General features: G+C 39.8%; 3 protein-coding genes across 8 annotated transcripts; 2 read left to right on the forward strand and 1 right to left on the reverse strand.

The window, feature by feature from the left end:
• Positions 1-245: 245 nt before the first annotated feature.
• On the reverse strand, positions 246-6,265 carry LOC110973096 (uncharacterized). Of its 2 annotated transcripts, none has more exons than XM_022223587.2 (5): positions 6,075-6,265; positions 4,258-4,488; positions 3,747-3,944; positions 3,336-3,462; positions 246-2,316 (listed from the first exon to the last, which is right to left on the reverse strand). In XM_022223587.2, exons 1-5 carry the CDS (start codon positions 6,077-6,079, stop codon positions 2,206-2,208), a joined length of 672 nt encoding a protein of 223 aa, XP_022079279.1. In that variant the 5' UTR covers positions 6,080-6,265; the 3' UTR covers positions 246-2,205. The 2 variants fall into 2 exon arrangements, with proteins under 2 accessions (XP_022079279.1, XP_022079278.1); XM_022223586.2 differs by having other exon boundaries at positions 3,336-3,474; positions 6,075-6,264.
• A 305-nt stretch (positions 6,266-6,570) lies between these two features.
• Positions 6,571-60,766, forward strand: LOC110990322 (cyclin-dependent kinase 5 homolog). Of its 5 annotated transcripts, none has more exons than XM_022255261.2 (13): positions 6,571-6,849; positions 21,723-21,818; positions 26,974-27,020; positions 37,689-37,934; positions 48,316-48,407; positions 49,923-50,097; positions 51,818-52,004; positions 52,208-52,328; positions 52,762-52,855; positions 53,012-53,075; positions 54,051-54,099; positions 56,511-56,650; positions 57,106-60,766. In XM_022255261.2, exons 1-13 carry the CDS (start codon positions 6,837-6,839, stop codon positions 57,162-57,164), a joined length of 1,383 nt encoding a protein of 460 aa, XP_022110953.1. In that variant the 5' UTR covers positions 6,571-6,836; the 3' UTR covers positions 57,165-60,766. The 5 variants fall into 5 exon arrangements, with proteins under 5 accessions (XP_022110953.1, XP_022110946.1, XP_086990198.1 ...); XM_022255254.2 differs by having other exon boundaries at positions 6,572-6,845; XM_087134072.1 differs by lacking the exon at positions 6,571-6,849 and adding an exon at positions 11,055-11,109.
• A 28,695-nt stretch (positions 60,767-89,461) lies between these two features.
• LOC147799702 (frizzled-2-like) lies at positions 89,462-100,329 on the forward strand. The gene has a single exon (XM_087134523.1). The coding sequence runs from the start codon at positions 89,668-89,670 to the stop codon at positions 91,336-91,338; it is 1,671 nt and encodes a 556-aa protein (XP_086990649.1). The 5' UTR covers positions 89,462-89,667; the 3' UTR covers positions 91,339-100,329.
• Positions 100,330-137,830: the final 37,501 nt, after the last annotated feature.

Below are 137,830 nucleotides of genomic sequence, written 5' to 3' on the forward strand. Positions count from 1 at the left end.
GACACCAGCACTCATTTCAACACTGTGAAATCATTGGCGCGTACTTGGCATAGGCGCAGACTGACAGACAGGAATGCGCCGGGCTCAGTTTGTGTGTTCTGTAGCAGAGGGGCCACGGGGTCGGGCCGACAGGGCGTCTTCGACTGCTCCTCACCTCTCCCCAAGTTTTACCGACAAGCGGCTTGCTTATTTCTGCGATCATTCAAAAAGCATTCCCAGAATAAATCACAATTGGCTACTAGAACTCTAAAGCATGCACATCTTTAATTTCAGAGATCTTTGGTTCAAGCATCATATTGACGACTCTAATTACTGACGACACCAACTGTGAAAACACCAAATACTTAAGTTCCAAGTATCACCATGCATATGAAACAAACGGCACACTCTTAAAGCATGGAAATTAAGATTTAATTATCAATCCCAAGCGGATTCGTCAACAGATGCAAATTCTGTTCTTGAAATCAGCACAAACTTTATTTAATGCTCAGGGGGCAAAAATCGTAATTTTGAAAATGTTGATTAATCCTCCTTTTTTTAGGACGCATGGAGGAAATAAAAATCCCATAACATGTATTTCTCACCGAGCCATTTTGTCCCTGGAAGAGTGCAGCCTTATCAATGCTTGGCAAATCTATCTCTAACCCGTTCAACACAAGAAGTTTTTCTTAGAGGCCCTCTATCCAAAATTTATTTGCCTAAATGGCTCATTTTCTCTGGAAGATAAATCTTAAAGCATTTCAGTGCAAGCCCTTTTTTGATTTATGCTTCACTGATAGGATCCTGTCCACTGGCTTTGTTTGTTGTTGCATTTCAGGAAGTTAGATTAAGTGCATCGGGGAGTTGTAGCATATGCTCCATTCAATCCTGTATTACCACTCAAGACAAGACCTTTCCCTGTGTAAATTACTGTTAAAACCGCAACGATATTCCCGATTTACAACAAAAGCACACACAAAACACACCTGAACGTGGTACCAGTCACTGTAGTTTTAAAGCGACATTTTAAAAATTCCCATTCCCATAGATAAAAAAAAAGTCGCAGTGGATTTAAAGTCAAACACCGAAATGCTGCGATTTCAACACACTCCAAGAATCTGCAAAACTGCACACAAGCTGACACAGCACCCTTAGCACGCTGCACTCACGTGCTTGTATTGTACATCTGAATGCTGTGATGAAAACAAAGAAAGGAAAACAAGGCTTCTGTAAGTGAATTATTTTCTTCGATCTAGCAAGAGGGTACAATATTAAGGTGAGGTATGAAAGTGTTAGATGTGTTGACATTTCCTAATCGGACCTGACACAAACATTTAGGCACAGTGGAAGAATTACCTTTTGCTTTTGTACTTTTTTCTTTCAACTAAATAAATAAAATACAGACCAGGAACACCTCAGGACTTATTAGTTCATATATAAACCTCAATGTTTTCGATATTTTACATATCTCATTTAAGTAACATCACAAGATTGTCTCCATGCATAATTCTCTCTGCATCAAATAACTCAAATATAAATTTTCTCTCCCATTCAAATAATTTATATATACCATGCAATTTACATAAGTGTATATAATGCACTGGTTTTACTCTCATACCATTCAGCAACACACAAATCACAAAGCAGAATCACCTTGATTTTAACATAAGGAATGTCAACACAAGGTTGTCAGAAATAAAATTGACTACATCAAACGTTCTTTCCAGAATTGATCCTGACTGACTGACAAGCAATGAAGCACCATGCAGTAGATTACATGTAGTTCACTACACTAAAAACATTTTGAATTGTCTGTAAATCACATTCAACCAAAACTTGCTTGGAAACCAAAGCACTCCCTCTCACAACCACATCTCCCCTAACTTTGTAGACTTGGAACACTTTTAAGCTGACACCAAAATACACTTTGGGGGTTTTCTTTAGATATTTAAAAACTTTGCTTCAAAGTGGCTGGTACATGCTTTTTCAACAATGATTGATCCATTTTTTCTAGAGGGAAGGGGGAAGGGTGTAACACTTTTCTTACAAGAGTTCAAAGTTCAAAGCCCCACCCCCTACGACAGGGCTTCTGTGACCTAGCCCACCCAGCTTGAATCTTCTTTCAACCCTTTTTCAATCTCTCTTGGCTTCAATGCGTATGACATTTTTCCAGGTCTTCAAGTGCCCCGGATATGATTTCAGATACTAATTCCAATGGTCATCCTGTCATCTCCAACTCGTCCTCTGCTTTTTAAGTTTCATTTTCAGCCAGGTGTTTGGGGTGTTGCAGTGAACCACAAAGTCTCTGGAGAAGGGCCCAGTCTGTCCCTGGATCGCCTGGAGCATGATGATGAAAGGGTCAAATGTCAAGGGTCAAAGATCCATGAAATGCATCTTTGTGTCCTATTTCCTCTCATCTCTAATCTTCGAAGTGCCACTTGTAATGGTCTTTTGGGACCTCTGTAGTCAAGCAAATTTCTGTATTTATGAAAACAGTGATATTTTTTGTGTGCAAAGTTTCAATTTTATGACTGCTTGAGCACAGACTGTGACCGGAATTTGCATTTTTTCTGAGGCAAATTCAATTCACTATGCCTTCATATTTTTGATGTATCACACAATTAGCAAACTCGGTACCAAAGTGTTGCAGTGAGCTTTTGTAGGTTTATAAGTTGTACAAAGAATCCTCAATTACTCAGTGAACAACTGAAGTGACACACTGCAACAGCGCCCTCAAGTGTAAAAAAAAACACAATCACAATAAATTGTGAAAAAATAAAAATACCAAAAATAGCTACCAACAGAGGGCAGCATGAGAGGAATCCTGATCAGAAAATAGCAACACAAACCAGCTAAGGGGGCAATCCAGTAGCTTTCCATGATTTTCATGAGTACACAAACTGTATGCTGGGATGAGGGAGAGGCACTGTACATGTATGCTTTCCCCAAATATTAATAATGACAAAACCCAGCACAGGATTTTGTTTCGAGAGCATTGATACTATCTTGGAAGGAGTTGAATAAGTACTTTGTACTACACTCATGAAAATGATATTTCAAAATGGATGGCCTGTTATCACTGCCAGATGAGTGTTCAATCTGTTTGCACCAATGCCTGCATTTCTTGGAAACATGTAACCTCATGAGGACCAAATTTCACAGCGTTGTTGTTCAAGCCTTTTTGTCTTCGAAATTTAAGTTTTGATTGCCAACAACCAGCAAGTTTTGATTACCAGCAACCGGCACTGAAGGCAACTGGTAAGGTGGCAAGTGAGGTTGAAATATCAATTCCTAGGGAGTGACAAGTCAGAACCGTCTCCCTCGTATTCGTTCAGTCCCCAATTTTCTTCACTCACCTGATTATCGTAATTTTTGTGATTGTGTGGGGACAGCCTCCAGGCAAAGGGCTTGTCAACACTTGATGGGCTTTCCCGTGGTTTACCAGAAACCTGCCTACCAAGTCCCAGTAACGTCACTGTGTCCCTGTTGGATAAGCTGAGAAGTCATCAAAGAAAGAACACTGACACAAGTTCTTCATGGTTTCAGGGTCCTAAACATATTACCCACAGCAAATAAACTTTGTGACTGTATGCAATGTGGCTGCTGCATTCCTAGTATCTCAAATGAGTCAGACTTATCACACGAGGCAACTTAATTGCCGTAACTCCTTTGTTGGCCACATCTAAGTTTTCTAATTAACCGCACGCTTTGGTTTGGACTTGAACACAACACCCCCTCCCCTTAACTCCATGTCATGCCTGACTCACCTTGCTCTCCCAGTGGTCTGTTCCGGTACTGCATCCCCACTGCTGTCTACCACTTTGTCACAGGGGAGGACAGGTTCAATGTGCACTTTCTGGAAGGTGGGCATGTGAATCCCCTCTTGCCGTTGCAGCTGAGCTATTGTGTAGGGTGGGCTCGGCAATGTTTTCCTTTTACCAAGATACTTTTCTAACCTGTCTGACCTGCACAAAAAAGCCCCGAAACTCTTTCATTGATGATAAAAGCTGATTAAAGCAATTTTAATCATAGTTTTAAGGAAAGCAGTGTTGATACGGTGCAAAGCATTATGGGCAAATACATGTCAGGGAAAGACAAGAGAGAACGCACATTGATAAGTGTTATGATGGGTTTAACAAAATTATAACTATCTGTTCACGATGCTCTGTTCACTGAACCAATTAACAGAGATGCCAATATCTAAGGAAGCATAAGCTGTGCTTCAAATTGGGTGAAAAATGGCCAATAAAAGTAGTTTCCACTGCATTTCCACTTTACCCGAAGTAGTCCACTTTGTACAGCTGCTCCAGGCCTGCTGGCTCACTGCGTGTGACTCTCTCTGAACATGCGCTCGGCGAACTGTGGGTTCGCTGCTGGCTGCAGGGAATTTTAGGCAGGCGATAAGGTATGGAATCTCCTGCTGTGCTCCCTTCATCAGACGCGGACAGCTGATGCTGCTGTTGTCTTGTGTTTGACATGGTAGGCAGACTCCTACTGGATACTGCGGGTCTGCGAGATACACACATCCATACAAATAAGAACACAGAACTGCAGGTACATGTACATCTACATTTAAACCAGTTAATACACAGTTTTCTCCTTTTGGGGGGGGGAATTCCTCAAATAAGAAAAATGCCAGGTTGAAAAAAAATGTATTTAAACAGACAAATGGAAAGTAAAAAGAATTGTAAATCCTTAACGGGTGGTCAGTTGCCATGCATTTTGCACATGTGCGAAATCGTCTGCTGGCATATTTAGCAATTTCAACATGGCATTAATAGAATTCAGGATAGCCTACAAGGCATTATGAATGACATTTGAGCTAACTCTGCCGGGTAAAAATTGGAGAAAATAACTTTGAAAAAAACTTTGTTTTGGCAGGAGGACTTTATACTTTAGACATAGTCTGAGTAACTGGGACGCTACAAATCACCTTTTTTAAACATCTGGACATGGTTGGGCAACAGTATAAGGTCCAAGTACCTTCCATAGGCTTTTCATTCTGCTAATTCATTTCACTCAAACAAGCTCGCATCCCAAGTCAAAATCCTCCAAATTCACCTCCAAACTGGTCCTTAAAGTGTCTAATGCGCTGGCTTAGGATCAAGTGAGAATCAGATTTCAATAAGGACGATAAGGTTTACTCACATCTGGGAAGAAAAGAGAAATTTCCCCTTCAAATCGGAAACTGTATTGTCATCGAGCTTGATGTCAATCTTCTTCAAATAGCGATTTCAACTGTACACGTATGTTAATGTCCTGGAGACAATGTCATGGTGCACCGACTTCTAGCAAGCCATTCACAAAAAGCATGCCATGTCGGCACACACGTACTGACGACTAATTCCTGAGGTGTATTTGAAGATTTTGATTCAGGGTACGAGCTATTTTGAGTGAAATGAATAAATGGAAGCAAAAGCCTATGGAAGGTACTTGGACCCTACTATTGCCCGACCATGTCCAAATGTTAAAAAAGACAATTTGTAGAGTCCAAGTTACTCGGACTACCTTGATGTTAGTCGCATTGCAGTGCAGATAACGTCTACTGTCCTAACGTGCATGACGGTTTAGTCGCCATGTCCCTGAAGTCGCCAGACATATCGAATAGGCCTACACGGACTGAGTGATAAGATACTAGGCCTACATGTACCAATGGGCTCTTCCAAAACTTTGGCAGCAGTTCAGATGTCTCGACATGGAACAGCCGCCGAGACGATGAGGGATCAAGAGACGTAATGTTCAATGACCTTATTTTAAAGATGGCGACTGTCAGAGCGAGCCCGTGAGATTAAATGAGAGAAGGCAAAAAGACTGGAAAATACCAGAACGTGAGTGAAATCATTCAATAAATGGCGCTAAGAAAGAAGAGAGGCTAAGGATTATCTCTATGTGCAAAAGAAATTGATGATAAGAAACGATGATAAGTGGGTGCGCCGAAAATTTTCAGTACGCCGACACAAAATTGCGTATACGGATGTGTGGCTTAAGGTGGGGCGGAAGTGAGAGTCCGTGCCACACTAGTGCCAGTGCCAGTGCTGGCAGTGGGGCTAAGGCCTAACGAACATGACGAAGCCCGTCAGCTAGACTTGACTAACCTCATTTCGCTATCAAACGAATGTTTACAGATTGATGCCGTCAGATGATACCTCCATCTTATTATTTTGCGAACAAAGCTTTTAACACCTGCAATACTCGGGTTTGCTGTCCTCAGTTAAAAATTACAGGACAATCCCGCAACTCCCCACTTGTCAGCGAGCGCCATCTTGCAAGCATAATGTTGTCATAGTAATCACGTGATCAATCATTTACGAGGCATCGATGGAGGGCGGAGTGCCAGTGTATCAGGGGTTTTTTTGGTCCAGTGGTTCAAAGTATTTTTGTCATTGTCAAACTAAACCTTGCGGGGAATCAATGGGCCACAAAAAGATGCCAAATATCAATTATTTGTAAGGTGTTCTCAAACGTATTTTTTAAGCAAAATACCATTTTCAGTCACCACACTTGCTAAGGCTGTAGGGCCTACCGGTATTTGATTTTGAGGGGGCGAACTAAAAATTATTGGGGGCGCTATTTCAGACACCTGTTCTTATTTTGTCTAACTCGGTTGTGTCGCGTTAACCACCCTCGGCACGGATCGGCGATGTGACGGTATAAATCTCGATCGAGGCACATGATATGTTTCTGACAATCAAAGATTCCCCTGCAGTCCGGTCAGCCATCTGCTGCACTCACTGCCTTCATTGCAGGAAGCCGTTCAATTGTTCCACGGTAGATCCTTCTGCGGCATAGGGGTTGAAAACAATGTGGCCAAATGGAAGCAGAAGAAGGCAGAACTGAAGACAGAGGTGTGAACCAGGATGGCCGGGGTAGGTAGGCTACGATCGAATTAGCCCCACTAATGTGGCACGGATCACTCCCGATTTATCCTTAGCCACACATCCGTAAACCGTATGCGCAATTTCGTGTCGGCGTTCTGAACATTTTGGCGCACCCACTTATAATCGTGGGCGCAATTTGTTTTGCATACGAACATGATTCTTGACCTTTCCGTTTTCTAAATACCATTTATTGAATGATTTCACTCACGTTATGCAGGTATTTTCCAGTCTTTTTCCTTTATCAATTCAATCTAACGGGCTCACTCTCACAGTCGCCATCTTTAAAATAAGGTCGTTGAGCATTACGTCACTTGACCCCTCGTCGTCTCAGCGGCTTGAGCGATAAGATACTACATGTACCAATGGACTCTTCCAAAACTTTGGCAGCAGTTTACATGTCTTGACATGGAACAGCCACTGAGACGACGAGGGGTCAAGTGACGTAATGCTCAACGACCTTATTTTAAAGATGGCGACTGTGAGAGTGAGCCCGTTAGATCGAATAGATAAAGGAAAAAAGACTGGAAAATACCTGAATAATGTGAGTGAAATCATTCAAATAAACGGTATTTAGAAAACGGAAAGGTCAAGAATCATGTTAGTATGCAAAAAAAATTGCGCCCACGATTATAAGTGGGTGCGCCAAAAATGTTCAGTACGCCGACACGAAATTGCGCATACGGATGTGTGGCTAAGGCTGGATCGGGAGTGAGAGTCCGTGCCACACTAGTGGGGCTACGATCGAATGGTGGTTGTGCTGAGTACATGCTGATGTCGTACATGTACCTGTGTCTGTGTAATAGTCTGAAGTCGGAATTATGCTAATAATTTACGTGTAGCTCCCTCCGAAAATGGGGGGGGGGAATTCCATACTCAATAAAAACATTGTTCACTTTTTTGACATTTTTTGAGCCCTGACAATTTGAAAAAGGTAACGATACAATTTGGGGGGGGCTAGAGATGTGAAAGGGGATTAAGTAACTTACAGGGACAGCTTTAAATGAAGGGGCCCCTTCTGATTTCACTTGGAAAAACCAAAAAGCTTTTCTTTGATACCGTTTTTCTCAACATGATGGCTATGGCAGCTTCCAACCTTTAGTTTATATGTAAATTAATGCTCAAAATAATCCTAAATTTATTACCAAAGCCTACGTGTTCAACTTCCGCACAGTTTTAAAGAGCACCTCTGAGAAAAACATGTTTTCTCTGATTGCATCTGTTCAAATAAATATGAAAGCATCCAAATCGAACGCAGTGTAATTTGTCTTCAGAGCTCAACTACCCAGTATAACAAGCTAAGAAGGGCTTTTTTTTTCTGTTTGTACCAAGATGCGAATGCTGAATGTAGATTGTGTCATTCGGAGAAAACGAGGGAAACCCTCATGCCAAGCGATGTATGTAGCCATTGTTTGGTAGGCACAAGGGTTTATCCACTACGAACACAGGGCGAGGATTCCTCTCATTTTCTCTGTTTTCTTTGAATGACGTAATCTACCGGTACATTCAGAATTCGCATCTTGGCATGAACAGAAAAAAACTTTTTTTTAGCTTGTTACAGTTGAGCTCTGAAGACACGTGACACTGCGTTCGATTTGGATGCTTCCATATTTATTTGAACAGATGAAATCAAAGAACAGGTTTTCGTAAGAGGTGCTCTTTAAATGATTTGCAAGTCTTAAGTGTTTTGTTCGTGAATTTGTAAACAATACAATATACATGTAGTCCTGGGAAAGTGGCCAGTGAGTATGGATTTTTTGCCCGGTTTCGTGGGATGAGTTCCATACAGGCATGACTAATGTTTCTCTATGATTCATCAGCCACTAGAAAGTGATAACGTCCTAAAAAGTCAAATTTAGCAGGGGAAATTATATCGAAGCAATTACTCAGAAAAAAATTAAAATTTTCCAGACCGGATCTTATATGTAGGATTCTTCCATAGGGTGTAAAGCGATATTCATGTATGGAACTCTTTCCTGTTTCGTTGCCAATTTTGGAGATAAATGTTAGTTAGTTAATGAATTAATGGAAAGAGTTATATGCAGACGCCACTCAACACCCCGTGCACAAACCCTATGAGACTGGTCTGAAAAAGTCTAAGTGTTTTCTAAGTAAACAGCGTGGTTTTTCCCTTTCTAAATTGAACTTTTCTGGACATGTTTTTGCTTTCTGAAGGCTAATGGGTCACTGTAGGGAATAATTACTGCCGTCCATATGGAACTCTTAGCAGTTAATGTAAAGATGATTAAGAAATTGACTTAGGCTCCCTACTGGTTTGCACAGTTGGTCTGTTACTAGGCTATTAATCAAATGTAGAGCACAATTTGTCAATCCTTCTGCTGTCAGTACACTTTTTGTGTGGGTTGGCCAGTTTAAATCACCTTTGTATGAATCATTGATTAAAGTTGTGTTTTAATCAAATGATTACAAAAAAGCATTGATTTAAATCAGCATTTCAAACTTTCTTGAAAATGGCAATGTTGTTTCAACTGGTATAGTTTTTCCAGGTTTCACATACATGTAATAAAAACTACATACAAATATGCTGAATATTTATGGACACGCCTGTAACAAACAATCTGGGTTGGCAGAGACTTTTGTTCATTTCAAGCTAGTTGTTTTGATTAAAATGTTTTTATTCAAAATGTTTGTGTTGGTAACCCTAACCCTCCTCAATCCTCCAATATCCTTCAGGCGGTTTGAGGATTTTGGAGGATGGCTTATTGCAAAGGATGTCATGCATGAAGGTCGTGGGTTAGACCCTGTGTTGTTTTTGCTCTGTCATGCATAAATTCAACCAGATATTTCTTTTGAATCAACTGCACTGCTCAAGATTCTGCCATTCGCACTGCCTCAACATAATGACAGGAATTGCTGGAGGATTGTGAAGGATTGATGCAGTAGGCACACTTCCAAGTAATATTTTCAAGAAATTTTTGAGGATTGAGGGAAAAATCCAATTTTTTTACCTCCTAAATTGGAGGATTCTGGAGGATTGAGGAGGGTCCCAGCAAAAAAGGGGCTCAGGAGTTAGGGTTAAATTGTCAATCAACTGCTTTTTTATCTCTGTCTCATTGGGATCAGAAATGTTGGTCATTACGCAGTGAAACCGAAGCCAGTAACAAAATGATCTAAATACTGCGAGTTTTAAATGTAACGTTTCACGTTTGCAGCCATCCATAAAGTAACCAACAAAAGTATTGTGGAAAAACATACTTGGTTTGATTAAAGACAGTTATGAGTCCAAGCTCCCCGTGGAATAGGCCTAATTCTTTCAGGCAAACTGTCATTTTGAAAAAAAGCAATGAAAAAAAAGCCATTTCCCAAGATGTGCCAATATCTAAGTGTACATGGTTTCCATCCAGTAAGGGTTTCTTAACTGATTCAGGATAGATAAAATAATCAAATAAAATCTGAATTACAGTAATTGCTAAAATCACTGTGGAACATTGTCCATTGTTACATACGGGTACCTTACTAAAATAAGAGGAAAACCAGAGATAACATTGCAGGAAACATCAACTGAAAACCTAAATAATCAAAAAGTGCTGACACACATCGTCGAAGGTTTAGAGACTGCTAGCTTCCTTTCCCAGCAAAGCATGACTCAGCACTTTTTAAGAGAAATTTTAATCCATTTTCAGGTTGGGCAATAAATGATGATTCTTTTTCAAGATGGTACATGTAGACCAGTCTATTCAAAACTTAAATTCCAAACTTTTAAAGAAATTCATTACATACATGTACCGGTAGGTCTGAATTCTGTAGGCACATGTAATACAGTATGCATGTTGGTGATTGGATGGAGCGTAATTATTAGCATTTACCCCACAGGACTTGTGCCTACAATGTTAAATTGGCTGAAAAATAAATGAAAGCAACGGTACCACTAGTTCTTTTTCTGCTGTAGCTTTTCAAAATACACTGTGCAAGATTTCTTGTTCAAAAGACTTTTTCAGTGGTAATCAGTCTTGCATTGTAAAATATGTTAATTTGCTATACTGTTGGTACATGTACCTGGTAGTTGACATTGGTCATCAGAGAATGGGCTTTTGAATGTTATTGGTTTACACAGTCGAAGTCAAAGTGCCTTGTGCTTTTATTCAGGAGAAATGACAGCCCGATTGTGGTTCCATGCATTGGCAGTAATCAGCAGGGCTCATAGTGCATGTACAGGGTACCAGTACTGTAGGTTGTACTTTTAGACAGGATTTCATGGCTATCACTGTCAACTTGATGGAGTATCGAAAGAGAGGTAACATTTTGACAAATTACTCTGTGGAACAAAACTGGAGGAATAAAGAGGCTAGATTATTCAATATTGTGTCATGCTGACATACATGTACATGTACGTTCATACATACAATGTTCATGGACCTACAGTGTACGCCATAAAGTTATAGTTGAGTTGTGTGGTTTTATGGTCTGTCACTCTTTTTGTGTGCACCAACCAAAGCCATGCTGGATTTCGAGGTATTGATCTGTTTCAGAGAAAAGGAGTGATTTGGTTGATTTGGTTCATTTGTGGTGTTTCTACCATGTTTCCGTATCTGTTACCATATTACTGGTATTTGACAAAGCTGAGAGGCAAGCGCTTTTGTCCATCCTGCATATTGTCAACCTGTTTCCGTCCAAAATGGATTTGTGTATTTCAAATCGTAAGTTCATTTTGCCAATGATTAGTTTTTAATTTCATAACCATTGTTGCGATCATGCTTACTCACTGAAAATTAGTACTGAATACTGATATTCTCAGTGAGCCACTGTAAAGATCATTCCCAATTTCTGGCTTTTTTGTGTGTGTATCTAAACTTAGAAACACCCTCAGTAACAAAATGGTTTGATTCCCATGGCAGTGCTCACAAATGAGTAAGATAATGTTTGCGTTTTCTACATGACATGTAATCTGCCAATCTCAACCAGGCGTTTATATGGCGATTGTGGGACATGCAGACAGCTATTCCGGTAATGGTATAATAACTCCAGCAGGCCATGGTTATCATTCAGTATCTTTCTGATGTTGTTTGTCATTTGGTCCATCTGTTTGTCTTGTTGAACAGTCTATTGTTGGGTGTGTGTTTTGGACAGTGATATGAGGAAGAGTGAATTTAAATAAGGTAGAACAATACCCAGCATCATCGACTGAACATCTACAGGTGAAACATGTTTGGCTAGCTCGTGCTAGCCTTGCCCGAATCCCATGGTGCAGCAGGTGACGACCGACCAGCAGATTTCAGTCCTGGTGCAATCAGGCCGAGATTTGGCTAAACTGGAGCCAATTGGCCCTCAACAATCGGTCTCCATAAATGTTGCAATACTCAGCCTGGACATACGGTACATGTACCTCTGACACCAAAGACGCGTTACTTAAACACACCAGTAAGTGCAACTTCAAATACGCACATTGTTTATTCATGATTTTTAAAGTCCAAAAGGTGACTGATAATGACTGGCTTATTCCAAATTGTATCAAGAATCCTGACAATGTTTTCCTGGTGAATAAAATCATTGAAACCTGTGTTAAAACTGATAAAGTAGCCGTACAGCAAGAAGTGTAAGTTTCTGATTTACATGTAAACAGCTGCTCATATTTTATCGATTTGGCCTGAAACTTGCAAGGATTTTGGTTAACTTATTTTGTTTAAGTTGGTGGTACCCTTGGGTTACCAGGAGCAAAGACCCCCCCCCATTTCTTTTACTTTGGGTCACCGATACTCACAGATTTGCAGTTGATATGTTGATCACATATTGGTAAGTGTCAACAACCAGGTCAGAAAATATGGATAGTGATAAGAGACTGTCCGACTGTCATATTCTTGGCAAAAAAGGGTTTTGATAAGACTGTACCAACACTAATTTAAAAAACATACATCATAAAGCTACAAAACAGAAACGTGAGTCCATATTTTTCTTTGGCTTTTTGTCTCCAGCATTTCCCCTAAGGAGAGGTTTGCCTGCGCTATACTTGTACTGTACATCCTGGACTACAGTGGAAATATTTACCTTTCTCCTTCCATCTGGTGTAATGGCTATGTGCTCAGTGGGGCCATGTACAAATCAGGTTGTGGCTTGGAGTACATTGTACATGTGATGGTGTCTATGGGAAGTGGTTGGCGCCGATTTGCTTCCATACATGTAGCACACACTTACACATTTTCAGCCAAACTCAAACATTCAGACAAACCCTTTTCATACACGTAGGGGCCTACTGGCTGGATGAGAATTGTGAGAAACTCCTGATCTCACATTCTCAATGTATGATGCATTTGTAAGATGTTAAGTACGTGAAATTACAAACCTGATACTGGTCATGTCAACCTAACACATACGTGTACATGTATCAATGTTTAAGCCTTCATCACAAGTTTGTATTCTTGAAAATGTACGTGTGTGTATGTGCAAGTTGAAGTTGAGAACAAACATTTCCTGCTTTATGTTACTTCCTGTCACCTCTGCTATTTGAAATAGAATTTCTAGAAATCGGTTACTGTGCACTTTGCAATAAATCCTCTTTTTACTTCACTTAATTGTGTTATAAAGTACACTTTTTTTGTACGAGTAACACAGCCAGGGAGATACTGCTGCTATCTATAACAGGAGTGTTCTTTATTTTTCTCATTATTGTAGGTTTATTTAATCACATGTTTGCAGCCCGAGGGCTGAATTACACAGGGATTTACATTTATGTTATTAAAAATCAAATAGTACATGTACAATAGAATTTTACAAGCATAAAAATGGTAAAAGTGAGTTTTAAATACATTCATAAGAAAAAAAATTATACACCAAAAATAAAAATGAGAAATGGGTTTGCGGGTACACCATGGAATCAATCTCTTTTGGACGAGGTGTAGTTCTTAAAAGAACCGGTGAGTAAGAACCACACCTTGTCCAAAAGAGATTGATTCCATGGTGTACCGGCACACCCATTTCTCATGTTTCATCCACCATGCAAAGGTTCAAAAATAAAAATACAAATTACAAACAAAACACAGTCACTCCATGTGACACCGGAATTGATTTCAAACTATTGCTATTTGTTTGGCAGGTAATTTGCATAAGTTCATCACTCTTGGAAATTAGAAAATGTGTTTTGAACTTACAAAGTCAAATGTCAGATGTGACAGGCCCACGAAAACAAGGACCCCTAATTTCTGGAATTACATGTACCTTCAAGTTTAAATCGTATTATTCTCTGAGCTCTGTCTTGCATCAAAGACTGGTGGTGTTTTGTTGGTGATAATTTTTTGCATGTTAAAATTGCCAAGTAAAAGCTTTGGCTTTTTGTACTGCACGGCACGGTACTTACAGAGTGTTTGAATTCAGGTGTTGTTCATTAAGACTTTAAAGGAAGTAATAACTAGAATGACTTCTGCAAACGTTAACTCAAACAAGAGATTCAGATGAAGAAAAATAGACATTGCATTTAATTCCTGAAATATTGTCATATTGTTTTTTGCGTTCCAAGCATGTGACTGAACTGTGAATGTTTACGCACTTGCACTGGTAATCGTGCACTTTCCATTTATACACTTCAACAGTTCAGATTCTACCCTCTTCTATGGATGATGGGGATAACGACTTCTGCAAACCTAAACTCAAACAAGAGATTCAGATGAAGAAAAATAGACATTACATTTGATTCCTGAAATATTGTCATCAACACTTCACTTCCACTCTTGTACACATTCCTCTTGAGCTCCTGAACGGCGGCTGCCTTCTATTTCTTTCTTATCCCCATCATCCATCCGGATTTTCTTATTCTTCGAATTCTGGATACAAATAATCTTTCAAATTAATTGCACCTACATGTACATGTACATTGTACACTCACAACTACCCACCTACTCCCAAACACCAACTAATTTGTCCTGTCATAGTACACGAGTAGAGGGTAGAATCTGAACTCTTGATGTGTATAAATGGAAAGTGCACGATTGCCGGCGCAAGTGCATAAACACTCACAGTTCAGTCACATGCTTGGAACACAAAAAACAAGCAGTCAAAGAGAAGTGCTTTGACAAGGCAAGGAGAAGACGCGAATGTTTACAATTTCAAATTGTGATTTGTAAGTTCTGATGATTACGGTTTTTATCTAAGTTTATACTTGACTTCAAAAATGATAAATTTTATCATTTGTTGGTGTTACAGTCCAGTAATTAGGTGATTTGGCACAGCACAGTTGCCTCTTTAGAATTGTTCAAATTATTTTTCTTTCCATCTTTCTTTCTATTTTTATTTTTCTGGACAGTAATTCTGTTTAAGATGTGAACTTGAGCCGGGACCCCAGGTACTGCATATTTAACATCATTACAATGTCATCAGGTGCCAAATTACATTGGATTAAATTTTATATTTTTTAATCGTTAAAAATCAGTGTAAAATCAGCCTTGAGATTCCTGACATCTTACATTTTACGGCAAGTGATAGAGTGAATTTAGTGAATTTCTTATGTTTACGTAAAATCTCCTGGCCTTAGCTTCTGGTCAAAACCGGAAAAACATTCAAGAGTCATTTATGATTGGAAGTATGTACACACATATACAAATTTCTCTTCAACGGTGTTAGTCTTCCACAAGATGGTGTTACCCAAAATTGTTCTGGTGACATCATGAAATATTCAATTGCCTTCCAGCAACAGGTTACAAAATGTCAAAAATGCGTTGCCTGTTGATGTCTGTAGCAAAGATTGGCTGTAATCACTAGAATATTGGTAGATACATATAACAATACATATGACAATGATAGCAATTAGAACAAGTGTACCGCGGTTAAATTTTCCACAGATTTAAAGACTGGAAGACAAAAATATTTCTGAGACAGCTCAGCATTTGTTTGGTGACAAAATCAGCATTTGTCTGATTTTGTTTTTCTTTTCTTTGATTTTTCATTTGATATGTACATGTACGTGTATACTTGTACATGTACTTCAGGGTTGTATGTCATATGCGACTCACACAAACGATGAGACCAAAATGAGACTTTCCGATGACATGCAACCAAATTCTGTGACATGATAAATCCGCCCGATCGCCTCCTGTTTGTTACTTACACAAGCTTTCCCATCTAGTTTATTTTACTTCCTGCCAGCTTCAACCGTACATTTTTGTTCCCCTGTTCTGTTGTCCATTTGTACTGTACCGGTACATGTTCCCAATAAACCACTGAAGCATTTGATGGGGTATTAATTTGATACCAGAGGCGAGTGGAGTCAGATGCTTGTTTTCTTTCCACATAAAACAACATTTGAAATAGTTGGGTACAAGTATATTCTACGTGTACTTTATATAAATTCTCCAGATGTAAGATGGTATAAAACATACAGTGAAGGATTTCTAGTAGTATGTCATCATGGATAAAAGACAGCATCAGTCAAAAAAGAAAGTAAAGAAAAAAAGAAGAGGGAGAAAAGACCCAAATTTTTAGAGTGACCAATGTCATTTATTCAACCATCTGTGATTCTTGTGTATTGCCATACTGTACTTCTTGTGGCAGCTTTTTTTTTTTGCATGTGGCCTACAGCTGCCTGTAATCAAATCCAATTTGCTTCCAATCCATTTTGAGTGTTGAAAGACTTCTTGGCTCATCCAGTAAACCACCCAGGTTAGGTTGTGCCTGCTAGGAGGTCCTGACTTTTGCCCAGGGCCAAAAGCTGTTGAGTGTGAAATGTTTGTGCTCATACATATTGACAATATGTGCAACAAGCATTAGACACCAATGAGACTGAGCTTGCCAACATAATGCATTATGTATGTGTAAACTGAATTAACAGCATCATTGATTGCTGTGTAGACCCCATTAACCCTATGTCCTTTGAAGGTTGAAAAATATGTATAAATGGACGCTTCAGAGCCCTTAGGTTAAAAGGGATAAAACCTGAATTTTTTCAGTGCTACACCTTTCATCTGGAAGGTTTGACGCCGTGTTTTAATTAATGCTAGAATCTGTTGGGAAGTATTCATGAAAGACATTAGTGAGACAGTTGTATTGTCAGTTGTACTGTGTTGAATTTAGTTTTTAAAAGATTTTGAAATTCAGCCGGCATTTACCTTTAATGTGACAGTGCATTACAGAACACAGTGCAACAACATTCACCTTGTACAAAGTTGTACTGGTAAGAGCATCAATAACAAAGAAGGCAGTCTATTCCAAGCCAACTTATCAAGATGGACTTGCATAGGATGCAAGTCCATCACAAGATGCACAGCCCTCTTCCCCTGCTATGCTGCTACCCATTTATTCACCTGGGGTGGAGAGAGGCCTGTTGAGATGATTTCCCAAGGACACAACATTATGAATAAGCTTGTGGGTGGATTTGAACCCTCGATCCTCTGATCATTAGTCAAAAACTGCAACACTACTAAAACTGCAACACTGCTAAAACTGCTACACTACTCCAACTGCAACACCCCTTAAACTGCAACACTACTCAAACTGCAGCACTACTAAAACTGCAACACTACTCAAACTGCAGCACTACTAAAACTGCAACACTACTCAAACTGCAACACCACTCAAACTGCAACACAACTAAAACTGCAACACTACTAAAACTGCAACACCACTCAAACTGCAACACAACTAAAACTGCAACACCACTCAAACTGCAACACAACTAAAACTGCAACACAACTAAAACTGCAACACTACTCAAACTGCAACACCACTCAAACTGCAACACAACTAAAACTGCAACACCTCTCAAACTGCAACACAACTAAAACTGCAACACCACTCAAACTGCAACACAACTAAAACTGCAACACTACTCAAACTGCAACACAACTAAAACTGCAACTAAAAGTGCAACACTACTAAAACACTATTAAGACTGCAACACTACCAAAACTGCAACACTACTCTACCAAAAGTACTTTGGCCTGGGGTTTAATTTGTTGTTTCTTTTGTTGCATACGTGTTTGCAAAGAACATTCATTTGACCATTCATTAAACTAAGCCAGACAAATAACATCTTTATTGTCTGGAAGATATGTTTTAAAGTTAACCTTGTGCACCTCAGCTGTATACATGTATTTGTTTATCCACTTTGCATTTGGTGTAATATTGATTAAATGAAATTAACTTCACGGCCGGCATCCAGATTGGGCCATTTGAAATAAATTTTACATATCGGTATACTTCACGCGCACTGAAAGAAATTGCTGGGATGGGGAATTTTTGAGAGTTTATGAATTACACGCAACTTAATATCCAAAGTGAAATAAGGGGCCCAAGATCAAGCTATAATAGTGTGCATGTACTGTAGATGAAAGCTAGCAAAGGACAAAACATACTTGAAACTAAAAATACTGGCTACTAGTCCGCTGCTTTGCAGTTTTTACCCAGTGTAGAATGTGTTACAAAATACATGTGTCTACAGTGAGACATAAGTCAGGAGACATGAGAAGATTAATGTAATATTGTACCGGGTACACAGAATCAAAATCCCAGTGTTTCCATTTTCCTGTCAGTCAGCGGCACTGTGGATTTGTTGAGGAATTTTACTGGCAAATACACTTTTCATGTATTAGAGAATAAACACTTTTAGAAGATAACCACAGGTATACATGTACGTGTAGGTCTACATGTAATATGAAGAGATCTAGGTAGGTATGAAATCCATTAAGGCGGCAACAAAAACTTAATAGGTGATTGGAATTGTCCTTAGCTTGAGCCTAATACACTGTATGTGCATGCACCCAGTGTAGGGCAGTACAGGTTTCATTCTGGGCATTGTCTGTACCTTGTATATGGATGCGCAAATGAAAGCACTGTATCTTTTCAACGAAAACAAAGATTGACTGAATCATCAACAGTTTTGACAGCTTGTGCAAGTCCGTGAGTACAGTCAGAAATGCAAATAAAACCAAGTGAAAGTTGTGCATGTGTTTCAGTGGATTTGTAAATTACATTTGTTCCAACTGTTTGTGTGCACATGCCCAGAGCGACAGGAATAGAAACCATTCCAAAGGTGTACAGTGTGTATGCAGTCCTGATATAATACCATGAGTTAAGGGGGGTGTTTTACAGCCGCTCAGTGACCACACCCCCCCCACCATGAGACATGATCGAAATGATACAAATAATATCACTGTACTGTACATGTACTGGTAATAGTGCCGAAAGTGTTACATACACATCTGTACTTGTACATGTATGCATCATACTGCAGTTGTTAAAGGTAACAGGATCAGTCTGGGATTCATTGAATGAAATGGCTTTATAGACATACATATGTATATGTGTTGGTGTGCACATGTACATGTTGGTACATTTACAGGTGCAAATGTACATGTACGTAGGCCCTGTTGTAGACGTACTGTTCAGTGTCCTAATAGTTTCCGATAAACTATGTTGTTGACCAAAAGTTCAAGGGTTGTAACACCAACAGAAAGGGTGCAAATTTTTGATATTGACTTGGTTTTTAGTTTGTAAAGGGTTATCTACTCCCTGCACCAGTGCACCCTCGTTGGTGACCAGTGAAGAGTCTAGGGTGACAACTGATTGGTGCAGCTACCCAGTGCAGATGCCAGTGTGCTTCAGAGCTTTGAAATAGCTGGTGCCCACTCAGTGCCAGATGCATGCAAACAAGCATACATGTAGGCTTATACTATCCACACAGGTTGTTTGCTCAGGTTGCCCTATTGAAGGTGTTTCTTGGTAAAATACATGTAGGTCTGTCTCTTTTACGTACACATACTGGTAGGTACTTGTACAGTGTACGTGCAGAGGTGGTCATTGGAAAAAAAAAACAAGAAAAAAAACCTGACATTTTAATGACCATCCTGTAGAAGGTCATGGAAGTAAAAAATGTAATATGGTCGCTGTGAAATTGTAGACCTCACATATTTATTTTCTCCACAAGGGTATGGTACAAATTCTGTGGGGGCCTATTGATCATATATTTTCAATCAATACACTGGTTTGCATTGCCTAGCTCATGGGGAGATGTTTAAGATGCTGCTCAATTTTCCATTTTCTGTGGGGACCAGGAGCAGTTTTGTTAACTGTTTAGGCTGAGTCTAATGAGGGTCAATAGTAAAACCTTTTAGGCAGTATATGGCAGTTAAAAATTATATTTTATTACTATCATTATGTAAGTACAGTGTATTTGTGGTAATGAAACCAAGTATTTCTTGAAAGTATCTCCAGACACTGTAGCTCGCAAGCCTGAAGAAATCTGTAGAGAGGAGAAGTGAGGAGCAGTTACAGTTTTAGAGGTGGGATGACAACCCCAGAGGAATAGTCTGGGTAAAACCCACGGAATCAGGTAGGGACTGAAAACCCAATCCACATGTGGACCGAGCCCGGGAATCCAACCTGGCCGGCAGAGGTGAAACGCGAGGAAAGAAGCACTGTGTCAACCTGATGGGTTGTGCTCAAATGGGAAAAGAACTTGAAAAGATGAGACAAACATGATTTCGAAGTTCATTTAAAAAGATATCATGCATGTATTGCACATGTGCACGTACAGAATTGCAGCTGCCAGTGGTATTGCTGCCAAATGACGAATACTCACAAACCTTGGCTGGGATCCTGTACAAATGGTGGGAACAAAATTTTATTCACCACTGTGCATTATCTAAACTTCTGGCTAATAATCCATATTTGCCAGCTTGTGTTTGTGCCCTTTGGGCTAAACTAAATGTGCAGGCAGGATTCAATTTTTTTCCTGATAAACCAAAGTGTTTCATTGCAGAGTTCATCTGTAGGCAGTATTTGTTGATGGAAATGTTTAATTTGTTTAATACCCAATATGGCTTCTTTCATAACTCTGCTCTTTGGAGACCTATCATATATTCTTCTGAAATATGTTGTGCTTTCAAATCACGTAATTTTTTCCTCGTCTCTGGTTTTGAAAGGAGAATGTACATGTACTAGTACAGCCTGATTGGCATTCAAGCATTGTCCGTAGGTCTGAGCCCTTGCTAGCAGTAGTCCGAATGCCCGTTTGAGACTTCAGGATAGTTACGGTTAATTTGACTTGCTGTACATGTACGGTACTCACATGTAGCAAACGAGTCAGATTTTGTATTCCAGGAAGCTTGTGTCAGTTAACAAACACACACACTGCCAAATGATCCCTGAAATTGAAATGCTAGAGAGAGAGAGAGGAAGTGCATAGACAGTGATGGTAACAGCACAGTCGTGATATCTTCTGGACAAGTTGGTCATGTTCGCTTAGGTTCATACAGGATTCAAGTTAATGCAATATCTAGAACTCTTGAAATCAAAATCCAACTGTGTAAACATGACATTACGAGTATAAGGAAGTTATGCTCAAGCAGCATCAGCCATCCTGTTCATGTCGCAGACCCCTGATTTTGAAGGGGCTTCTCACATCCCCCTTGTGCTGTTTTTTCAACACAAACTTTCTCACCGGGGTGCTTATACTTGTAGGCCTACATCAGCAATGTACCCTGGGAAGGAGCAAATCCCCATTTGTATTCATGTTACTAATTTGGACAAGTAGAAGCTTATAGGACTGTGCAAAAAATACAGAAGAGCTCAAGGGAATGTCTTCCCTATTGGAATGGTTACATACATGCATGCACTTTCCATTTGGTCTGGGGAATTCCAATAGTTTTCAGAGAGACAGGAAATACATGTATAAATGTGAACTGTTTTGAAGGAAGGAAACGGAAAGAAATAACAGGGATGTGGACATAAGAGAACATATATGGTATGTCTGGTATCGTGTTGAAGCTTGCCACTAGATGGTACCATACTGTAAACACTCCTTATTGTATACTTCCGATGCAATTTTTCTTTCTGTGTTTTAAAGAAATACAAGCATGTACCCAAGGATACAAGTTAACTGTAGGTATGAATCTCTCAACTTTTTATTTCAATTTCTGATTTCTCCAGATGATGTCCACATGGAAATGAATGGACCAAAGAATGGCCCAGCAAGCAGAATGAAGCAACTCAAGAAGAGAATCTCACTCAAGAATTTCAGACGATGTAAGTGAAAGTGTGTGGCACTGAAACACATAGGCCCACTGGTTGCTGATGGTACCTGTCGAACCATCTGTTCTGTTTTTTAAATCTGAAGGCAAATTTATATACAATATTTGCAGAGTCCATCGCAAGGTGCCTCGTACTGTGTAATGTGATATTAAATAAACCAGAAGTTAGCTTGGAATCATTCCCAGACATGTCAAGATGCAAACATTATTTTTTCCTCTTCATTTTTATTGGAAACTAATCCATGACAAGTTCTGTTTTCTTGTTGAAAGGGAGGTTATGAATTGAGGGAGAAGCTTTTGAATAATACATGTAACCTCTTCCCAATGGACTAACTGAGTACCCACCATTTTTGTTACGGTGTCGGATGTCTGTGTTTTTGTCTTATCACAAGTTAAAGAAATACAGTCCGTTAAATTCAGAATTTGACCATATATTTTTCTCGCAGCCAAAATCAGTGTAGTACATCTTGTTGAGTTCAACACAAGTCCCATCAAGTCCACCACAAATCCAGCATAAGTTATCCAGTTGAAAGTCAAGTCACAGGCTGTTTAAATGAACTGTGACAAAAGCATTCCTTTGCCATGGTTCACCTCACGTGTATGTGACTGCTCTTGTTAATTGACTCCGTGAAAGGATTTCAAAAAAGACCAGTGATGGACTCGACCACAACTTAAGCCCAAAGGCTAGAAGGATTTATGTGCTGTTCAGTGGCCGCACTACTTCCTTCAGAGGTTACAAGCTTATATATTCCCAACATTGGATGACATTTTTTAAACTTTGTTTTTCCCACACGCTGCTTCTTTTCAGAATTCACTATCATTATCCTGTTTCCCTGCTACATTGCCTACCTGTATGGTACTGCCTGTAGTGGTGAACAAGGGAGAGTAATGTACGTGTAATGTTAGAAGGTTGATGCTTCTTGCATTCATTTTCTTCCAACACACCGGCTTACTGCAGCATTTACTCCGAAACTTCCCATGGCCAAAATTCAAAAGTGGGTCGACTTCGTGTATAAAACATCTGCACCAAAGATTTTAGTCGCAAGATTTGTGGAGCTTTTCCAACATAAATAAGGATGAAGGTCCATTAAGAGCACTCTAAATGACAACCGGACTTATTTATGTCATCCTGGGAATGTTGTTAAGCCTGCAGCACTATTCTGCCTGGGGTCCCGAGGGTAAATCAAGGAAATGAGGGCGGAAATTTATGTTTCAAGAAGTGGGAGGGGAAAACCCCAGAGAACAGTAGGAGTAGTTGCAACCTGCACACTCAGATTGGGAGTAAATGCATTTTGTGAGCTCTGTCTGGAGTGGGTTGGTTTGGAAGTTAACCTGGGTCAGTGTGGGTAGAGGTGAGATATGATGCCCAAGACCTCAAAGACAAGCAGTCTCTTGTCTTCTTTCCGAGGTCAAATGGAACATCAGGCCTCTAGACATCTGAAGTTAATATGCACTGTACATGTAGGCCTATGTTGTCTGGATTTTTGAGGACTCTCAGTACTCATAAGGAAGTCCCCAAAATACAAGGAGATTTGCGCACAAAACACCCAACTGGATTTTTCGCCAGTACCTAATTAATAATGTGCACTAAACACACCACCGGATACATGGCCTTAATTTTTATTCACTCTCAATGGTAAGTCATATTTGCAGACCAATTTGGCCTTGAGGTGGTAACCGAAGTCACTTGGCTTCTCCCCTTTCTGGCTTTCTGTTGTAAAATGTTTAGGAGAGTTCTCAGACTTTGAGCCTGAACCTCAGATTTTTTTGATGACATATTTCGACCCTCATATACTTACATCAAATGTGCGTGCGGAATTATGGATGGATCTAAAAGATCTGGTTCCCATAGTTGGCCGCTTACACTTAAGTGCTAATTCTAATGTCCAAGACATTTTGCTGGGAACTTAGCTAAAATCCTTCAGTACAGTGCCATCCAGTTGCCCTCATGGTTAAGTTGAATAGCGCCCTCTATTTACATGGCACCCATGAGTTACACCTTACTTGTAGATCTGTGGATAATGTGTTCTTCCTGAACAGGGTTTTTTTCAATTGCTTTGGTCAAAATGGGCATGATGTCCTGTAAATATGTAGTGACAGCTGTCAATGATACAATTTTCCATGTAAAGTCAAGTCACAAGTCATTATTTTTCCCAGATCAAGTGTCAAGTCATTTTCTGCTAATTCATGTCAAGATAAAAGTTGGATTTTGTCAAGCCACTATAGTAAGGATTGACACAATACTTTCACACTTTCTCTGACATGTTTCTGTTTTTAAATGTGATGAGTGTAAGCTTTGCAGGACAGGTTAGACTTGTCTGTCACTTTTGCACAGTTAACCAAAATACACAATGAAAGTGCATGGACAGGTAATAGCCTAAGCACAGAGAAAGTTCGGATTTTCAGAGGATTTTTTTTTACAGAGATGTACATTCTTTGCACTTATTTTAAACAAAACCTGGAAAATTCAAGTTGCCATTTTGTTCAAGACATTGAGTAGCAGACATGCTGTAGACACACTGTTAATCACAAAAAAATCAAATTACATTGATAACTTGTGACACTCAGAAAATGGTTTAAAAAGAGCATGTACATACATTGTACATTATATTTTTGCCATTACTAAGCCCCATAACTGTATGGTTGTCCACTCCTGTGCTTGGAATTGAATTGGGCTCTAAAATTCCCTGAAAGTGTTTGAGTTACCATGGATACTTTTCACTCACATACATGTACATGTATCCATTGGGTTTCATATCTGTACCCGCAGAAAGACTTACGGTATAAACTGTCTGATACCTTTTACATCTCTTGCTCTCAGAGGCATAGTGCTAGATCTGTTGCACCTCTGAGCGCTTCTCTCTACAGTATCCGAGTCTTACTCTCGGTTAAATACAGTGGCCGACCTAAGGGAAGGGGGTCTCACCATCAGACGGGGAGAGGGCACACAGTGGATGCACTCTTTTTGGAGGGAACCCGCTTTTGGGCAATCTCTTTCAGTGTCAAATGTGTACAGACATGAACATGTTCATGTACAAGTATTCATAAAAATTGAAATTTCAAATACAGATACCTGGAAGGCACAGATGTTGGAACAGGGTATGTGATCCCAGACCCTGTAGTTGATGCAGAGCATTGCATATGTGCAATGTTTTGCCCCTTACAGTTTCTCTTTTAACTCTTGAAAATAATTGGGATGCATGACTATTTCGTTTCACAATTGTCCACTTGAACTATTGAGCAGTTTCATAAATATTGGTTTTTATGGTATCATGACTCATCGAAGTTGAAAAAATCATGAAATTAATAAAACGAACACACATTCATGTGTTGTGCTTAAAATTAAATGACATTTTTCAATTTGCATCTTTCTGACAATGAAAGAACGCCCTCTTGTGATTGTATATGTGGCAAGTGATGCCTGCCGAATTTGTACAATACTGTACCAGTACATTAGTATTCTGTGTGACTTTTAAATATGAGAGTCCATGTACATGCACATTATATGGAAACTATTCTTTGTACATTGTCGTCACTCCTAAAAATAATTAGTGCCCAGAAATTCTATGATCATATGAAAATTCAGCACAGTGTTTTTGCAAATTAATGCATTGAACTCTGAAATATGTTCAGTTGAAATGTTTTCATTTTATTTTGCCTTTTTCAAAAAATCACTTTTGAAATGTTTCAAATCTAATGCAATATTGTTGCATATGTTTACAATATATATGCCATTACAGAAACCATCCAAACATGCATGCAACAAGCTTATTCCCAAGTGCACGCAATGTAATTTCCTAGTATCATTAATCCATTTTGCATGTGAGATGGCATACCTGCAGCTATGTATACAAATTGGCTGGCCAGCTCCTACCCTCCTCCATGAAACATAAGCGCCATATATCACTTTCGTACTCACAACCACAGCATTAGCCACCCAGCCTGATGTCTTGCCCAGAGCCCGAATCATTGGCCAATTGAGTATAGTGGAGCTTTCCTACTCCGCATATGGATCAGACAGGATTAAGTGGGTTTATCATGACGTTGCATCTCACCATCAGTTTGAGGAGAAGATGGAACAGATTGCAACTGTTTATCCAAATTTTAAGTTGCAATTTTTGTATCGTACTATAATCAGCACACCTCACTCAGTTAAGCTGCCGAGTGCATATTGTCACTGTAAATGCTGCTTTTTGAGGACTGTAGCCAGTGTATTGTGATAAAAGCTCATGTGCTTGACTTCTGGAGATCTTCTCTTTTTATGGAAGTTACCTATCAAAGGGCCCCTGTCTAAGGACCTCTTGAGCTGAGAGCATAACAATACAGAAAAGGAAGAGGTCAGTAAAAAGTTCAGGTAAAATTACACTTAAATTTGGGCTGACTTTGCACCCCCGAAAAAAATACATTGTACAGTTGGTAACGTCTGCCATGAGTACACAAAATGTTCCAACATGGGTTCCATAACAGGCAGTTACTTGTATTATGATTTTCATTTGTAAATGAAATATTGGAGAATGATCATTTTTGTGGACCATCCACTCTTGAATGACTTGTAAAAATGCTTGGATTGTTTGGATTACACAATCATGTCATTTTCTGAAAGAGCATTGCCGAAATTTGAAGTTACATATTTGTAACATGCTTAGCATTTCTTGTGGGCCCCTGATAATCTCCAGAATGCATGCCGCATTTCAAAGCTTGAGCATCTGTAACCAATGTTTCTTCCAAATTCACTATGCACCAGTGAAATGGAAATTTTGTATTGTGGTGTAACAGTCAAAGTTGAAGACTGTTTCCCCATTGTGACCCCCCTGGCAGTTTTCCATTCATGAAACAAGAAACTTGTTAACCATACATGCGCAGCTACCAGATTAATCCAATTTCTCACATGCCAAACTTGTTAAGCAGTCATGGATTCACCATCTGCTTGAAGGGGAAGTGGAGATGGGAAGTTGTCATCTGCTTCTTGCCGCTACTCTGGGCGCATTGCTTCATGGAATGGCAGTGGTCCGTGACGTTCGTGTCATCCCCGAGCATAAATTTCTGCCTGATCACCCTTTGCTGGGGATGTGGCGGTAATTTATCTGTCCTTGGCTCAGCAGTTGAATGCTGAATAATTTTTTTTCACCTGGTTTTGTCTGTCGTTTCAGCGTTCAGTAAGGACAGCACCATAGCAGAGGAAGGATGTCAACATGAGGTAGGTACCATTAGAAATGTATTAAGGAAACAAAACATGAACTGGTAGGTAGTGGTTTTCTCAGTGGTAATCTTCCTTCACTGTTTTTATCAATCATGCTTAATGTGCGTCCTCATTAAATACAATGAGATGAATAACCGATTTCTAATCAATCAAAGTGCATTACCAGTAATTGAATGTCATCTCGTCTCACAATGGTCAGTTAAACAAAAACGTTACGATAGTTGTGATTTCAACTTATGCCGCAGCATCAACCAGCTGTGGCTGGCTGTAGGCTAAGCTAATGCAGTATGTTCCCAGCTCTCTCATACAGTTTCAGATTGATTACGGTAATTTAACAGTAATGCACATTAAGTCACCCAATGTTGTAAGCCATATTTCTTAAAGCAAGTAACATGGTCATCGGTAGTGCATGTGTAGAGTGCATACGTGCATAAATTTTTGAGTTATGAAGTGACAGAAAAGGGCATGATGTAGTGAATTATTGAAATCTGATATGGGGGTGATCTCCTTCAAGTGGTGCGGTAATGGTGTTGAAGGTATCCTAAGGAGGTAATTAATCAAGTTATCAATGTGTGCGATGTAGAAACAGGTGAATGGATTTATCAGACAAGCCTGCAAGCTGATTGGTAGGCAGCATTGACGACATGTATTCAGTGCTCAGAACTTGCAAGTTCAGAGAGTTGTGGTGATTTGTGTGGGTGTGATTTCTTTTACATGTAGGTGTGTGCAACCAGATTTTTCATTGCCCCTCAAAAAAGTTCCGTGGGGGGAGGGCAAAAATGTTTCAAAAATTTTCTGTTTAACCTTTTGTAGCCTTTCTTTGGCTTGAGGCTAAATTTGGTGCTTTTTACATGTTTTCGCAATGAAGAAAATGGAAATAAATCGAGAAATCACTTTCCTTGCCCCTCCTTTGTTGGCTCTTGTTGGGAGGGGCATGGCACCTTTCCCCCAGATCTGCCTTTGCACAGAGGATAGAACTGAACAATAGATTGATGACCACCAAGGACATGAACAAATATTTTGTTCCCTTCGTGGTTCTGTTCCCTGTTGTGCAATAATACAAGTCCATGTACATTGGAGGTACATGTACATGTAGGGTCAGTCCAGTGTGAAGTTGTGTACTGCAGAGTAAAATTCCTCCCAATAACATTAACAGAGAATTTCCTTGCTCTTCTTCAAATTTGCCCCTTGATCAAGTTGGCCTCTTCAACTGCTCTCTGTGGTCATGCACACGAGCCTACTATCAAATTGAACAGTGTGAAGATTTTTGTTCATGAATGCATTTTAATACAGGCCATCCATTTCAGAACATCTAAAAAAACTGTAGGTCATTGCAAATATAAAACATGGAGAATGAAGCTTGTACATTGTGCATCATCTTAACTGGTACATGTTCTAGGCTTACAATACTTGTACACTGTACGTGTAGCTACAGTGTACGTAAAGTACAATCCTTGGCAGGTTTGAGCAATGGCTATTTGTTAACCATTGGTTGATTTTCCCTGATAACCTGTACACAACATACATGTATATCCTAGGTACCAGGGGAAGTTATCCAGTGGTGAACAAGTGATTGTTGCTCAAACTTACCCATGGTACTGCTGTGTGTACATACACATTACATGTACCAGTGTCTCCAGAGCCACGTCCATTTGTTAATGATGATGATTGTCAGAAATAGTTGGGTGCATTCAATCCACTATTTCTGGAGTCAGGATTTCCTTTAGATTGGTGAGACTTTTCACTTTTTTCTTCACAATGACTTTGGTTTTTTGTCATCAGTACTCCAAGGTGACTAGTCTGACAGTCATTGGCCAGGCCCAGTTTCAGGCATGCCTCAGGAGTTGCTCACTAGTGAGAGGTTTGATTTTGCAAACATCATTGAAAATGAGAAAAAAAAAGGGATTCTTTACTTCATTTACCAAAATTCTAAGTGGACTATATTCTTTTGAGCACTTTTACTGCAGTCACGGGGGCATTAAGTGCCACCAAGCGCAAAATAAAGCTGTAAGTCTGTTGCCTTTTCTGGCTTTGGATCATATATTGTAATATCTCTGGGACCTTAGCAACTCGAAGAAGTGGGCTGGTCAGTTTCATAATTTTCCGTCAAGTTTCCTTGTAATTGCATACTTTCATTTTAAATGTAAAAAAAAAAATGCACTGTCAAGTACCGTAGACACTTCACCAAAGTCAGTATGAGGAGTGATGTTCAAAATGAGTAGAAAGAATCTGGTACCGGTAATAAGCAATATGTGCTTTAGGAATGAGGCCTCTTACTGCCCCGCAAAGGCCTCAGGAGATTGGCCAATTTCTTAGAGGCACTTGTTGGGATGCCTGGAGATGGGGCCGAGATGGATATGTAGCATTCTTGAACTGTGCTGTTGCTTTCAGCATCCCAGGGGTCTCATCAGTGAGAATGCTTGACTGTGTGAAAGAACTGGGGCTGACCTACCATGTACATACTTACATTTACATGAATCAGCAGCAGAAATTTATACACATATATGTACATGTACGACCGATATGTACTGCTTTCCTGCTGTACGGTGGGATACACGCACTTGTATATACAGTCAGTTTCCGTCCCTGGTGTATATTGATGCTTGAGATCTGTCACTATAACTCAGGTCTTCTTAACGGTCCATGTAACCACCTAATGTTGAGCATCATACATAGGTGTACATGTAGATTCTTCTATCGCATCAAGGGCTTGTTCTGGCAAGAGCACTATCTGAATTTTGTTTGAGAAATCAGCTTGGTTTGAACTTAAAAGGAACACTTTGCCTAGATGAGGTACATATATTGTACCATGAAGCCAAACCTCAAGTGCTGCCATCTGTTGTGAGGTGTTATTATCAACACTTTATGTTGGTAATCATCACAAATGAGGAGTCACCCAGTCTTACACATGTATGTCGACTTGCAAGCTGCACGTGCATGGTATGTATGCACATTCAGAGGAAATGTCAGTCCGTATTATTTTTCATTCCATATGTTGTTCATTTCTCCTAAATTGATACTCACTTATGTAAGTGCAGTTGGCTACATTAAAACTCTTTGTATCTGTGCTTCAGTTTACACCTTGCAGTTTGGTATAATTACTGGAGGAAAGAGTGGACTTGCAAAAAACAATGCCAGCCACTGTTGTAAAGTCACATGAACTTCGTAAAAGGAAGAGCTATCCTGGTAAACTAAATGAAGATCAAATGTTTTAAAAAGTGAAAAACAGGAAATGACAAGTGGTAGTATATCGACCTTGACTCATTGGTACATGTAAGTACTTGATACCAGGGTGCAGAGGATTCATAGACCTTGACTAAGTACTTCACATACGTATGTTGAAGGTGTACCGGTAGGTGTTTTGCTGATTTTTCCTTTATTGTGTCTTCCCTTTTGTCTGTTACATTTATTTGTATGTATATTGTGTCGGGTGATGCATTCATGAGTTAATACAAAAACTTTCAAGTAAGAGACACAAAAAATTGAAGCCTGTCAACTCTGTTTTGCAAGAATATTCATGATGGTCAAATGGCATATTTTCAAATGTTATTACGTACTATATTTAGTATTTCATTACCAAATACTGTATGTACCAGTAATGTCATTGTGTTGTACGGGCATTTTCAGGTGCCAATGGCTTGACAAATGGGGTGACTATCTTTGCTTTCATGGTATGCACCTGGATGGAGAGAGGCACATAGAGGTATTATTAAAGTGTCCTGCCTAGGTTCGCAACATGTGACAAGCCACTAGATTTGATCTCTCAACTCTACAGGTATCATCGAGAATTACAAACCCTAACCATAAGGCCACAAGGTTCCACACACATTATACTTTATATTTATTACTTGCCATTACAAATGAAAACCTTTTTGTACCATGCTAAAGAGATGACTCCAAATGCATGTATTTTACTGTTCTTTGTTATGATGCTTAATCTTGTCCTGCACAAGTTTCCAGTTGGCACCCTTGCATCACATGACAACCCCAACTTAAAATCCTCACCCCATGTGTTCATATACACTTACAATATCCATTCTTTAGACGAGAATGTGCAAACTATTTTAGACTAAAATGGCTTAAAGGAAAGGGTTGTACAATCCTGGACAAAAATCCAGTCATGTGTTAGAGAGGCGATGATGATGAATAAAGTGTAACCACTAACCAGTGTCGGCATCACTCGAGCCTGCCTCAGGTTGATCTGCATGGACCAACAGGTATTATTGATCGGCCCAAACTCATCCCGTCTTGGAACTAAGAAGCCATTTTGTCAGTCTTCCAACTCTGTCTACATGTTGTACTTGTTTGCATAAACCGGTATGTGTCTAAAACGCTGATAAGCTGATACCTAAAATACCCGTGTTTGATATAAATGTATATGTGAATTATGTGGCGAGGATTGATTTACACAAAAAAGCACCATATAACCTGTCAAGATCATTCAAAATTGAGTGGGGCAGCCTCATCCTCCTACATTGCTTCGTGGTCGGGTGCTTATGCAGCGGTTCTACTCTTTGTTCATGCCACTTACCACCATTGGAGAGCTGGATTTCTTAACACGATCAGGAGCACTAGAAACGTGGCCACAGTACATGTAGCTGCACCTGTGTAAATGTCAGAGTTTGCTAATGCATGTGGCTCTCATGTGTAAGGATATGCAGGGTGTTTTTAATCTGTGTGAATTTCTTTTTCAGTGGAGTGTGTTGAAGCACAGTTAGGAATGAGGTAACCAAGACATTTCAAATGATTATCTGATTAATGTTTGCTTTGCCTGATGGAATCAATAAGACAGTCATTGCTAAAATGTGAACATTTTTTACACATACCAACATCATCTTTTCATCTGTACCAAATACTAGTATTAACCTGAGTCAGCTGATATCCCATGAACATGTACTGGTATCAGATTGCTGTGAGGAAAGAGTTAAGTTCTCTTTACACTCAAAAGAAAATTGCTCCCCGGAGTGTAACGTACACAAACATCTTCAATTCCATGACTCAAAGAAATTGCTGACAAGTCTGTCTTGATATGGAGCTTCTTTTAAAATGTGTACATGTACATCAAAAATTATTTGAGAGGCTTGTTTGAGTGAGCACCTTTATTCTGCTTTAATTAGATTCCCTTGAATTTCATTTTGTTATCTGTGGAAGTCTGGAGGGTAAACCTCTTGAATTGAAAATGTGAAATCTCTAAACAGGGAAGCCATGCATTACTAAATGATGTGATATCTTGAAATAAGTGGTGAGAAAGCAGTCAGTGGAACTCCCCAACCAATCATAATTCCTGCCTTATAGTTTTTTACCGTATTGAAAAAAATTGATTTCCCTGAGAAAACCCGGAGCCCTTCTGAGCTCTGAATGCAAATGGCTTTCCCCCCCTAAATTTGCATTTGAATGGATTACGGTTGGAGCCTTCCTTGTCAACAGTGTCAGTTTGAAGGCGAGACCTGCGCCTTCTTTTAAGTGGTCTGCGTAATGCGAGACCCTATGGACCGCACGCATTGATATTGGGAAATTACAGATTTGTGGTGGAGGCCACTTGTCTGTTGCAGCGATGGGACTTAATGAAAAACCAGCAGTTGCCAAAGCAACTGCCTTCTTGGAAGGGTGTTGCTTAGAAACATTAATTGATGCTTGACTGTAAGCACATTTCATACAGCTTAGGGTAACACACTTTGTTCTTCACCCTGCTCAAAATGTGTACTTTGACATGATGGGGTTTGATACTGATTTCTGTACCATAAACGGCATACCACTCAAGGCCAATTTTATAGGAAACCATACTTAAATCTGAACCCAGACAGTTCAAAGGAAAAGGATTTTACAACTGAGTTTTCCTCTCCGAACAAGATACATTATATTAATGAGGGTTGTAAGGGCCATGGAATACAGTATCATTTGAATAGTAATTTAAGTCTGGGCTGAAAGATTTTTAGTCATTAAAATAGTAAACTTGTTATGAATTGTTTACATTATTTTCTGAGAGACACAGCATATGGTAATCAAATTTCCAAAATTGTAAAATCTGACTCGTGTTCAATAATAAGCAGTAAAGAAAATCCCATGATAGCATGATTTTGGTTATAAATTTTCTTTGAGGTTGCTGATTACCTTATACATGTAAATGTCACGACCCCTCTGACTGTAGAAATCAATGCATTGTGGTGTATGTATGCGCAAATGGTTTGTTAAGTTCCTGCATGCATTTATTTTTCACATTTTACACAAACGCACTGGCACGTCAGTTGATCACGTTTGTGCGTGTGTTTCAGCTTGACTTCCTGCTGGGAAAGAATTGCCGTACATGCAGGTCCTTTTTGTATTCTCAAGGGGTTGAAATATCGTAACCCTGACCATAAGGTGAAGTGAAACTGGTAGCCTGTCACTGACTGCCCCCAAGGCCTTCAGCCTTAAATGCTGATTTAAGAAAAAATTGTTTATAAATTTTGAATAAGTGGAGAGTGATTTTGGTTTGTCACTTTTATGTAGAGAGGTCTTGGCACTGAAATTGGTGGTAAATTGATTTTGAGCTGCAACTTGCATACTTTGGAAACAATTGGCTGAATTTATGAGCTGGATTTTGCCTGCAACATCAATGCTTTATCATGACTGACTGACCACGTCATCCACTTACTGTATATACAGTACATGTACCTAGCTGGCTATACACCTAGGCATCACCGTGATTTCTTGCTGTGAGGTTGCATGATCCCTTGTGTAGTCCCTCTCTGCAATACTTCTGGCATCCACATGATCTCCCTCTAGTGCCGCTGTTTGAGCTTGTCATCAATTAACAAGAACTGGGTCTTTTGAGCCCTGGGAATTCCCTGTGCTACAGTGCTTCAAGGGAATGTTTTCATCAGGTTGAGCTGATGGAAGGCACTCTTCCATCAGCCATTGAATTGTAAACCATGTATGTGGCACTCCCTGTGTGATGCTATTATTGTAACTTCAGCTGGGCGGAAAAAAAAAGAATTCAAATATGGAACTGCCTGCTCAGTGTGTCGTAATTGGATGGTGATTGGTTGAAGCCCCTGATTTGGGAAAAAGTCATCCCACAGACACTAAGAAGTGCAGCCTTTAGTGTTCTTCTGTTCATTAGTACAACAGGGTGATATTTCATACTGGGTGGATTTAAAAAAAATTGAATTGAGTGTGACGAATGTCTTGCGACTTTGATTTCTGGCTTGAAAGACTCTGATGAGAAAGATGGGATCTTGCTATGCTGGAGTGTACTCTCAGAAGGTGCAGGTACATGTACCATATGTGCAGGTAAGATTGTGATATTGATTTGTTGGTAATTTACGTATGGTTAATTCCAGAATTAGGGGTCCATTTTTTGTGAGTCCTTGTCATATCTGACATACGATTTATAAGTTTAGAACGCTTTTTCTAATTTCCAAGAGTGATGAATTAATGCAAATTACCCGCCAAGCAAATAGTAATAGTTTGAAATCAATATACAGTGATATTTCCATGTCAAATAACAAAGGTCAAATGTAACAGGGACACAAAAATGTCACATTTATGGACCCCTACTTTCTGGAATTACCCATATGCAGGCACGGACATGTATAGTGCTTAGACAGAGCAGTACCCTGAATGTCAAAAGGAACTGGTCTTCACTCTATGCTGACAATATGACTGCACTTCCTTCATTCTCACCCAGGATGGTCACCATCCATGTACGGTCAAATGCAGATTAATGGACTTGTCACACTTTTGCTTCTCATTGCAGTTTACTGTTTCTGAGCAATTGTTGCTAATGAGGGGCATTGGTGTCCTGAGAGATAGGGTTTTTCCAGAAGGATTCATTCTAACATACTTGCTGTCAATGCTAAATTTGGCTGACGAGAGATAGGTTGGACAGGAAGGGCCAAGCCTGTACGACAGTGTTGTTTGGAAGACTTGCAGGACAGCGTATGAGTGAAAACAACTTTATTGATGCATGTATGGTACAGTGTTGTATGGAAGCATTAAAATGTACCAGTACGTGTAGTACAAAAGAAATGAAACAAATGATAACACAAGAATATCTGTCAGTGTGAAGAGATTCTTCATCCAAAAATCGTCAACACTTGGGAAACATTGCAATGAAGGGAACAGGTATACATTGTATAATGGGCCAGTTCAATGTTTCAAACAGCCGAGGTCTTTTCGGAACAGAGCGGCACGTGATGAGTCAGCTTATGGCTGCACAGATAGGCTATCACGCTCGCGAACATGTTCCCGAATAGCGTCACACTGCGCATGCGCTGTTGGAATACCCAACTGGCTCATGCATGTCTTATTACTCTCTCATACTGCAAACCTAACAGCATGTAATCCTGGTACCAAATGCTATGCATGCAGGTTTTATATGCATGAACTTGTATGTTCAGTGGTTACATTTCCATACAGGTACTTTATTTAAAAAAAGGAAAAAAGATGGAAGAACTCCATTTAGCTTACTCCACACAGTCGTAGCCAGTGATGAATTTCTATGAAAGACATCACATGTATTTTCAGTACTGTTTTGCATAAGTTAAAGCTCTGTGTGTGTATGCTTTAGAAGGGACCAAGGCTCGGTTGTAAAAATACATTTTTCTGGAGGGGAGAAATATTTGCAACTAAATAACTACTAAATAACTAAACAACTAAACCTGTGTGCTTGGAAATGGTTCTATGAAAATTCAAATTAGCACTCACACAAGTGTCCCTGAAGCAAGGCCTTTCAATGTTCCCTGAGGGCTACACATGTACATGTAGTGAACTGCTTTTCTTGCCAGAATTATGTGTGTATTGTAAATTATCAGTAGTGGCAAAATAAGAGGGATAACTGTCCATGGAAGTCACAGGCAGTGTGAGGAGTGAACAACAAGGCACTCGGTATTAAAAGGGCCTATTGAGAATGAAGAATATGTACATGTATTATGTAATGGGTTCAACTTTAATGTACATGTACTTGTTCTTGTGCTTTGCAATGTACCCTTATGATAGTAAAAAGTATATGTACATGTACAACATTGTATTGTATTTTATTCTCTGGTTTGTAGGTTGGGCAGAAGAAATTACGCTGTAATATGTTGTCACAGTCAAATAAACCTCCTTCCATTGTATTTCACTGTGTGTGAACTGCTGGAAGTTAGAAAATTATATATCCTGTATCAAAATTTGCACAGGGCACATACAGTGTACAATATGGACCATCTACTCAAATTAGTGAAGTCCACATGCTATACCATATGTACAAGTACATGTACATATACATTGTAAATGGTGCACTGCTCAGAAATATGCCAGGGCTAAATACTAGCAGGGAGGTTCCCAAGCCACAACTTTGTTCTTATTATACCGGGATTAAATTATAATTTTCTAATTATATATTGAGCGCCCTAAATGTTTTCCTTGATCATTAAGATCTTTATCAGTGCCATCCCAACTCCATGAAATGAAGAAAAAGTAAAGGACCCAGGTGTCTAAATAAATAAATTTCAAATCTTGAGAGCATTTTGACAAGGTAACATGCTCATTTGTGATGTATGGCCACCTGGGTCCCCTGTCATAGTTCCTGGGCAAACATTCATTGGTTGAATGTTGGAAAGGGAGGACAGAAAACAAGCCTACATGTATATTGACCTGTTTTGAAGTGCCATGCATGAATTGCAGCATGCCGTAATCAGGTTTGGGATCCAAGCCAAATCTAGCGACATGGCTAGATTACATGTGTGTCTCTCGATCAAATAACCATTGCGCCATTTTTCAGTGTCTTTTAGATCACAGTTCTAGGATGGCCGTCATCTCTTCATCAGCCCAGTTCTTCAACACAAATAACAATGATTCCCCAGATTTACACTGCATGTGTTACCCAACATCCACTACCAACATTTCTTCCACCCTTGCTGTTTGAAAGTGCATTGCTGCGAGTTCTTGACCAAAACTTTCTTGGCATTGTTAGATTTTGTACCACACAGGCACTTGTGTGGGAGTTCAGCTGACAGAAAAACATATTGTGAAATATTGGAGTTTTGTTAAATTTACTTTTTGTGCGTATAAAATTTTTTCTCAATTTCCTCATGGAAATTGCATGATTTTTTTGTGGTTTGTCCAGAATAGCTTTCTAGAATGGAAATCGCCGAAACTTTTCCCAATCATACAAGAATAGGATGATGTCATCATTGCTTGGATAGGCAACCTACGTTTACATGTATGCATGATCTGGCAATGTCACTAGTTAAAGCCGTGATCACCGTCCTGATAATGAACATGTTTGATGCCGTGGTAACCATCACTGTGGCATTTTACAGTAAATGAATTCTGACCTACATTGGAGATGCATAAAGCAAGCTTATTTTTTTGCCAATAATTTCAGCCTGCCTAGTCTATTAAGTGTGTATGTAATTCTCGAAATTGTCATACTTTGGCTTGCTCTTACAGGAAAATATTAACATAAACTCATTCTGTGGAACACGCTTTGCCTTTTAAATGTAGTGTGCTCTGTTTATCTCTCATTATGTGATAAAGGAGCTCTATTTGTGTATTTGGAGTGTTTCGAAGAGTTTGTGTTAGTGTTTCATAAATTACGAGTTGACGGAGGGGTTTGTCCCAGAATGACACATTGGTACAGACCTTGTAGTTTTATCGTCCTGAATCACATTTTGTGTCTTACTTTACCCTCCTTTCTAGAATGGCACACTGTCTCCCCCTGAGGACTCTCGACTCCCGCTCTCTCCAGACTCCATCGCAATCCTGGTCCAGGGCTGTTCCGACGCCGAGCCCACCGACAGGCTAGAGGTGCATCCGACTATCCGCCGGTTCTGCTCAGCCAACGAAGGGATGTTGGGCCCCAACGATGACCTGCTTGTGGAGCTGGAGAGGACGCGAAGTAAAGATGACTACGTGAGGCCCAGGCCGGTCAGCATGAACTATGCGGTCAGTGTTCAAGTTACTATTAGTACTCACATGGCAACCGCCATGGTATTTTGATGACCAAAAGAACAATACCTATAACAACGAAAGTACATGTACAATTACCTGTATAACCATAGCAACCACATAATTACATGTATGTTTGACCACTGGCATTGTGTGCAAAGGCATATTGGCACTGCATGTGCTGGGTTCAAAAATTTCGTATAGATGATATTTGGAAAAGTGCGGGTAGCTTTTCAACAAATTTCTTAATTCTTCTCCTCACACTGTTTCTATTCCAAGAAAAACTTTTCCCAAAGTGATTTCCTACAAGTGGGAAAAGATTTTCACACCTTGCGAAATACATGTATGAGTGTCCCACTCCAATTCACAGTATTAACTTTCAGGTGTAATGTACTGTACATGTGCTAAGTTAAAGCAATGCCTGGTATGCCATGAGTCTATCCGGCATTAAAACATCATGGCCCACATCAGAATAGTGATCGTTAAATGTACGTGTATTTTGATTTTAAATGCTTTTGATAATACCCCTGTCTTCCATTCACCTGCACCGGTAGCTTGAGCAAAGAATTAAGGAAGAGGCCATACCTGCTTGTTTTAAATTAACCATGTACATACATGTACACCGGTATACAGATACATGAATGTCAAATGCCAAAGAAGAAAACCAAGGGAGTTGGTGTATATATACATGTACATGTTACAGTCAGCTGATACATATGTACATGTATGTACTGGTAAGTGCAACTACACAGTTGGCAGTGGATGCCTTCAGCATGAACCCCCCCTCCCCCATGAACCTCCTGGAATTGTCATCATTTGAACAGCACCACATAGAATAGTCATCATCATCCAGGCATGCCCATCACCCCAGTCCAGATGACATTTCTTGTTAACCTTTAATAAAATTTTCATCCAATCAGGGGGGAAGCTAATCCCATGGGATCAAGTTCTTAACCCCAACCCCTTGTGGTTTTTTTTTTGCTTAGAGCCTCCGATCAACCGCTTTTTGCCACATGGATACTGGTATTGGTGTGTCGCATGTACATGTACATGTACATGTATTAACACTTTGAAGGGATTCAGCCCTCATTCAGGCATGGCACAGGTGGATACATGTACATTGTATATTAAATTAACCACTTTCTTGTCACCACTGGGGCCTCAGCTCGATTCCCTGCCTGGGCCATGTGTACATGTTCCCTGTTACATGTACACTGTACGGGTTTGTATGTACATGTTAGTGGAGATGGTGGTTGATTTTTCTCCTGTGCTGCTAGGGTTTTTTCTGTGTTCACCAGTCCCCCACACAAAATCAACCTATCGATCTCTGGCCATGCCCTATTGCCAGATACCGTACATTGCATTTGAATGTTAACAATGTAAATTGGAGTGGGGAATTTTGTAAAGAGAATTCACCTGCACATTCACTCTCAAATTTCACAATACATGAAACAATTTCCAACTTGTGTGAAAATCTGACAATTCTGTCCCCACCTGTGTGAAAATCTATGACAATTCTTTTCTCACCTTTGTGAAAATTTATAATTCTTTCCTGTGTATGTGAAAATCTTTGATGATTCTTTTCTCACATGTGAAAAGGTCTGTGAATTCTTTTCATTCATCAGAAAATCTGTGAAAATCTTTTCCCACTATGAAGAATCTGTGAAAATCAACTCTTTTCCCCCTTGTAAAAATATCTATGACAGTTCTTTCCCTACTGTGTAAATATCTACATGTATTATGACAATTCTTTACTAACTAGTTGTTTCATCACCTGTGTGAAAAATCTATGACAAATCTTTCCCCACCTGTATGAAAAGCTAAGACAATTCTTTTCCCACCTGTGTGAAATCTGTGACAAGTCTTTTCCCACCTGTTAAAGTCTGGGACTTTTTTCCTTCTTGTCCAAAAATCTGTGTAAATCTTTTCCCTCTATGGAAAATCTGTGAAACTCAATTGTTTTTACACTTTCGGGGAAATCTATGGCAGTGCTTTGCCCACTTATCTGAATATCTATGATAATTCTTTTTCCACCTCTGTGAAATTTCCTGACAATTCTTTCCCACCTGTATGAAAATCGATGACAGTTCTTTTCCCGCTTGTGTGAAAATCTATGACAATTCTTTTCCCACTTTTTAAAAAAATCTATGACTATTCTTTTCCCACTTGTAAGAAAATCTATGACAATTCTTTTCTTGCTTTGTGAAAATCTATGACAATTCTTTGCCTGCTTTGTGAAAATCTATGACAATTCTTTTCCCACTTTTGGGAAAGTCTGTGGAAGTCTTTACCCTTGTCAGAAAATCCTTGTGTGAAAATCTATGATAATTCTGTCCCCACTTGTGTGCAAGTCTGATGACTCTTTTCCCACCTTTGTGAAAATCTATGACAATTCTTTTCTCACCTTTGTGGGAAAGTCTGTGAAAATCTTTACTTCTTGTCAGAAAATCCATGAAATCTTTTACCACTATGGAAAATCTGTAAAAATCTATTCTTTTCCCACTTCTACATATGACAGTTCTTTCCCCACTGTGTGAATATCTATGACAATTCCTTTCCCACTTATGTGAATATCTGTGACAGTTCTTTTTACACTTTGTATAAGTCTTTGACAATTCTTTTCCCACCGTGTGAAAATCTGTGACAATTTATTGTTCACCTGTATAAAAATTGATAATTTATTCTTTTCCCACTTCGTAAATCTGACATTTCTTTTCCCACTTCTGGAACAGTTTGTTAGAATCTTTTCTTTCTTGTCGGAAGATCTGTGAAAATCTTTTCCCACTATGGAAAATCTTTGAAAGTCAGTTGTTTTCGCACTTGTGGGAAAATCTGTGAGAGTTCGTTTCCCACTTGCATGAATATCTATGACAATTCTTTTTCCAACTGTATGAAAATTGATGACAGTTCTTTGCGCACTTGCATGAATTTCTATGACAATTCTTTTTCCAACGCCATGAAAATCAATGACAGTTTTTTTACCGCCTGTATGAAAATCAATGACAATTCTTCTCCCACTTTGTGAAAATCTGTGACAATTCTTTTCCCACCTGTGGAAATCTTTTCCCACTTTGGGATTTGTTTTCAACTATAAAACCTTTGAGAATTTTTCCCATTTTTTTGAAAATCAGAAAAGTCTTTCCCCACTTGTGGGAAAATCTGTGGAAATCTTTTCCCACTTTGAGAAAAAGTGAAAACTATGAAATAAAAACTGCACTCCTGGGAAGTGAAAAAGTGTGAAGAGAATTTCCCATTCCCAGGTCAACTGTCACTTGCAATGTGCATGTACATGCACTCTAGGGCTGAGTCAATTTGAATTATTCACTAGTCCAATATTCAACCTTCAATTCGATCGAATATCTGAATATTTGGTCGTACCAACCTGCAGATTGTTGATGAACAAACCATACACAAAATCAGTTGCAATGCTTGCACACAATTATACATTATAATCAAAATAATAGCTTCTCACGTCTAGGAGTATCTCCAGCCTTGATTTAGCAAGATTTAACAGATGAACAATACTTCTTACCCAGTTAGATATTTCTATTTCTTTTAAAGTGTTTATTTAATAATTTACTTTTTAAATCTTTGAACGATTTCTATCGCTTTTCATTTCATAGTGCAATTCTTCTCAATTAAAACAAAGAAACTATCCCATTCCCTTTCATGATTTTTGCATTCGAATATTCAAATTCGGAAAATAATATTTGAATATTCGATTATGATAGAATATTCAGATATTTGGCACAGCCCTAATGTACTCTACATACTGGTACATTCATGACATTTGTGGCTACCCTTAAAGTTCCTTAATGTGCATAAGCCTAGACCACGTTGTAGTGTCTGTCATTTCTTAGCCTCGGGGCTGCAAGGATGATCAACCCTGTGGTAAATACATGTGAATAAATAAAAAAATTAGTGAAAGGTGAGGATTAAAAGGGCTTAATACCCTACATGTATACACAATTTCTAATGCATTTTTGCATATCTTTGCATATCTATAATTTCTTTTAACACTTTTGTGAAGGGGAATAAGATGACAGTAAATGTACCTCTCTTCTAATATTGCACACCAAATTAAAACAAAGTGGCACCCTTTATTCTGCATTAAAACGCACATTTACCGGTGGGATGACTGCTAATTATCCTCACCAAAACACAGACTGTCAACTGCACTGCACTTGGGAGTTTGGGAGTGTGATGTCTTTGTTTCGCACTTGAAGTTGTTTCCTGTACAGTTTAAATTCATCAACAGAGTGAGAAGACTTGTGCTGAACGAAAGACAACAGTTTGAGTAATCTGTCTTGCTCACAAAGACAGATGGGAACCCCTTAGATTACATCATGTGTAATGTCTTGTACCGCATGTATGAGCCTTTAAAGTACAGTGTGGACTGTGAACGAAACAGCACCACATAATGCAGGTTGTATGAACCTTGTGTGGACTAAGCAGGGTCCACACAGGGTTACCCTCTTTCTCAGAAACACCTTTAGAGACATTTTGGGATCAGGGTTATCCACCACAAAATGAAGCGGAAATCATCCTAAAAATTCTAGCTTGAAATGATGTGCACAATTCAAGGAAAATGAGTATTTTCACCGAGTTTTGTTAACCTCAGGAAAACAAAGGAATGTCCACATAAGGTAGGCAACACCGATGTGCGCGTGTGGGTGAATGATGGGTGTGTGTACTGTTACCTGTGTACCGGGTATTTTTGTCTGATTGAACCATCTTCAGCAGAAATTACATCTGACACTGTTGGACGTTGTAACTGTTGTGATTGAAAAAAATTGAATAAACGTTCATTCTTCACCAACGATATAAAAAAGGAGTCTGCGAAGATCGCAATCAAGCTGGCACATCAGCCATAAGGTGTTGCCAGGCAACAATCTGGATGTCACTTGATGACTTTAAAGAGGTTCCCACACATACACATAGAAGTACATGAGCATGCATTCATGTTGTAGCACGTGCTCTCGCAGAGGGAATTGATTCTACTGTGATGTTTCGCCATGCGTGATACTCGAGATGGAACCTGTGCCTGCTTGCTTGCTCATCATGCATTCTGAATAGGATGCGTGCACCATTGAAAAGTGAAAAGGGATCTGTAATTTGCCATGCCAGTAGCTGATTCACCATCTTGTGCACAACATACAGAGCTACACGTAGATGTATTTGTGAGCATAGAGCTCAGAAGTAATGAGCACTTTACCATTTCATGTGACACAGGTTTTCATATTCTTTCCACCTGTTCAATGAAAAATTCAGTTGTAGCTTTTTTAAATTTCCCATTTCATGATTTGAAAAACATATTCTCTGCAAAGCAAAAACAGAACTTTTGAAATGCTGCTTCACGATTGTTTAACTGCAGAGGAACCTTTGGCAAAGCTGTGGTGGAGGCAACTTATTGCACCTTGTAATTGTGGAGAAAAAGCAGTTACATGTGTAATTTAGCAGTACTTAATCCTGCAGTCTCAATATTAATCCACCCCCCCTTTGGGGTACATGTGTAGGCTTAATGATGCTCTCCCTGAATGAATTCTGAGAACACTGAAATAGTTGTACCGGTTTCACAATTGCACACGTAGTATGTGTAACCATTGGGGTACACATGCACAAGTGTTGCCACGGAGAAGTCATTTTTTCAGGTGTACATCCACAAAAGCAAGGCTGCCTCGCCACCATACATGTACATGTAATTGCATTTGAGCACACTATATGGTGATGGACATCTTTGGAATATTTTTATAAATTGGAACCTTCTATGAAGTAGAAGAAAGAATCAAAGGATCACTTAATATTGCTATTTGGTATACACACTCACCGGTATATAAATCTTCTTCCCTGACAAACTTGGGAATTGTATGTTAAGGTCTCTGATTACCATTTCCCACAATGCACTGCAAAAATGGCAAAATCTTGGTGGTACACTGTGGTGTGTATCACCTGTGTATGAAACAGTGGGAATTGTGGCTAAATACACATTGTGTGCCCCTTGAATCATATCACTTCCCTTAATGATATTACTTAGAATGACATAAGCCTGTTGGTTTTGTCTTTCGTTAGAAATGTCCTTGGCATTGCTACTTGCTTAAGTGTCACAACAGGAGGCTGACTAGTACATGTACATGTAAATGACCAGGATGTTGAAAGCAGTTGATACTGGTGTTGCACATTTTCCCAATTAACCTTGGTAGGGGCACTTAATGGTCAGATAAAATAGGTAAGAATCACATAACAGTTTGTAAACAGTCAATATACCGGTACATGTACTGTGGTGTGTCTTAATCATAAGGCAAGTTTGGGCACAGACTACATGTGTAGTTCAACCAGTCTGCCAGTCTTGGATGCCAGTCTGCCAATTATTACAATCTCATTATTACTCACATTTCACCGTTGGTTGCGAATCTCATAGTGAACATGGTCATTGAAATAGTTATAGTTATTGTATAGTTATTTTCATGTAAATGGATCCTTCCCTAATGATAAATGAAATGTGTTACTGATAACCAATGGTGCAACCGTGCCCTAGAGCCTGGTCCCAGATGGTCGACTAGATAGTCCAAACCATTCATTGTTTTGGCAGTGTTAGTCAAACTTTAGTTAGCGGTAGCTATAGTCCTCACTTGAGCTAGCCCAAAGGAGCCAACTGAATCAGGTTAAAGAGTCCTTTTCTGGAACTGAATTCCTCCTCAGTGTATGAAAACTATTTGGCATCCCTTTCAGTGGAATTAATTGAAAAGTGCTTTTTTTAAAAACATTTAAAAATGTCCATATGATTCCAGACATCTGAGGGCGCTGTTGCTGTGATGTCATTCAGAGAAGATTCATCTTTTCTGTTCACATTGTGAACCTAACATTTGCCCATTGAAAATGTTTTCAAAGGAGCTTATGGCTTATTGCCTTGTTTTTACACAATAGTGAATCACTACAGAAAAGGAGATTTAGGGAAGCTACCAACTATTAAAAAACACCAACTGATCACACTTTTTAATGGCATCCACTTAAGAAAAGAAACAAATGCAAACTGCTTACCCCAGAAATTCTCTCCAAGTCTTAGATTTGTTTCCCTTTATTAAAACAGAAATGTTATGTTTGCACTTTGCAGTGTACATGTACATGCATGTGGGGATCAATTGTTTCTTTTCAGGGGCTTCATCTAAAATTTCCTGGTTTGTTCCATCAGACGTGTGAATTAAGTCATAGGAAAATGCATGACCTCATGATTTGAATTTAGACCTCGATAACAGTAAAAGTATATGTCGATTTCTTTTCATTTGTTGATCTGAAGAGTTAACAAAATAACTCACTTGAGGGGTTGGATTCCATCTGTTGAATTCAGAGGGCCTGTGTCTGTTTATTTTTGTGTCCTTTTTTTATCATTCTGTAAAAATGCATTAATTTGAAGTCAGCTTTAAAACCCTCAAACTCTTATAATTTGAAGTCAGCTTGCTTGTAAGAGTTTGAGGGTTTTAAAGCAAGTTGACTTCAAATTAATTCATACTCGACCAGTAGAATAGTACATGTACACACACCCCCATGATGTCCCACATGGTGTGCAATGTAGCCTTGAACTGTACATGTATTTCCTGCAGTGGTACTTGGTATAAGACTCTTCAGTTATCAGTCAGTTATCACCACCAAACAAAAACTGTTGCTAAAATACTCATAGCTTCATCCTGGATACTTGGATCTTGTTTCTTTGTCTGATCAGAATCCTTGGTATCCGGTTATAGGCCATGCTGTCCCATGTTATATTGAATGGTTTTATTCGTGATTTTTGTGTGGTAAACGATTAACAATCACTTTCACAATAACAAGTTGTGGCATGCCAGAACTTGCCTATGAGATCATTTGATGTATTAATATGACAAATTTTTGAATTGAAGCTGAATGACAGGATGGATGTTCTGGTCTGGGATCCACTTGTTTCGATGAAAAATATTATCGCTGACAGCTATCTAACATAGTCACGGCTTCATTTGGATCCTGAAAGATTACCATTTTTGGTCTGATATCAGAATTGGACATTGTGAAATTCCTGGAAGAACCAATCCACTGAAAAATGAGATTTATCTTCTTCACGGCTCAAAGCAGTTGACATGTGTTTCAGCAATTAGGATTGGGTTTAATAATCATTTTTACTTCCATGTTTTAATAAAAGGTACTTTGGTCTTTAACGTTTTTAGCAGAAATTCGAGCAAAAAAGGGAAGGCGTGGAGATAAAGAAAGACTCAAAAATTGATCTTGATCGTGATTAGTGATAACATGAACCAGCTTTTTGAATCACTGATCACAATCTGGATCTGTGTGTGGCACAAACTGGCCCCTTTGACGACAATTCTTTTGAGCTGCTTGATTGGAACGTGCCACAAATAAAAGTTGCCAACTTCTGTTACGTATTGTTAACCTATGTTTACAACAAGAACAAATGCTCTGTTTAAATTGCTTTCATTTTTAACTGATTTCTGTTGAAGTATTCTGAGAAATCAGTGTGTTAAGAAATTTTTGTCATAGTAAATGTCGAATTTCGAATCCACATTCCAATATTGTGAAAAAAGTTTTTTTTTCACCCTCAAAATCCCAGGCCCCAAATTATATTGTGCAATACATTGGGAAGTCCCATAGATTTTTATAAGTGTCCATGGATTGCAAAAAAAGGAATCAAAGTCCTTGATAAGCTGGTTAATGTGGTTAGCCATTCAGGAAGCATGTAGGTGTTGATGACCAACAATCTTCTTCGATATTTGTGGCTCATTTTTCCTTTCTCTGCCTGATTATACAGGACCTGACAAATGAGTCTTCGTGACCAGTGCGTTTGTCAATCCACGTAAAGTTAAGGTTTCCTTATGAATGGGGGGGGTGGGAGAGTCTGGAAAAGGAAGGGCAGATTGCAAGCTAATTAATTAACCGGATCGGTCAAAGCATAAGGAAGTACCCCACTGCCGGTTTTACGCAAGTGGATGGACGTACAGCAGGGTCATGACCGGTAGCATAACAGCGGTCAGCACCAAACCATAAATGCAGCAGGAAGTGAATATTAGTGACTATCCTGGCTGTCGGAATGAAGAGCCGAGGTGGTCAGTAACAAATGTGGTCATTCTCCAAAGTTTGAAAAAAAATTGTTTTTTCCTCTTATGGTAGTGATATAGGCAATATGGTAAAGCATGGTTAACAAGCAAGCACTTGCATCTGTGTAAAGGTCTTTGTTGCAGTTAACCCATCTTCCAATAATCAGTCTCTGTCTTAAGCAGCAATACTCGTCTAGAACTAGTATAACTACTGTACATGTACCTGTACAGAATTTTAATCACTGCCTCAGCCTCAAATAGATACCAGCCAGTGGGACGCAGTACACGTGCGGTATCTTGCCTCAGTGAACTTCAACATGTGTCAGCTCAAGTGGAAAAGTTACATGTATGGGTATGTGGACACAAGCCAGCCCATGGATTGGAATCACATGTTTCAGTGCTTTGTTGGAATAGTGATCTAGAACCACACAAAAGCAGTTTTATTTGTTCCTGATGAATTCTCCAATCTTCATGAAACCAACAGGAAAGCAGTATACCAACATTGAGCAATAGAGATGACAATTTGTTGCACAGTGGTCAGTGTGGGAGATTAAGTACAGAAAGATACATGTATTGTGCAACTTTTCTCTTTGCAAACTCTGAACAACACCTACCTCGGACCTAATAATAGAACTCACCCTTGAATATTTCGCAAACCGGCACGAACTTGTTCTAGCCCAACCTGATCAAAACACCACGTCGGTCAGTTCCAGCGTGTACAGTCTTTGACAACCTTCACTTCCTGTCAGCTCACCAGCAGAGTTCACATGCTGATGAGATCCCATTGGCTGACAGTTACCTCACCAATGAAATTACTAACAAAATAAACAGGTAAGGCCGCGACGCACCAATAGCAAACTCCTGGAATACTTCCTGTAATCCACTGCTAAATATCTGACCGACTTCCTGTTGAAAGCTCATGCTGGCTATAAAAATCACTGGCATTGTCAAGTGGGGTTCAGTTGTTCACTGTGTTTCCGACAAACAAAGGAATTATCGTGATACCATTACGCTGAGATCTCCACTGAGTTACAAAGATGCCTAACGTTGCTGTATGCATGAGCTGTCATAGCAACAATAATAATAAGGCCGCCGAGGAGACTTTTCATTTACCAGCTTGTGACAAACGGCAGGATATACAAAGACGTGTCACCTACCCTCCATGCAAGGTTTGTAGCCCTATCTCATCTCTGATGTTATGTGTTCTTCATCTCAACACTCATTTCCGGAGGTTTTTCCAATTTTTTTGTAGGAAATTCCAAGATTGGACTAATCCAGGCTGTGTTTTTATTCTTAATCAATAGTCATGCTCACCATTTGGCAAGTTAGAGACGTACAAGAAAATTGGTCCACTCGGGGAGGGATCTTACGCCAAAGTATTTAAGGCAATAAGCAGGTAAGTCCACAAACCGTCATTCTGGCTCGTTATTTGCCATTTTTCCATTTTCTTTTTGCAGAATCTCTTTTGCACACACCTAAATTCTGTGGATAGTGTATGAAAAATGTACTAATGATAACAAGAAATCAGAGTTAATTAATCATGACTGAGGTCAAATCCCCTAGGGCAACTTTCTTTGCCAATGACGTTATATTTGTACATTGTGAAAAAGTAGATAATACTACCTTAGTGAAAAGGTTTGTGCACATGTATGGGAAGAAGAAAGTGTCTGTTCTTTTCTGTGGTAAAGATGAGGGCAGTGTTTGGTAACCTTGCTTGCCAAAGTACATGTAGTCAACCAGCTTTCTCTCAGGCAACTTCAATATTACCTGGTCAATGTCTCAGTCAACCAGGCAGTACTAATCACCTATAGAACAGGATTGGCATTTTTGTTGTATGTACATGAACATGTACTGTCCATCCCCAAATGGCCTGTCAGCATTTGTTGGTCAAAAACATTTAGTTTCTGTATCAACATTTTGGTCAGTCAACTATTTTTTTCTCTGGTTCACAAAGTTAGGATGTAATTTTTATTTTATTTTTTAAATTAAAAAAAAATTTGGGAGGGGGGGATTCTTAGAAGGCATTTCACACTGCACCTCAATAATTCAACCTCTGCTTCAGATCTACAGGTCACCTAGATCAGTCCAGTAAGCCGCCTCATGTGTTTTTATTGAAGGATTACCATTCAGACCTATCCAAAACCCACGGGGGCTGCAAGGTTTATAAGTCATGAAATCATCCTAGCAAAGTTCTTTGAGACTGAGAAAGTATTGGTTTACTCATCATCTCAACAGACAAATTGTATAAAAGTGGCTGTCGAGAACAATTAACCTCAACTACAGTGTCTCTGGGAGAGTTTGAATTTCTATTCAGCACATCTTCCAATGATGTGAGATACGCACCTCAAAAAAACAAAAGTGGACACAGATTGACCTCCCGTAGTGCAATTTATCTGTCACCGTAGGGCCTGCTGGTATTGCCTGTATTAAGATGTGGATAAATGCATTTACATAAATTAATAAGTAATACTAATACAGTGTTAACACAGTGCCATACCAGCCACTACTGATAACTTTATAGAAGCTTATGCAAATGAGAACAGGTTTATGAGAACAACTGAGGGAAACTAAACAAAAAAGAGACCAACCAAACAGGTGTTGCTTTGAGGAGACATGTGGATGTCTGGGGACTACATGTTGGAGCCAATCTTATCGTCGATGGGAAGTCATTCCCCAATCTGGGGGCAGAGAAAGAGAACGACCTCTCTGCAACCATCCTTTGACCCTTAGGCACCATGAGCGCAAGAAGCATGAAGTAGTGTATGGTGACAGAGCTGAATATAGAGGGAAGGAAATGTAAATCTCTCTTCATTTGTGAATGATAGGGTCTTATGATTTTTTCACTGAACAGAAATTCAAGACAAGATATCTTTATGATGATAGTATTTTCTTTATGTTGTTGGCTTTCCAGTGTCAATAAACAGGTGGTGGCCCTGAAGGAGATTCGACTGCAGCAGGACGAGGGGGCGCCCTTCACTGCCATACGCGAGGCGTCGCTGCTGAAGGGGCTTAAGCATGCCAACATCGTCTGTCTGCATGACATCATCCACACCAAGACGACGCTCACGTTTGTCATTGAGTATGTGGTAAGTGGTCTTGGGTGTAATCAGTGCCTACCTTTTTGTGTATCTGGAGTAGTCTGTGGGCGTCCTCCCTAAGGATGATGGTGTGAACATGTCGTGAACTGCATTCTGACAGGTGCTGATCATCACTTACTGCAGACGTGTAGCATGCAGTCAGAGAATAGCGAAGGTGCTTAGAAAATTTGGGTTCAAGAATTACACAGTTTCTGATGTTTTTTACTGTTCTTTACTGGAATTAAAATTTGTTGTCATGGCACATTTGATGAGTTCAGACTAACTTATATTTCTGTTCTCCAAAATCTTAAAAGTATTGTGACTTTATTTTGCCATGTGTAATTTCACTAGCCATTTTTCATGTTATGCTTGCTCGTTGGCTGGTGTTTTTTAAAGTTTATTATGGTTTCTGATGTTGAACAACACGCAAGAACCTGTTTTAGTAGAAACAACAGTAAACAAACGTGATAAGGTGACTGAATGACAAGGGCCATTTTTTCTCATCATGGCTTTAGTTTTTCTCTCCGACAATGACATTTTGGTTAATCAAGTCATGTAGTGTGCGTCCCTGCACTTAGGCAAGTAAGTGATTTCTCCTGGGCCATATTTAGAAATGTGAAAGTTCACTGCTTCAGGGGGAGAGGGAAATAACACAAAGTGCACTTTTTTGAAAATGTGAAAGTTCACAGTTTGGGAGGGAAGAGACAAAACAAGTTAGCAGTTGGGGAAGAGTGGTATCAATGGCAAGCAAGTAGTCCAGGTTACAGCTCAAGTTCTTTTTCAGGTAAAATGTAGGTGTGTTCTCAGGGTACGTGCTCAGAATATGCTGTCAGATGAACAAATATAGCCATGGCATGAAATGGACTTACACTTGGACTTCCGGTTCATTTATGGGTATTTTGAAATTTTGATGAATACTTGTTTTGAGGCACAAATTGAACGATGTCCTTGTATCGTTCATGCTGTGGTCAGAACAAACACCAATAAATGTTTCCAGACTCGTGTATATAGGAGCTATTGTTTTTTAGTGATTAATGCAGTGTGTAACAGTTGCTTGTGTAGTGGTGTAGTTTAAAAGAAGCCTGTATGTAACTCTCCATGGAACTTGTAGTTCCCATGTTGTCCTGGAAACCTAACCCTCCCAAATTTTTCAAAGGCCACCAGGAAGCATGAGGGAATTTACAGCAGGACCAAATGGCTTTACGCGAGGGTTGATGATACGTGTACCTGAAAGACTTAAAGTGCAAATAATGGGGCTTTGTTTTTCTTTGAAGTAGAGGATTTGGGAGCCTTTTGCGAGTTAAATTTGAACAAAATCTGATGCACTGAGTTCTTTAAATTCACGTGAACATAACAATTTGGATTCTCCATACTAAAAACACTGTTGCTATACCTCATGATTTGGGGCAAGCTTTTGCAACAGTACACTGTTGCAACAGTACACTGTTTTTAATCGGTAACGAATGGCTCAAAGGAACCAGTCCATTCTAGAGATGCTGGTCGCTGTGCAAAAGCTTGCCCTGAATCATGAGGTATAGCAACAGTGTCTTTAGTCTGGGGAATCCAAATTGTTTTGTTTATGTATAATCAGATAACTTAGTGTACAAGATTTTATTCAAATTCAACTCCCAAAAGGCTTACTGCCTCATCTTTGTTTGTCTCTGTCTTTCAGCTATCTAACTGTCCGCTACGCAACTCTTATTTCTGACCTTTCACATTTGACCATCAGCACACTGACCTCAGCGCCTACCTAGAGAAGCACACCGGGGGTCTGAACCCCCACAATGTTCAGCTGTTTCTCTTCCAGCTCCTGCGTGGCTTGTCTTTTTGCCACCAGAGGCGGATACTCCACCGAGACATGAAGCCGCAGAACATCCTCATCAGCGAGATCGGGGAACTCAAGCTAGCAGACTTTGGTGAGTTCTAGTGAGAAGCGAGGAGTTACAAAAATCTATCCTGTCTTCTCTCAAAGTAGGGGCCTACTGAGTAGCTAAAATGATTCTTAAAGCTACTTGGAAGTTTTGAACAAATCGACCTGTCAGTCTACAGCAAGAACAAAACAACAGGTTTTTCAATGGTTCATTTTTTTAATTTGGCTTTGATACTGGATATGTTGCAGGTCTTGCTAGAGCCAAGTCCATTCCTAGTCACACATACTCTCATGAGGTCGTCACGTTATGGTACAGGCCGCCCGATGTTCTGCTGGGCTCCACCAACTATTCAACACAACTTGACATTTGGTGAGTCGGGGGGCTTGAGTGTTCCGTAAATGATGAAATGAATACTCTCAAAGTTCATATAATGAGGATGTCTAGAGGATAATTTGGAGTCTTTTTAAGATGGGAAAATTTGGGAAGTATTTTACCGAATTCTGCACACTTATCCATATAGGTACGTGTGTCTTTGTTTGACAGTTAGCACACATGTACATGTAGATGTGGTAGGCTGTAGTGCAAGGCTATCTCTTGTATACAACCCTGTTAAGAACATCTTTAACTTCCCAGTCAATTTGAATATTTTCTGTTTTAGGCCAAATTATATGTGAAGTAGTGTGAGCTTTGAAATTGTTGTGTCAGAAATGGACGTTTTTCGTTTTTCTTTTCAGTTTGCTTGCCTCAAAATTATTAGCATGTAATGAATAAATAAAAGTTCAATATTTTGGATTGCTTGCAGGGGTGTGGGTTGTATATTTGTCGAGATGTTGAGAGGTCACCCAGCCTTTCCAGGAATGAAAGATTACAAAGACCAGCTGGAGAGAATATTCAAGGTAGGTCCTTGCGAGATTATGACACCCTTTAAAATATTCCTCCATTAATTTCAATGCCGAGTTACTGGTGCCCACTGTGTTACTTGTGCCTTTGTTTTATAATTACATTGAGTTCAGTTTTCACTTCTTGTCTCTTGTTCACTTCCCAATTTGTAGGTTTTGGGGACCCCAACCGAAGAGACATGGCCCGGGGTGTCAAGACTGCCAAATTACAAGACAGGTTAGTGGTTCCGTTAAGCTCAGTTGGTGTAAAGCCAGTGGACGGTTGGTGGCAAACAAGTTTAGGTTAAATTTGGACGCTAAACCAAGACTGTTGGACAGCTGTTTCATTGAACGACACTGACCTGTTACTGGTGCTTTTGTAACTGCCAAGAGTAGAGCAGGGCCCAGTTTACGCTTGTGGTTTTTGAAACGAGACAGCTAAGAAGAACATTTGTTCTATTTTTAGTATTTCCATGTTAAACCAAGTCACTCAGAAACTTAATCACACCACTTTGTGTGTTTTTGTTTGGAAAATCGTTAAAGAAAGATGTTTCCTGAGAGATAAAAACAAGGCTGTAGACTGTAAATTCACTCAACTTCTGTCAGTCACATGGTGCAGCTTCACTGCAACAATAGCAAACTGTACCCTGGGACTTCCTTTTATATGAACATGAAGGAAATGTTAAAGTGAAAGTCTGAAATTAACCAGCCAGCAGTACAAGGCCTTTGTGTTATCGTGTTACAGGATGGTAGTACAGTTGTGGAATGTAAACTATTTTGTGGTTGTAGTCAGCCTAAATCATTGACAAGAGTAGTTCAAAGCCATTGATTTCTCATCAAAGAAAAGTTACCTTTCCCACTGTCAAATGTCTGGCCAAATGTGTACACGTACCGAATGGGAGTTGTCGTAAAGTTCTCAACCGTAGTGTGCTTTGATTCACTTGCAAATCAAAACGAGCCCAGTACAATGATATGGAAGTCAGCTGTGCCATTTAATCCAAGCATATTGATTAGCTAGAGGAAATGTTGATAGATGTACCAGGAAGAAGTCGGACTGTCTTTAACAGGCTGCTTTGAACAAATCAAACGGATAAGCAAGGATCGTTTCTCTTGTTTTTCAGGAACTAACAGCTGCATTTATATTAAAGTGAAAATAGCCATCATGTGATTGTTACGGTGAAAGTAACAAGTTCCTGTTCATCTTTGCCCACAGTTGTAGCCAAAGTACATCCACCCAGGACACTATGCGAGGTGATTCCAAGGTAAGCTTTATTTGAAGGGTCTTGACATTTTGACTGAAGAATGATTTGAACTGGAGTTGTTCTAACAACTGTTCTTATCACCCTTCAGTTAAGAAATATGAAAGGATCTTGCTTCATAGTGTGTTCGTGAATTGGAGTTTAGTTCCCTTTTCTTTAGTAGTGAATTGATACCGGTGTCAGGATGAAAGTGAAACTGATCAGTTTTAAATCTGAGATCCGGTTCAGGGCTTATTTCATCTCCGGTAATTCCCCCCCACACACACACTCTCAAAGAAGCACGCACACACACAATCCCAGGCTTTTTGATGATCAACTGAAAGTTTACTTTAGAAAATGTAGTGTGGACACCAAAAGTTTTTCGGGCAGAGGAACACTTCTTTATTTCAAAATGAGGAAGATAATGTCTTATTTCAGTCAACTTTATGTGACATTTTTTGGGAAGTGTTTCCCTGGATGATCAACAGACTCGCACAGAACTAAGACAGATTTTGCTTTTCTATAAAAAGAAGTCCACCATATTGTATCGTTCACACGTCTCACTGAAGTTGTTTGTGACATTCACAAATAAAACCATGTGGTTGCCATATACTCTGAGCTGCCGGAAGAATTTCAGCTGTCAGTGGTCTGTCAATAGAAGGATTTCCCCGGTACTAGTCACTGGCTCTGAATAGGAAATGATGGAGGCTGACCACAGGAACTTGCATACCGATGAGATGGAAGGGTCATGAACCCACGTGACAGATGTTAATGTCCCACCCTCTATCTGGTTGCTCTTGTATTCATAGACGTATTTGAAAACCCTGATTTAAGTGCTCAAGTTCTTGTAAATTTGTTTTTTTCCCATGTTTTTAAAATAATACAAATGCTCAAAAGTTACACTGTATGAAACTTATTACCTCTGAAATCTTCTTTTTTCTCAGTTATGCATTGAATAGTTGTTTTTTCCTGCCAGGTTTTCTCTTTCTGCCCACAATGTTTTCAGGAATTTTTTTTCCTGCATTTACAAGCTTTATCAGCAACAAGTTACGGGCCGAACACATAACTGTCAGGGCATTCAGTGTCACACATCTTAAAGTACCTTTCATTTCTACAAGAGACAGGTTGTTTTCACAAGGGTGCGATTTTTAAGGTTTTGTCTGCTCGGAGTCATTGACCTCGTTTAGTAACAGTGAGTCTACAAAAACAATAGCTGTCCTGAGCACAAATCGTGAAACCACACCCCAGACACAGCTAGGTTAGAATGTTGGAATCGGGAGCCAACATGCTGGGAGAATTGTAATGTTATCCCTGTTCACCTCACGCCAACACATCCACTGACCTTAATTCTCGAACTTTCAGAGAAGTGTCCTGTTTGTAAATGGATCCAAGAGTTATCACCTTCCGAAAGGGATAGTGGGGTCAAAGCTTATCTTTGCAAATGAAAACATCCTGGGGCCTCAGATTTTGTAAGTTATCTCTAAATTACAACAATCAAACCTCAGAAGACTTTTTCACAATGCACAGCGTCCATGGAAGGGGATCTGAGCCATGAAACTACTTTAGTGAACACATTTCAACAAATACAGATGCTCATTGTTTGGTGAAGGTGTCACCAACATGAAGGCTCTCCATTTAAGTTCAAAAGTTGAAAATGTAATTTTGACCACTACCAGTAAAAATGAAGGACCTACCAAAGCCCCTTTGCCAAGCAGCTCTGATCTCAATTTTTGTGTTTTGAACTGCGGATGTTTGTCACTTCTAGGGCTCAGCGAGTTACGGATGTCCAAGGGTTGCATAGCACAATGGTAGAATGTCGCTGCCCTTGAAAGAAAGAAAAGTTTTAGTTACAAACACCTGTCGTGTGTGTGGTACACACAGTACGTGCAGGAAACATGGTGGAGACCATGACCAGTTGAAGGAAACTACCCACAAAGAAGTCAAACAGTACACGCAACCTGGTCTGGCTCTGAGCTTCCATCTTTTCATCAAATATTTTTGCAGTGAAGATACGCATGCATTAGAGTGGGTTTGCAGTGAAGAGCGTGGGTTCAGGGAACAAATGTTGATATTATCAACAGCATGTTTGTTCACATCATCCTTTGGCTTCTTATTTAAAGCTATGGATACAGCATAAACAGCCAGTGACTCGGTCACTGTGTCTGCTCAGAAGAACTCCAGTGTTCTGGACACTGATATATCCAAGGGGTTGTATTTAAACCAAAAACATTGATATTAGGTTTCTTATATGCCTTTATCAATTGGTGTTATTTGATAATGGCACTTACAGAAAAACTAACAAACTAAGCAGTAAGACAGAAAGAAACACAACGTTGAGAAAAAGTGGCAGCATAGCAACAGATTGAGGTATTGAGGGTGGTTGATTTTCAGTTTTTTACAGTTGAATCATCTTTTTTTTTTCTCCCATTTCACAGTTTGTGTGTCAGTTACGGTGGTGATGATCTTGCTAAAAATCTGCTGCAGATGGACCCAAAGAAGAGAATATCAACCACAGATGCCATGAAACATCACTACTTTAGCAACCTGCCAGCCAAAATACATGACCTCCCTGACAGTGAGTACTAAACACATTTCTAGTATTGTTTTCATGACGAGAAACCAGTGAGCAAGTTTGGTATTCCAACTGCGCATGCATACAACAAGAGCTGATTACCAACCAGAGTCGATACCTTCCTGTTGAAATGTGCAAGATAGAAGGTGTGTCTTAAAGTGTACACGGCCCAAACAAATTCTCCTTTCCCATTATATTTTGTTTTATGGAGGTGGCCAACCAGAGCTATAGGTTTGATTTTAAGAACCAGGAAGCAAGTCCAAAAGAAAGATTATTTTGTAACTAGAGAGTTTGGTTCAAATAACATCTTGTCACTCAAGACCGTATCTTTTGATCAAGGAACTGTTTCAAACAACATTTTGCAACAGTCAGAAAAAAGGTGCATTCATTGGGCTGCCTACCAGTTTAAAAAGGACAACCCATCAAAAGTATTTTTGTGCTTCTTGCCTGTTTTGCAGTTGCGTCCATTTTCAATGTCCCTGGTGTCAAGTTGGAACCGGAGAAAGAATCCAAATGAACAGTATACATGTAGCTGGCTGCTGAATGTAAGTCCAGCCCTGATTGGTGATTGTATCATCACAACTTGCACGGTGTTAGAAGTATGCTCACACTTTTCACACCTCACCTGCTGCACTGTTACCGAAGTCTACTGCCAGTTCCCACTGTGCTACTTACGGTAGGATCGTCTTGTTACTCCAGCTGGCTTGCTTGAGAACAGACTTGAAGGGATGGAAGAATATGCCGAAGTGTTCTATTCAGATATTTTAGCAGCACACTACTGAAGGCATCATGCTTAGCAACCATGTACTAAACCATCACCACCGTCCATCTGTTAAAAGTTCACGAGTAGAATCAAGGACAAATCCACAGTAGCTGCTGTTGATGCATGTGTTGTGGCAACACAAAGATATGTCCCGTCTATTTCAAATGGTCTTACTTGGACAAATTCTCAACTAGAGTTAGCCTGACACTGTCTTATGTTGTATTTGATAGAAATGCAAAGCATGTAAAATAAAAGGGAATACTGTGGATTTTTCCTATGGCATTGATTGTTATTGTACTAACAAACGCACCAGTGTTCGTGTCTGTGTTCAGCATTTGAAATCGTGTCATGCCAACACAGGATCAAACCCTCCTTCGCTCATTTTGGTCGGTTTGTTTCTCTATGTATATGTATCCCATTAAGAACTTGACAGACAAAAAAATGAACAATTTGCTAGTCAGCCATTTTATTGTAAAAAACCTGCTATTTTGCATGCAACGTTTAACTTAAAGCCAAAGACACCAATACATCCAAGTTTGTGAAAAAAATTATCTAGATAGATAACTTTGAATTATGAGAATTATTACATATTTATTTTCCTGTTTACACCCAGTTCTTTAACACCACTGAGAACCGTGGATTTTTCCATTTGTGACCCGTCATGACAAAATGAGCATAAAGTCGCATTCCGCTCTTTCCTATTTTGAAGGTTCAAAATCATATTGAAGTGGAGGTTAATTTGGGGATTTTGTAATATTTGGAAAGACTAACCTGTCTCCTATTTAATTCCAAATATTTCACAGGATCATATAGTTAAAAATGTCATTTTCACAGCAGTTTTGACAATAGAACGATGCTACCTGGTCTGAAATGTTGAAACAATGTCAGGAACAAAGACGCAAAGCTGCCAGAATAATGTTACATGGTCACCTTATACTTCTACCCTAAGTGTCCCATGTACATGCCATCGGAGAGCTCTTTTTCTGCTGAACTAAAAAAAAACAATATCTCAATTTTTGAAAATTCCGACTTACAGCACATTTTGTGGTGACAGGTCACATTTTTATTGGCAAAATCTCCCACCCTACCTGGAAAAGTGCAGTCATATAAACTAGAGTGTTTCCTTTGAGCTACACTTCAACAGGAACGAGGACATGAAACACAAACCAGTGATTTTAATTAAGTTCCCTAGTTTGAATGAGAAGGGTGATTTTATGACTCATGCACTTACTCAAGGCCAGTTCACAAGGAACATCATGCATGTGTTCTGTCATCCCACTTTAAAACCAATCACTCGTAAATCTATCACTTGGGAGTATGTGGTGTAATTACAGCTTGTAGTGCCAGACTTGATGTCTAGCCATTTTTGCCAAAGATATTTTACAGAAGTGTGAAATAAATTACCTCATTCTAACCATTTGTATATATGGGATATTGTACTGGTACCACATTAATTTTAAAGTACCTCTATACTTTTTCCAGTGATCCTCCTCAAATCAAGATGCCTAATTCTTCTGTTGATGTGTCTCACTTTTTAAAAAAGTTTTCTCCAAGTTTGATAACTGAAAACGTCTTGACCAAAAAACCTGCAAAATAGTCTAACATCTTAAAACCGTCTGTAGATAATATCGGGAGAGGTCACAGCATTTCTCAATCTCTCCCATGGCAATTTGTCAGCAAATTTGCGAATGGCTTTCCGCACAGTAGAAGTAACTTCAGGTGGAATACGTGGCTGCACAATCCTGCTGCTGTTAACTTGTGGTAGCGCCCTCTGGTGATAGCTTGCATGTAGTTGCAAGTACTATTTCCACATGCTGCTGGAAACGAACCAGGAAACATATATTTGGGTACAAGCATTGCAATAGATAGTAATATCTCAGATATGTTATGATATCAGGTTGGAAACCATGATCAAAGTTTTTTTCAGTTTCCAATGTTAACCCCATTTTTTGTTGGGTGCTTTGTTTCTGTTTTAAATCCAGCAGACAGTAGTATAATCTTGCCAGAATCAATGCTAGAAATAATTATTAAATTCCACTTTGGGTATAGTCATATTATTATGTACATCTGAAATTTTGACAGTCTTGGACTTGTCATTAAATTGTAAAAAGGTAAAATAAGGTGGAGGTAAAATTAATTTTTTGAATGGTGAAAAGTACATGTATGTGGTCCTAATAGAAGGCAGTATGTTTGTCCTTTTGTTGTACATAAAGTGTTTCTCATTGGAGAAATACTGTATATACATGTTAAAATAAAAGCGCTCTTATGTTATGAGCACTTTGATTTTCATTTTTTTTTCTGCACAGTATTACATAGATTGGCATAAAGTGCAACTCTGTGGAACTTTAGTTAATTGCAACTTTTGAACAGATTTCCGAGCATTTAGTTTTTTTTTAATTTATAAGCATTGAGCACATGTACTTTAATTTAAAGCACGTCTAGCACCCAAGAGTTAAGGAAGTCATGATTATTCTTATGGACTCCAGTCCACAACTATTCTGCCTTCTGTCAGATGGCTAACTTGGAAGCAATTCGTGTTTCACTGCTGTTCAGTGAAATAAGTTCGTCAAGTGACCCGTGTCCTTAATGGAACAGAGTGCTTTTGTGGGAGGGGGGAAAGGGGCAGCATACTTATGTACGCAGTCACCTTCAGAAACCTCTTCCAAGAATTTTGGGAAATGGTTTTCATGTAACAGTATATTTGTAGCTGCTATCTTTCACCACATATGTGTGGCACATGCACTAAATATTTCAGTTATTTTGATAATTAAAACAAGAAGTTTTGCAATTTTAGAAACCTTTTTACAGTGCTTTTTAAATATAAAGCTTTACTAGTATTCTTTTGACTTGTTGTCTTAAGAAATGCCATTGTGTGAACAAATTGCTGGGGATGTAATATTAAAAAACCTGGACTTACAATGCCCTTAATCAGCCTGCATAGGTTATTGACGGTGCTGGTGGCCATCTTGCAATGTCGAATACAAATTGTTTGTAGTAACAGTAGTTACAATGGCACACTAACCAATGATCACTTTTGTATCCGACAATGTAAGATTGCTGCCAGTTACTTTAGTATCGATACAAGAGCATTGAGAGTTCAGATTTTTTTTAATGTGACGTCCATGCAAATTGCCAGTAAAATTTAGAGGCTTTAATGTTGTGCAATGGACAAATAACTTACTAAATTGCTGTCAAACTGATGCGTATTTCCGTTTGTTATTATTTTGCAGAGGAAAGTATTGTACATATATGAAACTAAAGTTAGTTCACAATGTTTATCAGCAGTACAGTGGAGGTGACACTGTTTTTTTATATTAATGTAAATAAAAGATATTTCACTCATGAAATGAACAGGACATGGATGCAGTTATTCTTCAGTTAGATTCCTTGGTAATAATATTTTCCCAGCTTATCCCTTATCATGTGGCAGATCACAAATACTGATGCAGATGCAACCTTGGTGACTTTTCATTAATTTCAAAATAGGACTTGTATTCGGAGTCAGGCACATAAAAAGGGGGAAAGAGAAGGAAGTAAATCCTGGTTTCCCAGATCATGGGCCATTTTACTGTTGCTGAGAATTGGGATGAGACTATTGATGTACAGAATGACAGGGTGCACAATTATTGGCATGTGATACATACCTTATGGCCGAGTTTGGGCGGCTTGTTCCTGTATGTTCACGAACAGTTCGATTTGTTGTTCGCGGGTCGGCCGCTCGAACGCCGGGAACAAACAACTGGTTATCGCTGGTAGTGACAAGCAACATTCAATATGGCGGCGTCCATGTAGGCTACGTTATTCGATAGTTAATGTTTGGATGGGCTGAATTTTTTTCTATATAAACAGGAACATTCATTTCTGTGTTACGGAAAACAATTAATGTTAATTTTGCAAAATATTCCATTTTCTATGGCTTTTGAAGCCATCTCTCTACTTTTGCAGCTGTTCAAAAATCAGAATCTCACGAGTTTTTCTGTGTGTTCCTGTAAAACCCTGACGAGGAGGTGGTGTGTGATCCTGTTCTGAGAACAGTGTTCTTGAGTCATGTTCCCGCCGTTCGAGTGCGAGAACAAGAAACCCTTGTCAAGAACAGGCTGCCCGAACTCGACCTATATGGCTGGGGGCTGTCAAACTTTAAACTAATAACATGTTAAGATAATGGTTGCATGGAACAGGAGAAAAAAAAGCTGATTTTTCCTGTTGTGAATAGGGTGTTGTGATTATGCTTAAACTGTCCCCTCCAGTCTGGAAGTTGTATGGCACATAACTGATCAAATCGCCACCCTGTCTTTGCAAGTCAGATGTCACTTCTTGGATGCTCAATAAAGGTTTATCAGTTGTGTAGTCCCTGATGTCCAAAACAAATCACTTGTCATTTCTTGATAATCTTCATGAATGTTTACAAAAGGGTACTTCCTCGCCCAAGCCCAAGTTGCTGCATAGTTTAAGATGGATGTCCAGTCACTCCAGTGCCAGGGCTATCTGGTCCTTTCATCACCACTGATATTTCAGCAGTCACACGCCTCCCCAGCTCAGCCTGGCTTTAAGGACCAAACCAGCTGGTGGTCAATTTATTATCAACACCCATCCAATGCCCATTCTGGGAATTAGCAGGGATTTCCTGCCCTGTTAGGTATGGGATTGCTGGATGAATTACAACTCCTGTGACCTCTGAGGTCAAATCTGGACCTCAGGGGGTCAGTCAAGTCTTTAGTCCTCCTCCCTTTTTACCCACCTCCTCCCCTGGCCTCAGCTGACTATTTTTCCTTGGTGTCTGGAGGCATAATAAACAGGCTTTCTTTGCTTCGTTAGTGTGGCACATAGGGGAGTGCCCCCCCCTGTAATCCAGCCATTACCCCTTGTCTGCCTGTAATGGTCTTGGTGAGAGAGTCTGGAAAATATTTGGGGGGGGGACTTGGGGCAGCTGGAAAAGCGATAATTCAACTTGACCCCTTGGTGAAAGAACACAGAGACTTTGGCTGATCTAGCTATGCCGGGCTGCACACCCCTCAATCACAGGCTTTGTTTAGCAGGGGTCAACAGAGGTTAAAGATTTATTGATGATCATTCCAAGGGAATGGGACGTCTGGAGGAATGGCTGGCACTGGGACATAATCTGCTTCATTATTAACTTATTTGAACATATCATAAGGTGATGATTTGCCCAGGCATGTAGGCACACTGCGTGAATCATTTGAATTGCAATTGTACTGAGAGATGTGGGGTCGTATGCATGCATTTGCAATCACAGACTCTGACTTGGACTAGTCACTTGTGTTTCTGTGAGAGGGGACGAGTAAACAATCCCAACTGCATCTTCTCAGGAATCACACTTGGTTCTTAGAAGCTCCTGATTCAGTTGGAATATATGGCAAGATCTAAAACTCTGAAAGTTGTCACTGTAAGGCACTGACCAGATTCTCAGCTTTTGTCCTATTTTTAAGATATTTGTAACATCGGGTCATGAGACAGCTTTTGCAGCTAAAGTCTGCAGATAGGGCACCGTAGTTGAAACGTGAAACCTATAAAGTCTGCAGATAGGGCACCGTAGTTGAAACGTGAAACCTGAAAAGAAGTTAGCGCTGATGCAGTCTGGATTGAAATTTTCAATTCACACTGTGTTTACATACTGTTCAGTGACTGGTGCGTCATTCACAACCCCCCTTCAAGCAAACCCAAAATTTTTAAGCTGAATGAGTTCAGAAAGGGGGGAGGGCAAGATGATTAAAGTGTAGGGATAAAAACTTCTTCAAATTATAATTTCAGTTAATCTCAAGTTTGTCTTTTCTAAACACAGGAAATTGCATTTATGTTTACACTACAGATATGTTAGTTAGCATTTATCATAGCTGAGTAATCTAACAATACTGATATCCTAACAATTTGTAAGTTGGTGCCGTATTACTGACGCGTGCTGTTGATGTCCCAAATTTTGTTTGTATCTTGGAAAAAGATCTCTGTGGTTTTTAATCACAAGGAGAATTCCTCAGAATTCATTGGCATTAACTCCGATGAATTATAAGCCCCCCCCCCATTTCTTTTCATCTTCAAACTCATTTCTAGTCATTGCCCCAGCATCCAACGATTTGCGATGGGATTCAATTCAAACACGATGCCCTCCAGATGCACATAACCCAGAATGCTTTTTTGCCTCGGTGCATCGCTGGTTTCCGTCCTTTGATCTGCCGCCGCCGTGCCTGGTTCAACTGGAATTTAATTACATGCATGCAGATTTGTTTCTCCGAGATTTGACCAGAAGAAATGTCCTGGTATGCCCCCCACAGTAATTCTAAAATTTTTCTTTGCTTTAGTGGTTTTTTGTGTTGGGCAGACATGACTGTCTCCGAAACCAAACCTGATTAATTCTGTCTGTACTATCACCATTACCATTGATAAATTACCTGATATTTGCCACCATCTGCTAGGATTTGATTAATCATGCAGCCGCTAAAACACATGACTTAGGCAGTACTGGAATTCACTACTTGTTCAGAACTCCACTGATGTAATCACTGCAGCTACATGCATATAGCCATAGGTTTGAACCCTTAACGAAAAAAGTTATTAAATTTCCCTAGAACAGCAAAGAAGATTTCATGTCTATGATTGGTGGAATATATCATTTGTAAGTCTTCAAGGTATGCTTTTTATTTTTTAATCTTCTGATTAATGTTTTAAATGTTTTTAATGTATTCCCTTCAACATTTTTCACGTTTTACCATTTACTTTTGTTTACTTTTGTACTCTTCGTTGTTTGTTGCATTTGGATCAGAGATACATATACGTTTTCAATAGAAACATCATAAAGACAACTATCATTCTGATGTAATAAATCAACTTTGAAAACTATGTTTGAAAATTATGCATGACTGTTTGAGAGAGAAGTTGTGCAGTACAGACAGTTCTAACATTTTCCACTTTCTTGGGGGAAGAAGTGCCAAACAACACCCAACAACAACAAATCACATTCAGTGTGTTGATAGGTAAGAAGAGGAAGGCATTTGTAGGTTCAAAGGGAAATTGGTCATGGCTACACCAAATGATTCTGTTTGCAGTTGAATTACAATTTATGCTTGACTACAGCTGTGCAAGAATAAAACCAAGATATAGGTTTATCCAAAGGACCATAAGTAAATGTCATTGCTGCAGTAATAAGTGCCTTTTGTACACACTGATTTTAAATTGGGAAAAGGCAGATCTTGATCCGGCATTTTGGTGAGTGGATGATTTGACTTGCTCGAATTTCACTCTTAGTAAACTTACGTCATGTTGTGGAAATTGGAATGTACAACATGTATTATAGTGGATGAGTGTTGTACCAAAGCAGAATTGTCTGCTTACATTAGTTACTATACCTGGTCACTTTAACATGTTTTTGATTTATACTCTGACCATTCATTTTACGAATGGCTTCCTTTTAGAAGATAGTGCAAATTAGAAAGGCACATTGATTTGTGGGGGGGGCTTTTTCCACTCGGGGGGGGGGGGCTTTTTCCACTCCGAACAGGAAAATTAAGGCAAACCGCAGTAAGGTTGATTCAAAAGAAGATGGAGTGTTGTAGGAAAACATTCTGTCAGTTGTTTTTTCCCTGCCGATGATGTGATATGTGGGGTGATAATGTGGCCATCAGCCATGAGGCGAAGACAAATAACTGCCCTAAGCGCAGGAAGTCACGGGGAGACTTGATGCAGACATATTGGCCTGCGTTTCCCATGGTGCGAACAGTTTTCATTTGGCTGTAATTTATCTCAGATGATTGTATGAATTGCTGTGGATGAGCTGACAATGCAATTTTGTATTGAATACTCTGCCTGCTTGGAAAGGACTGACTCTTCATTATTCTTCTCATCGGTTCAATGACTGAAAGACAGTGCACTCATGAAAAAGTAATGTTAAAAACAGCAGTATCATAGTATATGTTTCGTTTAGAGGGGGTCTAGAAATTCAGAAAAATTTCCAGTGCAGGGAAGCTAATTTTAGAAAGGACACATATTTTCAATGACTGAAAGACAGTACATATGTATTACATAAAAACAGCAGTATGGGAGTACACGTTTCATTTGGAGAATGGGCTCTAGAAATTTTGCAGCATTTCCTGTACAGGGTGGCTAATTCTTAGAGGTACACGTCATAGCCAGTTAATAGATGTTAAAGTTGATACAACTTATATGAAAGGACCTAAACAGGCTTTGTGTAGCAGTTGAACAGTTGGCCACTAGCTGTATACTACAGGATGTTTTGGCTTCTTATAGTTCACTGTTGTGCAGGGAAAACTTAGGCAGAGATGAGCTTGTGGAACTAACTTAAAGTTCAGTGCTCCTGCCACCCCAGGGGCTTTATAAGAGTACCCTTGTAAGTGTGTGGACTTTGTGAGCTTGGTTATGACCTCTGAATGCTCATAAGTAAGGAAAAAATCAGGGAAAATTCCAGGAAAGATTGTCACAGACAGGGCTCCTATAAGTTGTGGGAGTCCTCATCAGCTTCCCCTCAAAATATCATTTTGGAGTGAAAACTTCCCCTCCTCCACCTCCAGGCACAACAAAGAAAAGTATTTGGGGTCTGGTCAGGAGTGTACATTTCAAATTCTTGACCTGGCACAGATTCTGATATTTCCCTGGGGGGAACAGTGTATTGCTGACCCAAAAAGTGATCATTCCTGCTTTCTATTTGGAGTGCACTTGGAGATAATGATACTGGTGGTTGAAGGGGCAGGGGGGGGTCAGTGACCCCCACATTTTTGACGGGGTGGCCTGGCCCCCCACTTTTGCAGGTCCTATAATTGGGTGGGGCTCAATGGATCGAGCCCTTAATGACTGATGCCTGGTGGTCTAACAACTTGTCCCCCCCCATGAAAATCGTTCCTCCTGCCTGTGGCTAGTGACCCAGTGATCCTTATTGGTGATACATGTAGCATGATGTCAGTGTGCATTTGAATTTGGCACCATACATAGTCATCACCATAAGTGCAGGAGTTGGCATTTTCTGACAGATACTGACAGCTAAATATTTGTATCAGATATCACAATTCCTTCATGATTCTACATAGCAGCATAGCATCCTCCTTCCCAGCGTCTCACATTGTCACTAGCAAGTCTTGGGCCTGTTTATTTACCCTAGACAGGTTGCATACCAGGCCCAGGAAGTGTTTACTGGTCAAATGCTCCTGAAGGGATGTGGTTTCTCGCAGTTGTCTTTGATCAGGTGTTGGGGGGGACATGTTTGAGGTTTTGGGGGTGAAAAGTTCAGCTTTCTTTTTCACGAGTCTAGTGCATGGAAAATGCTGGTGTTTTGAAAGGCAATTTAAAATTTTTTGACTCCCCCAGATAGAAAGCAGCGTTTCTTAGAATTGCCCATCATGCAATGTTTATTGTTGTTTCAGAGACTGGCATGCTGATTGTCATTGCTAAGTGTCCAGGCCTTGTGCCCCTCAAAAAAAGAGAGACAGTCAGATTTTTAAGAGGCAGTGAATATTTTAGCATCGCTGGCAAACTTTCAAAAATGATGTTAGGCTGGTTGTCTTGTTCTGATTGGTGCATATTTGTGATGTCACTGTTGCTAGCAGTACCCATCAATAGCTATTTAACTGGTCTGGATAAATTTCCAACACTGGTGGAGCTCTCAAGGCAGTCACTGACACTGGTGCCTGACTCACAGTTTATTCTCACGTTATGAACTTGACCATAGACTTAGGCGATGTCAAATTTTTTTTGTTGAACTTCAAATTTCCTGACATGACTCACTTAAAAAGAAAAAAAAATCAGAAATCTCCTCTTGACATTTAAGAACAATTATTTTACTTACATACCCAACTTCGATTATAAAAAAATCATTTTGTATTTTAGGTCACTGTAGTCAGCAAGCAGTTTGCGCCAGTTGTGTTTACAAAAATGTACATATCTCTGAAAATTATTCCTTTATTTGTGGGTGCATTTTAAAAGAGTTCATGTTGCAGGAAAGAAGAAAAATTGGAAAATGGGGCTGAAATAAGATTTCTTCAGAACTTGCGATTTATGTACAGGAATATTGGAGTTTGATCAATTTTCACTTAGTTTAAACATAATTTAGGTAAAAATTTTGCCTTTATGCAAGGGGCCTCGCCACATTAAGGTACATGCACATCAACAATGGTGATGTCATAAATATTGACAAAATCAGTACAAGGCTGTCAGCAGAATATCGCAGCAGAATTTTTGCTAGCCATGGCAAAGTATCCACTGCCTTTTCAAGAATAAAAGCTTAGCGAGATCTGAAAACCAATGAATATGAGTTATACTAATTCTAATACAAACCTTTTGCTTTCAGGTGCTGAGGTTTTTTTTCTTGGAATTATTTGGACAGTTTGAAGGTTTCATTTTTATTGATAAAAATTTGGTTGGGAAAATCCTTAGAGGAAAAATGTGAGGATAACTAATTTTTTTAGGGGGGGGTTCTACATGTAGTTGAAATGGTAGTGGATAAGATATCACCTGGCTCAATTGACGACAAGCATGAACCTGTCATTTTGCCCAATTAATGGTAGGGGCAAACTCAATAGGGTGTATCACTGTCAGGCCCCGCCCTGATCAGGCATGAGCAACATGTGTGTGACAGACCAGCCCAGTTGAGCCTCCCCGCTGAGAGACACCTGCAATTAGATGCCCAGAGAAGGAGGCCAGCTTTATTTACTTTCCCTTAATTACCTCCAAGGCACAACAGGAAGGAACACTGCCTGGGGCTAGTCCTGTTGAAATTGAATGTTAATATTGACCCCAAAGTCTTGGTAATTATGTCGCCCTTTTGTTTTTCATATTTGCTTTGGAAAGGTAGATGTACTTTGTAATGCTGATACTGGCTAGTGTACATAATGAGTGGGTGTAGTCGGGGAAACAGTGAAATGCGGAGGAGACCTGAACAAACAGCAGGGAAGCTTGAGCAAATGTGGCTGCTGTGATCATTGTCGGTGCAGACAGCCGACAAGTGGGCATCCATTTTTCAAAGACAATAACAATTTCTAATTAGATCTTAAAGTACGTCAGAGAAAGTCAATAATCAACCATCAGTCTGTTTCCCCATGGAGCTACGGTTTCCACCACTGGCCTACCACCATCCATAGAAAGGAGAAAACATACGTTCACAACATCAAATGTACTTTTGACTTCTTCATTCCTACTGGTCACTACTAGAGTATTAATGAGGTATTCAAGCAAAAGAATCTTAGCAGGGTGCCTTTCACCTATTTTGACTGTTGTTTTCAGTTTATTTTTTGGCAAACGTAAATTAAATATTCAAATGTTGAAGAGAAAAATGTCAAGGTGGCCTGTGATTCACCAAAATGGCAATTTATAACCATGGAGGCCATATTAGCAACCATGGGGAAAGTGCTACTAACAGCAGAGTTTTTGTCAATTAGAAATTAGATTTTTATTAAATAATTTGAAACTGTCATTTTGGGTTTCTGTGAAGAATGACAGCTGAATTAATGAGGGAAACTGATGTTGGACTATGCCCAGTGAATTTAGATATGTGAATATTGTTTGGGTGTAGAATATAGCGCTGTAAATTGTATTGTAATTTAAAACAGTTCTGTCAAAAGAAAAATACTGAACACAGAGGTTCTTGCCTGTATTCAGTAAAAGCACTGAGTGAAATCCCAACCAACATGCAACCTGCTGTACATCTGCATTATGCACCCCCAAGACTTAGAGCCTGCAAGTACCATCAAATATTCACATTTTATCCAGCACCTCCTTACGGCATGCACATAGTCTTCTTGGCCCTCCCTGCTGGAGAGAAAAAAACGTGGTCTGATGCATCACCCATAGCAGCTGACGAGTACCTGAGTCTTTGGTAATTCAACATTTGCAATTCTTGCGCGCACACGCTCGTGCACGCCACAGAGTTGGATAAGTCAATAATTATTCGCAAGTGAAAGCGTGTACATTGTGTGACAAGCGTTACTCCACTCACACCTGTGGAGGATCGGGTGACGGGGGGGGGGGAGAATGGCCAGGGGGCAAGTTTTTACCGTTAAAAGCACTTTCCCCAGAACTCCTATGGGGTAATTTGAATATCGCTGGGAATACTTATTCACCACTCAGCGCTGCTTTCTGTAGGAGACATTTTCGGCAGTAAAACGTATCTCATGAATGGGATGCACAAAAGACAATTTCAATGAAATTTAAATGGGATGGTTTCTTTTTACAGGAAAAGAATTACCTACTTGTATGCATTTGTATGCATCCTGCACTGTAATAATTTGGCGGTAGAAAAACTTTATTATTGACTTAAAACTTATGCTGTAAGTGAGGTTCTTAATGGCATATGACGTGCATTTTTTTTAGTTGAATTCTTGGAAGTAATGAATAAAGTAGCCCCAGTGTGTTACATGTACCTTCATTCTAATGCTGTTTTTTTCCATTCCAAGAGTTTTTCAGGACTGATTTCATTTTAGATGCCAATACTCATTTTCATGGAAATGATAGCATAGCGTGACTTGTACCATGAACGTTGAACCTTGTATGCAAACCCTTGCCCAATAGATGTCTACTTCTTTTTTGCCTCTACTTTTCCCTTATTTGTGCATTTGCCCATGTTGCAGCAGTGACCTTAGATATTCATCTTGTTTTTTGGGATTGGTAAAGACTACGTAATTATAGGTTGGTTTATGATCAGACCAATCTAGCCTTATGGGAATGTCCCTGACTATCTTGTAAGATGCAAGGGGTGTATGGGGTTGGATGGCAATTCAAGTTGTCCTCCTTGAGACATGAATTGAAAGTGCCGAACCATAGAAACAGCGCTACCAGCTTTCTTTGCAGAGGTGTGAGGATTTCTTATGGACAATAAAACAAATTTGATGATGGTTTCAGGAAAAGAACCATTTTGCCACTCACCAGATGCAAAACACAGCCACTCAGGATGCATAAGTAGCAGAGTTTGCTAAACTGTATTTTTGGATGAGTCTACTGTGAAACCTCTTAGAAACTGTCAACAAATGGTCTAATTTTATCAAAGTTATGCTCAGTTGAAATTAAATCCAGATATGAGCTAAATGAAAGAGGTTTCATTTTTTTGTCTCTGGGACTGGCACCTGTTCCTTAGTTCTTTTCCTTTTAAACGATTTTCTTGACTGTGCAATTTAAAGTGCATTATGCTCACCCTAGTACTGAATTGTGTGCTCATCAAACAGTGATTACTTTGAATGGGATCAAGTTACCCCTGATAGTTCTCTGCTCTGTCTCTCCATATTCCTAGCAGTCTGGCACAGCAACCTCACATGCCTAATTACCATCCAATATCCCCGTGTCACTTGTGCAAATTTATAGAGCCTAGCAGGCCATCAGACAGTGGATACCAATGGGGGGGGGGGGATTCTGGCCCTGTAACCCCAAAACTGAAATCTCAACCCTCCCCAGGTCCTATATACCAGAGTTCTTCTGTTTGGCCTGATGAGTCACCTCCCAGCTGTCTCCTGAAAGGTGTCATAGCCCTCATCAAGGGAGCCGTGTTGAAACAATACCCTCATTCAACCCCGGAGCTCTTGTTGAAGTGGCTTTTGTGAATGCTGTCCTATACAGATACCTAATTGTATATCTCCTGTTAAAATGAGTACACCTGGGGGGGGGAGGGTCTGAATGAATGTGAAGAAAAGGAAACTAACAGTCCATGTGAGCAGGTGGGGTTATTTCGCTCATGTACTACTGATATCCATAGCTTAGGGGTTTGCTGCTTGTTGAACACAGTCTCTCAGTGTTTCACTTTTGGATAGCAGGATTCAAAGTGTAAAAAAAATTGGCCCAGCTTGCAAGAAACCTATATCAAAATGGATTTGTTTTCTTGAAAAGTGAAGATTTCACAGTTTTGTTTACTAGCTCCATGGTTTGGTTGATGCTTTCATTGAAAAATTTAGAGTGGATATCTTTCTGTCTGTTATCTGAGAGGCAATTTCCAAGCATTTGCTTGCTAATTCACATTACAGAGTTGTCATGTCAGTTAAAATATATAAGGGTCTCCTATCATTTGATATCCTTGGTGTGCAAGTACCGCTTTGTTTCCTAAACTGTCATTCCATGGCACAGTTTATAATGAATACGATCTGATGCATGGGTGCTCATAAGATGACAATGTTAGGGTGCAAAAGAATGTTACTGAAAAAACAGTCATAAATGATGCCCTGAGAGTATATTAAATAATTGCTAACTTGTTATGGAGTAAAGAACAAAGATCAAAGCATGACTTATAGGCAATTCGCCATTCAGTAGAACCAGTAAAATGTACATACACAAAGTGAGGGGCATGCTTCATTATGTTATAGAGCTTGTTCCAGTTGTTTATAATAAAAATTAGCTGCTTTCAAAGAGATAAATCCGCCAAAATTATTTTCTGATGGGCTATCATTTTTCTCTACCTATTATAAAGAGTTTATTTCCAAAATGCGATAAGTGCCATTGTGGTATCTTTCAGAATTCTACCCGCAGTTGCCTGCAGTCAGGTTTTACAGATTTAAGACAGCTGAATACAGATTTAATGAAAAATAGTGAAAAAGTGAAAAAGTAGTTTAGGGACACATGGTACACTGCTGAAGCTCTTCAGTATTTTTAGAACTGTGGAAAAGTTGGGGGTTTTATCAAATGGAGATATCTCATTTTGGAAATAAACCCTTCATATTTTTATTTGTCTGAAGTTACACTTAATACTGTTGCTGAAAGTCTACCACTATGTTTGGAATCCATTCAAGATTCTTTTGATACTTAAAAGGTGAGGAAAGCCCAATGTCATCTCGTAATTTCTGTCAGTGGAAGTCATGCGCACTCCGTGCAAGGGAAACGCACTGTAAGTTCATGAACCTTATCATGCGATTATTTCAACTTGTAATTTTAACTTCTCGTTATCATTTTCCTTCAGGCATTAATAGAGGACAGCAGTAAGTTGCTGAGGCAAAATTAATTTGATTGGTTGTAATGTCCCCCTCAAGATCCACGCTCTGCTCTATGTCTGAAACCACCCACGCCCATTAACTTTTGATTGGGTACCACACAATTTTACCATTGCTGGCCATGCCTCGTCAGCTCCTTTTAGGACCAAAAGCATTTGCCACTGACTCATCCTTCGTTTTGATCAGAAACACTTCAGAATCTACCAGTATCACCCCTCATTGTTTTCCAAGTTGACCCCCTGCCTTTCAGCCACTTCGCCTGCAAGTGATCACTCAGTCAGAAGAAGTGCATGAAGTCTCCCTTCAAATCACGGGAGTCATTTTCTTGTCAATCGGAAACCGCTAGCTTGCTCTTCATCCTCCCCTCTCTTTTTCCAATCCACCCCCCCCATCAAATTATTCTGAGATCCTCACAATTCAATTTCTGCAATGACAACAGATGAATCACCCCTCCCCAACATTTCCAACACTTCTTCCACTGCAGTACTTTTTTTACACTTTACTCCAGAGGGAGGGAAAAATCAATAGTTTGGGTCAGAAATAATGATCTTCGGTGGTGATTTTCAGCCCACGAAGCACTTTTGGAGTAGAGGGAGGCGTGAGTCACTGAGTCACATAAGTCACTTTTCAAGTTCAGCCTCTTCCCTTTGTGTATGCTCACTCAGCCATTGTTATTTCACAGCGGGGTGCAGACAGGTCGGTGATTTTCCCCCAGGTGCACCCTTATCCACTTGGCAATCACCAGAGGTTCTGAAAACAATTCCCCTTTGATGCTGCATAAACACTCCATTTCAAGGTGAATGTTCGATGTGACTGTGAGGACTGCTGTCACCTCTGATTTTATCTGTTTCCCTGGAACTAGTTGCAGGCAACTGCACCATTCGTCTTTCAGCTCTCTTTTGCATTTTGATGATATTTCTGTTGAAAGAATGTAGCCACTTTGAGCCCAAATTTCTAAAGTGAAGGATGTAGTCAAATCCCAAGGCCAAGGATGGTAGATGGGAACAAGGTTTGAGAAATACGACCTTAGTATCCAAGGTACTGTGTGAATGAATTTGGCTGCAGGAGGCAGTATAACATATGAGAGTCTCTGGCTGGCAACTTCAGCCATTTTTGTGCTTATGAAAGCCACAGATTGGCCCTCAGGTTTGGAAACTGAATTTTGTGTGGTGACGTCAGAGTTTATCATGTTATAGACATTTGGGCATGGCTTTCAAAGGTATTACTCCACTAGTTCTCCCCCTTCCCTAAAAGTCCTGGATCCAACAGTGCAATAGACCTATCTGTTTGGAATGTACAGTGTATTAAATTATATTCATTCTTGTTGAAACCAACATCTCTCCTTTGGACTAGTTCAAGGTTGACACTTGACCCAGGTCAAACCTATGGATGACAAGTGAATCAAAATGGATTGTGAAAGACCCATTGTTTTATGCATGTATACAGAGGACGTCTCTCAAAAGTCACAATTACACTTTTTGTTATAAAGTTAAAGAGAAGAAAACTGCCACCCTTTCATAATTTCTCATCTTAGGAATCATGTATCTCAAGATAAAATACTCTTTATTTCCAGTAAGAACATGAGTAAGAATGGAAAACCCTTATTTTGGATTTTGTAACAGAATGTATTGTATCAGCTTGAAATGACGATGACTAAACCACAGATTTCTCATCCCTCCTGTCCCAAACTCATCCAAAATGTCACAGACACCTAAATCCATCAGTGCAGAATCCGGGCTAGAGGTTGAAAGCCCGCTCAGTGACACTATCGCAGTGTACTTTCAGGCATCGGCTGATTACACCGCGCTTAAATCTCCCCTCCCAGTGGTCGCCATAGAATTAATTACCATTCAGTCATGGTATTCATACATTGTCCCCGACAAGCTTATTAGCCCCTGGCCCACGGTGGAATTTGTACTTTTTTTTGATAGAAGTGAACAAGTTATTTTAGCGCAAATCAGCGTGAAGAATGGAAAATCCTGACAAAGGTGGGCCGCGCTGAGTCACGCACTGGTGCCATCCCGACTGGTGGAGACAGCGCTGATATTGTTTACCGAACCGTTGTTGGAATTCTCTGAAGTGAAAAACAACATATTTCCCATTGACTGTCAATCAAAAAAGTTGAATATAATTATTTGAAAGATTTTAGCAGGTGTTGATCGTGGGGTCGTGGGGTTGGCTAGGCTGTACAAGCACATTCTGACCAATCTAAGATGTGATGTATGGAATGTCCATGCCCGCTGTTTCAAAGCTGCCTGACTAAATGATCAAGTGACTGAATGATCCTCCATCCACAGAATATTCAAACCAAAGACATTCAAGTCAGGCCCACGATAATTTGAATTTCTGCTACGAATCATGAATTATTTGTACTTGAGCTCTCCAAGATTGCAAGGGGGTTGGAGGGTGAAACATTGTGTTTAGCCATAGGATTTGAGGGGCCATCTAGTGATTTATCTAATATTTTGATTTGCTTCAGAAGGGTGTTGTAGTGTGGAATCCTCTGCTCATGATGTGGCTGCCTGGCTGTGGTCACTGATCATTTCACAGGTTGTGGACATTGGGAGTGCATCTCAACCAATTTTGAAAATGATGTATACCCATAGTTTTGGGACTACCACTTCATAAAACTAAGTATGCTGTGTTATGTAGGTATGGGATGAGCCTCCTTCCCCACTTCCAGAAGTGTTCTGTCACCACAAGGCTGTTTGCTTGTTTAAGAAGTTGCATCACATTTGAACCAATCAACCACCAGGTATATTAGGTACAGTGTTGACTAACAGTGACCAAAATGAACATGTCAATGCACCAAACCAAGTACCAAATTCAACTTGTGACAGCAGCAATCAAGTATCAAAGGATAAAAAAAATGGTCCAGCTCCTAAAACACAACCAGTTGAATGCTACTCAATCACTGATTCCCTTTCTCCTGGTCCTTTTTTGTAAACCTCTATTTTTATGCGAATGGTAAAAGGATACATGTGCTTAATTTGTCACCATGTGGTTGTCCTATTTTTCTCAAAATCGGTGACTTGTTTTAATGGAATGCATAAATTGTCCCCATAGGACGGTGAGGAAAGCTTGTTACTTTTCTATCGTCACCTCTCTATCTCCACACTACCCCTCTTGTGGACTGCACCCCATCATTTATACATCTGTATTCCTTGAATTATACATCCGAAGCCCTCCCGACGCTGATGACTCATCGCCATCCATGAAAGGTAGAGAGAAAGACAGGAAAAAATTTACCAATGTCCTACTAGTTGCTGCTGTAGAACTTGGCGTAAATTACAATGCCAGATTTTCACTCCTGGGGATCCCAAGACGAGAAGCTGGGAGGCTGGGAAACCTGATGCTGAAATCACTCATTTGGAATCTTCGCACTGTCACGTTGTGGTTTATTAATAGTTAGACCACACTGTGCTGTAATGACCATAGTGATGATGTTGACAGTGGTTATACTGAATGGCATGTCAGCATTTAGCGCTCATAAATGTTTTTTATTTGAGCTTAGTTTTGAGTAAAATGTCTTGCTGGAATATTGCCTGTAACTTCTCATAAATCATTTTTAAGACACTAATGAGGATCAGCAGTTAAATCAACCATCATGAATTGTGTTATTAACAAAAGCACGTTACTGCCCAGTTCAGAGATGTGAACCTGTGTGATGCCTTTTGTAAACTTTCAATTATCACTCTACAGGTAACAGTCAAGATAAGCTTTTATAAAAAACAAAATATGACTGCATGTCCCATGGTAGATTTCAACAAGCTGAGTGAGCGTAATGGCACAGTCCAAACAAATATGAACCTCAAGAGGCATGGCACTGCCCTTTAAAGAAACATCTTCCTCTGACAATGAGTCATGTCTCCCCAAATGGCACATATGGACATGAAGTTGGACTGGATTTTTACACTGAATTTTGGTCCTGCAATGATTACTCCCAAAGAACCTCCTTAGGCAGTTTAGTTATTAAGTTGTTACTTTTAGTTTAAAATGTGAATACTTTCAATCTGTCTAATTTCTTAATTATTTAAATTAAATTATTTTTTTCAGTCTGTTATAATCTCTTCCCATGTTTGTTCTGTATGTACATGCTTTAAGAATAATTATATAGAGAAATGTGGAAATGCACAAGCTAGAAGGCTGGGCATTGGCAGACAGCAACTTTCTTCTGTCACGTACATCACTTCATCTAAGTCGAGGATGTTTTTATCAAAGCATACCTGCCCTGCCCCTGGGTTTGCTTCGAGAAAGATTACCCCTGATGCCGATCCAAGCCACAGCTCATCTCGAGTGCCTTTGACAAGGGTTAATGGCAATTTAGGGTGCACTGTCATGTCACCCTAGATTTTCATCTTGTCAGGGCCTTGTCTCCCTAACGCATGCATTGCACACAGCGGCCGTGACCGCATCAAATTATCGGGGATTTCATTCCTCTTCGCCTCCTTCACTCTTTCTCCCCGAAATGTCTTCCCTGCAATACCTCTCCTGACACACCTGTCCTCCTGTTTAAATCCTTCCTCAGGGCATTGGGGCCCTTCCTCATATGTCTCCTGAGATGTACCTCTACCCAGTCCCGTTTTCAGAACTGAGAACTTGGCTTGCAGAGATTTCAGTAATTTGATTTAATGTTGGTGCATATATAAGGCAGCTTTGATTTAAACCTAGGAGTTGTGTCTTGTGCTGTCTTCTATTTGAGATTTGTGTCTGAATTTCCCAGCAGATGCATTGGTGGTTTTTTATACATCTATCGCCACAGTGATGGATGTATCTCGCGGTTAGGTTGTTTAATATGTACTCTTTGTTGATTCAATTCTGAAGAACTTTCCATGGCAACTGTTGGAGAGTATTTGTGACTCAGAATGGAATTCTTTGTTGGAATTAGATTCACATCAACAGCTGATTTAACTTATATTAACTTCAAAGATTCAACTCACTTTTCAGGCAAATGCAATTTCTATTCTGTCAACGTCTTTTAAATCAAAAATGAAATTAACGTGAATCCCAATAATATACAGTACTGAAGTGACTACGCCAAGCGCACAAGTGTGTGCATAAAAGGCATTAGAGCAAGAACCAGTGCATGAACCAACACGCGCACGTACTCCATTCATTTGCACTTCACTTTCTGGTTCACACTTCGGTACTCTATAGTTCACAACATTGACCCAAAGAATGTTTCCCATATTTTTTATGCTTATAGATTTTGTCACTTTGGCTTTTAGCCTCAGTTGCAGTGAAACCTAAACATATTACCATAAAAATAGCTCCACATATGAAGACTTGGCAGTAAATCACCCCCAAAATATGTAAAGTGTGTCTTCCTCTTGTAATAAATAATCGGAATAGCATAAAAAACATAAATATGTAAACACAGGAGTGTATTGGTTTACATAAATAGATGGGGCGCGTATCATCCGAGTTCAGTCATGGGGGATGAGCAAGCTACACTCTGTATCAATAAACACAGCCTGGAAATGCAGTGATGTGTTTCACTGTTTTACTGGAAGAGTGATACTTGTTTTGATATTCTCATTTTATTTGCCTGTGATGAAACCCGAGTCATTTTTGTCGTGAATAATGTGTTGGGAAAACTTTTGTGAGAAAAGAAAATTGAATCAATACCTAATGGGTTTCTTTACAGGATGGGGATGTGGGGATGTTCAAAATCAGTTTCTCAAAATACCATAAGTTGAGTTCTGCATTACAATAGCAAGGTGGTTCAAAATCAGGTAAGATTTCCAATACTTTAAAAAAACATGGGTTTAGGGTGAACCCAGAAGTCAGTGTGCTTACCAACATGAAGATGTTCTTCATTGTTTTTACTGTTTATTTTTTGCCATGGGAGCATATAATGCATTACTGGTAAAGTTCTTACCCCCTTACTTTCTTATCAGCTGCTTTACTTGCTGGAAGTCAGTTAGTTGATCAGGAAACATGAAAATCTCTTTTGTGAAGTTAGCATATTTGAAATGTAAGGAAAAAGGAAAATAGCACAATGGCTTGTGCAACTGCTAGGCAAAACTTTTTTTTATTTTTGGTGGAATCCAGAAAGGCCTGCATTAATACTCTCAGCAGTTTTGACAAATTGAAGCAGCAGAACACCCATTGGTTCCCAGCCATTGTCAATTGTGCAGAAAACACCTCGGTTTGGCTGAACGCACACCGCGCTTGGTGATTGTAAAAATGGCACCATGCTTGCAGGATAATTGCTGTTTGACAGGGAGAGCTTCTCTGTCAGCCGTTGCGACCCAGGACATATCGGGAGAGGAATGTTGTGGCTCTCATACTTTGGAGTCAGACTTTTTTCTCCTTTCTCTCTTATGCTGATACAGACTATCAGAGTGATGGAACATGACTCTCCACCAGCATTGCTCAAATGCTATCTCTCCATGAAAAATGTGACTTGCAGGTGGAATTGGAGGGACAGGCACAGTAGTTTTGTAATTGTCTGGCTTCTATAGGCATATAATTAGCAGAAAGTTTACAAACCACTTTTTTTGGGGGGGGGGTTAAATATGCACTGTGTAAGTTACAGCACAGTCAGTGATGTTCGGTAGACTTTGCTATTTTCAGCTGATATTGGAAGACAGTTTCTTTAAGTGTAGCATTGTTAATGTATGTGTGTTTGACGAAGTGCTTTTAAATGTGACTTTCCACAAGATTTCCTTGAGAGATTTATCTCTCTTGTTAAATACATATTATTTCAAGAATGAATCCATTTTTATTTCCTAGGAAGCCAACAGCCTAACCACTTGTGCCACAATTTTAAGAGCTGACACTGATGTTGCCATGTTTCCCTACATATTGAAGGCTGACTAGAATAATTCTAGCCTGTACTGGTGCCTATTGTTAATCAACATGTTCCCTTGGTCGAATCACTCAAATTAATTCTCATACTATTCTGAAATCAACATCCTACAGTTGTATGGACCAACAAAAATACATCACCATTTCAAGTTCAGATACGGTATTTGCCATAAAAAAAATTGAAGTAGTTTTATTCCAAGTCTTAGTGGGTAACGCAATTTCTTCTGACCATGGCCCATATTATTGGTGAGTAGTCTGTCACATCCTCTTGCCTCTCATACCCCCTCTGCATCCATCCCTCCTTATTACTCCGGACTCCTGCAAAATGACAAGGATATTGATACCTATAGTGAAGACAGGGTGGAGGCAGCCAGCTTAAAAGCCGAAATTAATGGGGTCATTTAAGGTCACCCCAATGTGCAGGTGCATGTGGACAGAGGAGCTCAGAAATAGCTGCTGGCTTCAGGACCCTTCCATTTCTCAAGGAGGGAGGTGAGGGAATGGGTGATGAGTCTCAGATAGGATGATTTTTAAGAGCAGTAGGAATTTTTGCAATGGCAGACAGAGAGAGGAATGCCTGTCACCGGCCATGTAGCCATGGCAGAAGGTTGGAAGGTTTAATCCACATTGATCAGTTGACAAGTCCAGAAATACCACATACATCAATGAGGATTCTCTCAACTTTAACGGGAATGATTTAAGAGCTATTTCTAAAGTATTTGGGGCAGGATGAGCACAGAGTGGCTTTTTGTAGCATGGAAGCTTATTTACTGGGATCACCTTTATCGGTTAATTCTCTATTTAAATTCATGAGATCTGGACGCCGCGGTAGGCTAGGTAAAATGGATCTTTCCTGCCTGGTCACATGGGTTTTCCTGGGGAGTAAAACGCCTGGTGCTTTTCTGGTTGTATCCCTATCCCTAGGCATCTAAATTCATCACATTATTTGTGCTGTCCTCTGGAAAAATATTCATGTGCTTTGTTTTGGTAAGCATAGTGTTGGAATTTGCTTGGAAGGTTTCTTGGTCTATTATAGGAAACAAATTGTGACAAACGGTGGCATTAAAAATTACTTATAAAAAAAGTCTTATCCAACATGTAAACAACTCCATATTGCTGGATGATACACACGATGTGGTGGTTTTGATAGTTCTGTTGTCTCTCACAATAATCTGTCATTTTGATCTCAAAATCAATCTATTCTCAGGCATTGCCCTATGCAAACATCAGTTTGAGTATGCATGATGGAAACTGCTGCTTAAAAACAACTTGGTGGTAGATGTGTTAGATGTTTTTAAATTAGAAATTCAACAATTTGAAATTCAATTTCAGATGAAATTTTGTCAGAGGCAGCAATAAATACACTGATTAACTGGCAGTGTTAATGCATGGAATTTGGAAATGTGGTCTGTCAAAGAATAATTAATAGCACTTCATTCTGGGATTGATGGCAAGTGCACACAATGAGAAAGTCAGAATGCTGGTTCTTGTACTTCCGTTAGACAGGAGAGCAGAATTAAGGAAAGAGATTATCATGCCAAGAGGGTGAGGCTAGATTTAGGGATTTTTGGGAAGGAAGGCAGACGAAATAGTCCCTCCTAAAATGGTCTTTTTCTCACATTTCAAAAACAAAAAAACATTGCCTTGGAGGATGCCCCCTTGGCCCTTAGATCTGCTAATGGCCAAGACATGCTACATGTGCCTGCTTTTCTTAATAGTTGATATTATTTAAGCAAAATGCAAAAACTGCTGCAAACTGCATGCTGGCTACAGTGACCTAAAATACAAATCAAAATAGTCGGAGGGCCTCATGTTTTGATCCAAGCAGAATCTCTCTGAAAGGCATTATGACAACTGGACAGAGACAAACAAGCAAGCAAGTCTCTGTCCAGATGTTATTTAGCCTTTGAGAAAGATTCTACTAGGATGGAAATGTCAGGCCCTCCTACATTTTGATTATTTGAAGCAATTCAAAATTATGTTCACATAACTTGTCTTCGTTGGTTTGCTGACGAATGGGACACATGATGTATGCAGATTCCAAAACAAATGTTATGTTGTTGAGATTTTTTGTTGACCTTTCCTTGTTGCCTGAAATTGTGCAATAAATATCTTCACATAGATCCATCTTGGGCAATAAATAACCTTCCATCTTATTACATGCATCTTGAAGTTCATGGTTGGAACAGCCCCCCCCCTGGCCTGCAAACCATCTCTCATCAGCACACCTTCCCGTGACATGCCAAGACTATAGCAGTTTGGTCTTTAAAATTTGATGCATGGGTTATGAAGGCCATGTGGGTGGTTCAGACAGCACAGACGGACTGAATATAGAAGTTCAAGGAGAGACAGCGTGTGGTCTGTGGTCACTCATTCAGTCACTGGGTCAGCATGGACAGCTGACCATCAGCCCTGGTGACTTGGCTTGTTTGGATGCAGTATCTTTCTTTTGTCAGAGTACACAGCACCTGATAGCCATTTTTACATGTTGCACTTCCATTATATATTCAGTTTAGTTAAAGAACCAAAGCTGGACGGTAAAAAAAAATGACTTCCTGGGGAAAATGCTTGACAGTTCTTGATAGAACATCAGCCAACCATTTTTTCTTATAAAACTGGCATGAAAATCATATACTTTAAAACAACAGCCTCAAGCATTCTCTTTCTTGCTCTTTGTACCCGTGTCTTGCATTTTTTCTTTGTCCTTTTTCAGGAAGATAATCAGATTTATAGTTTTGTTCCTTTATTTTTTAGTAAACCTGTTCTGAGCATTTGCGACACACATTTGGCTGTGCAGTTTTTTTTTTACTTACTGTAGGCCTAGACCTGACTCACCAAAAAGGTTTGAATAAAATGGGAATGTTTTCTCAGCCTTCCTTCTCCAAAGGCAGTCCCTCACAGTGGCTACATAAAAAGGCTGCGAGCCTCGCCCGTAAATGTGACAATAAACCATCTTAATCAATACTTCACAAGGGAAAGCAGCATCCATCGACCCAGGAGGCAGCAATCTGGCATGAAAAGCCGATCACCTCTTGCGAAAAAACACGATGTTTAAGGTTGAAGGGAAAGACTCAACCAAGTGTGGCTTAATTGACATTTATGGCAAAGGGCTAATGGCAGGTAGCCTGGTCTGTGCAGATCAACAGTAGCTTCTCTTGTACTTGGTTTTCAACTTGATAGAAACTAGGCTAACTGTTTCTTTGGCATTGGGCATTTCCACTCCGCCCAAGATTTGTGGCTTTTTTACAAAAGGCAGATCGTTGTTAATTTGGCCATAAAATGTAATTTCTCAGCAGTCATTTTATCAATCAGTTTCGTTCAGAGGAGGATGGAGAGGTGTGTCATTTATCACTTCTGAAGCACCAGCAAAATTACAAGGTTATCAGTTTTCACTGTACAAGTAAAGAAAACCATTGAAGAAAATTTAAATAGTGTCCAAAAATGAGATGCTTTGATTGTTGAGAGTTGGAAAAAAAAATGAAAATGGATCTCCTCCCATTTTGTGTATTTTTATGCACATGCGTTAATTATTGTTTGGATCTACTACAGTGACGTGTAGTGTGTACAAACAGAACATCATGCTACTCTGTATGTTGAGATAGGCACTCAACACAATTCTGGTGGTTTCTATAGCAACAGTGCAAAAATGAGGAAGAAAAGAGGACACTTTGGAAAAGGGGGGGGAAGAAATCAATATCTCACTCACTGTCTGCTGCATAGCAGTACTTGCAACCACGGCAAATATTAATTCATTTTTACTTGCTTGATTGTGTGCAGACAAAATAATAAATACAAGCATTTAGTTTGACTGAGATTCGTTCACTGTTTTGGATCCATTGTAAAATGGGAAGAATTGTCATGTCCTGTGAATTTTACAGGCCTATATGCCGCACCAACGGACTATGTTTTCTTTTTAAATTTCTTGATTCTGAAGTGATACTAGCTGTTTTCTGGAGAAATCTTAGGAGCTGTCATATGTGCCTCAAACAGTAACTGAGCAGTGCTCTTCAAAGTGTGATCACAGTATGAATGAGAATAGGGTGAGTTACAAATTAGAATAAGGCTTCAATTGCAATAGTTCATAGAAAGAAGTTAAGGGACTTTGCTAAAATTTTCTATTACCTATGAAAAATATCCACGTTCTTTCATTGCTAGCACTTACTCCTAAAATTTTCCAAAATTTACATAAATGTATGTGCCAAGGATTTAGGATGTTTCATTACCACTGACAAATTTGAAAACAGTACTCTGATTATTTGTTAGAAACTGCACCGAAGCCTTCTCAATACATCTGTCAAGTGACCAACAGTTCATAACCATCTGCATTGCCTCAATCCTCCAGCTTTTTAAGTGCATGTAAGGATTATCTTTAATCCCTGTTTAACACTCCAATGAATTCTAACAAAGTATTGTGGGATTTTTCACAATATATTTTTCCCTGGCCACCAAAGTGACAGCCTGCAGAAAAAATAGCTAATCTAGAGGAACATTCTATAATCCCCCAAACAAAAAACTGGAAGGGAATTAATTCTGGTAGAGTGGGCATGATGGACAGTTGTTTAGGGTGTATAGTCTCATGTAATTATTGGTAATTCTATTATTATATTCAAGGTTCTCTGCACCAGCCAAATTTGGAGATATCCAATCATGGAGATGTTTTGCTTCATCTGTCAATTTTGTCATGTTATTGAGAGGAGATAAACAAGGTACCTTGTCCATTTGCAGTTCTTATACACAGTGTATTTCCATTGTCTGGTATGGATGTTGGAGTGGGTTTGTTTCTGAATTTTTACCAATTTCTCTGTTTTTCATACATGTTCCTGCAGTTCTAGTGTGCATGAGAGTACCCTAATTTCTCCCTCAGTTTTTGCTTTTAATGGAAATGTTCATTTATATTGGGAACAAGAATCTTTAGCTATTTACTAGGCATCTGCTAAATTTTCCACAAACCGTGATTTGCATTTTGCTACTTTTAGGCTGAGTTTGGGCGGCTTGGTCCCGTATGTTCATGAACAGCTCGATTTGTTGTTTGTGGGTCGGCCGCTCGAACGCCGGGAACAAACAACCAGTTATTACAAGAAACATGCAACATGGCGGCGTCCGTGTACGTTATTCGAGAGTTAAGGTTTGGATGGGCTGAATTCTTTTCTATATAAACAGGAACATTCATTTCTGTGTTTCGGAAAATAATTAATGTTAATTTTGCAAAACTTCCCATTGTCTACATGGTCTATGGCTTTGGGAGCCATCTCTCTAGTTTTTGCAGCTGTTCAAAAATCAAAATCTCATGAGTTTTTCCGTGTGTTTTTGTAAAACCCTGACGAGGAGGTGGTGTGTGATCCTGTTCCGAGAACAGTGTTCTTGAGTCGTGTTCCCGCTGTTCGAGCACGAGAACAAGAAACCCGTGAAAAGAACAGGCCGCCCGAACTCGACCTTATAGTCATGTTCTTTTCCATTCCATGTACGCTACTCTATCAAAATTATCTCATGGAGTGACCGTCTGATTATTTGCCTCAGCTACAGCCCCGGCACCAGCTTTGGGCATTAGGGGGCCACAGGACCAGCTTGGGGGACACATCACAACACCACTAGGCAATTTTTATGCATAGGTTTTTATTGAGAGGGGGGTTAGCTGCTTGTGGGGTGGGGGGCACCATGGTGACCGGCCTACCTGGCTCTTCCTTTTCTTCTGTGAGATATTAGGTGTGAAAAGAGGGAGGGACACAGTTTATGAGATTTATTTTTAATCATGGAACATTTGGCCTTTTCTCCACTGGGTTTCTTCACTTCGCTATCAAAGAAGCAAACTGTAAAGCAGTAGGTTCTATACTTCCCTTTTATGCTGATCTTTAACTTTTGGTCCAGTCATCTTTCTATGAGTCATCTCTTCATTTACAAGTTGTAATGCTCTTGTTAAATTACTGAAATATTGAATCACTTCAAAGACACCTCTTTCAATTTAAAGGCTCTTCAGAGGTCAGTAAAGGGTCGGTTCCCAATAGGGGACAGTCGGTCTGGCCATACTTTCCCTGATACTGGGAAGTGTTTGGTGTGAGTGCTGGAGAAGAAATGAAAACCACCCTTAGTCCTCTGAAGGGTTCACAGGTTCTATTACACAGCTGAGCTGGACTAGTCATATAATAGCAGAGGATATTGAAAGTAATCAGAAATTTAATACTAAGGAATGAAATTTTACACATGCCTATTTTACTGAGAACTATTCAAAATGTACAGAATGAGCTTAACTCCAAAGATATTGCTCAAGGTAAATATCATAGGAGTATTTATGAATTGCCTCACATTATTTGTAATGTGTACAGATAACTGATTGAAAATCTCAAAGACATTTGAAATTTCATAGTTGTGCTTTATGAGCCCTCATTGCACATAGGTTTTTTCTTCATATGTTTTGCTCTGAGGACAATTGCTGGTTAAGATCAGGAACAAAAATTCCTAGTAATGTCAACCCAGGTTGCCTGGGGTCAGCCTGTCAGGTAGCAAGGTCTCAACCTTGAACCATCTGTAAAAAACCAACAGAGAAGAGGAAGTTTCTGACGAGCAAGGAATAAATCATAAGTTATGGAGAAGAGTGGTTGCCCCTTTATTGAGGCCCTGGGGAATTTGATGGTGCTGGGGGAAAGCATAATTGGGGGAGGAACAAACAATTTTGAGGAATGAAAAAAAAATGGTGGAATTTGTGGTAAGGTGTTTTATAGGTCCTCTCCATAAATATTTTGTCAAGGAAATTGCTTCCATTCGTTTAGTATTTTTGGCATGGTGATCAGAAAGTTGTGGTCAGAACCTGACCTCTGTGCTGCTGTGTGGCTGTTTTTGGCATTTAAAGTGGTCTGGATTCTTCTTCGTAATGAGTGTAAGAATTATTTCCAGCATTTTGTACACTACTGATGGTGTTGCTGTGTGCTCAGTAGAATATAAGTTCAACAAAACTTAGATTTGGAAATATTCAAGGGATTTTAAAAAGGAATATATGGAATAATACACGACATTCTAAGAAGCTCCTTCATATGTGTAACTGTATGCCTTTGCTGTTCGATTTGGTTCTTTTCAATCTTTGTCTTGCAAAATAACATTAATTTCAATTTATTCAATGTTGTGTTGTACATGTATTAGTAAGCAAACAATAGGTGAAAATTTCATTTTTCTGGCATGGAATCTATTCATCACTGTCCAGCTGAAAGGAACAGACAAGTTGCAATTATCATAATGTGTGATCTTATTACATCTGTCCTCCCCAAGATGTCTTTATCCCTAGCCAACTCCTCCTGGCGGTATAATCTCGCCACATGTAAAATGCACACGTTAGAAAAATAGCCTCAGGCAGAGGGTCGTGATATGACATATCCCCTGACAGGCCGACTCAGGTAGTGTAAACTCTGGGAACATCCGTGCTGACTCTTTCTTATCTCGACATGCATTTGTTGTTGATGCTTTCGGACAAGCACATTTATCATGGCATTGCTGTCATTTTTTTTTGTAATATTAAGGTCTCTCAGATGTATCTTTTGAAGTGGCTCTTCCTTTTGGCTTTGTGCTTTTTACCATCACAGAGGAATACAGGAACCCTTTTAACATGGTAAGGGCACTTTGGAGGATCCGGGATACTTTTAAGATGAACCAAAATTTGGAATCATCTGTGACTTCATTCAAGAAAAGGAAATGTTCTTCAAGCAATGTGCAAATAAATATGAACCTCCCATCCACAAGTTATTACAGTAGTTTGCTTTGTTTTTGAAGTATTTCCGCCGTTTCAGCTTCTTAGATGAAACACTCATTCAGAACTGTAAATCAAAGTTGCAGAATCGTGACTGCACGCACAAAGATCCCCTCTCTGCCATTGTTATTTTAAACTAGATTTCCATAATTGATGATCGCCCTCACCATTTCTGACTGACCCAGAAACAAGCTCATACAGTGACTGAACGAGAACAGTAATTGGGGCCAAGGGGCAAAAGGTACCAAAAAAGAAGAATTGCTGATGCCCATCAAACAGAGCAGACCTGACAATGGAGGAGAATAGGGGCGAGAGTCACCTGCAATTTTTTGATATTGGGGTAAGGTGTTACAAAAAGAAAGCTTGACAAAGGAAAGTAACCTAGAAGTGGATGTCTCTATTGTCTAGTCATGGGTTCAAGCAATCATCATCAGTGAAAAAATTGCCCTCAAAGGTGCTGATTGATGGATACTTACAAGTTCAACTGAGATGAATGACTTGAACCTAATCCTCCTGACATGCTATCAGTTGTATTTCTTGTCTCATGGAAAATGGATGAAGAACCTAAATGTGCTCACTGACCTCCACAAACCACAAATTCAATTGATTCTTAAAATTGTCATCACCCTATCAACTCCAGTGAAAAGAACTTTTGAATGTGTATACTTTATAGTGATAAATATTAAGTTACTTTCTTATTTTACATCTTTGTACAGCTCCATGAACAAAATTTGAACAGGTATTTGAGTTTGAAATGGCATCTTTGCTTTTTTTATTTGACGGCAAGATTGAATCAGAACAAAATAATGTTATTTTGCAAAATATTACTCAGATGGGCCTTGCAGTCATAAGGTGTCTAATCACAAGATATTGTGTCTCCCCAGGGAAATTTACCATCCATCAAAACAATAAATTATTCATGATATTCAAATCATCTGTCACCATCACACAGCTGATATGCCAATCACTAATATAACTGCTGTGGGGGGAAAATAAACTGGGAAAACCTTTCAGGATTTGATCAGTGCCTAGGGCCAGTTCTCTCCAATTAAGGTAGGGTATTGTCCACCTTCTTTGTTGAAAACTGGTCAAGCTACCAGAGTGCTTTGTGAAGCACTTATATCTTTAAATGGGAAACCAGAGTGTGATATATTGTTGGTTTACAAAAGCATGGACTGTGTATTGCCAAAATGTTTCTGTCCAATATGTTTAAGGGTAAAAAAGAGTCGACTTTGTGGATGAATGTGGGCCCTCTGAGAATGAAGTCAGAGCATAGACCTAGTAGAAATTTGCTGAAATGTCTATAAGAGAACACACCCTGACACAAATAGAGCTCAGGCGCGGATCCAAGGGGGGTTGACCCCCCCACACACACTCACAAATCCACACACACACACGCCACTCTAAAAAACGGGGGGGGGGCATGGCGAAAACGATAAAAAATAACTAAAGTAAATGCACCCAAACTATTGTAAACAATGCATGTCATCGTTGCCGCTTGTCCGCAAAAATGAGAGCAAAAAAACCTCCAGCTTGAACCCCCCCGGAATATTCCTGGATCTGCTCCTGCCTGGAACCTATGAAAAATGAGACAAGCAAGAGCTTTGCTGTAAAGCTGGAATACTCATCGATAGGCCTGGAAGGAAGTGGGTGATTCAGGAAGTAATTCTTTCATTATGATTCCTGACAGACTAATTGAACAGGAAGTAATTGTTTTTTTCATTGTATGCAGTGAGTTTTATCACTGTAAATTTGATTATTTTATTAATCCATTTGATTAAATTTATCCCACTTTACTAAGGAAATGGACGTAAAATCTACCAGGGTCCACTATCTTTGAGCAAATACTTCAGCTTTTATTTTTATTTATTATTTTAGAAGCAAAGACTCACAAATCATCTAAATTTGTTTGGAAATCTGAAAAGTAGAAACGCCCATTTGGTTTGCCCGCTTTTTATTCGCAACTGAGGTTTCATATACATGTAGATATATTTAAATCTCGACTTCTCTCTCTCCGAATGTGATAAAAAAAACGTTAATTTAACGGAACAAACGATATTAATTTTGGTAGGCTAATTTCAACATAAAAAGAAAACAAGTGGCTGTAGAGCAGTAGCCTTCTGAATAAGGAGCGGTAACACCTTTTTAATAGGTTGTTGAGGTTTGGAACTTTGACGCATTTAAAACCACGCACGACACAACACCAGTCTCAGAATCTCCGCTTCGTCTTTGTGCACCTGTTCACCGCTTTGTTGAAGTGACAATCATGTGACTTAATGCTGCGAGATGATTGGGCAAAGTCCATCAGCATTTAGCAGTTTCTAATGTTTTGCGGCGGTCCCACAGATGCATTTTATTGTAAAAAGCTTCGAGAAATAAGACCTTCATAAAAGATATTTTGTTTGAAACCGGTTACAATTTTAGCTATAAAGAGTAGTAAATATGCTATTTTTTCAACAGTTGTTTGCTTTGTCGTATTTCTTAACACGTCCTGTTTCACCGTATCTATTTGGGGTAATAGAAACGGTTCTCGTGACGTCAGATGCAGGTATTGGGCCTGCCACAAAGCAGGTACGATATGATAAACATGCGCTCCTTCGGCTTCTGTGAGCGATTCGCAGCTGGATAATGTATAGCACTGTGGGTACGTACGGAGGACTAGTAAGATTGTCTTACCGCCTTGTCGGGCATTCTCGGTCATTTTCATTGCAGAATTTCTTCTCAGTCAAGCCTTGATCGCCGCTCTCTAGATGATCTGGTAATATCAGCAGATTTTTGGAAGCCGTCTGACACAATGGCGTTGAGGAACGGGGGTATTTTGCCGTGTTTTACAGCCCGCGTTGTCGCGATCGTCGTCGTTTTCCTGTGCAGACATTCCGTGGTCGAATGTCAAATCGGCAGCATGTCATACGGTCGTTGCGAGCCCATCACCATTCCGTTGTGCCAGGATGTCCCTTACAACGAGACGATCATGCCGAATTTACTGAACCACCAGCGACAGGATGAAGCCGGTTTGGAGGTCCACCAGTTTTACCCGCTTGTCAAGGTACAGTGCTCCGTGGATCTCAAGTATTTTTTGTGCTCTATGTACGCACCCTTCTGTGCTAGGATCCCCGATCATCCTGCTCTCCAACCCTGTAAATCGCTCTGCCTCAGCGCCCGTAGCGGCTGCGAGGAACTCATGAACAAATTTGGTTTTTCCTGGCCTGCAAGCCTAGACTGTGAACAGTTCCCCGAAACTGGTCTGTGTTTTGATCGCAATCGAACAACGGACAAATACACCATACCGCCCACGACACCACCTAATGTGACAAAAATTCCCCCTACCACGTCAATCGTCAAGAACGTTCCCTTCTCTTGTCCCAAGGAGCTCATGGTAGATCCGGATTGGGAGTATGAATTCATGGGTGCCAAGAACTGCGGAGCCCCTTGCCACATGTACTTCAACAACACTAGTGAGCAAAGATTTGCCCGCATTTGGATTGGGTCCTGGGCATTCCTTTGTGCATTTTCATCTCTTTTTACCGTCTTGACATTCCTCATTGACCGGACCCGATTTAAGTACCCAGAACGTCCAATCATCTTTCTCTCTGGATGCTACTTCATCATCTCTGTTGTCTACATCAGTGGGTTTTTCCTGTCAGACAAGGTGGCCTGCAACAAACCCACTGCACCAGGAAGACTCTGGACCATGACGCACGGAGCCAAGCGAGAGGGATGCACCATTCTTTTTATGTTACTCTACTACTTCCGCATGGCATCATCACTTTGGTGGGTCATCCTCAGCTTGACGTGGTTCTTGGCCGCTGGGATGAAATGGGGCCACGAGGCCATCGAGCGCAACTCGCAGTATTTCCACTTTGCTGCCTGGTCCATACCTGCCATCAAGACCATCGTCATCCTTGCAGTCGGGGAAATCGACGGTGATCCTTTGGCTGGTGTCTGCTACACGGGCGTCTCCAACATCAACGCTTTGCGGGGATTTGTCCTTGCCCCGCTCTTTGTCTACTTGATCATCGGCTCCATATTTCTGCTCACTGGATTTATCGCGCTGTTCCGCATCAGAACTTTCATGAAGCAGGATGGGAACAAGACGGACAAACTCGAGAAGCTGATGATGCGCATTGGGTTATTTTCCGTGTTGTATACACTCCCGGCCTCTGTCGTCATCGGATGTTATTTCTATGAGCAGTCCAACCACGCCCGGTGGCAGGTCCAGTGGGTAAAGCAAAACTGTGCAATGTACAGCTTCTCTTGCTCGTTCCAAATGGCCGAACACATGTACATCACAGACCTACCTTATCCAGACTTTCTAGTCTACATGATCAAATATCTCATGCTGTTGGTGGTCGGAATCACCAGCGGCGTTTGGATTTGGTCTGGCAAAACTGTTCGGTCATGGTCAGTATTTTACAGCAGGATTTGTTCAATATTTCAGCCCAAGCAACTGCCAACAAACGTATGATGTGAACTGTTATTGCAATTGCTTTTGAAACAGACTTTGAGCCCTGGGATAAACCGTGTGTCATTAACAGCATAGTGTAGTCGATAAAGCCAAGCTTTTTGTCATCGACCAACCTGCAGACAGCGTGTCGGTGTTGAAATCGTTTTCAATGGACAGGTTGTCATGACGTTTTGGGTCAGAACTGTGCGTATAAACTTAACTTGACTGCATGTAGGTGTGACATTGTGACAGTGAGCTTGCGTGAAAACTTTAGTGTTGTATAGCGTCCTGGACAACAAAGGCACCCACCACCGGTCCTGGACAAAATACCAGGTGGGTGGAAATTTTGTAAATATGCTGTAATTTGTGAACAGAAATGTCAACGTATAAATGCTTCATTTTGTGCCGGAGTTGTACTTCTACCAAACTGCAGACATTGTGTAGCTGTATGTGTTGTTTGATTAAGTGTTGGCTCAAAACTGTTTTATGAGGATTGTAAATCTTTGTTTTTAAATGATAATTATTCAATCAGACAAATGGTACCTTGCTTAGAGTTCACTCACTGGTATACCAGATCATGAGATGACAAAATTGAAAATCTGTAGTTTGCATTATTAAACTGGTTAAACTTGCAGTGAAATTACTGTGACTGCATGTGACATGTGTTCAAAGTCCAAGTGTAGAGAGAATGTAAATGGAGCTCATCGTGAATGTTAAATATTAAAAAGGGCTAACTTAATGTAAAATGTCAGTTCACAAACAAATGATGTAATTTGTTCACCAAAAAGTATGGATGTAGATGCGCAAGCAAGAAACAAAGTTGTATCTGTGAATACCGGTGGAAACAACTTGCAAAGCAGCATCAAGAGGAATGGAGAGTTAACAGATATTTGGAGCTCCTTTATTGTTGCAGGCTGTGATAAATCAGTAGAACCTCAGCTCTTAAGTTTGTGTTGGTCCCTGAATCTCGGTATCATTCATCAAGAGATCCTGGGACCCAGTGTTGTGACAAAAGTCCTTGAAGAAGGGATAGATCCTCACTCTGGGTGCATTGAGAGCAGACAAGGGGAGCTACATGTAGTGCCAACTGCTACACAAACTGTCTGGTATGCTGCACCATGTGTGATTAATGACAGACTTCGATAAATACTAATAGCCAAAACCTGTTGTGGAAGGACCTTTGAAAGGACCAATGTACATGTACAGTAAATGCAGCATGTGTTTTGTTACCAGTGTTGGAACATACCATGGAGGAATGATCATACAAATTTCAGGACTGTTTGATGGCCACCACCTTCAATGAATCACCCGTATAATGTGCTGTGTAGATCAGTGGTGTCACTCTGTCAGGAAAATATTTCTTCACTGTTCCACCTGTTAAACAGAAGAATAACAGTGAAAAGGAATTCCTCATGCCACACTAGCCACACTGTAAAATCATACTTCATTTGTATTTGTTATGTATTGTGTATTTTCTTCATTTTGTTTCTGACCCTTACCATGACTGTTTACCTAAAATAATCTAATCTAAAAAAAATCTCAAACTACTCTCCACACAACATGGATGAATTTGAACATCCATTCTACTGTGATTTAATTTTCATATGGCATAGTCCCACTGTACATCAAAGGGATACTCCAAAGCACTTCATCACAGGTTGATAAGACTGGATATTTTTCTTGGAAGGTTGAGAACATGGCATTTAATCCTCCATCAATTTAAAATATCAAAATAAACCCACCAGTGTTGATATTAGAGCAAAAATACATCACTCATTTCCTGTCACTGGTTTATTATCAAACCAGCTCGTCGAAATGTGCCACTGAAATAGTATGCATGAGTGGAATATGCATGGAATGGCAGCAAACAATCCAGTGTTTGAACAGAGAACTCTAACTCCAAGCACCTCCATAATGCCAAACCACTCTGGTACAGGATTACTAGGGTACAAAGGTCGTCCTCCACAGTGCATCATGTGTAGTTGGTTTGGGCACAGAGTTTAAAATGAATTCCACCTGGACAAACTCCAAAATGACCTCACCTCTGTTCATATCACCCCAGCGTTGTCAGACCCATCCAAATTTAAGATCGGTCAACTAGTCCTCAAAAGGAATTCAGGAGACATTCATTTGACTGAACCCATTCCCCCCCCCCCAAAAAAAATTGTCCTTGGGCTAAAGCAAGTGTATTAAAGTTCTCGTTCCTCACTGTGGAGTAAAGCCTTACATTCTGAAGTACTGGTCGCATCAAATTGTGCCATTATTTATCATCAGATTAATCGTCAACACTTTCAAAGCTAGTGTGTTGTAACTTGGTGGGAGCTAGGCACAGGATGTAATTTTATGCATCATGGACATGCGTCAGAATGTCATTTAAGTTAATATTTCAAAGATTCACGGTTCATCAAAGATGTAGTTCATTCCAATATGATAATTGTCAGAATTTGGTTCAACTGTCAATGTGGCAGGCATTCCCGTTATACATTAGTGTGAAGTGTTGCCCTATGTACAAGAAAATGTCCGCCGCCTTAGAGCAGAATTTGAGGTAGACTGGTCATGGTGTTCAGTTAAACCAACAGGGAAGCTAGCTTTTTTTTTCTCCTGAAGAACTCATTATCTAAATTGTCAAGAGAAACAGATTCGGAGTGGTGACCTTTTTCTTTGAGGCCATTGCCCTGCCTACTAGGGAGATTGAGGGGAGATTCCATACCCTCATTCCTGCAACTTCTCAAACTTCAAATTCCCATCACCTGTGCCCAAATTGACATCAATCTCCCCTTGAATTTTCTGCAGAGAGATCAATTTCACAGGTCTCAGGGGCTGTGGCTCTGGCGAGGAATTCTTTAAAGGGCTGTGCAGATGCTCTCCCATCATGCTGTGCAAATGTGAATTTCTCTGGCCCATCATATTTCTGCGCTTGGGCCCCTTTTCAGGAGTGTCACGATTTCGCAAGGCCCCTTTAAGTTCTGCCTGAAATCTTATGAATTTTTTGGGGTTGCTGACAGCTCTTTCAGCTCATGTCATGAACAAGCCTGCGTTTGTTGATGTTAACTATTGGCTTTTTTTAAAGACTTTTTTTATGGGACAACTAACGAACATTGTGCTCAAGACTCCTTTGAGAAAATAATACTTGTGCCTAGAACCCAGGAAAAACCTGTGGAAAAATTGAAGAATGAGGAATTTGGGCTTGAAATATTTTCCGCAAGTCACTGTTGGAAAGTTCCGAATCCACATGAGCAACTACGTGTAATAGCATTTTGAGAATGTAACCAAATAGGTGATTAATTAAAGCATGAAGTAATTATGGAAGATTTCACATTTATATCCAAAGCAACTTTGTTTTTGAATTTCTCCATGTTGCACGTATGTTACTACCCACCTTGAAGTTGAACGCGCCGTTTCAAAGCCTGAAGTGGCTCTGGTACTGAATGTGTACACTGGCATTGGGCATTGTAGGTGTTGTGAAATAGGGCATTTTTACATAAAAGCAAGTGACTGTTTCATAAATGCCTGGCAGTGTTCACTTTGAATGATCTGTTGTAAACATGGCATAAAAAGCTCTAAACATAGCATCAACCGTGCTTCTACAGTACACATGCATGTTTTTAAGTCCTTACAATTGAGACAATACGAAATTTGTCCGAGAGCTTGCTGTGCTCTCTCAGAAGTAAACTAACAGCATGGTGCTTAGAAAACCAGACAGGTTCATTATTTATCCTTGCAACCACCAGATTATCCCAGACTTTTTTGCAGCCCAAAATGGACTGATTCTGTCCCATTCGGTGGCTTGTGATTTTACCTGTTACTGCTATTTTTCAAACAGTAAGAGTAGGGTTTGGTTTCATTTTGAAAACAATTATGATTTGTGTTTGGTAATTTTCATTCATTGCACTTCATTGTTTATCAACCCTATTTTGTATATGATGTTTTGTACTGAACAGTACCTCAACCTAGCTAAGCTGTGCTTTCATTTGTCATTAGATTTACCATTCATGCATGATGCACCACTGCAGGATATCCAATCCAAAGGATATCGCTGTATGTCAGATACTAGTATGCACAAAGGTTTCATTTATACTGATGTTAGTGTAGCACTGGAATAATGATTGTCACATCTATCATGCCTGTGCTTTGTACAAAATGTGTTTTTGTCACTGAAGTAAAAGTAATAGATTTATTGAGGTGGATCAGTAACTAAAAAAAAGTCTTATATTAAATGTGCATGTTGGGAATCGGTACCAGGCTCACATTACTACTACTAGGCTTGAAGGCATGTCTCTGGAGCAAAAATTCTGAATTCAGAAAACATTTTGTTGTAAAAACATTTTCACCTGAATTTGCATTACTGTGTAATATTATGCGCATACCCTCAATAAGATCTATTTTTAGATTAGTCATGTTTTCCAGACCATCCGTGACCTGAACAACAATACTTCCAGCCAGGTGTGACCAGAAACTTGTCGCACCTTTTTTTCAGAGACAGGTTTGCCAGTAAATTTTGGAAATCGTTTCTCTCTGCTGAGCCCCTGGATTCATTGTGAGGCAGTACCATACATACGTGTAGTTTGTCTCGCAAGAATCCAACCCCGGGCAAGGGGTATGGTGTTTACCCTGGTGTAATGTGTTGTTTGAGATGGACTTCACATTTCCAGTCTGTTTTCATTTGTAAATTATGGACTCATCCTAATGGTTGCAGAGTTTGAAAATTCCAGATCAGTTGCAATGCCTGAAAGGCAGTTTTTTTAATGTGAGTGTTTTATACCCACGTTTTTCATCTTTGTAATTTAAAGACTAATCCAAATCCAAAGCAATTCATAGGTTCTTCAAAGCTGAGGGTATTTCGGAATTCTATACAGCTCTTATTAATACTGCACTAGTGATCACCAAGGGTAAATTTTTTATGTGTTTGTGTCTTCATGTCCCACAACGGCACAGTCAAATGGCAAAGGGGCATTAAGGTCTGTTGCTGTGCATAAGTAATGAACCCAAAAGCTATCAAAGTGTAACAAATGCATAGCTCCGAGGTTCATGTGAGGGGAAATTGCGTCCATGGCCTACATAGGTCACAATCAATTTTTAGAATAGAATTGATGCTAAGAGAAGAATATTTCACTTCAGTTGTGTTAAATGCCAATTTTATGGTGCATCGTGAATTTGAGCCACAAAAATACACATTTTTTTTCATTTTTGAAATGTAAAAAGAAATTGATATCCCCAAATAACCATACCAAAACAGTCTGTATTAAAGTGAAGTTTTTCCCTGGTTTTATTTTTAGAAACGGATGTTTGAATTTGGAAATGTTTTACATGTGTGTCCTTTGTTGTGCTGTACCAGCTCGGTTAAAGCTGCTTTGCCAATGATTAAGTATTGTACATTGCTGTAAAAAATATTGCATCTGTGTATTTAATCAGAACAGTATTTTACAATAAAAGAACATGCTGTTGACAAATGTTCATTTGCTGCCCTCCCAGAGCCTTGACTTTTTACCTTCTTTGACCACTGGTAGTGTTTATCTGTAGTTTATAAATGCAGTGAATCAAGTAAAATCAAAACAAGATTAGTGGAGCCACTGTACATGTGCACACAAAAATGTGCACAAGTAAAATGAAGGCCCTGCTTCTGGCATGCTAATGCAAGTCAATACTTCTAGGTTATTGGTCCACATCAAATTGCTGTGAAGTCTGCCATGTCTTACATGTACATTTACATGAAGTTTCTCCCTGTTTGTCCACACTTTGACAAGAACACAGTTATTGCTCTGAACTGTCCTTTGTGAACAGACGTCCTGTTTAACTTCATGTCAGTTTAACCCAAGCATTCAACAGTAAACAGGAACTTACACCCAGTGTTAATCTGTCAATATCTTGATCATCAATAGCATGCCACAATTTTATACAAGATATTTATACTGAAGAGAGAAAAGCTTTAAGTTTGAAAGCCTTCTGCCACTGCCAGGTCTTGGGTTTTTCTTAATTGTACAATAAGCTTCCACAAAACATTTCATGTACGGTGTATATGTTCTTGCTGGACGCTGTATGAAGCTTTTAACCCTTATGTTAAGACATTTTTGTGCCTCCTGAGACCTTTGTGGTTAAACAAATGTCTGAAAAATGCAGATAATGGTGCACATAAGAACAATTTTCCTCACAGTATCTTGCATCAGTGTCGTGTTCACGTTTGTTATTGTACCATTGATTTAAGAATGAGCCCTTCCCTAAACATGCCACAGACACTCCTGAAATATTGCGACAAAACCAAGGAAGTGGGACTACCAGCAAAGGTTACTGAGAAATCCCTCAAGTTTGCCAGTATCCCATGCACTCATTCATTGCAAACTCCCACCACTTCAAATTAGCTGGAAGCCTTTGTCGGGTGGCCAGCTACTGTAAGGAAGCCCATTGCTTGCCAGAACAAGGCTGCCCCCCTCAAAAATTGCGCTATTCACAATTTATCACAGGTCGGTCGGGGGCATTGTCAGGTTTTGTTTATCCAAGCGGAGTTTGCAGAATGATTCACATGCTTTCTGGCAGGCGGGCGTCTTTTTGGCCAAGGCCTGTGCAGCCCAAAGGTCGTAACCTGTAAAATTGGTAATTTGTCATGGCATGTCTCAAAATGCTGTCTGGATATTGCAAGGAAGATAAAGAGTGGAGAGCAGAGGCCCAGCAGGACTGAACATTTGCCACATAGTGGGCGGATTGTTTGCACAATTATATTAATGTATGGCTCACTCTCAAAGAATATCTCACAGCTTATGGGGCATTGTCCATATACAATGGAAGAAAATGTTTATTCCACCTGGTGGATCAGGTGGGGAAAAAAATGTGCGAACTGTACGCACTTTACCACAAGACTTTTCGTTATGAAAACAAAGAAATTCATTGAATTTCTGCCATGGATATAAATTTCAGTGAGTGGATGATTTTGCTGCTGCACACACACATGAATTGAAACTTTGTATAAAGCCAGGTAACTAACACAAACAATCCATATTTGATACAGACTGTCCCACATCTTTGGCGTTTAAAACCATTGTCATTTAGTGTGTAGACTGGCAGATGTTTTTTAAACGAATACTCAAAGGGTCGTAATTTGAACAATTTGTAACCGTGTTGTAGCATGGCCATGGCTGCAGTTGAGACACTGCATTTGTCACCAGTGGTTTCCCTAGGAAGTGGGGTGAACAATGACAAAGGAATGCCTTTGTCGTGCATTCCCATGAGCACAGTGAGACTGAATGGTGTGTGAAGGACTTGTGAAGCTTTCCTGTTCGTAGTCTTTTGATCAAAGTAATAGGTATCCAGGACTGACCACAAGGTTCTTATCTTTAGAATGTAATTCAGAAAGAAATCATTCACATCTCATGATTGAAGTACTTTGTGTTGTACTACATGTACACGTACGAAAATGGGCAAGTGTACCTGGTATATCGGTACTAATAATTTTCAAACTCACATCTGTGGGTCAGGAAAAAAATCTAACGTGGCCTTACTTAGATTTGTTAAATTTTAACCCTGGAGTTACAGTATGCTATCTCATGCAATTACATGTACAACTTTATAAGCAGATCAAGTACATGGATTCTGTACTAAACTGTAACATCACTTATAGATGCTTGAGTGTAAAGAAATGTCCATGCAAATGTATTTCATATGTTGTGAACTTGTACATAATGTATATGTTTGTGTCATTGTGCCAGCACTGCTCAAATGTAAAATACTGTACTTGGAGAAATCATTCTTGTAACCTTTCTTTAGGTTTGTGTAAATCACATGTATATGTATATTTCTAACAGTGCACTCACATAGATAATAAGTATAATAGCTTGCTTAAATTGTGTCTGAGAAGAACAGTAGGAAAAAATTGGGTGTAAAAAAATAACAATTTCAGGTGATGCAGTATTGTAAGGAGGTTGGGAGTACTGTACGTAGATTCTTGAACGACCAATACTTGGATAGGTCAAGTACATGTACCTACAAAACAAAAATTCAATGTAATGTAAAGCACTGATTGTGTGACTAGAAGTGATTGTGTAAACACAACAGGTGTTATCTTGTGTTTCTCATTATGTGTTGGGAGTGAGGGAAAGCACATAAATGACCCACACGTATCCCTCATTTGTCCAGTATTACTGCAGGTGAAGGTTGAAAAATCTTTAGTAACAGTGATACAGTGAACATATGATGATGCCCTTAACTTAACCAACGTTAAGTTTTGTTTTTGGATGATTCAGTGACATGCCCTGTTCTCCACAAAACATGAATGCTGTCATGCCTGTTTGTCACAGATGTATCTGTTCATATTTTAGACTTAATCTGTTGGTTCTCATTTTTGCTAAGCTTTTACCAAAATGATATTCACCAAATTCTGTGCACATTTCCTGGGTGAAACTTCAACGTGATTGTTACCACTGTTGATTTTTTTCAAATCATCTGTGCTGATGGGATTTGGTGCACGTACATACGAGCACAAGGGAAATTACTGTTCTAAACTACCCTAAACAGTTTGTGAAAGGAGTAATATTACTTATGCACCATGCAGCACAGTTGTTGAACCAAATTCCTTGGAGTTTAAAACAGGTTACTATAAACTGTTGCTTTGAAATCATGCTTATTTATAATTTTCTTAAGGTTTTGATATAATGTAACATTTATGTTATAATATATTTACCAGAGATGTTTTGTTGGCCATACTTTCCAAGATGTTCCTGTTCATTTTAATTTATTTGTGAAGCCACCTTTTTGATCACTTGAAGCATTGCATGTGATTTTGGGGGAACTTGTTGATTCTCATGTAAATTGCAAATTGTGCTTCATAATTCTCAATGGTGTATCAGAGGTGTTCCAAATTAACAAAGTATACAATGTACTTGTAATTAATTAGAGGCCAGTCACAAAAGTGGTAATTAAAAGTGTATTGTTACGGTATGTAAACTGGCCTGTACAGTGTAGTGAGATATGCTGCCAAAATGTGATGAATAAAAGCTGTTGTAATGGCTCCTTTTTTCCAAATAACCTACCCCGTTTATGATTTATTTTATTAGTGTCACTTTTCCCCTTTTTGTTGTGTCTGAGGTTTTTTGCTGTTGAAAGATATTCTTTTTAAAACTTCAAATTCTGAAAACCATTTCATGTTGCTGTGCAAGTTGCATGGAGTTGGGATGATGTTCGATGCCTCTTATGAAATTGCATGCACATACAGGGTTGTAGAAACAGAAAGTGACCAAAAATGCCCTGTGTTTTTTTGTGAAGACCTGCGTGTAGGATAAGAGTGTTGAGGCCATATCGGGTGTTCTTCAGGGACAGGTTGACATGCAGAAGAGACTGTTACATATCAGTTTCTCCTCTGCAACTGGGGAACTTCATCAAACTTGCTCTGTGACATCTTTCACCTCAAGAAGTTTTGCAGCCCCTCCATCTGGTCTTGACCTCTCTCTCTTTCTCCTCCAATGAGACTCCCTTTTCATCGCTTGTTATTTCTCCATACTCCACGACCCCAGAGGTCAATGCCAAATGGTGGCCCTGGGGGACCCCTGAATTTCGGCATGTTTTGACAGATGTAGGCAATACACCCATGCGCCAACAGTGAGGGACTTACCAGGAGAAGTCACCTCCCATTGTTTTTATGATCACCCAGGAGGGCTATTAAAATTCAGCATGTTCACTTCTCCATGGTTATTGAAAGCAGTTTTATGCTAAGTTCATGGGCATTTTAGTACAGTTTAACAGTTAAAGGGCAGTTATAGAAACCTTCAAGTTATTAACCTTGTAGTTTTCAGCCTCATTGATGAACTGTGGTTTGATGGCTATATCCTTGGTTTAGGTTTGTTATTCGGGTCAAACTGTAAGCAGAAGCACAGGTAAGGTGTGCGTTGATGTTGCCGAAATTGAAAGATTAATAATTGGGCATGAACTACAATGAAGGAGCAGGGAGCTTTCAGGTGCTAATTTCCTGAGACGATTTATTTGTGCCGGACACACTGTTAAAACAACATCGTTAACTCTGAGCTGCACTTTTTGCCTGAGATAAGAATACATTTGTTTAGCATCACGCGTTGTGTTTGCTACTGGTGGGTGAGTATCAATCTTTGCACTTTGTGCAGCTGGGGTTGTCTTTATGGGGGATATTTCCAGATGTTCCCAGATATAAAAATGCAATATTTCATTGTTTGTGGTGATATTTGGACCTTAACAGCAACTGTCTGAGGTCCACATGCGTGAACTTCACTTGTGCTCTGAAGATATTATTTTCCAGCTCTGTTTTTTGTTATCTTGCCATTTTAAAGCACAAAAACTGTCTATTATTTCCACACACAATTCCTGTGCATTTGTTGCCGTCAAAGAATGACTGTTGTCCTCAAGAACTATTTTTGTCAAGATGCTGCTTCTTTTGATGCCCTCCTTTTCTTATTGCCTCTTCTTTCTCTGTTGACTTAAACAGTGTATAATTTGTCAAAACAGTTCTGGACAGGATATGTGTCACCCCATTTGTAGAAGGCACCTTTTATCCATCGACAAAAATAGAGCATTTGGGAGAGTTTCCTTGTTCACTGTTTCGTACATATGAAGCAAGATATGAGATGGAGAGAACCCCCCCCCCTTTGTGTTGGTCACTGTTTCACTGGAATCTGAAGAATTCTTTTCAGACATCTAGGGGGGATGTGTTAGGTAACAGTAGTCTAGAGTGTGTATAGTGATTGGACATTTTGGAGGGGTACCCCTCTGTCTCATTTCTTGCTGGATATGGTTTCTTAAACCTTCACATCCTTACCACCATGCCCAATCACCCCAGCTCCAAGAAACTGTTATTCAGTGTTAGCCCCATAACCACAAGCTTAGCTTAATCTGTGTGCCACAGCAGGGTTTTGTGTGTGCATTGTAACCAGCCAGCCAAAGCCCTCTATGAATAGTGGGGCTTTATTTGCTCTTCCAGCCCTTTTGTCTTGCCCATTTACACATGATAATCACCTGGTCTTTCAAGCTTTTCAGGCTACAAAGGCCACCTCAGCCAGTGGCTGGGTGCCTGTTTGTTGGTTGTGGGCTGTGTGAGGACTTTCTTTTGCCCAGCTTCAATGCTTCTTGTATTAGCTTACATGCAGGCTCTGTGTTGTGTTGAGCTAGGTTAATTGCATTTTGCCCTCAAGTACTGTGTCAACATGTGGAAGAAAAAAGGGGTCCTGGGCCTGGAAGGACAATCTGTGTCCAAAGTTTGTAATAACACCTTTGAATACCTCCCCAGTGGTCAGGTTTGCAAAGATATACCACCATGCAACTTTTGTTTGTTTGCTAATTTTCACATCCGCAACAGAACTTGCAACTGGAGAGATGCAAATGCTTTAAGTTCCTAAAAAGAAATACCAGCTACACTGAAGGATTGCTCACGAGTTCATGAAAATACACATAAAACTCAATTATTTAAGTATGAATTGAGGCAGCTTCAGAAATTGGGTTTAAGTATTTTTCACCCTTGACTTTTTGGGCTAAAGATCCTTGTTAATTACATGGCATACATGCATTATGCCATGTGGCTTTTTTGCTTGACAGGAAACGTCAGTATGTATGTACTGTGTATGGCGACTGTAATGCTGTCCAGATCAAGTGTGACATTTGAGAAGCAAAGGTTATAGTAGGTTACTCTAACTAAACAAGCAATTTACATATTTCACAGAAGCCATGAGACAATGCAAGGCTGTGAACATCTGTTGTTGTCACCATTAGGTCTGTGTGTCCCTTGCTCTATGGTCATGATGGTGTAGCTATTTATGCAAGCATGATGTAAGTTTGGTTTAGCTGCCCAAAAAGTTATCTCTCTTTTAAACCTCATTCAGTTTTCATACTTTGATGGTGAATGATGACATGTGTTAAAAAGTGTTACTGATTGTTAAGGATTGGGATTTTATTGGTAGTGTTGAGGGCAGGGGAACTGTTCAACTGTTTACTCATTGAAATCCATGATGCACATTTCTGTTGCTGACTGAAGACTGGTGTTGTATCTGTGTGTAGACTAGTGTATAACTTAAAAATCCTCAGCTGTGAATTGTTCACTGGAAATCCATTCCAGCTTATTGGTATAGGGCCTACAGTAAGTAAACACATTTGGTTGAGTTTGTCAACACATTTATTTCTTAGCATGCACCTCTGTTGTAACTGATGATCTTATGCATGTATTACAAAACACAGCAATCTGTACTTGAAAGCAAGTCGGAAACAGTTGTGGAAACAGTTGTGGGTTAGTTTCGAAGCCAGTCATGACACTAAATATAGAGTTTGTCCAAACCAGTGGAATTGTGCCTGAGGTAAACAAAATCTGTGTTCTCTCATGTTGGCACAAAACAGGAGACCCGACCTGCACATTTTTCACAGACAGGGCTTCTGTCAATGGGTAGAATCAATCCATTAGGCTTTTCAATGGGCAAACCAAACCATATCATTCACATGGGGCACACATCACATATAGCAATAAGATCCATGACTGGGCAACATTCTTTTCAGTGAGCCCTGCTGGTCCTATGAAAGGCTGGACTCCATCGGGAGGGGGGCTTATCATTGGCAAACAGACCTCCAAATGCACTGGAGCCTGTGTCTCCCATTGTTGATGGCCATTAGGGGAGCCTTTTCAAGGCCTGTCTGCTGATGGTCTGAGCAGTCTCAGCCTCTGTTGGCAAGGGAGTAAAGTATTGGTCAGGGGGTGAAAGGAAGAAGGGGTGGATTTAATGGGGAGGGCTGAAGATAGATTAGTGTTTCCATACACTGCATAATGGGGATGGAATTAAAATCAATGGGTGGCAAAAGCTTGATGTCCAGATGCTTCATCAGTAAGGGATCAACTTCACACCTCGCCATACAAAAATCTCAAAACCCATGTGCATGAAGATTTTGCCACATTTAACTTTAAAGAGACCCTTTAAATAATGTGTGCTATTTTTTAAATGTACATGTTAATTTTTAATCAACCGATACAATTTAGCGATGTTACAAGACTTATATCTATTGCCATGTTTACTTCGATGGTTTGGTTTGCTTTGCCCCTCTCAGATTTACAGGCGTTTTCCAGTACTGTTTATGATAATTAAAAAAAACTTGATGTGATAGGATTAAGACCTTTTGGTTTGGGGCAGGCATTTTTCAGCTTCATGCCATATCATATCTGAAGGGCTGTGTTAGAGGATATGAAACTTCTTGTGGGATGTCTGCCATTGAGCAGTGGGGCACTCCCCATTGTATGGTGAAGGTTGTGATGAATGCTTGTGTGTTGAATAACCCACTGATGACTTGTCAGCCATTTTCCTGTTTCCTTTTCTTGAAAACCAGGTTGGAAGTTGTCAGCTCAACAGCACAATAGGGCCCTGGGTGAAAGAGGCGATCCCTTACACGGTGGTTGGTTTCTGTCAAAACTCATTATTTCCAGACCACTTGGAAACTTCAATCTGGGTTTGGCCCTTGACTGCAGATTGAGCTTAGAACAGCGAGAACCTTCTGCATGTCAGGATACAGGATTTAGCTACCTTATTAAAAATGATTTCATGGACATCAAACAACTTTCAGTGTGCATAACATTTATCCAATGAAACTAGCAAGATTTGAGAACAAACATCCCAAATGGGTCTCTGCTTGCGTATTTCCATTGTTTCTGGTTTTCTTAGTTGTGTAATTATTAAATGTGACATAGTTCAAACACAATTTAGATGTGTGTGGCTTGTCATAATGTACATGTACACACAGTCATTCTGGTTAGCTGTGGTTTGGGGCAAGCAGTGAAATACATGAATAAAGTACCAGCGTTACAGATTATGGAGTGCAATTTTTTTCAGTGTACCCAATATACCGTGACTTGTGTCACCAGTTTCTCATATCATTCATTACACTGTCTCTCATTTAATTTTCAAATGAAATGACGTTTTTTGGTATTCACATTGTGCCACAGTCTGTATTATGTGGATATGTTGAATAACTATCATGTTGAGAAGGCTCCTTTTTTCCCCATAAAATTGAAAATTGGTTATTCCAATCCACTCCATTTGCCACTTGAACAAACATTTCTACGGAGTACGCTCTTGCAACAAGGCTTCATAGCACTATCTACGGCTTGTGCAAGAATTTTTTCTTTTAGATATATGTGTTTTCATTCAGTTTTTTCAAACTTCTGCCAATAAGCATTGGAGTTTATAGCAGTCGTGGGGCAACTCTAGCCCAACTTGTTATTAGTTTCAATGACTTTTAGTTAAATGTAGATCCTAGGGTCATTTTTTTCCAACTAATCAGCAATAAATTCTGAAAGAAGAAATGGATGTAAATTTCAATTATAAAAGTCATTTAGCTTTCAGAATACATGTAATTGTAAAAAAGAGTGAAAATATACAGTTTGTTAATAGCTCCTTTGATTTTGAAAGCAATTTAGCAACTGGGACACAACTCTCAGGAGGCCTCAGAAATATTTCAGAATTGAGGTCCAAAGTGGTACCACATGCTGCATTATTTGCCCCCTGGATATACTGGAGTTTTATGCAGGATCCCAGGTGCAGAAGAAAGGAAGTATGGTGGACTAGTTGTCCTTAGGAATAATATTACTTGTGGGGATTTAAAGTCGATGATGTACGAGCCTTTACATCTTAATTTCCAGAGCTGGAGTTGGTTTAGTCGACCAAGCCTGAAAAGGAAAAATGTTTTACACATCCATAGGACCATATGTACCTCAGGGCTGAGACTGCACTGACCCAGGGCTTCCTGAGTAGTAATGCATCCACATAAACTTGGGCAAAATGATATCATAGTTTCTTGTATGCCTGCATTATGTTTTGTAGGTTGCGCTTTACATTTTCACCAACAGTAAAATCTTGCATTTCAGTTTCAGTGTAATGTGGTCTTTTAGGATAGAACACCATGTAAAAATCTGGTTTTGGTGAAAAGTAATTTAAAAAGGTAATGAAGGCCCCTTCCAGCTCAAGTTATGGGAAGACATCCTCCAGCTATTGTTAAAAAAAACTAAATGGAACAGTTTTCTAAATCAAGTAGAGTTGTGTAGTGTTCCATTTTTGTATGATTCAACAAATGCAGCATACTATAATGACTTTATGGCTTTTTGTAAGTTGGTCATATTTTTAAATTAGCTTTCATAAAGGATGCGGTAAGAAAGTTGTTGGCAGTTCATGTAACAAGCTAAGCTGTGCTTTCCATGAACTGGGTGGGTCACATTATCAAAGTGTTGGTTTACAGTCACTCTTGCTTCGTTGCAGTTTAGTCCATCTCAAGATCCAGTCTTGACAAAGGTTACCAACCACACAAATGAAGTAGTAGAACAAAGGTGTTCCTCTGTTAGTTTTCATACGCTGTAATTATCAGTCGTATGATGAACCTTGTCAATTCACTCATGACTGATGGATTCCACAATGCTGCATTTTTCATGGAAACATTTCATGCCACTTCACCTGAGGCAAGGAAAAATAAACTTGAGCTTAAATACTCAGCTCTGACTGATCTTTGATCCGGAAGGAGGGAGTTGAATAAACGGTCACAGCCTTTGAAACTTAACAGTGGTTTTAATTGGTTGTGGGAAAGAAAATATCATTTTGGGTGTGCTTCATTCAGTGACACAACTGCCATTTTCAGTGACCTTAGCTGTCCTCAACCGTTTTTGTTGACAACAATCTCCATCACCTTGATGCAGACACATAAAATCTCTTAGCCCTACTGATTTTTTATGTGAGCAGAATTGGACCCCTCACTCCCAAATTACTGGCAAATAGGTGTAATGGCCTCATAAAAGTTTTGTGGCCTGGCCCTCAAAGGATGGGGATGTTGTGTTCAGTGACACAGTAGCTATTATAGCATGGACAAAGAGCTGCTAGAATTGACAAGTGCATTCGGTTGGGTTTGGTTTGGTGTGATATGGCAACACCTTGAAAGGTGTGTTACACTGTCATGCATAAGATGTGTCTGGTGCTTGAGGCCGCCTATAGATCAAATACAACCATAGATATTAAAAGCAATTAAGACAGTTCTACAAGTACTTGATTAATTTGAAGTTGTTTTAGGCAACTTGATTTTGATTCTTATTTTTTTCCATTTCATAACCATTCATTTATTTACATGTAGCTCATTGCTGGTATTTTTCACAATGTTTGTGGCTTTTTTTTACAATTTCCAGGATGGATGTTTTCTTTTCATCAAAATCTGTCTTATTTGTGGATTTGGAACAAATTGTTGTGAGTTATTTTCTCAAGAACAAAGGTAATACAGAGGGCGAGCATTCAAGACAATTTATCAATAGTTCATTACCTCTGGCCGTCTGTTGTTTACTGAAAGGCTCACTTTGAAATCCCTCCCTGAAGAAGAAAATGTCTGGGCTGTTGTTAGAAACCAGGAGGGTGTGAATTGAAGTTGAAATGTTCATTTCCAAATGCATGTGGTTCAAGCCTGTGGATACAGTACTCCAAAGTATCTGCCACTCTTAATCAGCCTTGCCGCTGGCAGCACTTTCTAGCATTTAGAAATGGTGCACTTAACACTTGGCCATGCCAGGAGCAAGGAGATTTATTTCATTAAGGATGTTTCTCCGGATGGGCAGGGAGGAGCACCCCCTTACCCAGCTAAGCAAGGGACCTTTTTTTAAATTCAGATGCATCCTAGGCTGTCGGTAATGAAAGAAGAATGGTGAATTTTAAGTAAGATGGGCTTTTACCGAATGACCAAAGACAGTGACATAACGGAGATTCCCAGTTTTATCTCTGTCTTTGGCTTAGTTAATCTCAATCTCTGCAATCAGTTCGAAATGTTAAATCTGCGGGAACCAAACGACAGGTCCCCAATTGCAACCCAGGGAATAATCTCATGAAACTGAAGCCTGAAGCAGGAGATGGATGCAGAGAGAGTATTTAAAAATCCCCTATAAAGCTAGATGCAGACGTCCAAGTGGCATTTGAGAAAATCTGTTAAGTGAAATCTTGTAAGTGAAAAGGCCAGTGTTCTGTATGTGATAATTCTACAGCACCCCTTCCCATATTAGTAAACATTTAACTTTTAAGTGTTCGCCATGTAATCATCCACATGTGGGTATTGTGCAGTATTGGTGTCGCAACATCTGTACAATATGTGTATATTTTACTCTGGTCTCTAGGCTTTCCACTTCCAGTCAAGCATGAACCATTCACTGTAGACGAAAAACTGGAAGCTCACTTTATCTCCGTCGCCATTACCAAAATCTCAGTAGACTGTTCTGATGGTTCTGAAATGCTGAAACTGCATGAATAATTCTCTCTTTGTCCACATTTCCCTTGACAACATCCTCTCGACATTTTCTTACTCATCCTCCTGTGTATTTAGTTACAGCTGCTCCCCTTTTCCCATGCACATGTGGAAGAGCCTCTTTGCTCTCCAGCATTACAGATGTATCCATTACAATCAGTACACTGGGTACAGAAGATGAATCATGATTTATGTCCTATCCATCAAAAAGATCTCTCAACCTGCTCACATCGCCCACACACGTGTAATCCATACCCCCAAATCCCTCACAAGTTTCCAGATCGTATCTCTTGTTAATGGACTGATCAAGAATGTGATTTACATGCAGTAAGCACTAGTCACCCTCCAATGGGTGCAGAATGCTCTCAACAAGCAAGTGGTGAGACAGTGCGTAAATTTACATGTCACGATATTTGTCTCCCATTTCTCTGGGGAGACGAAATCCCTCCTGAAGATTCAACATGAAGACTCTGAATTTTTTTGCCCACTCTTCAACAGTGTGGGGATTACTGTAATAGTGTGCTGTCAGACAATGATAGCAATCGGGACCTTGAATTCCACCTGAAAAGCCATTCTTTCTAATTGTCAGTTTCATTACATGGCTGGAATTAAATATGCCCTGTTGAGCATCCCCCTTCGATATTGAGCCTTGTCCTTTCAACATTTCCCTCGTCTCCCCCTTTGGTCACATGAGCCCGATTGACTGCACACCCTCCCTTGCTCTTTCTCAGCTGTGCAATATGGCGACTGAGCGTAACACTTTTAATTTGGGTGCAGTAGATGAACGTGATCGCGTGAGTCATCTGGGCTGGAGTACTTGTGAAAAAATGTCCGGGTAGTCCTCATGAGAAAAAAAAAAGGGAGGGGAGGGAGGTAACTTGTCCATGTGTACATAAATGACGGCATGTTATTTCTTTATTCAGACACGATTCACACCTGACCCAGCATACTATCTATACAGTAAACTTAATTGCTTAATAAAATACTCATTAGATATAACAGCTTCAAAAATTAGGTCAGGCTTTTCTTTCATGGAAACACCTAAAAGGACACATGACATGAATTTCAGAAAGAGGTGCTTTACTGTAGTGTTTCTACTTTTCATAAACATGAAAATTTCGAGACATCTGTTTTGTTAAATCCTAAGTGAACCTTTTAAATATTTCAAATTGTCTAAAACTTTACAAAGATGTGTCCACACCAAATGCATTAAAGAATTAGTGCCCTTAAAATCTCTGGCAAAATTAATAACAATGTCACTCATACCTCTAAACATGCTTTTATTTGAGCGCTTTGGGTATAAAAAAATCCAGATTGCACCCGTAATTTGCACTGACTGGCATAAATCGGTGTCAGGGACTGGCGGAGGGGGGAATGACTTGAATCAAAAATTGCCAGACCCTGGAAATTTGAAAATCAGAGTGGAGATTGCTGGACACCACTTGACACTAGGGGGAGCCATCCATGATACCGATGTACATCTTATGCATACTTACTCCCCTTAACCTAATATCACAATGCCATGATTTGAAGCTTTTGCATTTTTTCCTCACATTTTGGTTAATGGGAAGTTTTAAAAATACCTTAATTTAAATCCACCCTTTTTCTTCTAACCATGAAAATATAAAAAGTGTAGGGGGGATATATACTCACACTCCCCTGGGATTTACAAACTTGAATCGTTGTTTTAGTGCTATGATGAACCTTTTTCAAATATTTCTCAGGCGTGTCTCAGTTGATAACATCACATCACTGCTCTTTTTTTTATACTTCCCTTTATAAGTGCAGAGCATACTTAATTAAAACACACTTTGCAACTATACCCATTGCTTACAGAAATTAGAGCCAAACTATCTGGCAGAACTGTTGTTACATCCGAATGATTTGCAACTTGGTGGACTGGGAAAGATTCCAGTCAGGGCAGGAATCAATACCTCCTTGCGACCAAGGTGCAGAAACTCTGCAAGGTCCTCTCGCTCCCCAAACAAATCAATGCCTGCCAATAATCATTTCACAGTTGCGTGATAATTTCGCTGATGTGAACATGAATGAGTGGGGAACCAGTCACCTATGTACAGGATTTTCCCCTCTTTTGCATCTTGAGTCAGTGCTGGGAGAAAAACAAGTGGTAGCGTGATATGATAGCCATTGTAAGGGGTAGAAGATTTTCCCCCAGATTGATTGGCTGTTTTCAGTCGCTGCATAATCATCCCTATGGAGAGGTAGAATCTGATACAGAGGTATCCTGTCGTTCAGATCAATAGCACCTGGGAGTTGTAATCAAATAAGACAGTTGTTCCTTGTCTGCAGTGACCTCTGCCTTGGTGAAATGTTGGTTGTTGCAGATTGCCTGAAATTTGTTTCATCTTGAATCGTGGTCCTTTCGGGCTTGAAGTTGGAATCACTGAATCTGTGCAAATGACTGTGCCCAAATAATTCCAGTAGTTAATGCTAAAATGTTTACTTAATAGTTCAAGACCTTTTGCTGAAGATGTTTTTGCTTTAATGACTTCTTTTGAGGGAAATTCCTTCAGTGGAGGACGAGGTGGATTCAATAAGAAAACTTCCTTTAGAAAATTATAACTTTGAGAACTGGATCAAAACAAATTCTTGAAATCAGCCAGGAAAGGAAGTTGTAGTGGTACTTCTGAGGGGAGAAGTCAAGCAAAATGGAGTAGAGGAGTTCGTACTGAATTGCAGAAACAGAAGAGGAAAGTTCCACTCGAAAATGGCATGTAATAGCCAATCTCCTGGTTTGGATGGATACCCTCCATGTTTTCTCCGTTCTATAACCATCAACCAACCTAATAGAAGAAACAACGAGGACTCCCTGGATAGGTGCTCTCCACTAAAAATAGGTCACCGTTTCTGAATTAGCATTGATTGGGCCTTACCGCTGAGGGTTTCAGGCAGAGGAATTGACAACCGGATCTGAGGGACCAACCAGAGCGTACTTGATGTGCACCACTGCTGAAAAGGAGGGGTTGAGTTTAATGAAATTGTGGAATCGGGGGAATGTTTCACAACGTGGCTGACTTCACCAATTTTCTACTTGCTGCATTTTAATCTTAGACGTATTTTTTTCTTCCATTGTCCAAATAGTGAGTTTTTTTTACATCTTACAGACAGTGTTAAGTGAAATGTTTAAGTTTCAGATAGGAATTTTATGACACCATAGCAGATTAGAGCAAAAAGGTTGGTGATCAGAATTGATCTTGCTACATAAGAGCCATCATTGAAAGTAGCACAAGTACATTTTAGTTGTCTTAAAGTGAAAAGCCTAATTGTTAAGCTTTCCTTAACTAGAAAACAAGACATATGTACACCAGATAACTTAAGAAATTTCCTGACTCACTTGAACTTTACTTCAGAGATTGTCCTAGTTAATGTTAGTAATCCATCATTATGAATCTTGTTTCCCAAGCAGCCGTGAAGTACCATGCTTTATCGTCATTCATCAGGCAAGCTGATCTACATGGGTTGTTAATGTTAGAGCTCACAATGTCTGTGCTTAGTTGGAACAATTCCATTAAATTGAGTTCCCCTGCCCAAGATGTGGAAAATATGAAAAAGCTCTGGTCACTGTATACTATTTCAGTTGTCCTCAAGAACTGTTCTCATTTACATGTTAAGAGCGAAGGTCAATGTGTATTAGGAATTAAGAGTAAGATGCTCCATATAAAAAATTTGCATCAATATGTAACTTTTCATGTTAATGTAACTGTTCATGGCCTTTTCATGTTAATGTAGTATCTCATTTGAAAAATATAAGCTCATCAAATAAAACACCAGTTCAATTTGAAATTTCAGGTTTAGGGCACCAGACCCATAAAATACATATATATATATGAAATGTAATAGTAGTCCCCACAACCAATGAAATTTGAGTGGTGACTGAGAGGCTCGGGTATTTGAAGTATCTTTCTCAGACAGTGTTAAAACTCAACAGAGTGCAGTGTTGTAACTATGTCTGCCCTGTAGACTTCAGCTTGGGCCTTTTTCTTGTCTCTTGTGTATTGTGTAGAGTGCATTGTGTTTGCCATTATGCTCACCATTGCTGTGACATTGATCTTGAAAACTGCAGCAGCTGTCAGTCTCTGGCTAGTGGAGAGGGTGGTATTTGATGCAAAAAATGCTGGGATGTGGGCTGTTTATGTGGCATTCATCAAGCTGTCTTGAGTGCTGTGTATAGTTGTCAAATTTCTTTTTCTGACTGTTAGGCCTACACTATTAGGAACAGTGTTCCTCGTGACAAATAACATCTTGACTTACATGTAACATTTATCAGCACAGTTTGATGAGTGCACCTGCTTTTGTAAAGAGAAATATGGTAAGGGTTAAAAATGTCCATCATCCGAATCTGACCGTAACATTGAATTCGGTGATGCTTCAATGTAATGACCCCGTACATGTATGTAGAACATTAAAAATCTGAAAACCTATAACCAAGGTTAAACCCTTTTCAGTGAGAAGAGAGACAGCAGACTTCATGCTATCCAATCTCCGATCAGGAATGAATAAAATTTTGCCCTTTTTAAATGATTTTTTAAAAATTCGGACATATAAATTAAAACATGTAGTTTGAAAGAAATTGCACCAGTTATGAGCCCAGTAGTACCAAGTACCCACAGAAATCAGTGGACTTTGTACAATTTTCAGCCTCCAGATTCCTTGCCTTTTTTCCCTTGTGGTTTCTGTTGGCTGATAGGTAGGCAAGGGGGGGGGTTGACCTGCATGCCTGTTAGGTCGATGGCTGATGGAGAACCCATGGTCTGTTATTCACGACCTAGATATGAATGTTAAATACACATTGGTGATGTTTTCCCAGAAGAAACCAGAGACTGGGACAATACTTTGCCCAAACACTCAACCCATGTCAAGGTTAAGGCTTGCTAATTGTTTGGAGACAGAGGATTATAGTCAATATAACACTTAAAGGGGGGGTGAATAAAAAAAAATTATACATGAATGTGTGATAGTCTACAGAAACAGAAGTGGCCAACAATTTGAAAAGAAAAACAATTTTAACTGCAGTAATTAACTTCGATGAATAACATGTATTTCTAGTGCTTATTGGCAAATCATTTATCGCACTGAGCAAATTATTGGATTCCATTGTGGCCCCCAAACAAAAAGTTGTTGTCATATGTAGTACTGACATAAACTCAAAGGGCTGTGAAATGAAACATGCCCATGTTGTTGCACTGTTAACTTCTTACTTAGCAGAACAGTTTCATTGCTTTGTAAAAAAATGATATGGTCTCATATTTACACAAATTATACATGATGCTGAAATGAAAGCACTAGCAATAACCATAACCCCCCAAAGACATGGCTGACATGCAGCACAATTTTTGTTTTGCATATATGAAAGCTAGTTTTCAACACAAATTAAACAAAAACAGGAACAAAACGAGACCTTTTAAAACATTCATTTTCTAAACTAGTCTCAGTTCAGAGAAATATGAGGAGAAAAATAACCACTGAAGTGCTCAATATATTGTCCTTAAGTAATGGAACGTGCTGTGGAAATTTAATCCTAGCTCATTTTGAGGAAGTGCGCTTATCATTCAAAGTGAATTTCAATAGATCGCCTTCACGATATTGGTAGGTGGTGGCAATATTGGAGCCTAATCAGCACTCGCAATGAGGTACACTTACAAAAGTATCACGGAGCGGCAGTGCATATCTCTATGAGAGGAGCAGTGGGTCATGTGCATAATTGCCTGATTGATGCTGTCGGTAACCGACATCCAACGGCAATCGTCAGGGAGAACACAAGGGGACTGGCAACTGAGGGCCCAGATTTCCGCGAGAGATTGCCCGTGTTATTTACGTTTTGGGGCGCTGGCGGCATACTACAAAGTGATCGCTCAGGCTTGCCAAATGCAGCATGCAACAGTAAATGAAAGATCTGGAAATGGATTTGACATGACTTGGCTATGATAGACGGCTTAAATACAGTGACGGAACGTTAGGGCCAGGAAGAAATTCGCATCAAATATGGACATTTCTATTAAGATGAATTGGTCCTGAGAACGGAGTTTACCATCAATTATTAATGCTACAAGGAACATCCTTTCACAGAGAGTGTACCGCAAGCTATTACAATTTATTATCAGTCATTTAAATAGAATTATTTGTGCATGGTGGATTTGCCTTCTTAAGGTCATAAATGTCCAGACACAAAAATTATAATGCATTACATTATACATTATTATAAATGCTATGAAGATATTTAACTTAAATCAAAAGATTGTTTTTTTCTAAAATGGGAAAAGAAGTGGCAGCACACAAGCTTGTGGTTTTATGTGAAAGTTTCATTTTTTAGTTTAATCATCAACCATTTCCTCACACTTTTAATGTGCGTATTTTACCTGGGTTTGAATCTGGTGATCCTCATTCATGTTTATTCCCCTCCTACTCCTTTTTCTTTTTAAGGCCTGAGTGCATGTAGTTCTTGTCATGCTCCAAATAAAGCCGTAGACTACAGACTGACTTGAGCTGCTTCTCTCTGCGCTACCAGATGCAAATAATTAATCCTTTATGTTGATGACTCAGTAATATTGTCTCTCCATTAGCTGGCAACCGGTATTCTAATTAGTCATTTAATTCCATTAGAGGCTGGCTGTAATGTCTGTCCAGTGTTTCATAATCAATAAAATGAAACCTTTGCTCTGTTCTGTACAAACAAATACATAAAAGTGTGGCACATAAATTGATCATTGATGACTTATGGGCCTGTGTGTGCTTACATAATTGACCACTCTTTCATGTGGAGTATCCTTCAATATCAGAGTTAGAGCTGATGAAATAAGACATAACCATGACATTACCATGGTCCAGTTATTCAAAAGATATGTTTCACATGACACTAGCGTTTTGTACCACTGGAGATTTCAAATATGGGTGGATGGGGTCCCCGTGAGGGGGGGTTGGGGTTGGGTGTGGGTTGGGGATTATGTTTCATTGTTCGAAGTAGGACAAGACAGGATATGGTGGTGGGTGACACTGTTCATGGAGGCTCTTTGTTTACCAGGACATTGTGTCCAAAATTGTGCCTGCTGCTTGAAACTTTCACTGGCAAGCACTTGTTAGCTGCATTAACTTACCATAGATGCATGCATTACTCACAGGGGAAGCTATTTGATTTGAATGCATACATGATTTTGTTGACAGGAACAGCATCCAAAAATTTCTCATGAAATTTTTTGTGTAAACATGCACATTGTTTAATCTTGACTCTCCGTCTTTATTTAGTGTGTTTCCTCAAACTTTTTGATCAAACCAGCACCATGTGCTGACTGGCTAGCATTCCAGAGTGGGAATAATCTGGAACACGGGCATCATCACTGGCTCTTGGGGAGATTTCGAATAATCCCCATGCTGAGTTACCTGTAAATGATTTGCCATCTTCAATTGAGCATCTCCAAAAGCCAGCTCACCCCCACAGCTGGACCCCTAGTGTAAGTCAAGATTCTCCCTGAGGGTGGACAGGAGCCAAGACACCCAGAGACAACAGGAGAGAGATGGGGGGGGGAGTCAGGATGCCAATATCTCCCAGAGTCCTCAGGAGGAGGGAGGAGATTGATTGGAGCAGGCCCACATCCCTCATCACCTTGGAATGCTTCATCAGGGATGATTGGTGGTGGTCAAAAGTATTACAGAATATGGCGGGCTGGGATACCAATAGCAGATGTCCACACAGTTTCAATCACCGAGAGTCTTTCTACAGGATGGTATGAATGCCTTGTATTTCTTCAAGTACATGTAATTGCACCCCTCACAAACATTGCCCGGCTTCTGGCTGGATATGGAAATAACTCAGTGTGAATATCACGGCCAAATGTTTTAAAATGCAGGTTATTTAGCATCTTGCCAGTTGGTTTTTTTTTGCATTTTGTTTCTTTCTAAAACTCACAGTTTAACTTGGTTTTTATTTATTTTTATATTACTGATTTTTATCTCTGTATATTATACAAAGATTTTTCAGTTCATGAGTGGAAAGTGGTATCCTCACATTGTTGATAAGTTTTCTGAGAAATGAGGGGATTGTGGTCAACTTCAGAAATACAAGGCTTTATAGAAAAGGTCTTTGTACCATTATGCCATGAATTTAGAAACGTGAAGAAATGTTTGGTGAGTACATGCCTTTTAGTGCCTTATTTCTTTCAGACCAGATACAGGTGACTGTTTTTATTTGTCCATAGGCACAAAAAGAGGATCATGCCAGCCCCAGGCAGCTACATATGCATTTGTACACGACGGAAAATTTGGGAGGGGGAAACGGGCCGTGGCATTTTCTTTTCAGTCTATTTTATTTCCCTTCCAAATGAATGCAAAAAGCCCCAAAATGTAACCCCCCCTCACCCCAAAAAGCCATAAAATGTTACTTGAAACAAATTTTTAAGTTTTTGGCCTTCCCCTAAAACAACTCCCCCCCCCACAAAAAAAGTAGTTCTGGATTTGCCCTTGTTGCGTAGTTCCTTACTATCAAGAGCACTATTTTTTTATTACATGTTCCTTTTTTTGGCAGTAGAGTAGCTGCATGTGAACTCAGGTTTGTCTTCCATAAAGATTGTTTTAATTTGATGTAGCCTCAAAAATGTATGTTGAATTTTTGATAGAAATGTGTTCCATGTGAATTCTGTTCTGATTTGTTTATTTCTTTCTTTTGTTTCAGTCCATAGTTTAGTTTGTATGGAAATTCCTTGTTGATCCAAGTTGGGTGGACAGCTGCTTTTCTTATATTTTCATGCAGTAGAGCTGATGGAAAACACAAAGCTCCACATATGCTTTTTTACACTCCTCTGTGCTCTCTGTATGCTGAATGCTTGGTGTGCAATTGTATGTCATGACCTTCAATTTACACTTGAGTAAATTGCAACTAAATGCAGGCCTGAAAAAAAAATAATGGCAGGTGTGGACACTTAAGTTTATTGTGTCAGTTAATGGGAGCGTGTATGTCCAAATCACTCATCACACTATGGTACAAGTGGATCTCTGCCCTACCATTCTCTGCTTTTGAAATCAGGGCCTTGCTGTAAGACTGCAGTCATGGTACTCTGTCTCTGACACTAGCGACCCAAATGTCAGACAAGGGTGATATGTATGTGTCACTAAATATTCCATATAAGCACCACACCTCGAGTATGGAGATAGAGGGAAATATTTTCCCCCGCAGGCATGTACAAATAAGAAGCCTAGGCTTTCTAGGGCACATGCATAATGCATTGATATTTGCACCTCGTTGGCAGTGTTGCATCAGTGTTCACTTTGTGGCCATGTTGCCCATTGAGTTTGTGTGTGTCTGCAGATTTCCCCAAGCTAGGCGGGGATGCGTGGCGCCACATGGGGGTCAGGGGTTACTCAAGATGGGGATGAGTGATCTGTGGTTGCCTTGGAGATATCATGTGTGGCTGTGTGGATAGACCATGGTTAGAGCACAATCATGCAGCTGTTAATATTCATGTCAGAAGTAGTTTGAAAACCTGTTTGTCAAATTTCTATTATTTTTTTAATACCTTGAACAGACATTTCAAAAGATGTTGAACTAGTATTTTTTTGGGTAGAGTGTTTATGTATAAAGGTTGACAGTTGCTTGAATTATCTGAAACCCACAGTATTCGAGCCGCTGCACATAAACTATTAAAGAGTTGTGTATTTTGTAATACCAAATTGATCAACTTGATCAGGTACAGAAAAACACGGTCATGTTAAATCAATAACTAGTTTCTTCACAAACGTTTTCTCAGAAGCATTGGTTTGATTCATCAAGAACTGCTTATGTGGAGACTGTACAGAATCTGTTAGCTTTAAGGTAAGACTTCTATTCAGTTCCATTTACAGCATTGTGACAATTTATGCCATCCACATTTTCATTGAATTTCCTCAGCAGGTCTTCTAACCAGGAAGGAAAATCATATTTTCTAGGGTTGATAGGTAACTTTCTGCTTGAGGCCATCTAAGCTGCAAGGTGACATCATTTTGTCATTTAGATTCAGTCATTATTTTCAATGACTTTGTCGCAGTGCTGGTGGTCTTTCGTCTCCACCAAACATCTTACCAGGATGAGTCAACTGAATTCCATCAGTGAATATCCATCCCCTGTCCTCTTATTCGCGAATAAACAAGACAGATAGATAGCCAGGTTGCTGAGATAGGGTGAGGGAGGCTGTACAGATAAGGAACAAAATAAACATTCCCTGTGCAGCAGTGAAAAGTCGGAAGTGGAATGTCTACAAGTCTCGGGTAGATTCAGTGAGTGAATGAGATGGAGGCTTGATGTTTTAAAATTCATCACTTAAAACCAAGTTACAGTTGCCATTGCTCTGAGTCACCAGCACAAATATAGATATTGATAGGAAGGCAGGTGATATATAAGCTTTAGGCGAGAGAAATTTTAGACTTAAATACGTGTATGGCATAGCGATATGTTTGTTGTATTTTGCTATACAAATATTATGTCTATATCCACACAAGCAGTAGGACATCAACTTATAATGATAAATGTATCTCACACCACCTGGAATGTTTTACATTTTGTGTAATTAGAAATAAGCAGTAACCAAATTAAACTTCATTGTGATTATTCTCTTATTGATTTGAAAGAGACTGTTATTGCATATTATTTTGATGTACATGAATATTGCTACAATCATCAGTTACTTTGTAAAATCTCACTATACACAGGTTACCTGAAATTAAGGATAATTACAAAGATCACAGTTTATCTCAATATTTTCTGAAGAAGTGATATGTTGCTCAAACAAACCTAATGCAATTGATGGTCTGCCTCATATCTGTAACAATGTATCCCCGAGATGTGCTGCAGCCTATCAGCAGTTGTAGGTTTCTGCTTGAAGCTCCACATTTGCTTATCAAACTCACATTCTGAAAGGTTTTAAAGAATAGAATCATTGAGTCTATGCCTGTTACCACGGTAACTCAAGCCTTGCCAGGCACAGCTTGATAAATTCCCATTGGGTAGTGCATTCAGCTTTCCAAATTACAAACAGTTCCTCACTTAATTATCTTGTAGGTTAAAAGACGGTTGGCGCTGGTCACGTCATGTCTCCATAGATACACATGAATCATCATGTTGAACATTCAGACAAATCGAAGTTGTCTAGGTAAATCAAAGTTGATGGCCTCTCTTATGTGGCTCATTGAGCCAATTTATTTGGGGGCCTTTCAGATGAAAAAGAAGGTTGCAGGGTTGAACAAATGTTAGAGGAATGAGATTGTTTGCGAATTCCGTATTTTTGCACTGAATTTTTTAGATAAAATAAAGCAATAATACGACAGATGTGGCAATCAGGGACTGGCTAGTGAGATGTTGAAGTGGGAAAAGGAGAATTTGCTGAAAGACAGGGCCAGTGGCTCAAAGGGAGATAGGCAAGACGGAGACATTGCCGAGAAAAACGCAGTAAAAGAAAATTCTTTAAATGTGGTAACTGCAGGTGGTTTCTTGTATATCTGCGACTGTCCATCTTATATGATATTGAGCTATGAGACAAAATAGTTGTTCAAAGTCTGTAGAACAGGCATTTGCTTGAAGAATTTGACAGTTTTGGAAGCGTATTAAGCTACGGCTAGATCTGTTGTCATTTTTTATGCATTCCTCATCATCTAGCAAAGATCACATGCTCCAGCTAATGTTGGATGCGTGTATCCTTGATGAGAATCAATGTTGATGTTACCAGCTAATAAACCTGACCTTGAGTGCTAAGCACTTGCTGTATGAATCATCCCAGCTTTGGCCATGAACATGGCCGCAGGTCTCACTGAAAGTCAATTTTGTTGGGTATTAAAAAATTCATGGCAACGGCAGTCTCCAAGGGTTTACAGTTCCCCAAATGGTTGCTAAATGATAATTGTCTAAAATACTCAGCCAGTCAATTCCCAAGTGAGATGGATGTATTTCTCTAATAAAGGGGGCTCCACATGTTCCAAATTTTTCTTTTCCAGGATATGCCTCTCTTTAAATATTCAGACCAATAGCTATTTGCATATTGCTGGAAAATGCTAAATGTTCCTGAATAACATCATACATCAACAAAACTGCTGGTTCACAGTTGTCACCTTCAGTCCTTCCACCATGCATTGACTTCAACACCTCATGCTTTAAAAGTCCTGGATGTACGAATGACCAGTCTGGTCATTTTGGAAAGGCTTTATGACTATCATTTCTCTATATTACAACTTGAAAAGCTGACAGTGACAACTATTAAAAGAGATACATTTAGTATTGACAGTCCTTGTGGAAATTGTGGAACTTGAGCTGCAGTGTGGTTAGACTTCAAGACAAGTTGTTTGACAGTCATGTTTTGTCTGTGAGCTTCAGTCGAAATCCGTCGGGTGCGGCTCTAGTTTAAGATTGGCAACATTGTTGTCCGGGTAACTGTATGGTCAACGAGGCAACTAATGTCCCCATGCAAAGGCAGAAATACATCTATAACATGTAGATTGCAGGAAGTAATGCCTGTGTAGATCGCAAGGATATTGCAGTCAGAGAATAATTTGTACCAAACCAACTACCGACTTAGTAGCACCAAGTCTATGGTATGGTCAACTAAATGAGGCTCCCTTAATACACAGTGAACATTTCTCATATCTTTATATAGCATTAGTATTTAACAATTAATGCCAGTTGGTTGTTTGTGAAATATACTGAGCTTCTGAATGCCTGGGAGAGATCTTCATGGTGTGGACATCACTTTGAGGATTCGTGACCAGACCTTATAAAGCTGTCGTGCTTGGCGCAGCATTTTTTTTAACCAGAATGTTTCCTGTTTTTTTTTGTCACCAGCGACAGTCCCGTTTAGGCCTTGCCAAACAGATTGCTCCACACTCCCTGCATCAGCAAAATATCTTTTGTGGCAACAAGCCTCCCCTTAGGGGGAGAGCCAATGTTTGCCTGAAATCAGCTCCCCCCCCCCTTCCTGTAAGGTTGTGATCTAGTCCAAGACAGAAAAACCTTCAAACGCTGACCCTAATGCGCCTCAGGGATGATTTGGGCAAGTGAATGGCTGGCTACTTTGAAGGGGCCACAGTGGAAAAATGTCCGATTGTTCTTTTTGGTCTTTTGTCGAGTTGTGAAGTGGCCCACTCTTGGAGAGAGCATGGACAGAGTTAGCTTTCCTGTCTGAGTGGAGCAAGTCATGTTTTGGCAGTATGCATAAATATTTAACTCTTTTTTGTTACCCATTTCTCGTGACATTAGAATTTCCATCAAATATGTGAAATTATACAAGAAACGCCCAATTTCCCCCAAAAAATCTAATGAGAGCCCCCAGTGCATGATAAACTTCCTGTGAATTTTTACAGATGGAATGGGCCATTATATTTTTCCCTACTGAATACGCTTTGAAGCAACTACTGCCGTAGGGCCTACTACTTGAGGCCAGACCCCCTTACAAATTAGTTCTTGCTCCTTGGTATGAATGTTAAACTTAGAATTATAAAATGAAATAGACTTAAACATCAATGCTGTCAATTACAGTATACTACTGTCTTGCATTCTAGGCATAAAGGTAGAGATATTCCATCATGTCATGCATGGTTATAATGTACAACATTGAAGCATACAAGTCAGTGTTGGATGTTAATCAAGTTGCCTGTCTACTTGCTACAAAAAGAGCATCCCATTAAAGTTGCAAACAAGAAACAGTTTATGAATATTCATTTTAGTGAGAATTTGGTTAACATCAGAATCATCAAAATTGATCAGAGCCAGAATGTTTACTAGTGTTAAACAATATTTAACAACCTCCCTAGATGCAATAATGTGAATGCAAGTATGCCTCTTGGCATCTCAGGTAACTCAAGCTGTTTTCATAAGGGCATGGTACCAGGCATAGCTATCCCATTGAGGAACGCACCAACAGACACTGCTCATTCTTCCTGATGGAAGTAAAGGCATAGCCACAAGATGTTTGATTTTGAGATAGCCCTAGCCACTCACAAGATACGAAACTGCCAAATACCAAGCATTTTCCTGTGGCCATCATTCGTCTCTGCTCCCATTTACTCTTGGGATAACTCTGGCTCGCTGAAGTGAAATGATGGAAAGATTACTGCAGCAATTAACAGCTTGCTCTGGGTTGTTCTCTTGGGAATTCAAACAGAGCTGAGGGTTATTTATCCGAACTTTGGATTCCCATAGGGCAATCTAAAGTAGAAATGTTATTTGCCAACCCCTTATCTTTTTGTTACTGTGGAGCCTAGTGCTGAACCATCTCCCCCGTCTTCCAGATGTCAAGGAACTGGCATGAACCACAAGAAATTTTCCCTTACTGTCTCATGAATGAATCATGCTGAGGAATTTGATTATGAATGAGTGGTGCGGTCATTGACACTTAAACATTTACATGTTTTTGTCTCTCATCAGGTTTTGCAGATTTGGAGAGACACTTGTGCAGTAAGCATTTCATGCATAATGCAGAAATGCAGAGCCAGTCATGTAAATCCCCCATAAAGTGTAATATTGCTTCGAAGTCTCGAATGTACATGCTGAGGACTTAAGTTTAATGGGCTTTTTCTCAGTTTGGGTAGCCCTGCAGATGTTTGGATAAAATCTACCAGTACAAGACTTAGCTCTGTCCATATATGAGTTTGTTTCCTCCACTTGCCTCAGACCAGCATTGTAGCAGGGCTGATAATTAAATGGTAAACTTTAAGGGCTGATTCTTTTGCCTTTGCAGTTAAAGATCTCCTAAAAACAAAGTAAGCACTGAGCACGTGGCCAGTATACTGAAACTACAACAGTGATGAAAAAAAATTTCTTTAGCAGGATCACTCCCAAAAAAGGGAGGAGGATAGACCTGCCCTCTCCAATGATCTCAGCTGTTCCATATTTAATTGAGATATTAATTGGTACATGGGTATACCATTTGCAAGTTTTAATTCAGTCTGACAGTTGTGAACTGATAATAATATTCCTTTTATTTCCACCAATGATGTGGCTCCTTTCATCAGGCAAGCAGACTTCGGACCACCATCAGTGCTCACTCAGGGTCACTATGAATCCCCTTTCTTAGCAATGAGTGTAATGGGATATCTGTGGCACCTTAGGCCTGGGTGAGGTAAACCTTTGTGTCAATGGCCAAGTCCACCTGATTGACCAGAACCCCTCAAACACCTTATGCATATGAGGGGAGCCCTGAAAATCTGTTGACACAAGGGAAGCTTTTTCCCCTATGTGCTGCTTTGGTGTTGTTTTTAGTTATAGGGTGTGTTCATAAGGGATTTTTTCTAAGACCAGCATGTATTGGCTAATGCCTTATATTTTTACTGCCAGGGGTAATAGGGTTGGACAAAAGAGGGTGATTTGTTTCTTCCGGATTCCATCTCAAGGGCTAGACTTTCTCAGGCATTTTATTTTCATCCCAGTTGACTGGAAGTTTCTCGTTGCTCGGTAATAAATTGTTCTGCTTATTTTTGTACTCATCTAAATATATAAAACCGTCAAAGCAAAGGCAAGAGTCAAGAAAATCAGTGAATAATTCATTTATATGATTGAGCATATTCATTTTTGTCTGCACTGAAAATGTCAAATTGTGTAAGTCTTGGTTAATCCAAAACTAGTCAACTTCTAGAAAGTGATATTACCCCCATAATTCTTTAATGGAAAATGCTTTTGCAGTTATCATAGTCAGCATGTACGGAAAAGGCAAGAAAGAAAAGAAATGGCAGAGAAAGTTGCTGAAGACAGATATGAAGTGTACACACGTGTACAGTTTATACTTGTGTAGCACCACATATTGCTCAAGTTGTGTATAATTATACCCGGGATTGTCAACCGCCGCCTCCAACCCCTGCTGAGGCATGCAGCAACTGTTGACAATGGTGTTGCCCCCTAAAGTGGCATGGTCACAGTTGTTCCAGTGGAGGCAAATGTTGGGGGAGGGGATCGGTCGGAAAGGATCCACCTGGCCACTCTCCCTTGCTAGACGTCACACTTGCCTGAAGATGAGAGAGTCTCCTTTCACCTTATTTGGAAGGTACAAGCCAGAGAGGGGACAGTTGTAAGAGATTTGGATGATTAGTTGTCGGCATTTTTAGCACTGAAGTTAGGGGCTTGAAAACCGTGCATTATACCGTCTGACTCTGAAACTCAATTTGGCTGAAGCTTCTTGCAAGCAGTATAGAAGGTGACAAGTCTGTTTTTATACATTATCCTTGGCATGTTTTTAAGTTAGGCTAATCCTTGCATAAGATATGAATGTTGTTTGTGCAACATTGGCCATTTGTACAGCTGGAGGAGAAATTGCTTATCAGTCAAAACTTTGTTGAAATGAAATGAATTTTAAAGATTCTTGAAACGTTATGGACTTGGATAATGTAAGAATGAGAATTTTTGGTTAAGTGTATGTGAGCATAGTTGAAAGTGTAGATGAAAAATTCATTTATAAAGCTGCTTGATTGTAAGAAAAAGTGTCGTCGAATGCCAGTGATTAATAGAGGGCGCTCTAATAGAAAGTACTGATTTGAGTGGTAATCGGATTGAAACGGAGTACGAAATTGAAATGTTTACTCTAAAGAAAGAAATGCCAGGCATTTTAGCATGCACCTAATTTAAATGGGTTGGAGGGGCCAGCGCTTTTAAAAAAAAATCAAAAAGCAGACTGCCATTCGTCTAAGTAGAGAATTCTGTGGTCACCTCTACGGTGTTATACTCGCAATAAATTTGCATTGTCTCATTCATGATTCAAAGTCATCTTGTTCAGTGTTGGAAAGGCACTGACAACAGTGGAAGATAATGACATTTTAATCTTGTAAACCGTTCCCTATTTCTAATATTGTCCACGCGCTTGGCGGTGTGTCACAGCTGCGGTGTCTCCCGATTGAGTGCCCAGTGATGGCATCAGTGTTGCCATAGTTTCCAGAGGCCCGGTGTCCATGACAACGTTCATAAGTCTGTGATTGCAGGAAGGAAATGTCGAGTGGTGAAAGCATATTCTTGTTTATCTCGACGGCAGACAGAATGGGATTGGGGAGAGAAAAGTCCATGAGAATGAGTAATGAAGGAGGGGAATAATCAGATGGAGAAAAATTCCAAGCACTTTTTTCCAAATGATTCAAGCCATATGGAGTGTATTGGAATTTTTACAAATTAAACTTAAATCAAACCACCAAAACGATCAGTGTATGGATGAGGTAACATTGGTATTTTCTTGCCGTTTTCCTCGCGTTGTCGTTTACAAATGACAAATGAGCTTTGTTATCCTCTATTGAAACAACCACGGATGACTAATGGATGTTTTGATCAGATTTGTGTGAAAATCCATAAATGTGAGAAGATGCCGGGTGCTTTACATTTTTAATAGTTGTAGAATTAGAAAATGTAGTGTAGTTCATAGCAACCAAACCTGTGGGCAAAGGTTTTTTGTCTTGAAGTCTATGAAATTTTAATTTGTAAGTCTCTCATTTGTTTTCTAACCAAGCTTGCAGTGAAGGTAGTAAGCAGAAAACCCCACAGAAACCCCACTGCTCGTAACATGGACCTCATTGACTAAGACAGTTTTCTATCTTGATGTCATCAATTTGGCTGCTTTTTATCCCTTTTCTTCTCCTCCAACAAAGGGCAAAATTGAAAATGCTTTTAGTGCAGCCCCTTCTCTGTTACTTGCCGAGGAGAGAAGATGCGAGTGAAAGCATGCGTGTATTGGGGCGTATTATCCCCTCATTGAGGATCGTCCTTGAGCAGGAAGAAAGGGCCAGGCGAGGAATGCAAGTTAGACAAGAAATGGAAATTCTCCAGGGGGAGAGAGTTCTCCCTTGACGGGCAGGGGAAGAGCTGAGAGACGAGTGAGTTGGATGAGAAGAGGAGTAGGAGGAATTGTCAAGAAGAGAAAGCCTGGTGCATAATTGATGGAGGGTCTTCTTGGTGAGGACGATAATACTCATCAGTAAGCTGATAGAGGTGATGCGAACTTTCAAGACGAATGTTCAAGCTGCCCTTTTCATCTCTCGAGGCCCTGAAGTAAAAATTGTATTTAAAAAGGTGAAGAGGACGTGCGTGGATTAGGAGGAAGCAGTTTCCCTTGATAATTTGATCTCTCAAACGCAAAGTGATGCTGCAGTGTGAAGTGCATAACATGTTCACAATGTCCAGGGTCATCTCGTGCATTAGCTCTCTTTCCTTCCCTTCCTCAGGACTGTACATGGATATTACACTTCCACACCAGGCAAGTTCTGTCACTGCTTCGTGCAGTGGTAGTAATTTGCGCATCTGTTTACCAGAATAGTAAATTAGGTGGGGATATTAAATGACTTTTAGTGCTGAATTACAGCAGAAAGCATAAAAAGACAAACAATGTAAAGACAATCAAAGACACGAGGAAACATTACCAATTGTCATTCTCCTCTTTCTCCTTGCAATGAAGAATCGTTCTGTATAAATATCGAAATGTTTCAGTATCTTAAATTTTGGTTGATACGTGCATTTGCATGCTATGAATGATTTTGACATTTAAGTATCAACTTAGATTCTAGCTCTTTAATCACTCTATCCTCTGACATTTCAACTCAAGCTTGTCTTGTCTAGACTGAAAATTCGTCCCTATATCGTGGTAGGCTTTAGGGCAAGTTGTTATAATGAAAGTTGGCTCCGAAGCAATTTGATCGGTAAATCTGAGTAGTCATTGTGGGTTTCTTGGCTGAAAATTACATGGTTATCCTGATACAAGCATTTCCGCACTGTGATTGGAGTTGATGGGGTGAGGCACCAATGCAATATGTCTCCGATTGTCATGATGTACGACCAGTCTGTTTTCATGACAGTCTCTTCAATGGAGCAATTTTTGTCGAGAATGTCTCTTGATCGTACATTTGTAGGCCTGATGAGTGGTACAGTTTTTGACGTGTTGTCATGGTGCGCGTCAGATCTGGTAATCTTATGATTTTTTAATGATCTCCACTGTAGTTGCCCCAAAAGTCAGCTTCCGCCTTGGCATGGCATTATTTTCATCATTGGAACTTTTTAAACCAAAATATTGAGAATTGAATGATGACTGGAGTGGTGGAGTTCTTTGCATGAGCTAATAAGTATCGAAACAATGCCATCTTGCCGCTTGTTTTTAATAAGAACCGAAATTGTACTACTGCCTCTCATAAATTCCTGAATCACAATGTAAAACACTCCACTCAAATTCGACTTCTGATGAGTGAAGTAACGGATTCAGTTAATTTCCACATTGCTGGCATCAAAGTCATAATTAACAGATTCCATAAGATTTAAAGTAGAAAGTCGAGAGAGCTTTGAAATCCAACTTGACCTCTGTGTGGGTAGAATACCAGTACGTATTTGAGGAACAACTGTTTTTGTCTGTTGTAAGGGGAAACAGGGGCCCAAAATCTTCTTTCTTCTGTCCAAATTCTTAGACGGGGATAAATACATTTTTGTTATATATTTTGGTGGACGCTTAAAATGGAAAAATAACATCCTGATTCTTTTACTGGTGGAGGAATAGCTTGGTGTGTGAAATTTGAAAATCACAGGTTTGAATTTAGGGATCTTTTTCAAGATCCTAGTTTGTCCCGTTTAGAACATATTGCACCTTCTGAAACACACTAGCAACATGATTAAATCACACCATGTTTTAGAAATTGACACGACACAATACATTTAAGTCAGCACCATCACTAATACGCTGATGTTATCTCTTTTCTGACTAAATTCTTGATATATATTGTTTTGGCTGTATCCTCTTTGTCAAATATAAATCTTGATTCACTGCGAATTCATCACGGTTTTCAAAACAGGAGGAACGACATTCTTCAAGCTGTCTGCATCTTGCCAGCTGTTTTCTTGCCAGCCGATTTGTTTATGCAGCCGTGCCGCCATAAATTGGGAAGCCAAAACATTCATTGTGACTGAGGAGATAGGGACTGCAGTTTAGGAGAAAATCTGAGACGAGAAAAATATGGGAGAATGTTACCGCCCCTTGGAATAAATCATCATCATCGCTTGAGTGATGTATTGTGGCTTGAGATTGTAAGATCCAATGTTGCCAGTCACACTGCCATATTGTTCACAGTACACGTATTGATTTGTTAGAAACAAAAATCATCTAAAATGTCAATCATTTTACACCCAAAGCGTCTTAAAAACTTAAACAAGTTAGTTGGTCGAGGGTTTGAAAAGATCATTTTGAGGGGTTTTAATTGGAGACTGCCAGCTCTTAAACCTGAGCTTAGTTGCTGAGCCTACCCGCCTAACCAAGTTTTGACTTTCCCGTTACAAGATAAGATTTTCTGCCCGTTAACCCAATTTCAGTTTTTTATCAGTATCACAGTTTGCCTCATCATCGTCCTGATTTTCCCGTGTTCAAGCTGCTACGGTACTCTGCACCCCCCTCCTGGCTACACCAGTGACATTCAGGGGGACTGGTTTGCCTACTGCGGAATTCATGTTGCGAAAAACCATTCTTTCGTTGCGTATGTTCAGGGTGGTTTTCCAAACTTAACTTTTGCTTCGATCGTTAGCAAGAAGGCCTTAATTTCATGAACTTTGTCTCCCATAAGATGAGACTGTGTGGCCGTTAAACTTGCGATTTCTTACTTTCTGCCGCAAAAACAACAGACTATAAAGTGAAGCCACAGTTTTGATTTTTTTTGTTTCCAGTTGTAAGTATAAATATATTTATATAAATGATTTTGCAGGTCGAAATAAAAATGAGGCCATAGACAAAAGGAGATTGGCGAATGGCGTTAAGAGTTAATTTCATCACGAGTGGACATCCGGTAGCGACAGTTGATATCACATGCTATTTCGCGGGTTAGACCGACTGTTATTTACAACAAATATGTAATAATCCTCTTTCGAACACCCGACCCCCCTACCCCACTCGACCCCGCCTTTCAGAATGGAAAAAGGAAAGTCAAGAATCTCGTAGGTTTATGTATATTCTCAAGTGCACAATCCTGATGATGAATTACCCCTGGAAAGAATGTAAAAGGATTAGCAGGGGGGAAAAAGAAGTTCCGAATGATAATATCCAGTTTCCTCAGCTGTTATGGTGATTGAACTCGGCCAGGTGCTTTTTAACCTTGAAATAGGGTAGATGTTATTTCTTTTCTCGGTGCAGACTAAGATAACATTGATCCGGATTTGGTAGAACATGACTGTGAAACGCTTTGGCGAATTAGTCCCAGCTGAGGGCTGAGCCAAGCCCCACTGCTGCACAGCCCGTGGGAATTTAAACTCGCAAATAGTTCGCTGCAACCTCACAAAGCTTAACTTTTGCCCTTGGGTTTCACTCTGATCTTGATCCCGGCCTGAGCTGTTGTTTTATGCTGTTTGAACCTACTTAACATCGACTAGGCCTAGACTTCACCAAAAACATTGGCCTTTCCGGTTGGATACTCTAAAGCTTGCAGATGCGTTTGTTGATGCATCAAGAATATAAAGACAGGTACTTTTGGCCAGTATTTGAAACTATAAACAACATGACATAATTATGAGCGGTTTGAAATGCAACGGTGTTAAAGCTCAGGTGCTCGCTCACCTGTATGACACTGTAATGGATGAGCTCCTGTTTGTGAGATCAAGGCGGCAGCTGAATTGCTGGAGCTTTGCAGTGTAACAAAGTCCCGCAGATGTTTCACTTAATAAGTACAAATTATTTCATTAATCTTTGATTTGCTAAAAAGAATCCCAGGAACAGTCACAGGCAAGATCCATCGTAAAGTATTTGAGCTGTAGAATTCAGCTCTGCTGAGAAAACCTTTACTAAGTGCCTGGTGTATATTCGTCCCCGGGAGTTTCCTGGAGAACTGAAATATTGACCTGAACAAGTATATCTTGCATAGTTAATCGTGTATAGCATTTTTATCACCCCAGGCTTTATTGCTGTTGTTAAATCATCACATTAGTTGCATGGCTTCGGATTAAAAATGAAACGCACCTTGATCGCGTGTACTATTTTGGGTCACGTCAGTGCTCAAGTACATGAACCTCCTCAACGGTCACTGATGCCATATGGCAGCCGCCCTCTCTTAGACATTGGTGTGGTTGCGCATATTCAAATGAATATAAGGGTGTGTCTGAATCTGTTGTCGAGAGTTAGGTCTGTATCTTCGCCTGCTACACGTTGGGAGTTTAAGGGGACGTGGTGACAACAGACCTAACAGTGGCTAATCTTGAAGCTGGTTTCAGGGTTTGCGCCTTCCAGCGTAAATCAGTGCGCGCACATGGTGAGCCGTGCACACAAAGGTCATCTAGTGCTACCGCGTCGAGTTAACACAGTGTGGTGCCTTATGAAGCACAGGCATTAAGGTGTAATCCCTTTGACCATAGTCAACCAGGACATCATGAGGGGAAACAATCCAGGCTTTGCGCGGTAGCCATCTTGCAGGCCAGTGCTCTTGTTCCACGGGGTATGCATAAAGGAGGTTTCCCTGTGGAACAAAAGAACTACCCCGCAAGATGGCAGCTATGCAAACCCTTTATAGTATTCGTGTCGATTTCACAGTGCAGTCTTATGATTGTGAAGAAATTCGAGTATTTGTGCCAGGTTCTCTGCATGGCTTTCTTTATTGTCCTACGTTACCACACCGCCATTTTGGAAATCACTTTATCCGTCACAGTATTATAAATACCGGTACTGCCGTGCTTTCTTTTCTTCGTAGGGTCTTTGCGTGGTATGAATACACCGACCCAGACCATCTTACATCTTGCAGCGAAGTATCTGGTGATAGGACCATGCAGGATTCTCAACCTGTCGTATCGAGCCGTGGTGTCCAGCTTATTTGACGTTGTTCATTTGCAAGATAGGAGATAATCATGCCATTACTGGTCAGTGGTCAAGTAGGCAACGAACGCAGTGTTCTGGAATCGTATGCCCGATAAACACTTGACGAAACTTGATTTGACCTAGGCTGGAAAAAAGTTGGACGAAATGACGTATCGTTCATGGTCGATAATGAAATAAGGCAGTGCTTTTCCTGATTCAGATAATACCAAATGACATCTTTAATCCATTAATCGATATCCAAAAGCATGAAATTGCTTGATGGTTCTGTTACATCGTTTAACGTGACTCAAAATGACATACCGCAAAACATGTAACTATGATAATTAATTCGATGCTGTTCTGATGAAAACGACCGGATGTTGTCGAACTGCCATCTTTTAATGACGTTGAGAGGCGTTTTGAGAGCTGCGGCGGATTTGTTATGCAGCTGCAAGGGAATTCTGACTTTTGAGGGAACAAAATGGATCAAGGTATGATGATACCCTCAATGAACAGAAAAGTTATTTGCATATATTCTGCCTCCGCTGAGGCAGTTTCACCTCGGTTGAACGCGCTACCGTTAAAGGTCCTATCCCTGATTCCTCCTAGTGCTTGTTAGTGCTCGGCCTGTTTTCCCTTGGAGACAGATGAGAATCGGCAGGACACGTCTTATTGTATACACACAATGTTCCAAATCCCGAATTCCTGTGATCTTTGGGATGATTCCTGTCAGGGGAATGGGAACAGTCTGCGGTACAAGTCCTCTCCTTGGAGCGTGCCTTTCCTCCGGGAAGAAAAAACAAATTTGTTATGATAAGGACGGTAATGGACGGGCGATAAGAGATTAAACTCGGCAGCGGGAACAGAAGAAGCTTTGAGGATGGCATTTCTGGCAATGTTGTCGGTGAATTACCAGACGAAAACACGCTTTTAAAAAGCTTTTGGGATGTTAGCGTTCAGGATTAGTTTTTGCGTTGGTACTCTATGGAGTGTCTTAACTTTATAAATCAATCATTGTCTTGCCTGTAGAAATGCGTACGGTATGGCTATGCAGCAAAACTTTTAAATTAAAGGAGACTCAACAAATGATTTTTAACGATTTTCTCTCGGGGGCTGGGTGCAGGCAGGTTACAAAACTGGGAACCAACTTCTCATGTTAAAAGTGGACACATCCTGACCTTTGTCGCCCTGACTACGGACTTGATGGGGATTCGACTGCATAACAATTTACGACAGTGTTGTTAGCATTCCCGTTGCGAAAAAGAATGATTGTTCCATATCCTTTTTAGCGTCCCGACTGTGCTTTTAAAATCTTCACCGAACGCAATCTTTCATTCCTCGTGCCCCGGTTGCGCTACCTCAAGAACAGAATAACTTATAAAAACCGAGTTCATGTTTTAAAAGTCAACCAAAGACAGCCAGTCTTGCTTGACTGACAATCAGCGTCGGTTTCTGCTCTTATCCATTTTGGATTGCAATAATTGGTGGCATGTCAAATGGATTTGCTAAAGGCATTTAAAGAGGAGGCAACTTTGATTTACATCAGTAATAACTTAGCTGTCTGTGTATGGTTTATGTCAGTTTTTTATCGTGATACAAGCGGCAGTGATTCCTGTGACATCGAAAAGGCGTATGCATATTGACTGATGACAGAGACTATAGATGAGACACAGGCTCGCGCTGTATGTCCACTGACGTGATGATTGCTCATAGAGCGGAAGATCGAAGACACTAACGTGATTACGGTCACAGATGGACGCAAACCCACTGTGCATGAAAATGTGGAGGCAGCATCATTAGCACACAACTCACACCAATCTTGGACTTCTTGAAGAATCATAATCATGCAGGAAGGGCAGCAGCGCTGCTGACGTCGTTGAGCCGAGCTTGAATTGCAAAGTAGGGTTACTAGTGCGAGCTAAACTGTCTTCTTTCTTAAGATGGAAGTGTTTCTTGTTAATAAATGATACTACAGTTCTGTATTCATGGAATTCATGGCACAACCGCGCGCAAGACACACTAGTCCTTACACGTGACTTAAAATTGATAATGCGTATTAAACGCTTTACATTTTGTTGAACAGTGGCACCAGAAAGATCAGAATGTAATGTTGACCTTTTCTTTCAAAATAGGCTTATGTCTAAAACATCAGGATTAATCTACATTCAGTTGTCTAATTTACGTTACTTTGATGTTCGTTGATTTTCTTGCGGTTCTGTCGGGAGTCTGTGGAAATATTCCTTTCTTTCTTATCACTCCAAGATGGGGCTGATGGAAAAGCATGATGCATGCCGGCATAGACTTGGGGGAAAAAGTGGTAGCTGCATCTCCACACGGACCGCTATCAGCCCAAAAGATAACCGGTCAGAGGAGAAAAAAAGCAGTAGGCTGAAAAAGTCAAGAAATGATGCGTATGATGCTAGGCCCATGTCATTACCCATTCCGTCTAATTATCTCACCCTTCATCGTCCAAGCTTGCCCTCTGTAAATGGGTCATGATTTCAATTTCCGAAATCGATGTATGTTGATAAATGACTAGAAATTACCAAAAAAATCAGGACAAAGGTGCGGTGCGATCGGCCCACTGCACCAACTACATGTACTGTACATGCAATGCTTCATCATCCAATCGCATAGGCTCCCCTCTTGTGGCTGGAGCTGTAACGTGCCGACGCTGCCTGCTGTGTTTGGCCGCCAACGTTGGTCACGTTGGGCGAGCACGTTCACAAGGAGGCTACTAAAAGCCGAAGCGAGTCGGTCAATAGACCCTTGAGCCGCTCCCTAGTGATGGGTGCAGGGGTCGTGATCGCATCAATTTAATATCAGCTTCAAGAGACAAGTTTATGGCAGCATCGTCGGTGAGGCTAATCATAGGGGGAAGGGCCAAAGATTGCGACAGTGCCAGCGCTCATGCCCAAATTAATAGTGTTGACTAACATCTTAATGTCTGGATCATGTCAGATGTGTTTTTCTTTCATGGTTTGCCGTTTTTAGCAATCGTATTAAGAGGGCCATACACGCTTGAAAACCGGCAGTGCAACATCTAAAAAGACACGGTGAAACTCAAAAAGCGACTGTATTGAACAAAAAGCCGCGCACTGACGCACGACACTGCCGCGCACACCGTGGTAAAAGAAAATGTGAATGTTAGTCCGTGACTGTTGGCATCATCTTTGGTGTCATGTTGTGTATTCGAGAGGAAGTGCGTGGAATTTCACATTATTTGTTGCCGAGGTACTCTTAAAAAAGTCGTACTCAATGGTGGCATCACTTGACTTGATCATGTCACTCGTTTGCTCATAAAATATGTATAGTAGTTTACTCGAGCTTGATTTTTACTTGAATCCACACTCCTTGTACTTCACGCTAAGCTGTACAGTGCACGAGTACGTCACATGGTATCGTTGTGTATCGATACTTAATTGGAAAATGTTGGACTATTACACGCTACAGCTCGTTGAAGCGGTGTCGAGCTTCGAGTGATGTAGTAAGACGCCATCTTTTCCCTGAAGATTTGGAGCCCAGCCATAACAAATTCCAGCTAAATGATAAATCTATACGGATGTGTGAATTATTATACCAAATATGGCACTGGGATCGATTCCCGGCCTCAGCGGTCTCAGAAGTATTATACGCATTGGGATTTCTTTCCCATTGTCACATCATCCAAACGGCTCTACTACAGGCTAGAGGTTATACCCGCAGGGCCTTTACGCTGAAATCCAGCCTGCAGTTACCACGCTTCGACGTGTTTTAATTTGGAAACAATTCGTTAAAGGGGTCGAAAATTGATTTTTGTTGGCGGGGCTCTGCGGTCTGATGCGATTTTAAATATATATTCTACTACAACGAATGTTTCAAGTTTGTTTGAATAGTGGCATTACTATCGATTCAAAATATTATCCTCTTGGCAGAGAGACAAGAAAATGAAAACTACTTAAATGTTTCTAATATTAACGAGAGATCTGTTTGCAGGGGCTTAAACACTGAAGCCTAGGTCTGTTGTTACTCTGATAAACCCATGATTAAAAAGCTAATCCTGTCACAGTAATTGTGATGATCATACTCGAGAGACGCGTGCTCCTGGCTGGAAGCCGCTCTGTGTGTGTATACGCGGGACTTGATGACCGGATATTAGGCTAAGAACCCATGCACCTCATGCACCTACGAAGCAGAATTCGGGTCAAAAAGATTCGAACATGTTTTTGCAAAACGGATTGCCTCTTTTCAAAATCGAACTTGTTTTTTGTTTTTTGAATGTATTTTTAAACGAATGACATTTTTAAAAGGCCGTATTTTTTATTTTGAATGTATTTTTTTAAATCAAATAAAATTTTAAAAATGCAATACAGGTTGTTTTTTTTTTAGATTCTAATGAATTTTTAAAGAGCGGATGAATTTGTATAGACTGAACATATTTTCTAGTTTGGAATAAATCTTTAAAGAGTGAACATGTGTTCAAAATTCGAATTAGATTTTATAGATCCAACATTTTCTCAAGATTGGAACGAATCATTAAAGTCTTAAGATTTTTTAAGATTGGAATAAAATTGTTGACTCCGAATATATTTTTAAAATTGGAACACATTTCCCAACGTAAAGCTGTCATTCCACGCACGCATCTCATTTCATCCGAATTGAGAAAGCACCCCAATTGAGAAAGCATCCAAATTTCTAAAGCATGCGCGCAAAAAAAATCCAATCTTTTTGACAGTGTTCAGTCCGAGGTTCCTAACCCTTTTGGACGATTGGCCTTTACGGTCGTTGCCTTTGTTTTTGGAGCCGCACCTAGGAGTTTGCCTGCGCATGCCGAAAGTAGCCGAATCGTCCAGACAGGTTTGGAACTTTGGGCTAATCACCCGTCAAAAAGATTGGATGCTTTTTAAAAGCTCATGCTTTAGAAATTTGTATGCTTTCTCAATTTGGATGCTTTCTCAATTCAGATGAAATGATATTTCGGGTAAAGTGCGTGCTTGGAATGATAGCTTTACGTTGGAAAAGTGTTCCCATTTCAAAAATATATTCGGAGTCAACAATTTTATTCCAATCTTTAAATGTTTGGACTTTAAAAATTCGTTCCAAGCTTGAGAAAATATTGGATTTGTAATATCTCATTCGACTTGTGAAAACATATTCACTTTAACTTTTTTTCCAAGCTAGAAAATATATTCCGTCAGTACAAATTCATCCGCTTTTTAAACATTCATTCGAATCTAAAACATATTTACTGCATCTTGAGCATTTCATTCGGTTTTAAAAAATGCCTCCCAAGAGTCAAAAAGACGATCTTTTAAAACGATATTCGTTTTTGAAAAAAGGGCATTCCGTTTAGCAAAAACATGTTCCAATCTTTTTGACCCGAATTCTGCTTCAAACCCACCCCTCTCTGGAGAAGAGTGTTGCTTGAACATTAGGTTGGTTTTCTCCATGATTACTTCATATTTCCGGATTTTTGAAAATCACCAACTTTTGTGTCATTCCAAAGAAGTAAATTTCATTCTCATGCTGTCGAGCTGGCATAACAAGGATATCAAATTGATTCAGTTTCTCGCTGTCTCGCTCCATTATTCAGTCCTCGAGCAACCTCTGAATTTGCTTCCTGCAAAAAAATGTTCAAACAAAACGCCGGTTGTTGAAGGAAACTGTTTCAATATCGTGTCCCTCAATGTCTCTGCGACTTGTCCTTCCCCCGAGGATAAAAACTTGGAATAAAGTTTCCTAACTGCGCCACGCAATGACTGGTTGCTTCGTACAAGACATTAAGGACGTCGAGGATGCTAGATCTCCCGTAAGATGAGTGCCAGACTTCATCAAGTCTGCTTGGATGCACCTTGTCTTCCAAGAAAATCCTCCGAGGTTGATGGGTCTTTTGTGTAGAGTAGATGTGTTTATACCGAAGGCCACCTTCCTTGCGCTGAGTATCCCCGAGATAGGTAAGAACTTTAAAACCCGTTGCGGGAGGGGGCGTTGCTTCGACAGATAGATCTTTTCCAACGTGTGCCTTCTGAAATGGAAATTAATTGCCAAACAATCTTGGATAAAGTTGAAATATCAAATTGAATAAAAAAGAAACGAAGCAGACAAAAATCACATTGTTGGCTTCTTTTTTGGGGTTCAGGGTGGGGTGAGGGCACGGCCTCCTCCCCCCCCCGATCCGCCCTCGATCAGAAACGATGCTAGGCGTGGGACATCCAACCGAATTTGTTGACAACGGCCTTCCACTTTGCCGACGTATGCGTACTCCTATTTTGAAAACCAGCAAGGCTTCGTCTTTAGCCTCCGTTGATGCGTCTGGAAAATAAAATATTGTTTATTATTTAGTAATTTTGACCCACTACATAACACCTTGGGCTGGTATTGCTTCGAAGGGAATCACGCCCTTGCTGATTATCTTTTCTATAGTTTCTTGCGGCTTTGGCTAAGAGTTGATTCATTGGTGGCGCTATTTCAAATAGGTGAACACAGCAGCTCCGCAGCTGACGGTCACTTGGGTCAGGACGCTGTGCTGTTTGTTCGTCTGGCGCACTTCGAACTCT

The sequence above is a fragment of the Acanthaster planci genome, linkage group LG03 (genome assembly GCF_054643075.1).
Source record: "Acanthaster planci isolate LZ-2023a linkage group LG03, COTS_SCS, whole genome shotgun sequence".
Lineage (NCBI taxonomy): Eukaryota > Metazoa > Echinodermata > Asteroidea > Valvatida > Acanthasteridae > Acanthaster > Acanthaster planci.

Coding starts and splice junctions, on each gene's coding strand:
- LOC110973096 (XM_022223586.2), bottom strand. Junction 3,945..4,257: donor TACAAAGTGGACTACTTCGG/GTAAAGTGGAAA, acceptor TTTTTTGTGCAG/GTCAGACAGGTTAGAAAAGT. Junction 2,317..3,335: donor ACAAAAATTACGATAATCAG/GTGAGTGAAGAA, acceptor ATCATGCTCCAG/GCGATCCAGGGACAGACTGG.
- LOC110990322 (XM_022255254.2), top strand. CDS start 6,791: ATGGAAGCAGAAGAAGGCAGAACTGAAGACAGAGGTGTGAACCAGGAT. Junction 27,021..37,688: donor AGGAAGGATGTCAACATGAG/GTAGGTACCATT, acceptor CCTCCTTTCTAG/AATGGCACACTGTCTCCCCC. Junction 54,100..56,510: donor CTATGCGAGGTGATTCCAAG/GTAAGCTTTATT, acceptor CCCATTTCACAG/TTTGTGTGTCAGTTACGGTG.
- LOC147799702 (XM_087134523.1), top strand. CDS start 89,668: ATGGCGTTGAGGAACGGGGGTATTTTGCCGTGTTTTACAGCCCGCGTT.